This window comes from Hippoglossus stenolepis, chromosome 6 (assembly GCF_022539355.2).
Source record: "Hippoglossus stenolepis isolate QCI-W04-F060 chromosome 6, HSTE1.2, whole genome shotgun sequence".
In the NCBI taxonomy this organism is placed as follows: domain Eukaryota; kingdom Metazoa; phylum Chordata; class Actinopteri; order Pleuronectiformes; family Pleuronectidae; genus Hippoglossus; species Hippoglossus stenolepis.
In genome coordinates this window covers 6,050,161-6,186,011 of record NC_061488.1, presented here as the reverse complement: position 1 = coordinate 6,186,011, position 135,851 = coordinate 6,050,161, and the positions used below count along the sequence as shown (strand labels likewise).

At 42.1% G+C, this 135,851-nt stretch overlaps 10 protein-coding genes across 17 annotated transcripts; 8 read left to right on the top strand and 2 right to left on the bottom strand.

Annotated features, from left to right (window-relative positions):
- Positions 1-8,890: 8,890 nt before the first annotated feature.
- On the bottom strand, positions 8,891-31,155 carry LOC118111506 (chemokine-like protein TAFA-1). 3 transcript variants are annotated; one of them, XM_047340440.1, is made up of 6 exons: positions 30,690-31,148; positions 29,291-29,432; positions 11,415-11,555; positions 10,197-10,321; positions 9,929-10,017; positions 9,018-9,770 (listed from the first exon to the last, which is right to left on the bottom strand). In XM_047340440.1, exons 2-5 carry the CDS (start codon positions 29,430-29,432, stop codon positions 9,985-9,987), a joined length of 441 nt encoding a protein of 146 aa, XP_047196396.1. In that variant the 5' UTR covers positions 30,690-31,148; the 3' UTR covers positions 9,018-9,770; positions 9,929-9,984. The 3 variants fall into 3 exon arrangements, with proteins under 3 accessions (XP_047196395.1, XP_047196394.1, XP_047196396.1); XM_047340439.1 differs by lacking the exon at positions 9,929-10,017 and having other exon boundaries at positions 8,891-9,770; positions 29,291-29,435; positions 30,690-31,155; XM_047340438.1 differs by lacking the exon at positions 9,929-10,017 and having other exon boundaries at positions 8,891-9,770; positions 30,690-31,152.
- A 19,508-nt stretch (positions 31,156-50,663) lies between these two features.
- Positions 50,664-60,746, bottom strand: LOC118110824 (monocarboxylate transporter 2). 3 transcript variants are annotated; one of them, XM_035158921.2, is made up of 5 exons: positions 59,915-60,746; positions 55,198-55,428; positions 54,848-54,991; positions 52,901-53,752; positions 50,664-52,804 (listed from the first exon to the last, which is right to left on the bottom strand). In XM_035158921.2, exons 2-5 carry the CDS (start codon positions 55,412-55,414, stop codon positions 52,593-52,595), a joined length of 1,425 nt encoding a protein of 474 aa, XP_035014812.1. In that variant the 5' UTR covers positions 55,415-55,428; positions 59,915-60,746; the 3' UTR covers positions 50,664-52,592. The 3 variants fall into 3 exon arrangements, with proteins under 3 accessions (XP_035014812.1, XP_035014811.1, XP_047196248.1); XM_035158920.2 differs by having other exon boundaries at positions 60,490-60,745; XM_047340292.1 differs by lacking the exon at positions 59,915-60,746 and adding an exon at positions 55,546-55,755.
- Positions 57,625-62,961, top strand: LOC118110825 (uncharacterized protein At5g50100, chloroplastic). Its single transcript, XM_035158923.2, has 3 exons — positions 57,625-58,043; positions 61,840-62,028; positions 62,140-62,961. Exons 1-3 carry the CDS (start codon positions 57,897-57,899, stop codon positions 62,332-62,334), a joined length of 531 nt encoding a protein of 176 aa, XP_035014814.1. The 5' UTR covers positions 57,625-57,896; the 3' UTR covers positions 62,335-62,961.
- Positions 62,962-63,706: 745 nt separating this feature from the next.
- Positions 63,707-71,211, top strand: LOC118110755 (calcium-independent phospholipase A2-gamma). Its single transcript, XM_035158795.2, has 9 exons — positions 63,707-63,848; positions 65,039-66,500; positions 66,763-66,915; positions 67,013-67,170; positions 68,035-68,129; positions 68,248-68,419; positions 68,878-68,935; positions 69,052-69,246; positions 69,876-71,211. Exons 2-9 carry the CDS (start codon positions 65,148-65,150, stop codon positions 70,332-70,334), a joined length of 2,643 nt encoding a protein of 880 aa, XP_035014686.2. The 5' UTR covers positions 63,707-63,848; positions 65,039-65,147; the 3' UTR covers positions 70,335-71,211.
- A 202-nt stretch (positions 71,212-71,413) lies between these two features.
- nfascb (neurofascin homolog (chicken) b) lies at positions 71,414-86,322 on the top strand. 4 transcript variants are annotated; one of them, XM_035158792.2, is made up of 29 exons: positions 71,414-71,462; positions 71,825-71,916; positions 74,938-75,093; positions 76,005-76,123; positions 76,209-76,314; positions 76,416-76,606; positions 77,399-77,521; positions 77,656-77,874; positions 77,990-78,101; positions 78,210-78,397; positions 78,481-78,612; positions 78,728-78,871; positions 79,159-79,270; positions 79,357-79,520; positions 79,603-79,750; positions 80,054-80,178; positions 80,262-80,363; positions 80,443-80,640; positions 80,918-80,988; positions 81,233-81,455; positions 81,704-81,819; positions 82,147-82,357; positions 82,734-82,856; positions 83,228-83,401; positions 83,496-83,627; positions 84,181-84,250; positions 84,826-84,837; positions 85,024-85,059; positions 85,237-86,322. In XM_035158792.2, exons 4-29 carry the CDS (start codon positions 76,048-76,050, stop codon positions 85,466-85,468), a joined length of 3,540 nt encoding a protein of 1,179 aa, XP_035014683.2. In that variant the 5' UTR covers positions 71,414-71,462; positions 71,825-71,916; positions 74,938-75,093; positions 76,005-76,047; the 3' UTR covers positions 85,469-86,322. The 4 variants fall into 4 exon arrangements, with proteins under 4 accessions (XP_035014683.2, XP_035014685.2, XP_047196265.1 ...); XM_047340309.1 differs by lacking the exon at positions 71,414-71,462 and having other exon boundaries at positions 71,490-71,916; XM_035158793.2 differs by lacking the exon at positions 71,414-71,462 and having other exon boundaries at positions 71,490-71,916; positions 76,000-76,123.
- Positions 86,323-86,598: 276 nt separating this feature from the next.
- Positions 86,599-90,024, top strand: LOC118110756 (acidic mammalian chitinase-like). The gene is made up of 11 exons (XM_035158797.2): positions 86,599-86,714; positions 86,813-86,839; positions 86,943-87,147; positions 87,223-87,279; positions 87,370-87,535; positions 87,623-87,747; positions 87,824-87,947; positions 88,516-88,698; positions 88,776-88,892; positions 88,981-89,113; positions 89,213-90,024. Exons 1-11 carry the CDS (start codon positions 86,690-86,692, stop codon positions 89,482-89,484), a joined length of 1,434 nt encoding a protein of 477 aa, XP_035014688.1. The 5' UTR covers positions 86,599-86,689; the 3' UTR covers positions 89,485-90,024.
- A 4,961-nt stretch (positions 90,025-94,985) lies between these two features.
- LOC118110619 (chitinase-3-like protein 2) lies at positions 94,986-98,785 on the top strand. Its single transcript, XM_047340148.1, has 12 exons — positions 94,986-95,027; positions 95,871-95,902; positions 96,134-96,160; positions 96,303-96,507; positions 96,597-96,653; positions 97,016-97,181; positions 97,285-97,409; positions 97,505-97,628; positions 97,719-97,901; positions 98,342-98,458; positions 98,570-98,702; positions 98,778-98,785. The coding sequence occupies exons 1-12, from the start codon at positions 95,005-95,007 to the stop codon at positions 98,783-98,785; spliced, it is 1,200 nt and encodes a 399-aa protein (XP_047196104.1). The 5' UTR covers positions 94,986-95,004.
- Positions 98,786-100,912: 2,127 nt separating this feature from the next.
- Positions 100,913-103,968, top strand: LOC124851946 (mucin-2-like; the record flags this gene model as incomplete). The annotated part of the gene is made up of 2 exons (XM_047340147.1): positions 100,913-101,467; positions 103,513-103,968. Coding segments are annotated over 2 exons (1,011 nt in total), but the record flags the coding sequence as incomplete, so codon positions are not given.
- A 2,435-nt stretch (positions 103,969-106,403) lies between these two features.
- LOC124851928 (integumentary mucin C.1-like) lies at positions 106,404-106,865 on the top strand (the record flags this gene model as incomplete). Its single annotated transcript, XM_047340116.1, has 1 exon — positions 106,404-106,865. A coding segment is annotated over one exon (462 nt), but the record flags the coding sequence as incomplete, so codon positions are not given.
- Positions 106,866-113,267: 6,402 nt separating this feature from the next.
- Positions 113,268-130,947, top strand: LOC124851945 (mucin-2-like; the record flags this gene model as incomplete). The annotated part of the gene is given in 8 exon segments (XM_047340146.1): positions 113,268-114,561; positions 120,136-120,162; positions 120,292-120,496; positions 121,519-121,642; positions 121,733-121,915; positions 127,614-128,210; positions 129,201-130,862; positions 130,864-130,947. Coding segments are annotated over 8 exon segments (4,176 nt in total), but the record flags the coding sequence as incomplete, so codon positions are not given.
- Positions 130,948-135,851: the final 4,904 nt, after the last annotated feature.

Sequence of the window (135,851 nt, the reverse complement as noted above, 5' to 3'; positions counted from 1 at the left end):
AAATTCGGAATGAAAGCAGCCAAAATAAGGTAATTAAGGCAGGAGTTATAGGTTCCTTACTCTCAGCTGTTACATGAAAAACTGCCACACACCTGAGACGTAAATACAGTGAATCAAAGCAGATGAACAGAAGTAGGAATAAATGCTCCGTTCTCTTCTCATCATCCACAAAATTACATCCAAATTACCTCAGTTTGGAGACATTATTAAAAGGCAACGACTCAGTTCTCATAATTCAAACCCGACGCGCACATCACATACGTCTGGCAGCCTGTTTGATTTGAGTTCGCAGGTGATATGTGGCAAAGAACCTCCACATCCTTGAGTCTCTCCATTGGTGGCAGTAGTTCATGTTCACTAATAGAAAATAAACTGTCTTGGGGCACATGAAAAACATAATGGAAACACTGTTCTATTCCCCTTGAACAACTTTTTCCTCATCTAGACTTGACACATGTAATAAAAAATGTAAACACAATCCCCCACTGTGTGTGTGTGTGTGTGTGTGTGTGTGTGTGTGTGTGTGTGTGTGTGTGTGTGTGTGTGTGTGTGTGTGTGTGTGTATGACAAAACTAAATTATCCTTCCTTTACTGCAGGCAACTATAGTGTATAGGCGACTGAATGTAGTTCCGTCATGGCTTGGAGGTTCCATCTATTTGCTTTGTCATTACGCGCACACAGTATCTGGAATAGAGATTGCATTCTGCCTAATTAAAACGGAGAGGCGAACAAAAACACTTTAATGAACTTTAATTGCGCAATATTAATGTTATCAGCTGTATGTGATGTATTCACACGCTGCCGTGCCTCATGGCTGCGTGTTACAGTGATGAAACATACACACGGCTATGCTCCCACGACAGGGAGGATCCTGATGAGCAGCTCGGTTTGTAACGGATGTGAACATTTTAGACATTTATTATTTAAAGTGTCGTTTGTGTTCCGAGATGAGGTGAAAAAAAGGGCAAAGCGTTTGACTTTGTCGTTCTCACACAAATTATGATACGGTTTCATCTCACTGGGTAAATTACTTACAGTTTTGTTTTTCTTCAAACAGGCGATATCACTAGGAAATGTTGTTTCTTAATTGTGTAACACCAGCGCATGATGGCTGTTGAAGGGCGAGGTTTTTCTTTTTCTTAATCTGGACTAGAGCAGCCAAACCAAATCATTCTTTGGCAACTAGTTATGACTAGTTAGTACCTCCTCCAAAGAGGTTACTGATGATATTGTTGTTTTTTTTGTTGTTTTGTTTGTTTGTCAGCAGGATTATCCGAATGCTTTTCCATGAAACTTGATGGAACTCTGGATGCAGACATGTAGAAAACATTGTAAAATGGGTTATTTGTGCATGTGGGCAACTTACTTGTGTTTCTTGAAGACGTTTCATCCAAGAGGCTTCTCGACTTCTAACTGACTAATGGAACACGAGCAGGTCCAGTTGGCCACGGACACTCGTACAACTTCTGAAGATACCATCACCAGAATCTTCAGACATTCCCAAAGGAGTAATTCATGGATCTTGATGAAAGAAATCCGGCATCTTCACCGGACTGATCTCCACGAGTGTGTGTAATTTGGTGCAGCGTGATTGAATTCAAGGGGAATGCTGGAGTTTGGCGCTGGTACGCGCTCAGCTGAGTGCCATTCCAGTTTATGAAACATTCATATAAGAACGTAGGAATATTTTTAGATTTTTTGAATCATTCTTTGATGTTTTTACCCTTAAAAAGAGGAGATATGTGAATTTAAAGTAATGAGCTTTAGGGATGCTGGAAGGAGGATTTCTTAATTTTTGTGGTCAGAGTCAGTCAAGCTGTTTTTCTTTGTTCCCAGTGGTGACGTGAAACTAAGCTAACGGCCTGATGACCTTTACTTCCTACTTTACACTCAAGTATTAACGCGTTCTTTGAAAGTTGCTGGAGCCAATCCCAGCTGACATTGGGCGACAGGCGGCGTTCACCCTGAGCAGGTCGCCAGCGAATCAAAGGTCCAAAAATACAGAGACAAACAACCATTCCCTCCGCTGCACCACCGTACCACTGATCCTCCAAATAACTTCAATTCAATCTTTAGAATATTCTGACTACATTGATTCCACTTCATTTTGTAGAGTGTTTCCAATATCTGAGGGACAAAGGTGTGACTATAGAACATGTCCTTTGAATTTCATGTGTTCAGCCTCATTTCCTGAACTGTTTTGAAAGTGTCTCGTATGGTAATTGTGATTTACTGTCAGTCCGGATTAAAGTCAAGCGCAAGGGAAAAAGCCAGAGTGAAAGAAAATAACCCACAGCAAGTCAACCACAGTCGGGGGAAAGATGGATTGGACACAAGTCGGCCGCTGCTCATTTCACGTCCTCAACAGACACTCAGATTTTGTCGTTGTCCGCCTTGACACAAACAAACAAACAAGGCTCTAAGTTTCCATAGTGTCACGTTTTAAAACAACACTTCAGTAACCTTTAAACCTTTTTTATTTCTGAGGTCGAGACGCTATAAACCCAAAAAGTTGACACCAGCCTGGTTAAAGTTGTTGCTGCAGCACAACTTGAACTAATTTGCAGATCTTTCAGAGTCAAGATTTTCCACCTGCAGCTCAAGTGTAAATAATAAGAAAACACCTCTTTCTCGTCGTGGAAGCATTTCATGTCACAGGAAGTCGGTTCAGCTTCTCCCAAAAAAAGCAGAACCACTATACCAAACCTATTTTTACATACCTGTCGTTATTGTGTACCATACGCTGTGTTGTTCACAATAGCTTGACAAAAGGCCGGGGGAGCTCATCTTTAATTCAAGGCAGGCTTTTCTCACACAGAGATAAATCCTCTCCCCATTTATAAAGGGGGAGAGAAGACCTGCAAAGTATTTATCTCTGTATTCAGCAATTACTTAGCCTACCTGTAGCCGCCGCAATTTCGGAGAAGGGTTTAATTTGTCCTTCAGGCATTTAGCTGATGCTTTTACTCCGAGCAACTGATCCTCGTCCATAATCCTGACGTTCCAGCCCACAACATATGGCCGACACACTTGTCACATTCATTTCCCAACAATCGCGTCAGGTTCGCAGCAGGTTCGAAATTACCACACCTGGAAACCGAACATTTCGTTGTATTTTGTCTTCTTGACGCGGCGTGATTTGATTAGAGAACTATTTTAAGCCCGGTGATTTAATTTACTCTCTCGCATTTGCCAGCATGGATATCTGCGGAAACATCGCCGCACATAACAAATAAAAAATAAAAAAACAGGACGTCAGCCGAGCGCCTCAACATCAGTTTGACATAACTTGATATGAGCCGGCGCAACAGACACAGTGCCGGTGTCATTGTAAATCTGTCTGTGGTTGCCTTGTGTGATCAAGATGTTATTCCTTTGTGAGGACCTAACGGCATGAAAGGCCTGGTGTTCTCTGCATGAATCATTTAGATGAAAGCCCGAGGAGGAGGGGGGGGAAGGAGCACGAGGCACCTGATGTCAACTTTAATTACAATCCAGTTTGGTTCGCGTTACCTTGACTTTGAAATCCCAGAATCCTGCAGGGGCAGTGGAGACAGTTCTCGGTCGCAGGATGTGATTAGACTGGGTAATCTTGCCGATTGCCCGATGCCACAGAACAACTTTTACCTTGGTAAACGCTCTGAGTGCATGTGTGTGTGTGTGTGCACAACTGACAGGGCCGCTCTTGTAAATATCCAGGCTCTTACGTAGCGCTCATAAAATGGCATCTGAAGCATTGATCTTCTCCCAAGCACATCATTCTCATTGTGTGTGTGTGTGTGTGTGTGTGTGTGTGTGTGCGTGTTGCGTGTGTGTGTGTGTGTGTGTGTGTGTGTGTGTGGGGGTGGTAGGTAATGTCTTGATGGGACTTATTTCACACTCAACACCTTATCATCGTATCCTCTTGCTTCAAGTTGCACCTTGATATTCATGGGAACAGAGCAGCGACTTCCAAGTGCGGAGAAGGGAGCATGACTAGACTGTCTGAGTGGTTTGAATGAAATGTGTCTTCAGAACAAACCCACGGGAGCCTCAATTCCCAGGACGTCCCTGGTGCGTCATGAAAAGAAGTCAGGGCGCATCACCATCACTTGTGTCTTATTTTTCACTGTTCTGCAGCTTGATGTGAGACATCAGAGCCTCCAGCCGCCGCCTGGAGAGCCACTACAGAGACTGACAGAAAATGGGACGATGCTCGCTTCCATCCTGCACACATTATGCTCATTTAGCAATCCCACGTTGGACAGGAAACATGTTAGCTAGTTCAAATAGCGGTAGCCTGAAGCAAATAGACTTAGACCTAAACAACATTTCCATGTATTCACTCAGCACTCGCTGCCGCCTCAGACGAACGATGTAATTTCAGCGGATGATGGACGCCTTGCTGTTACTTAGCATCTGTGTTTGTGCCGCACAACCCACAACCCAGATGGAGCCCAGCAGACAACACGGACAAGGGCAGGAACACAACAGAAACACTGAATATTGAATGATTCATTCGCAATCCAGCGCTAATTTGACCACACCTGGATTTACAGTGCAAAGTCATTCGTCTCATTAAAGATAAACACGGTTGTCTCTCCTCATTAAAGCCCTTAACAGAGTCTGATTCACACTCTGGATGGAAATGAATGGGGTCGACCATGAGCCAGGTATCAAGTCCGTCCACACTTCTTTGTTTTCCATTCACTTCACTAATACATTTTTATTAATCTCAAATTTATACTGGTTTGCATTTTTGATTTGGTCCCACACACTCGAAGCGTTCCTGTACGCAAAGCTTAGGGGAAGGTCAGATCATTATTTTTTTTCTACTTGTTATTCAGCAGCAGTTTGTATCTTTAATGATATTTTCTTAACCCCGAAAATATCTCTTGTCTGTGTGGATGCAAAACCAACATTTAAATCCAATATTATATATATATATAATACCTTAAGAAAACCTTTGATCCTGTGTTATATTTGTGCGATATCTTTACCTCCCTCTGGATTACAGTCAAATGTAGGACTGATGGAGGACTCAGGGCGGGAGCTCCTCTTATTTTATCTTAGCAACATTGACGTTGTGTTAAGATTTCAATGGCAAAATGATAAATATCACCCATTTTTGCTGGTGGACCGATCCTGGACCAACTGACGTGCATGGATCGGAAGCCGCTGGCCTAACAACTCAGCATCTATATAGTGTGTTTTCATCACACTTATATCTTTTATTGTACAGATCTCTTTTAATTTGCTTGGAAACTGTATCAAACTTTGCTTTCTGATTTTAAATGATTCCTCTTGTTTTAATGTCACTGTGCAGCTCCTTGAACCTCAGTGTGTGGAATGTGCTTTATAAATAAAAGTCACTTTACTCGCCTTTTATATGCAACTGTTTTATATGCATTTATGGGCCTTTCCCTACATCAGTAAATGTTTTTGCACAAACTGTAGCTGCAACGTATGTATTTAAACTTTCATTTTATATTCTCCACAACATGCTATTCAAAATAGGTGAAGTTATTTCTTCAATATTATTTTCCTTTTATACTCTTCACCCTTATTATGGTGTTACTTGCATTGCATGTCAGAATATATGCAAATAAAGGCAGGACATGCAGAATCTGGAACGTGTTACAGTTTTCAACGCGGAGAGAAAATGGACAAGAGGACGACAGCGAAGTGTTGAGCAACAGAAGTCAATCAACCAGCTTCTGTCTACATCATGGGGGGGGGGACTCTGGCCCCAGGGATGTATACGCCGTGTGATGCTGTTTGATCCACCATGGGAAGCAATTCATACATACATACAAACAAAGCTAATCAGAAATACAAAGAAATCTCCTGACTGTCATTATTTTTTTCCCGGCGCTATAAGAAAATAAGATAAAACAGTGGACTAACGTGTGCTTCAGGGTGGAGCTGCCTGTCAGAGCCGGATGAGAGAAACACACGTGTGTCGTAGAATGTTGAGAAATGAACAAACAAGACAAAGTAGTTTGTTGGGACACGATGAGACTGATGAAACGTGCAAATCTTGAATGGATGAAATGAATACTCACCATATAAATGCAAATAAACACACTGCATCATTGTCGTAAATCATAGAATAGAATATTATGGAAATGATAACATTGAATTGACTGTCCTGCTGTGGATGCTAGAAAATTCAATTTTGTTTACTCGGGATGAAGATATAAAGCACAGCAGGTTCCCTCTTTCTCTGACTGGTTTCAGACATGAATATCTGGAAAATTCCAGGTGCGAGGTGCAACTGGAAACTCTCCGGAACATTCAGGTGAGGGGTGACATCTGGTTAGAAAATGCAGGAGGCCGGACATGAAGTATTTTTCTCTACATCAGCGTCGGCCCTTATCACCAAAAACCTTTAAATCTCGTTGTGTCTCCCAGCTGACATCTTCTACATGGATGACTCCTCTTTCTCATCCTGAGGTATTTGTATTCTTCCAGTTATGTGTCCGTTACGTGGTAGAATCGTCGTCGCTGTGAATTTTCCTTCCACGTGGGCTCACTCTGCAGGAAAAAGGATCTGGGAAATGTTGGAAGCAGCTGACTCTGTCTTTTGCATTCTCACACACAGCCCCTCTGGATTATTTCAGGAACGTGTCTGAAAGCAGCTTCTGAGTATCGTCACCTAGAAAGAAGGATGTCCTTCCATCTGTTTGTCTGATTTTATGTTGTACTGGTGATTTTCAGCACTTAGTGGACGATAAAGTTATCATCACTACATTATGGCATGAGGTCTTGGGATGCGTGTCATAATGTGGTAATGACCACACCTATCTTTGAACCTGGCCTTTAAGTCTCATGACTAAATCTTTCACGGTTGTGTAGTGATCATGAAAATCTCCACAGACACGTAAGGTGTCATACGACCACATTGACATATTGGTTTGTGCATTTCTTTCCGGGTGAAATTAGGAAATTGAGACAACCCTGCTCAGATCGCTCTGTGTATGTTGGGCTGCAGCCATGAGTCAAACTCCACGGCTGCAGACTCCATTAGCGCACCCTGAAGTTTGGCCTGTATTGTTGAATACGAGGCCAAAACACTTTATGAGGCTAAGGTGCACAACTGAAGTTATGTCCCTAACATCTGATGTTGCTGCTAACACTGGTAACTTAAATTGTGCAGAAGTCCTTCAAAGGTAAAAGGCATATTCACCATCTTGCCCTATATTATAGCCCTGGTATCTCTTCTGTGCACAAATAAACTGTGTTAGAAGCTGCTGAAACACAAGCTTTCTATTACTGTTCTCGTCTGTGTTGAGGTCGGCAGATCGTGGTTCAGATGCTCAGAAAAAATGATCTTATACCTTAAAAGCAGACAACTATATATATTAAAAACACCTCAGAGGAAATTTAATGGTAAAAAAATCTGTAATTTACATTTTTTTCTCATAAATGAGAGAACCTTTGTATTCTAAGGAACAAACAAGCTGAATATAAGTGGGGAAGTGGGCGGAAAAAATGAAACAAGTGGAAGGTGCAGGAAAAACTTCCATTTATCCAGAAGATGGATGACACCCTGCGCAGCACCAGCAGTCACCCAGAGTTCCTGGTGGAATAAATCCTGAGGGGTAGAGGCGGTGAAAGCAATGGGCGGTCCCCGCTGTGATACTGCATCAAAGTGTTGTAAATACAGGAGTGAGTCCTGGCGCCCATTCATCTATGTGTGAAATGGTTCTTGGTTCTGTGTGTGCAGAGAGCAAGAGTTAACTTGAGGGTTGAGCTGTGGGCTGTTCAAAATGAAGCTATAGGAGACGGTTCGCACAGAAACCTCAGAGAAGGGTGAACAATTAGAGTTTAAAATGAAGGAACCTGCTAATATCTCTAAAGCTCAATAACTAACATGTTATAGCTCATTTGTTTAAGCTGCACCAATCTTATGGGATGGCAAACCCGCAACTTTAGTAAGAAAAAGTATAATAACTTTAAAGATGGACGACATGACACCTCCCCAAAAGTGAAGCCATTGCATTTTGATCTCCCCCTGGTGGCTGGCTGCAGTATAGGTCATAAACTCTGCCCTCTGCATGTTAGTGGATGGGACATAGAGCAAACTAAAAAGGAACCAACATGAATTTTTCATCACAAAGAATATTTATGTAGTTATTACGTTTGGTTTCATTTAGTTATTTGATGATGTAAAAACGGTGTCAAACACCTTGATTGACAGCTGAGACTGACTCGCGATTGGTCAAAGCTGTGCGTCGGCAGAACCTTGATACCAAAGCTCAACACAAACGATCACCGCAGCACAAACTCTGGCTCCAAACCCAGGTAGCATACGGATGTGGGTCACTTCAGGCAGCACCCCTGGTCTTCTTGTGGCCTGGACAAAATTAATCTGAACCTCGTCTGGCCCATGTGGTAAAAGGCGAATATGGCTCAAATAGAACAAAACTAATTCGGGCCACCTCTGGTTGACATGTGGTATTGCTAGCGTTGACAGCGATCGGCCTGCCCCAAAACTATTTTGCTATGTGGGAATAATTTCAAACACAAGATGGCGACACCCATGTTCAGGATATTTTGGCTTCATTTATTTAATAGTGGGAGGACGTGAAGACGCAGTGTCCATCTTCATATACAGTCGATGGGTATAACATGTTAATTAGTGAGCTTTTAAAGGTGCTGGTAACCAGGTTTTGTTATCTTTCCTCCGAGCCAGGCTTCCTCCGGCTTCCAATTTTAATGCTAAGCTAAGATAACTATCATCTAGCTCCATAAATTTCCAGATCTAACAAGAAAGCACATGAGCGTATTTTCCTAACTGTCCTAATCTTAGTTTGAAGAAGTGCTTCGGTTACTTTAGCGTCCCGGTACAGATTCGTGATGCTGAAACATGACACCTGTGAGGGCAACGGTACAGCTGCAGTCACGTCAGTTACAGGATCAATGACTTTAATGACATTTCGGCACATATCACTCAATGGCTTCATATGTACAATATCGTCACGTGAATGATCTGACACGAATAAGGCATTTCAAGTATCGAAAAACAACCAAGTGGTTTCACATTTTTGGTGATTTAATCCGTCTCAGGGTAGCTGACATGTTAATGACCGGCAAGAGTCATTAAAGAGAAGAAAACTAGTACCATACAAACAAGTGGCAAAATGTACAGTATCAAGACACATAAGCTTTAATTTGTAAAATACCTCCCCCACAATGCATCTGTTTTGTCTTCACGTCGCGCCCGAGAACTCGTCAGAAGTTTCGGCTGCGTTGTGTTCTCGTGGGTCAGAAGAGGGACGATCAACAGTGCATTCGGGGACTTGAATGATCGATAATTCACCACCACCACGAATCGAGTTGTTGTGTACGACAGGAAATGACAAACAATGTATGTACAATATTTTTTCCTCTTAGAATATTCAAAAAAAGAAAAAGAAAATCCTGAGGGCTGTCAACTACTGTTCCTGCTTGTCCCCATTTCCTCTGACGAATTCCTCTCCCGTTGGTCGCCTCCCATCTGTTTCACGTAATGTGTGGAGGGGGGGGGGGACGTCAGCCGCCGTCCAGACATTAATCCAAATGCAGACATTCATGTTCCATCTCACAGTTAGAAAGAAATGATGAAACTATACTCATTACAAGGTTATGATGAAGTTCCCCGCAGGCGGCTCGGAGCGTCGGTATTTTCAGAAGCCTGGAGCAGGATGTGCTCGACGTACTCTACATCTTTTTTACACTTGAATCTGAGAAGTGTTCACATTTCTCAAAGCAACAATAAGTTCATTGTCTTTTGTGGTAATTGGTCCTGAAACGAGAAGGAGAAAAAAACGCGTTAAGACGGTTGTAAATATCACAGAAATTAGTGTAAATCATGTGTTTTGCCCTTTACAAAACGTAGTCATTAAGCCAGTTGAGCGAAATTAACAAGCGGACCAGCGTTCTAGTATAAATGAAGAAGCTGACCTGCAAATTAACCCTTGCACCAGAGGCATTTCCCTGCATCCTCTCTCCCCAACGTGTTAATATGTTGATGTTGTGTATGGCTGAGTGTTCTGACAAAGAAAAAGGAAGCAGGAAATCAAGGGGTTAGAGGGCGTCGTTAACGAGTCAATTTATGGCGTAATTCAATCTCTATAAATATGCTGCTTTGTTGATGCCGCGGCTCGTGTCACAGCGCTGTACGTTTCTACCCCCACTGTTCGGCAGCGGCGGTCAAGAGAGGTTATCTTACCCTCGTGGTTTTGATCTTGTTGCCGGCGTAGCACATCCAGCCCGAGTTGTCAGGCAGCGTCTTGCATTCCTCCCCCTCCAGGCAAGGCTCCATCTCACACCACCACTTCCCAATTACTATGGATGCTACAGGCAACAAAGACAAGAGAAATGGTGATGCCGGTACCCTTCGCCCTAGCGGAGTGCGGAGCCACATCGCACGGCCCAGCAGTCCACAGACCGATGGCCATTAGGTGCAGGTGTCTACGCCAAATAAAACGTGTTATGTCAGAGGTGGCGGTAAATAACTCGGCTCTGTGTGTCACATGTATGCGTTTCAGATAAAACTGTTTCTTATTACAATGCGGCTTCTTTATTAAAGGCAGTATATAAGTGGAAAGCAGAGGTTGGAGCAGAGGCTTTCAATTTACTGAGTGGATCAGTAAGTGTGACTGTGACTTGACTTTAATGTATGCCACATTTCTGCCAACCAGAGAGAAAATTGCCTTAACTACAGGGTAAGTAGACAGCGAATTGTTTGTAATGTGTGATAGCGGGAAAGAATCTGTCAGAGCTGACATTGAGAGACCTCAAATTCCCTCGGCCGCTCTGAGATTGCAGTAATATTTGCAAAAGGATTTGAGATAAAAGCTGCAGGTGAGAGGTTTTACAAAAGCCACATATTGACGTGTGAGACCCGAGCACCAAATCCTTTTCTTACAAGGGACTGAACCTGTGTTTCAGACTTTTGTCAAAGCGTAAAAAAACCCATCATGGAGCAGCAACAAGGCTCCTAAGTCATCAGCAGCCATTTTCTCCTGCACCTATTTGCCTTTTGCTATTCTTTATTTTTTTCCACTGTTCCCCGAGGTGCGTTTCATTCAGCAGTTGTGTTTGGCTGCCTGCTGCTGCTGGAGTAAAGCTTCCCCCCGCAGATACCTCCCGCTGTCTGTCAGCAGCAGAATTTGGATGTGACATTATCCCAGGTACTGTTAATCGTATCTGGGACGAGGCATTGCATGGGTGACTGTTATTTTAACAAATCTCTGTATCTTTACAAAAGGCTCGTCTGGCAGGATTTTTATTTTTCCCGAACAATACAGTACACGTTCAGCTGAATTAAATACAAAAAATGGAAATTGTTTTTTTGGCAAGCACATTCCAAATAAACGTTTTTTTTCCTCGTGCAAACTCGCGACAGCATCGCAGGGAAAACATCCTTTATCAGTTTTTGACTCACCGTCCACACATGAAGGTCTGTTCCTGGTGGTTCCAGCCACCTTCCCCGGCAGACAGGAACACTTGACCGTCTGTGACCGCTCCTCGATACGATTCTTGTTGCAGCATCTGTGAGCAGCAATTACTTCACATGTGCCCCCCTCTGATAAGAAGAGAAACAAACACACACACACACACACACAACAAACTACATTAAGTCAGCATCTCAGGGGTCACACACAGTCACACTTTGCTTTCTGAGCAAATCATTTTGTGGACATTTGTGGATTAACGCAGACTGTTATCATCGGTGGAACCAAAATAATCACATTTACCGAGATGCTGCACTCAACCTCTTACCCTTTTTTCAAGCCCCAGGTTAAAATGTCCTGCCTAAAATATAGAATGGAATAATAGAGCATATCTCTGCAAGTACAATGTAGTTGTCCTCAGACTCCAGTTTAAAATGAGATGCCAAAGATATAGAATTGAATAAAATAGAATTGAATAAAAGAGTATATCTCTGCAACTGTTTTATGCATAATATTGGTGTCTATATAAAGGTATATAACTTGTGCAATTTTTGCAGAGGTGTAGTAGAAACTACAAAACTGATTTCCATGATATTGTTTGGCAGGAGTGTGGCATGACCTGAAGAAGTTTGAACTCTGAATCTTTGGAGTGGATCCAGATACATGTTTGGATCCAGGAACTTTTCTTCTACTTTCTTTAGCCTGGCGAGATAGAGGGAAGTTTGATACTAAAAACTAAAACTAGCTCCTTTGGAAATTGTATGAAACTCAGTGTCATCAATCAAAAAGTGTCAGTTTAATAATATATACAGTATCATGATATATCATGTCATACTCTTGCTTGCCTCAAGTATGTTTAATATATACTTTCCAATTAAAGGTATTTTTTCCATCGTTGTACTGATACCTAAAGTAGAACATCTCAACACTTCCACCACTCACCGTCATGTAATATTTCTGCCCATGATTGTTTGAAAACTATCTCACAGGTCGGCTGTAAACAAGAATAATCATCTCTGTGCTTTTTACTCTGCAGACGAGCCCCCTGCAGCTTGTTGAATGCTAAATGACGATGAAGAGACGTGTGAGAGCAGAGCAGAAAGAGAGACGTCTATTAGCAGGAGGAGAGGCCTGCTTCAGGGTTATCATGAATACGAACACTGGCTCCACCACGCAATTATCACCAAACTACCGGCTGAGCCCGGGAGGACGAGGGGACCGGACTGAGCGGACTCGACCCACCTCGACCGCTGGCCTCGCCCACCCACTGCGATCAGACTCTCCACATGTGAGGGCTGCGCGGCGAAGGACCATCTGACAATTACACCCGTCAGCATGACACAAGATCAAGGAGGTTGAAGAGAGAAAGAGCTGAGAGAGAGAGAGAGAGAGAAAGAGAGAGGGAGAAAAGTATCTGGTGTATTGCAAGTAAAGTGATCCGAAGTAATGTTTGACAATGAGCTGTGGGTTTGTGAAATGTGTCATGGCTAGATTTACATATATCGCTTTAACCGCATTTGAATATTTGGGTTTTTTGAGGCCCTCCTCATGCACAACAATTTCTTAGATGCACAAAGCGGAGCTGTGCACGTTGTCTTGAGAGAAAAACCTGGTGTGGTTGCAGAGCAGTAAACAACATCCAATCACCACAGTTCAGGAAATCACATTTTAAAAGATCCACCTTTATTTTAACATCACCTCATTACAACAGTAAATAACAAACTGTATCACAGTCCTCATTAACAGCTCATTAAGCTGGTACACAAACAGAAGATTGATGATTCAAAACAGAGCATTACTCAGTTATTGTCATCGATAATGACGTGTTGAGCTTAAGCAGTCAATTAGTTAATTGATTGGTTGGTCAACAGAAAATAATTGTCAAATGATTTTTGGTAAATAATTCATCATTTCACTTATTCACTGAATTATTTGCTGGTTGCAGTTTCTTAAATGTGGGTGTTTGCTGCTTTTCTGCATTTTATATCAGTTAGAATTAACTGATACAAAATGTTTGGGATTTTCCTGCTAGAAATATATGTATTAATTCTAGAAAAACTACTACACTAATTAACTTGTTATCAAAACAGTTGCTAATTAATTTCCTGTTGATTGACTAATCACCTAATCTACGAATTGTTGCAGCTCTAAAAATCTATTTTAAAAATAATTTAATTAACACTGTACAGCTACAATACAGTTAATTAGGCTGTAAGTGTAAGTGAATGCCGAAAGTGTTGGGCTGAAATAAAGTTTGATCACCCTTTGAATTGCAAATGTGAACAGGTCTTTAGGGATTACAACAGTAAGGATGCAGCAAGTTTGCAGAGAAGCCGGTTTAGCATTGCACACGCAGCTGCATTATATAAAACACAGTTTTTGTTCAAACCAAAGCCAAACGATAAGCCACAAAGTAGCTTAAACTCAGACAGAAAGACAGAAAGTAACGTGTCAGTTCCTGGATATAATTGAACCATCATGTGAGCTCCTGTGGGGATTAACCAACTCACAGCCCCACTTGACCCGCTGGATGGAAGTGAATCACCGCGCCTGTCTCACACTTGAATCTTTTGCTTCGACTGCACCGGGTTAAAAACGATCATCAGCTTCTCTTATGTGCATAAAAACCCTCAAGAGGAGAGTTAGACTTCACTAGACTTGACAGTGCTTCATCCCAGGATCCTGTGTTTCTTCGAAGTGGAAATACAGCGTGTTCGGCGTCTGCTTGTAATGAGGAGCGTATTAATATGGATGAATGATGTCGTCTTCAATGTAATCTTCAGCCACTAGGGGTCCCTTAAATCAAAGACAATGACAAAATCGTAGTTTGATGACGTCGCGAAGCAGCGTGGGATCATGGGAGTTGTTGTCTCACCACCATTTCTTCCCCCATAATCTTCTCGGGCCACTTGGTTCCCCCCGTGCATTTGCGGTTTACTCGGAAAAGCTTCAGCGACACAAAACAACAATCCTGATCCGTTAAGAGCGGCTGATACAAACAGTGAAAGGAAAGAACAGCTCATTTGCCCCAGAAGTCACAGCAGAGACGGTCAAAGCGGATTAAAAACGTCCCGTTACCTTGAATAAAACTGGGAATTTCTGGGTTTGAACAATGTTGGAAACATTTTGGGTAACATAAGTGCACAAGTCAACAAAATACACTTCATTTTTAGACAGTTTAATGAAGAATTGTAATTTTATCGTTAAAAGACGGCGTTTTAATAGTCAAATACTAATCCAGAGGAAAAGTTAGAATTCAGAGAGCCGTTCTCTTCCCTGCTTCCTGCCGTGTCTGTTCTCGGGGTTATCGTGTATAAATGAAAAACATCCTGATCCTGTAGCTGGTCTGGGAGAAAGTCGGCTGCTGTCTGATGCACTCAACAAAAGGGCATGTCTGCACAACGCTAATCGCGATGTACCAGTGGAAGCAGTGGGGCATCATTTGAAAACAACAGCCCAGAGGGGTTTGTTCTTCTTAATGCATCCCCGTAATTGCATAAGACAGCCCCAGATTTCCTCTTTGATCTATTAAAAACACACTACTCAACAGAATTAACTTGTAACCGCTTGTTGCTCTCGAACAGAGCAAAGAATCAGGATGCTCTATATTTGGAAATCATCACCTCCAAAGAATACATTACAAACGGATGGAAATGCAAATCAGGGAGGTATTTCCAGCCGGCGGGGTGTGTTGGGCGCCTTTAAGCTGTGCGGCGCTGACGAGCGTTTCTTCGAGTTCACCCGTGGTTTCAGCCCGTGACTACAACACGCCGCACGCCCCGAAATCCATTTTTGGCATTATTAATATTTCAGAAGTCGACGAAGGATAACATGGCGGGAGATGAACGCTCTCATCAGGTGAGGGCTGGAGCCAAGCAAGGGTATAATTGTTTTCTGTATTTCCATTTCCCCCCCCATTATCAGCGAGAATGAACAAAGTCAGTCTCACAAATAACAAACGTCTTCGAGGTGTGTGTGTGTGTGTGTGTGTGTGTGTGTGTGTGTGTGTGTGTGTGTGTGTGTGTGTGTGTGTGTGTGTGTGTGTGTGTGTGTGTGTGTCTGTGTGTGTGTGGTTGTGTTGTCTCCCCCTGTCAACATTTTCACTGACAGGGAACAAGGGTCACACGAGAAATTGTCATTCATCGGTTCAGAGGTCACACAGAAGCAGAGGGTCTCGACTGGAACTGCCCTGTTTCCGTGGCCATGCTCCGCGCGCCTGCCTCTTCATTACTCTGAGGCCGGGAACAGAAGGTGTCAGGAAACCAGGTGACCGCCCACAACCTGCGCCCGGGCCGCAGCTTCACTTTTAGGCGTGGAAAAAGAGCTGAATAAGCCACAACTCCGTGCTAAATGAGACGGTGGCTAGACGTCGTGTTTTCTGGGACGGTCGCTTGGGTTGTGTGGTGATTTATTTCACCGTACCAAGATATTTCTTTTGTTGCTCTGTTCTGGCAGAAAAAGAAATATCCCTGAGAACAACACATCCGCTGTATTTAGTGCTGCGGTCCAAGGTCCAAATTTGTTCAGTGTCAGTCTCGCCTGCACTTGTCTTCGGCCTTGACTAACTCCAGAGTAACGGCTGCCATTTCCCATTTTTCTGAACTATTATTTGATTTGATATCTGTGCCACCTTTCAACTTTCATTATAAGAGAACAGAGATTGGCTGGAAATTGCATGTTGATTCAAGAAATAGTTACATAAAACTATATTTTTGCACGAACATATTTACATTAATTCCAGAAGTCTTCATATCTTCATAACTTCATATCTCAGCTTAACACTTAACATGTGTATTGTTAAGGGCCCAAGGAAGTGCAGTGTTGACTTCAGTGCGATTTGGACACATGATATGCTCAAAATAAATAAAGTTTGAATAAACAGACGGCCGGTTGATCATGTAAATAGCTACGACAACGGATTCTCCAGTTCAGGGTTGTGCCATCTGGGTCGAGCTGCACTGAACTTTGAATAAAACATGTGAACAGCTCTTTGTGCAGCAGCGGTGGCTTCAGGATTCTGTGGAAAGACGCAACCAGCATCACCACAGGGCAATAAAACAGCCCATTCACAAACAGACAGGTTTAGAACAGGCACCGCACTAATTTACACAATGATGGAGAGTAATAAAGTACATTTACTCTACTTTAATTGGGCTCTTAGTGTTGTGCTTGTGGTCACAATCTGCGCTATAGAGACTGAGATATTGGGTGTTCTATAGTCCGTAGGTTCAACAACCACATAAACCCTACATCCTACATTTCCCATAATGCAAGTTGGCAGCTTCTTTCTTTACTCGTGATAGAAAAGCTCGTACCTCCAGCTCCAGTTTGTAACACAGACTTTATGCAGCTGTTTCCACAGACTGAGCAGAATTGCTCAAGACAGGTAAACTGGATTTCATTTGTAAAATCAATGAGGTACTTTACTTGAGTCTTTCTCTGCAATATTCTCCTTTGACATGTACTAAATGTAACACTTTTTACTCCACTACATGTATTTAACAGCCGTAGTTTCAGTTACTTTACAAATTAAGAATTTTGCACAAAACAAGTCACTTTTTCAATCATAATGCAAAATGGAAAATCTACTTCTCGAGTCTTTTTCTTTTACTAAACCCTCTCATCTTTATTTAACAATTGATTCAAACAAGCATTTTCTAATACTGACTTTCATTTTTCATGAATGTGGGGCAGCAACACAGATTCAGTTAGTTCTTTACTTGTCTGAATTGTGCGTAATATTGAAATCTTAATGCACTAATTAACTTGTTTTATGGAAACAAAATAATACTAATATTAATAATACTGTATATTTGCACAGTTTTCTTTATGTCTCGTACATTGTTGTGTTGTATTTGCAGTGCTGTTTTAGGTCCTGCTCTCTGCTGAGGAGGATCTTGTCACGTGGCTGAAGGGTGAAACATCTGAATTGTAAATGCAGAGTTGGACGAGGTACTCAAACTAAAGTACAAAAGCAGTGCAACAAATAAATCATGTGGTGAGACTGACAAAAAGGAACGTAATGAAACATACATAGAACAGGTTGGTCATCTGTAGCAGCTTCTGCTTCACTGAACCTATTCTGGAGCTTTTCCTGCGTCGCAAAAGAAAAATCACATCAAATGATTGACGTCCTTCATTCTAGCACAACATGTTTACACGTATGATCACATTTGAGGTCAAACTAAAGTATCACACACACAAAAAGCTCATTATAATGAGATCTGGACACAGTCTCGACCCCTTATTCTTGTCAATCGTGGTCATTTATTTATTCTATTCTCTCCCTCTGTCATGAAGTGACTCTCATCCTCTATGTCTGCATAAACAGATGTAACAGCGTTGACAGATACTGTAAAAAAATAAATTGAGCAGTTAGAAGGAAAAACAAGGTTTGTGAAAGCTAAGAAAGCCTGTGGCACTTTACACAACTCCTCACAGATGGTTCTTACTTTGTTCAGGTTTACCACATTGATTCCTTTTCCCCCAGAACACTTAGCTGTAGTGCTCTTATCCACACAAATGACGACACCTGGCATCAGCAGAGCCTCGGCTGCCGGACGGAGTGCGACGGACTCCGGCACAATGAGTCACGCTGGAAGCCAGCATCACTGCATCGGAACCCGATGAGTTATGGACAGCACGCCTGGATGACGGCAAATGCTGTCAAATCATGCATGACATGAACGTGTAGCGCCCATTCTGACTTTCTGTGGATCTGCGGTTCTGCCTGCCCTGGCGAATATGAGCGGGGGGGGAGTTCACGAGGGACCGGTAAATGGTTCTTCAAACGTGACGAAACAGACATTGCACAGAGGAGAATGGTCAGTCCGTCTCAATAGAAATGTCACCCTGCAATAAGTAATGCAATGACTCGACGTCGACTTTAATGAGCCCAGACTGGGCTGCTGCCTCTGGAGATAGCGAGTGTACCATCTGAACGGCAACGCTCCTTCCCCATCTGTTTTAGACGTTCGACACAGTGTGGACACCAAAAACACGGTTTCTAATTGACATCTGTCATTTGGGTAAAACCTAATAATCTAAAAGAAATATGTGGAATTATTGAATTCAGCAAGCATGGAAGTGAAGGCAGCCTCTGGTTCACTTCATACACAAACCAAACGGAAAAGCCCGAGGGAATCAAATCATCAGCAAACCGTGTTCCTCTCAGACCTTTGGATTCCAGTGACTGGCAGCCAGTGGCCTTACGTCCACGCCCTGAACTGAATGTACGCGCTCACGCAGCCATGTTGCCGTCTGCACTATCTTGAGACATCTGAACGACTCCCTGCGAACCTCAGAGTCCACATCGCACGCAAGTCCCTGCAAACGCAGAGCGCCCCATCACCTGTTGTTAATTACTTTGTTGTTTAAAAGTCATTTACAAGAGACAGCAGGCCCTGATCTCCGAACCACGGCAGTCCATGTTTTAGAGCAGCAGGCCTGTCACCTTTTAATGGGAAATGCATCCAAGGTGACCCATAATGGGCTCCACTCCCTCTATGTGCAGGCTCTCTGCAGACTTCCAAGCCAGCAGGCTACAGCAGTTCGGAAATAGGCGCAGCAGATTAGAGAATGTCAAATTAATGCAGATGGAAGACAGTGAGAGGCACAAGAATGTGACTGCGTGGTGTCAAATTGAGTGACAATTTGTATTCCCCTGCCTTCTGTGAAAACAGCTAACGTCCCTGTCGTAATGTTGTTATTCTAGAAGTAAACGCCGAGGTGAAAATTAGTAATATATTGCTTGATAAACTGTGAGACAAATTTGTTTCTGGGGTGGAGAGAATGCTGCAGACGGTGTGTTGGTGAAAATAGCTTGAGGAAACTTGAGAGTTTGAGAAAACTACATCTATTAAAAGAGTCAACGTGCAAGGATGTTTTTTCTTTTTTTCTCTTTTGACACATGTGTGTGTGTCTCACAAGTTTACACTTTGGGTTTGTTAAGAGGGAGAGAGTGCATATGCTTGCCAGAGAGAGAAATATCAAAGCAATTTACGAGCAAAGAAAACTACCAATTGCCACTGTGGAAAAAAATAAAATAAAAGCACCGTCCATGACAAATAAAAGCATAGAAATTCATGAAATATGGCTGGCAGCTTTGACAGCATGTCACACAAAGAGGCCCGTCCTGTGCAGCGGGCCAAATATGGGTGATACTTTATTGAAATGCAAAAAGCAGCGTTCACAGAGTGGAGCTGGTGTTGTTTCAAGATGCATGAGAACCGCATGGAACAGAGGAAGCAGCGAGCAGCAGCGGATGGCTCTTTCATTTGCATGTGAGCCTCAAAGCCTGTCGCGTGTGCTGTCACCTCATCACAGGCTCGGGACACTGCCACACTGGTCCCCACGAAGGGCATTAACTGCTATTCTGACTCTCAACGCGCTCGAATGAAAGCCTGTGGTTATTTAGTGTTTTGTTTTTTACATTTATAATGCAGCTGTGTGACTCGTTCAGCACGACAGCGACGTTACTGTACAGCAGCAATCACACGGCGGCTTTCACGTCCATTAAGCTCACATAAACAAAGGCACATTATCCTCTGCTCGCACACATTCGCTTCTGAGAAAAACATTTTTGGGGGGGGGAAATGGCCCCCACAGAACAGAATAACAATGTGAAAAAATATATCTTGTGTCTCTTCAACGTCTTTCATTTTTAAATGTCAAGCTGTTCCCGTCCTTCTATCGAGCCCCCCACCCCCTGAGTGGCAAATGTCCAGAACTGGTATTTCACGTTTTCTTTTTTTTGCTTCTTTCTAGATGGCCTGCTCTGATGAAAGTGTTTCATTCAGCGAGGAGAAAAGGGGGAGGCAGAGATAGAGGCGAGCCGAAGAGCCTTTAGAGAACAGCTGCTCGCCTCTGATGTGACTGCTCGTCCTCGCACTGGCGGCCAGACAATGTGCCTGCAACATGTAAACTGTGTAATAATGCATAATACAAGGGCTAAATGACCTTTCATGCTGCATGACATGTGCTCTGAAGGGTCGGCAGCGGCGATTATTCACGACCTGCAAGCTGATAGTGTGTGTGTGGGGGGGGTTCAGAGAATGGTTCTTTACTTATTCAGTGTGACACTTAAAAGCAGATTGTGTCAGATGTTGATTTTAATCACATTGAGAGAGGGAGAGAACATGTGCTGCTGTGCAGTTCACACAACACAACATGATCTAAATTAGTGATGTGTTTATTTTACCGATTGACTCGTTAATTTAGTCAAGAGGAGAAGATACAGTGTGAAGATCCTGATATAAACCTTTAAAGGAACCAGTTTTTTTCATCATTCAATTTCTTCTTGTCAGTCATGATCCTCATATTTGTCAAAAATCTACTTCCCTACTTTTGTCCCCCCCTCTCACACATGGCATACTCCCCCAGTCTCTCCAGGAAAGATAATTGGATCTGTAGTGTAAATATGCCAGAAGACTTATAGCACACCGAGGAGATATTAGGGACGGGAAGAAAGAAAAAAAAATGCAATGGAAGCTGATAAACCCGATATTAATTACTTTGCTTATTTCTCATACTACCCTCCCCCTTGGAACCAATTAGTAAGTTGAGATGCTTCTTTTCAGTTTAATGAGGTCTAAGTAATGATAATGAATTTCATATTCTTGCCAAGCATTTAAAATAGGCTCCCACAAAGGCAATGCCATATGAAATGATCTCTCAAGCATAATTCCCACTCTGCGAGACGTATTTCTTTCATTGAGAAAATCAAAATCGAGGAAATGAGGTCCCATTTTCAGCAGGAGAAAGAATTAATGGAAGTAGTTTTTCCCTCCACAGTGGCGCCGTTTGGGGACGACGGGGTGTTAGTCACATAAAATAGCTCCTGAATCTGCAGCCCCAGTTCTAAGTAGATTCTAAGAAACAGAAAAACTAAAAATCCCCCAAAATTCACATCCAAATTCCGCCCGCAAATAGCCAGAAGTGAAGTGACAAAAACCCTGTTCGTCGTCTAAAGAGCAGAGAGAGCCCGAGGGCGGCCACGCCTTGAAAACCCTCCACAGAGAAAGGAAAAGCCAGAGCGGAGGAAAACAGCCTGTGACAAACTTGCTTCATCTCTACACCTCCATATAATGCAGGTTAACAGGGACACTTGGCAGCGGGGGTTTGCCTTTTACCTTGGCAGGGAGCACATTTGCTGGAACAATTCTCTGCACACGCGAGACAAAAAGCTCTGAACTCCCTGACATAGTATTTACAAGCTGTGGGGACACTAGCTATCATTAATTCACCGGTAGGGCTGTTTTTTTGTTTGTTTGTTTGTGAAATAGTTCTCACACGTGAATCAACACACAACCACTGTGCAACCAGCGAGTGCAGAGATGGTTTGATCCTTTCCATCGCACCAAATGTACAACAGGTTGATTTTTTTTATTTCAGCTTATTAATCAAGAGACACATGAAGTGGAGTCATTGTGTCGTAGCAGTCTGAGATCAAAAGTAGCATATGTAGCAATTCTTCGTTACAATATCTAAACACAACTCAAGCTATTTAATATATTTTTGCATGAATTAATTTACATGATCCAATATGTTTTCAATGATGTTTCCACCCGGAGAAACACACAATTTTATCCAAGGTAACGGGACATTTTGCTCATCTCTGCTATAACTTTCAGGGCAAACGATGAGAACAAGAATGGATGATCCCAAAAGTCATCAAACAAGGTTGGTCTTGTGTTTTACTCCTAATGGGGCAAACCAAAGAATCCAGTTATGACCACGTGCCTCAGAATAAATTTCCTTACAATAACAACCGTGTTTACAAGGACAATAACCGGTCATACAGGTCAGGAACCACCTGCAACATTAGTCATCCACCTAGTTACTCACTCGTTCTTCTCTTCCTCAGCTCAGGTTTACATGTACATACTTCTGACTATATACAGTCTAAGTGGACTGTATATACTCCACACTATACAAATGCACTTCTGTCATATTTACTTCCCTCATGTAAATGGACATTAATAATCCATATTGGTTTGAGCCCCATTGCACTATCGCCCTCTTCTATTTGCACATATAGTTATGTTTTGTTGTTTTATTTTGTAGTCTGCTTTTTACTGTACGTCTAAGTACACTGAGTGCAAATAACACCAGAGTCACGTTCCTAGTATCTGTACACATACATGGCAAATAAAGCAGATTCTGAATAATGTGCCGACTTTAATCCTTTTTGTGAATATGAAATTTTCTCGATGATTTTATTTACATGAGTTGCTAAAAGATGAATCCACTCTTGTCCCTGTTGACATGTAACACATGCCAGTGTTGCAGAATTCTGTGAAACATAGGCTGTAACACTGCTGATAGGATGTATACAATGTCTTATTCAGTGGCTTCATCACGTTAACATCAGAACATTGCTGTCAATGTAAAGTCATTGACAGGTGATCAATGCAGGAAGAGCAGGAGGTGTGTGTGACACGTCGATATCATGGATGTGTTACTGACCAGCTAAAGGCTCAGGGCCGTTAGACCAGAGGCTCTGTTAACACTTCTGGTTGGAAAGTCACTCAGACAACTAAAAACAGATGTGAAACAACCACAAAGAGGCAAAAAAAACGACTTGAAAGAGACAGAAAAAGATGACAGAGTGACACAAAGTGTGATTAAAAAACAGACGCCGAACACGAATGACTTAAAAAGAAAAGCAAAACGAGCACAGAGACACATGAAACCATCACAGAAGACAAATCAACCACCACGACGTGAAGTGACCACAAAGAGAATCAATATTCACAAAGACTACAGAGACACGAAGATAACAAACAGAGACCACAAAGACACACAAAATGAGATCCGAACCAAGACGCACAATGAGACGTAAAAAGACTCAAAACAGGAGACAGGACGACCACAAAGACGAACAAAACGAGAAGCAAAACGGGATATAAATTAATCAAAGAGACACAAATCACACCACAAAGACCACAAGGACCAAAAAAATGGGAATTGATTAAAAGAAAGAGGAGAAAAACAATATTAACCACACAAAATAACTGTTAATAATGATAATCCTGTCTCTGGCTACTTGAAAGTACAGATATCAGCTATTTGCTTTTACTAGAATATTTACAGTTGTTAAATTGGCTTTTGTTTATTTCACAGAACAACCAGTGTAACTGTTGGTAAAGCAAAGTTTACCATTTTCTGGAATCAGGTCTTTAAATGTGAAAACTAATATTTTTGCTCGTTTTACAAATCTACCACCAAGTGTGGACCTCCACCTCAAAAGTCAAACCCACCCCTGGTCTGATGTAGCTGCACAATTCCCAGTAATGAAAGTTTAATACTAATTACGCCGAACATCATCATTACACATTAATTAGTGTGAAAAATTCATGTTATCCGTAAACTCTGTTAAGAGGCCACAGATAAACGATCTAACTTTACGGAACCCTTTAATATGAGGAGAAAAAACAATCTGTTTGCATCCAACAAAATGAGAAGTAACCGCAGAGCTGAGCTTTGTTTGAGACTATTTCTGGATTAAAGCAAAGTGAAGCCTTTTATCAGGGTTTCAGAGTCAACTATCCCTCAGCGGTGACAGCTGTCACAACAGCAAATTAAGAGAGCTGCTGCTAACTAATGGCTGACACAAAGGTCTGAGAATCTCACTTATGACCCTGGGAGGACGTGCAGCTGCGTGGAGCCAACAGAGTGTTTTTCAAATGATCGACTGATAACATCGTTCTGGGGCTAAATGTCCTCCGCTGCTCTCAGCATTCTCCCGCTGCCTTTCATGGGAGCGATGCTGTAAATGTGCTTTTCAGGCAGTAACAGTGTAGAACTGTAAGTGTTCGGTGTAGTGCACATAGAAAACTACACTGGCACTGGAGCACAAATCTCAGCCAAGGCCCAACAGTCCCTTCAAATTCTGCACCAAATCCATCATATTTGAGTTTAAACTATTGCAGATACATATAAACTGTTGATTCTCATCATCTCAGCTACATATTGGTGGTAGTCACAGGTCTGTAGCCCAGTTTGTTATCGTATAGAGGCTAAAAGAACCACCTCCTTATGATTTTAAGAAAACTTGATCCAGATTTTTCATTCCACACTCATCAATATCAGTCCCTTAAATATGCCCGTTTTATTTCATCAAGATCCATGAATTATTCTCTGAGAAATCAATGAAAATGTGGAAATCGCAATGTTAAAGAAACTATAGAAAACTCCTGGATCCGCCCCCTGATTCGGATCCACACCAAAATGTAATGGGTTCTTCCTTGAGTCATGTCCCACCCCCTCCACACAATTACATGGAAATCAGCTGAGTTGTTTTTCTGTAATTCTGCAAACAAACTAACAAACAAAAAGTGATTATCTAATCACTGCACATCATCTCTGCCACATATTGATGATAGTTACTGGTTTCCCTTCAACCCTTATAAAACCCCATTTAAATCCACTGGATCCAAGTTTTTAATTTGGATCTGGATGTTTCCTCAATATCCACGAATTATCCCCTGGGACAATGTTGAGAATGTATAAAAAGCGACCTATTTCACAAAGTTAAAGAAAGTAAATCCTGTATCCGTGTATCTGATTTGTGCCAAAATGTCTCAAACTTCAATTTTCATGTAAATCCATTTGTTAGTTTTTGTGTAATCCTGCTGACAAACAAACAAACAACCCAACAAACTGACGGGTGACAACATGACCTCCTTGGCTGAGGTAATGGCTGATTTTCCGTTCTGCAGCAGCTGAACATTTTTCCATAAGACAGTAGCTTTTGTTTTGTTTCCTTGTTTGTTCTGATGAATTAACACGGAAGCACGTAAGGTTTTCTTTACGTGAGCCCACTGTCAAAGAAACACGACAGCGACGGCGGAGACAAGAATCCGGCACTTCTTTGAAAATGGAGGGGGGCTTGATGACAGCAAATATAAACACGAAGACGCGCCCGAAGCAACGGATGATGAGGAACGTATTTTTTTCTTCTTTTGTGTGTGAAATGATCAGCCAGATATTTCAGACGCAGAATTGGAGCGCGGGTTTGACAAAGCAACGCTCAGAGGTCACGAGCTTGCCAGCGGAGTGGCAGACTGCTGCCGGCGATGAGCACGGCCGACTGATTTGTGAGCACTGCAGTGACTAATTTGTGTTTTGTAGAATATGTACATGGACGTTGGAAATAATAGCCGCCGTTGACATTTATCAGTTAGTTCTAAAAAAGTAACATGGTGGTATCTACAAATTATCATAATTATAATCATCAACAGTATTACAAGTAGTAGTAGTACAAGGGATGTTCTGTGTCAGACAAGTAACAAATCTCTGAAGATCCAGTGCACAGGGTTAAAATAAATGACAAAAGATTTCACTTTTTACGATCCCACCACTGAGATATGAATCGAACCATGAACTTTGCAGGCCTTTAAAAGCCTGTTATTAATGCTCGGGGATTGGGGCTAAGACAAGAAACAGCTGGTGTAGTCATGAGAGGGAGAAAGCCGGCTAATTAATTAAGCTGTGGGCCACAGAAATTCATTTTGCATATAAGCGTTGTGATCACAAACCATAGCCCCTGTACAGAATTGGCTGAAAGACTTCAATTAAACATGCTGTTTAAACAAATATCCACAAGCTTAGAGGAGCCCTCGCTTATGAATAATTCACGACCTGAAAGAGGAAATAAATGGGAAATACGGAGATATGTAAAACCTATTTGTAGCTGAGAGCATACAGTAATAATTAAGGCACTGATTGTCGTGAGATTCATTTTACTTAAGAATATATTTTCCTTTCAGGGCCAATAAAGGAGATGACAGGAATAAGTGTTTTCTTGGTGTAATATATGATACGACGACAACAACAGGGACGTTGAAGCAAAGTAAACCCAATGGTCGGTGGTCGACATGTGCACCGACATAAGGACGACGTGGGTTCGCCGAGCACCAGATGTGGAGATGCCTCTGGCTGAGGCTGCACGCCACTTCCCATTGGCACTGTGGCGGAGCGGCGATGACACTAGTGAGAGCGCGGCTTGAGAGTCTAGGGGACGGGTGGAGGAAGATGTATGTCAAAATAATGTGCCTCCCGGATGCATTATATAAGGCTATTAAATTGTCACTGTCTAAAACAGTGCATAGAGAATACAACCTTTGTTTGTGACAGCCTAAAATCCATTTTTCATGTTTGCTTCATTGCGAGCTTCACCAGAGAGTGGCTTCTTTTGTTGGCACGCAAGAGGAGGGGTGGGGGGAGTCCTGATCCCCCACCCCTCACTAAAGCTACCGAAGGGAAATGATTGGGGAGTTGAATTGGAAACTATGGGCTACTTCATATGTTTCAGAGAAAAACTGCATTAAAGCTGCTCGGCATTGAAATTACATCCATGTTGAAGCAGAGGCTGAGAGGGGGACTACAGCTGCTACAGAGGAGTATCGTAGTAGTTACAGTGTGAGGGGAGAAGGAAGACTGTGAAATGGATATCAGGGTAAAGTATTTATGACTTAAGACTGAATAAATTATAATATACAGTGGATACTTACAAGAGCGTTACTTGTGCCTGCACCCCCCACAGAAAGGCACATTTCTCCAGCAACTACGAGGTATAAGACGTAATCTGCAGCGTTAAGAGGCGACGACCTCTCAGTTATGAACAGTTTGACCCTGCAGAGCCGACTGTTGGTGGGAGGGAGTTCATGAGGGAGCAAGGCCACCTCAGGCTGCCACTATATACTCTTTATCATACACTGCGCTAACACCCCCACATCATGCACTGCATCACCAATGGCACTGTTTCTTCAGCTGGAAAGAGAAATGCTGCTGTGCTGTGCTGCACATTAAAAGCAAAAACTTTTTTCTCTGCTCTAAAGCATAAATTTAACTCTTTACCAAATATAATACAAGAACAGAAGTGTAACTCTTTTTAAAAGTGTCGTTTGCAGCTACGAGTATCTATTTCTCCGTGTTTTAGACAAAGAAAAGCGTCCTTCTGTGTAGTTCCCTGTATGAGTTCAGGGGCGGGGTGCAAATGCACTAACCAAAAAGCTACATCTCTGCCCGGCACTTTACAGATGCACTACAAACACAATCTGCTCTCTTTTGTGCATCGTTCACGCTCTTTGCACCAAATAAATACAGCACCTTATGAATCATAGCACAGGGAGCAACGCCGCCTGCACCGGGAGAGCAGAGAAACGCTCCGAGCTTGTCTGAGAGAGTGGCAGGCAGCAATCTGTAAGTAGAGCTGTAGGGTGCGAAGCAGGCCGCTTTGTCCGAACCACTGAACATACACGTCTCGTCAAATGAAATCCAGCTAATGGACTATTGGACACAGTCGTTGCAATAAGGCTGCCAATGTGTCAGAGTGAAGCAGTTGCTTATACGTTGTCAAAGGTAATTATTCCTGTGACACAATGCTGCTGCTAAACCTGAAATCCTTCTTTCTTGTGTTCCTCTATACAACACAGGTGCTTTTTACAACATGGAAATGTAATTTATCCAGAGCTTGCACGTGGGGGAAAGGCAGGTCACAATCTATCTGTTTTCCCAAAGCCAGCGCACGTGATTGACTTGTGCTTCTTCCAAACAACATCTTCCCCCCCTTGGATCTAAATTTCTATTGGCAAGGACACAACTGATCTCTCGCCCCCTGTAATCTCGATTTCCTCTGGTAATACCAGTCACTGTGAACTTGTGGTATTTTGCTGCCTTTAATGATTGGCCGAGTGGTCTGCAACCAATGGCCTCCTTGCCACCAATTCATGACCCGTCAACCCCAATCCTCCCACCAATCCAACAGGCACACAACACACCGCACAGAACAAATGTCCCAGTGTCAGAATCAATCCAGACAGGCTTCCCATCCTCCTCTCATAAAACTGGCATCTCATTTATCCAGGACTGAGGACTCGCCATACGATGGCAAATGGAATGACAGGGCATTTACACTTTCAGTAACAAGGGGTCCTGAAGGATTCGAATCTCTCACTTTGAACTTGCTTCTCCGTAGAGGTGCACATTTGAAATATTAATTCCATTTCCCCTTTTGTTGACATGAGAAGACTCTCTCGAAGACATCCTATTTGCGAACGTCCTCGTCCCTTTCTTTCTCTCTGTGTGTGTGTGTTTTTTTCCCCTCCTCCGATACACATGTGCAGACGTGAGTAATGAAATGAAGGTGTTGGAACAGGAAGTCTTCTGACTCACAATATTGGGAGAATTGAAAAGACCTCTTGCTGATATGCTTGAGGTGCACTGGCGCATGGAGGAAATAACAGACACCAAGGACCCGCACGCTCACGCAGATACTTCTCCCTTTGAAGTTCTGACAGCATTCGGCTTCCTCTCCTCTGCCGAATCCTGAGATCATAATTATTTACCATAACCGTGGCTCACATCCACCTGATGGAAAAACAAAAGTTAAACCGTAATGTTTCGGTCATATTCTATTCAGTGCAATTTCACACAGGGAGCCCAATCGCACGGATCAGATTGAGGGGGAGCAGTGTTGCATGAATGTCAACGGTAATAGCTCAAGATGGAAAGTGCAAAAACATTTATTGTCTTTCGGTGTCATCTTCGGCACAGAATATTCACTCGCTATCAAGGCCAAACATTAATGGAAAAAACAGCCACTGTACAGTGTGCCTGCTAAATAATTGCTTGTTAGTCTAAGTTGGACTGCGAATATATTATTGAATGTAACGACTTAATCAAATCAAGGTGGAAATGAGCACCCAGAGCGAAGCAGTGACGCTATTTGCTCCCCGTTCGTCAAATTAAACACCCAAGCAACCAATGCCAGCTCGCTACAGTCACTACGCAAGCAGCAATTGAAAGGAAGAGCTTTTTCTGAAGAATCCAGAGCAGGAGAGACGTCACCGAAGCGACTCACCGATCATGTGGATGGTGGTTCGTCCAGGCCGCGTCCCATGATGCTGTTGGATGGTGTCGTAGAACGTGGCCTGACACAGCTGGATGGCAGTCACACTGACCCAGAGGCCCAGGCAGAGCAGCCAGGACATGACAGGACACATCTGCTGAGGAGCGGCAAAGGTGAAGTCAACGCAGAGACCATTACATCATCTTCTCGACCTATGAACCACAGGTCGTACCCCCAACCCCCAACCCCCCCCACACACACCCAGAGACTCAGGAGAACAACAAACACAAATACATACATTTAGCATTTCGCAGACACGCTCCAGTCTATAATCGGTCTAAATGCCCTCAGTGGAATCTGTTAGTCATCGGAATTTATCATTAACATGATTATATAAGTATGACTTCCTCCCTGTTTCGTCTTGCGAGTTTGCCCTGGCTTGTCCCTGAGCCACATCGCTGCAAATGTGGAGTGATCCCTGGGGAGTTTTTCCCATGCAGCAGAGATTTCCCCTGACAGGCTGACTCCCTTCAACTCCTGAGCTGTGCTCCTGCCTCAAAACCAAAAATCAAACTTAAAGAAAGATACGATTTTGCGAGCAGCTGGCTGCCGAGGCTTTTCTGTATCTGTCAGAATAATGTGACAGTGACACAGCAGTAAGAGAATTCAAAAAGCCCTGTAATGTTTCACCATGCTGTTTAGATTTTTTTTTTAAACGAAAGAAAGAAAAACAGAAGAGGAACAAGAAAGAAAGTAGAACAACAACGAGGAATACTCCTGGTCATAGAGGAGGAGAGGTGGCTGTGAAGGAGAAAATACAAAACGTTTCAACCCTGAAATTATTTCACAACTGTCACATCTGCAGTAAACAAGCATCACACTATTAATCACCTTATTTATTCTGTATTAATTCATATCTAAGCCGATTGATAACATTCATACGTCGATATATTTAGATTTGATTTCTACTAGATAAGATCTGGATGAATTTCTGGTGCATAAAAACTTTAATCCAACCTTAAGAAGTCAAATAAAATCGTGTTGCACATAGATTGACGCCATTGGGGTTCCTGCATGGATATATATGAAATACATATTCTCCTCATGCACATTACTTTCAAATCCTTTAACATGTTTGTTGTGTTTGTGGCAATAGAATAATACGAAAAATGTAATTTAATTCATTTAATCAATATCAAATCACACCATGAAATCAGATTATAAAAACGCCCTTTGCTTATCTAAACAGAAATTCTTTAATTATGCAGTTTTCACATTTTGCATTAAAAAACCCAAGATATTTTTTTTCAGAGGCAATTTACATTTCCCCAGTTTTGCGCAAAAAGCCAAATCTCATAACAATAAATATTTTTTTTGCCACAGAGTAGAAAGAATGAGGATAAAATCTTACCTGAGCAAGCCAACAAAGAGTATATAAATATCTCAGCAGAATGACACAAATCCATCCATAATGCTGCTCATGCTGATCCCATCCAATAACTCTGATTTTGGCTCGAGGAGGGAACTCCACTGACTCCGTCTCCCCCTGCTCCGGCACTTTGATAGCAACAGTCCAGTGATTCAGAAATGACCGTCAAGCCGGAGTCAGGAAATAGATTTACAGCTCTTTCAGTTCCACCTTTGAAATATCACTCCTCCCATTGACACCGAATTCATTTGCCCCCTCGCATCTGTAGGCACGTGCGGAGTGCTCCTTAATTAACTGTAGTGAAATCTCCTCTTTCACCGTCTGCATCCTTCCTGTGAGAGGCAGCCTCTGAGCAGCGGCTCTCACTGAGTCCCCCCTCAGCGAGCACCAAGAAACAAATGTTCCCGTACAGCCGAGCTGAGTGTAAGGACTGTATCACATGTCTTAAAGCCAGACTGCCTCTGGATTAGATGGCATGGAGGCACTCCACCTGATCATATGCTTCTGACAAATGCAAATCAGGGGAAACTGGCACCACTCACGTCGCTGTGACCACACGATTAACAATTATTTACATTTAGAATGGATTTCTTTTTCTCCTGAGGGAACATTTTCCTTTAATTCCTTTCCTTTTTTTCTGTTGTCAGTTGCCACTCTGTCCTACATTTAGGGAGCTAAGAACACGCATAATGTGTTTAAGTGAATAAAAATGATTCCAAAAAAAAAACAAGAGAGTCCACATGTTGTTTTCCCAGAGACAAGCACCTGAGGAGGGACAGAAATAAACCCTCAGTCCTTGGTTTACCTTGGCGTTGTTGCAGGAAAGTGCGTCAAAGCAGATTAGGAAAGAAACATGTTTTCGCATGCTGAGAAGAAAGGGAAATTGAAAGTGGATTTTGTTGAGGAATAATGGTGTCCATTCAGCTGAAGGTAATCTTCACCTGCAGTGGGGGAGTTCTCCAGTCTGGGATGGAGATGTAATGGTGATCATTGTAAAGAAGGGGGGGGTGAGTGCTATGATTTGGAGTAAACCAGCACTGATCTCTATCATTGGGAAATAGCTTGATCCTCCCTAAACCCGCCACCTTCATAGTGTAGTTCCACTTTTGCATTGTGTCTGGATATTTTTTTGTTTTTTTTTCAAATATCACTGGCGTGCAGAACCTGCCCAAGGCCTGCAGCTCACACTGCCATCGCTACGGCATAAAGACTTCACATTTTATTTTGATGCTCGTGCAGGAAGACAGGGTGCATTCCCAGTTCAGTAAGGAGCGAAGAATACCCAGAGTGAGAAGAACAGCAAGAAACTGCTTGAGATGCAGGCACACTACAACACAGCGATAATGTCTGAGGCTTTGGCAGAGTCAACTCTGTGCAGGGGAGATTTGGGACATAAGAATATGAGGAAACCAAATAGCATGAATTGCTCAATGTTGGAGAAAAACAATAGTTTCCAGAGATGGTGCAGTCATTAATTGTTCATAAAGATTTCCCAGTGTTGACACTTTGTTTTGACACATAGGAGCTGAACTTTACACGAGCCATCTGCTTCAGCGGGTGACATATGTCGACTTGTTGGAACAGCGGCTCGTGAATCTCAAACACACAACCCCTGAAATCAGTTATATTATTGATTGTATTCCTGTGACACACAATGTTCAACAACACTCAGCAAGAAAAAATCCTCATACAGTGAAACTTAAAGTGTCACTTAGGGTGAAAAGCAGAGTTCTGCTGCCCTCTCTGGCAAAATGTCTCGTCTCTGTCTGAAATGTAACCACACCCAACACTGAGGCCAAAGGCTGCTGGAGCACGTCATGTTTATTTTGGGACACGATGAGTATTGTGGGTCTGTTGTGATCACATTTTCCTAGAACTCAAAACAAAAAAATTATTATTATCTCTCTGTTGAAAATTCTGGAGTCTGGTGTTATCCTATGTTTCTTATTGTTGACAAAGATTTAAAGGGATAGTTCACCCAAAAAATGTAAATTCACTCATTATCTACTCAGCACTGTGACGATGGAGGTGGTGGGTGAAGCGTTTGAGTCCAGAAAACACTTTTGGAGTTTCAGAGGTAAACAGCGTTGCAGCCAAATCCAAGTAAATTGTGACCGATTCTTCAAACTTATAAAAACAACAGAAATTTTTGGGGTGAACAATCCCTTTAAGGTGGTTTTCCCAGTAGCCTTGTTTAGTTGGAACCAATATAATACATCAATCTATTTGCAGTGTGAAAAAGCTTTTTGGGGTTAGTTCAGACTTTTCCGACCAATTGCAGGACGTGGAGACAACATTATACAATAGAAGAAGAAGAAGAAGAAGAAGAAGAAGAAGAAGAAGAAGAAGAAGAAGAAGAAGAAGAAGAAGAAGAAGAAGAAGAAGAAGGAGTGCATTGGTCGGCCTGTAACGATGCAGACGAGATGGCTAGCAATGATGCTTGGGGAATAAACATGAGTATACAGGGGAAAAGGTCAGCTTTAATGTTGGGGGAAATGATAAGATGAAGTGAACGTGAGGACAGAAAACAGCAACCATAAGAAATGCCCATGAAACCACTACCAGCTGTATCCATGGCTGAAATGGAACCAAGGTGTAAAATGTCTTTGAGCTTTGAGCATTTCACATTGGATTATTTACTGGGATTAGAAACGGGGCGAAGACACACCGGAGGAGGATCCAGCCCAAATATTTTTCATTATGATTTTAAAAAGTACAAAATTGGGGAATTGATGTGGGCGATAGTAATGGGACAAGCTTCCTTTGCTCTCGAAGATTTAAAGAATAAACTACAGTCGGTAAACTGACGTGGCGGATCAGAAAATGAGATATCCCTGGCACGACTGAGCAGATTTAATGGGAAAGTCTATTCCCCAATTTTTACAAACCCATAGGAGGCTAATAAACACACACTGAAGATAAGTGTTTAGCAAAAATGGAAAAATAGACCTTCGCATACTACAGTTATCATATTACATTATGGAAACTCCTTTTTAGCAGCTATTTCATGGCTGGATTTGCAAAATGGGTAAAAAGGAGGGGGGGGGGCACACATTTTTACATTTAAAGTCCCATATAGATATTGTAGATTAAGATTCCCATGTCTTATCTGAGTATGAAGCAGGTCCACAGTGATATATATAAATATTGTTGAAGGTATCAAAATGCTCAGTCCATGGAGAAATGTGCACAGCCTGTATTCAGAAACTCTGCCTTTTAAAACAAGCCACCAGGACTTCTGTAACTTTGTAATGTCACAACAAAACAGTCACAGCCCTCAGCTATGCCCCCGGCTCAGCGCACCCAGACCCGGTGGGTCACGTTGCAAGACTTGGTTCCTCCACGTCCACTGAGGAGGTTATGTTTTCACCCCTGTCTGTTGTTTGGTTGGTTTGTATGTTTGATTGTAAGCAAGATTAAACAAAAACCACAGGACGGATTCCCATGAAACTTAGTGGACAGATGAGATATGGGTCAGGGAAGAACCCATTCAATTCTGGTGCGGATCCAGAACAGGGGGTGAATCCTGGATCTTTTTTTCACTTTCTTTAACATGATAACTTGGGACATTTTTCAACATTTTCTCTGTTTTCCCAGGAAATAATTTGTGGATCTTGATGTAAATTCAGGGAACAGATATCCATGAGTGTGTGAAATTTGGCGCAGTTTGATTAGATTTAAGGGGAGTGTTGGGTTTTGTTGGAGGTATGTGCTCTCTACTGTTTGCAATTCTAACTCTAACTCCTTTTAGAAATTCATTTGTCCTTTCTTATAATCTTTTCTGTTTATTAAACATCCTTACTCACAGCTAACGGACGACATGCTCTGCCTCGTAAACATTCTTTCAGTACTTGCCTTAATGTTTGAACTGAACTCTCATCTGTGCTCTCAATCAATCCTTTTCAAAACGCCACATGGTCGGGCAGCGACAGAAATATAGACGTTTCTTCACATTGGCACTGCACCAGTCTGACTGGAGGGTGTGGAAGCTGAGCACAGTGAGCTTTAGGCAGGCACAGTTCGTCTGAGTCCACTACCCCTGCATTGGACCTGGACACCAAGGACAGTTATCCTGGTGCCAGATGATCCAGAGGTTTGCAGGCCCACGGCTCTTGTGTCCAGCTGGAGTATTTTTTTAATCATTTCAGCAACGAGTGACTATCACTATTTGCAGAAATGTCCCTGCAAGGGCCTGAAGATTCTGGATGAACCCTCTTGCATGCAGCACAAATGTTGTACAGAGATTTTCATTAAAAATTATTACATATGATGTAATACAACTACAACTTTTGGCCATGGCTGTTGGTCAGATGGAACAAGATGCAGGGATGCTGAAGCTGGTGTCTCAGGCTCTGTTGCTGACCTCAGGGGCACGTCTGCAGGCTGCGGTAGAAAGCTGGAAATGAAACACAGAGCGGTGGACTGCAGACACGTTAATTAATTGCTTGAACTCATCTCACCCACCATTTTATTGTGACTGGTGAGACATCAGGGGCCGGCGTGGCCGAAGCCGCAGGACGAGCAGGAGCACCAGAAGCAGCTGGAGCGGCAGGAATGGCAGGAACAGCTGGAGCGGCAAGAAGTGCAGGAGCGGCAGGAAGACTGCAATTTGGCCCACCGGCTCACAAAGCCGAGACAGCTGGGGCCCCTGGGCTGGAGAAATGCCTAGCGCCCTAAACTGAGAAGCTAATATCTCATACACTCTCTCTGAGCCAGAGCCGATTTGGTGGATGCGATACGGAAGCTTTAGCTGTGAGCAACAGCAGGATTTAGATAATTCCCCTGGGAGTTTCGCCATTCGTGTTGAAATGATTGTGAAATGATTCTCGTCCTGCTGCACGCTACCTGGGAACTGTGGTTTTTAGCAAACGTTACCCAAGCGGCAGTAAGTGGTGTATTTGTAGGGGACTTCTCTCAGTGGTGGATCAAAACACACTTGTGAGTCTTTACAGCAGGACGGTTCATGTAGGATAGAACACGGAGCTCATGTTCTCAATGCATTCAGTGCAACAGTTGGGCCGTTGTGTTTTCATACTTATCGGACACAAACAGAGGTCAATGGCGTAGAGGAATAAGCTGTCAGGTTACATTATATGTTGGGAGGTTCATAGGGTCAATTGATTGTTGATTGTGGTCTTTATGGGATTTGTGATCCCAACTTACTGGGAGGAAATGAGGGACAGTAATGGAGTAAACGTTAACCACAGAAAAAGGGGCATAGTTGAATTGTTGTTTATTTGTTCACATTATTTCAAACCTCTTTGCTTCAGTCAGCGCACTAATTTAAATATCACTAATGTGAATTATCCCGGGATGTAAGAGTGTTCTCTTTCATGTGCCGCTTGTTTTAATCGTATTTAGAGAGCTAGCTATTCCACTGTGCCTCTACCTGTGCATGAACTGATGTGGCTCGCACGTGTGCTGTATCCATATTGACAGTGTTACTGCTGCTGCACCATTACTGCCATGCAGTGCTATCATTCTACATTAAGTCTGTCATTTATAATGGCTGAGAATAATGGCAGATTTTCATTCAGAGCAAGCTAGTGAGAAACAGAGAGAAATGCCTTCTTGTATATACTGAATTATTGTATATATCGTATTTTTACATATCCTAATCCGACTTCTACATTTTATTATGATGCACACATTTATTTTTTTAACAACCTTTTTATTTTATACTCTTAACTGTATGTTGTATTACTATTGATTGTTATTGTCTTGGTCTGTATATATTTATATTCTTGGCTGGAGTGACTGTAACGAAATCGGATTTCCCCTGGAGATTAAATATTTCATCATGATCTGCTAACTTATTAACATTACATAATTACAGCCAACATTAGGTCACAATAGTTTCAATGTATATAAAACATCTGTTGCATATGTAACAGACATGAAAAATATATAAAGCCTATATTATTTTTGAACATTTTGGCAAATGCATGTTATAAAATCAAAATACACCTCACTCTTGTTGTGTTATTAATTTACATTCTTTGTTCGAAAACACAACTTTCAGTCACTTGGCTCATAGCAAAAAAGCAAACTTTACTCTGAAATCATTTGGTTTGCAAATAAAAAATAACCCCTGCAGCTGTGTCGATTACATCTGCAGTGCAACAAACCAATCACAAAGATTTCATCCTGACCTGAAGACCACCAGCTTCTGTCCGAAGAAGGTTCATGCACTGCTGATTTAATGGGCTCCTCCCTGAGTGGTTCTGACGGCTGCTCTCGGGAAAAGTAACCCTGAAAATAAAAGGAACAGTTGTCTCCTTAATCTAAAACAGTGGGTACAGATGTGGTCAGGAAGCGGATGTATGGCCTGAATGCTACACAGACAGTGACGGGGTTTACACATGCGTGGCTTCATCCCTCCTCTTACATCCGCGGAAAAACAAAATGCAATCATGTATTTTACAAATATTGGCAGCAATATGGGTTTACTCTTAACGCCTGTCCGATTCCCTGTCAAATTTACTTTCAAAGAAACGGCATGCCTACAAGGTAATGTGTTGGTTGCTTCTCGTGCCGAGGGTGGCTAAGCAGAGGGAAAATGTCAATAAATCGTTGTGTTTTGTTCGGGTTGGGAGCGCTGGAGATGTCTCGGGAAGAACTATGGACCGGTTTTCTATTTAGCTTCCCCCTCAGCTGTGCCTGGTCTTGTCATAACAGGAATCACTAAAGGTTTAGCTGTGACATTTTAAGACGATATTACCACTGATTACAATGACACCGTGCCCAGGAGGCTGATTCCTATCAGACACAGAGAACATGTCATACTGTGGATCATGTCATGCAAAGCCTTTTGAACAAGGAAGGATTTTTTTCTTTTTTCCTCACGTAGATAAAAGTCACATATTTCTACAGGCTTTTCTGCTGCAACGCCACAACAATCTTCACATGCACCTTACATTCGCACAGACTGCTCGGGTTCGCAGAGACACCGGAGAGACAAGTGGTGTGAAAGCGGTCGCAGAGATTCAATAAGAGCAGGAGATATTATCTTGCTGTTGGTGAACAACTCAGATATCCTTTTCTCCGAGATCAATAAATCACTGCCAGCAAATTACTTACAGTGAAACCGTGAGGGATGCCTTTCAAGTCGCTCATTAGCATTTTCATTGAGTGTTTTTGTTTTCTGAAGCGTTCGCTGCTCCTCTCCAGAAAGGTCAATGGGAAGCGGTCGGTGTCTACTTTATCTGCATGAGCCGACTCTCAAGTTCAGCCAAGTAAGAAATAAGATTATCTTTATAGAAGCCAGTGTGAGAATCTGGCCTTTGAATCTTATTCAGCGGAGTATTAATGTCTTAGTGGGTGGAATCGGCCCAAACTGCTATTAAAATAACCCAAGTCTTGAGCGGGATGTTTTTTTCAATTCGCCGAGCCCCCCTCATGTTTAATGGAAATTGAAAGTCTCACCTTTTACATCAGTTGATCTTAACGTTTAATAGATTCTTTTAAGGATATTAATCTTTTCCATTATATCTTTGTCGGGGATAAGGGTTGAGGCCTATTTCTTCTCAGGCAAAACAACTCATTAACTTGCCAGACACACCTGAGATGTGATATGAGAAAACTCAGGTGAAAAGCAGAATAAAAAGCTTCGCCAAACGTAAATCATGCCCTGCACAGTTCTTTGTCTAAAGCTTGTGTTTAAAATTGGAAATGCAAATGCCTTTACCCCCCCCCCCCTCTTCGTTATTTCCTGAGTCCGATTGACATTTACTGAGAGCTACACTATTTGATCCCACCATTAAGACAAATGTCATTTCGAAAATTCTCAAATCAACAAAGAGAGCCATGGTATTGCATCGAACGTAGATGTTTCAACATAAATAGCCATTCTTTTAGCCCAAAATTGCTGATGGCAGTCTCCAGGGAGAGCAGATGCTGTTGCCTTCTGGCTCCAGGCTTCACCGTTCCATTCCAGTAACTGCCTCCGTGCCTCCTGAGATTTGCTACTGTAAAAACGTCTCTCTCTCTCTCTCTCTCTCTCTCTCTCTCTCTCTCGCTCTCAGGGCATCCAGGTGAAGAAAAACACTAATACAATAGGTGTTTTTTTGTTGTTTTTTATTCCCACCTTTAAAAATGTCACGAGCAGTCAGCGGTTATCTGGGTTAAGCGCACGAGGTTGTGCCAAGCGACGTGCATTTCTTTGCCATTTTGATAAAAAATAATAACAGTTTATTCGAAAAAAGGACTTTGAAGACGGGAGGAAATCTGTCACGATCACGTTTTTCTCCCCCAAAGTCAAGCGATCAATCACTTTCACTGCCTTTATTGTGTCCTCCTCTCTTTAAACACGCTTGATGTGGACCATTGAAGTCATGTTGGCTCCATCACATCACATGACAATGCAAAAGAAGAAAGATATTGCAGCTGCTCGCGTAATTGAAGTTGCCAGCCCCCCCCCCTCTGATGCCTGGATACATCTCCTGAGATGAAACTGCATTTGCCCTTCAAATGTTTACATTAGCAGCTGAATGGCACGGACATATTCGTTCGGTCATGTTCCTGTTGCAGCCATATGTTACGTGTCAGGGGAGCAAGCACCAGATCCCACTTGTAAAGGAGCTGTCTCTGGGATTTCTGCTTTGGTTGACGCCGTGATGTACACGTGCATCTCCCTCTCCCTTTTCGCCAAACACCACAAACTAGTCGGATACAGAGAAATCCAATCCCTCTCAAAGTGACACAGATAAATGGGCAGCCGGTCATTATGTGGTATTTTTGTGATATCTGGAGGCTGCCGAAGATACATAATCCAGGACAGAAACCCATGAGAAATATGTCCCGTCTCCTCTGGTCCTCTTCTCCGTCTGAGAGGGATTCAACAGAAATCACAGTGTAACCCCCGCGACTAGGTCAGAGCGTCTCATGCAACCTTTTGTGGAAAGCACTCAGCACAACAAATGGACCCTAAACTGTTTGATGCCTGCTGTTTGCACTCCAAAGAGACTGGAGTTGATTCTGTAGACCCACCCCGACACGCTCCGTCCCAGAGTATTTGTTCTGGGCCACTGCTGACTTGATAGGACTTGAACACCTGGCAGTAGCTGCACAGGTCCGTTAAAAACCTCTCTGCCAAACAAGCGATGATGCAATTTCCAGTCATCTGAAGGTTGGAAGGGTAGAAAATTAGGAGATGAAATTAAAATACTCTGTTAGAGATGAGGACAGTTTTGTGACAATTGGAAGAGTATGATGCTGCCTTAGAATTTTATTTTGCTGTATTTGAAAAGAAATTACTGCAAAGGAAGAAATTTTATTTAAAGATATGTGTAACAACTCATTAAACATCAAAAAATTACTGAATGTGTAAAGTACTACATTCATGTACTTACATTATCTAAAATGTTTCCAACAATGTTCAAATTCAGAGAAATCCTCAATTGTATTCATATAATACGACATTTCATTTTCACTCTCTTAAAGTTGTGTTTTTCTACAATTTCCCAGTTTTCCCACGGAATAATTCACTGATCATGATAAGAAAAAACAGGCACATTTAGGGAACCAATATATTTGAGTGTAAGGAATGTGGTGCAGTTTGTGTGAATTTAAGGGAACTGGTGGATGAACACATAACCTCCCGTAAAACCACAACTTGTTGTCATTTAACTTGAGTTTTCATGGAGATTAAACAGCCGAGGTAAAATGTTGAAGATTGCCCGAGTAAAAAAGAATTACTGGAAAATCTTTCGAATATTTTTCCAGGGCCGTTCAAGTGAACTTCATTCCACCATTACCATGTTCACTCCCCCCCCCCCCCTTCACCGACATAATAGGAAAATATCTTATATAAAAAACTGAAATTGTATTCTTTCCTCTGTAAAGAGAGATGATTGCATATCAAGTTGGCTGGTTGAAGTACCTACTGTGTATGACTCCTGTGTGGTGGGAGAGGAAGCATTTTTCTTCCAACCAATGGAAGAGTGAGTCAGGTTTATGACTATGGGGAGCAGAGGGTGGCCTTTATTTCCCTGAGAAGAGTCATTATTATTGCCCTGCAAATTTATGGCTTGCTTCTGGAGAGAACCTACCAGCAGAGTGCCTGTCATTTCTCTTACTGTCTTATGCATTATTGATAAGTCCATGGTCCTATCATCCATTGTGTGCTATTGCCATAACTCAAGAGCGGAAAACAACATATACACTATACTGCAGATGTGTAGAGTGAGTCTCCCTTTTGTTCTCTCTACTGTATTTTAAACCGCTATTTTACGAGGTCCCCGTTAAAGGGAAGTTATGACGATACCAAGCACAACATCTACAACTTTGACCTCTCTTTAGGAAAATAATATATGTTGTCTCTTTGCTTTTAATAGAAAATATTGTCCTAGAATTTGAGGAACAGAGGAAAACATTTATTTCACACACTTCCCGGCAGAAGTGTATTTATATAATATATATAGTTGGATCATCAAATTAAACTCAGTGTCATGACACAGTTGGCATGGGTTTGTCACTTTGGGTTTACGTGAATGATCAGCTGAGCTGGACATTCTCCAGAGTATGTGTGAATGCAAATATCCGAGTGAGAGCCTTCGCACTTTCTACGCACTTTCTAGGCCACTGGTAAAAATTCCGCATAATGTCCGAAGGAGCCTATGTGAGAAAACAGCAGGAGATCCTCCGCAGGATGAAAAAAATTTAAATGAAAAACCTAAACAAAAAGAAAGAAACCCAATATCTCGTAGACACCGACAAAGATGTCAAGAGAGCTTTTTGAAACTTTAGATCAGGAACAAGGGACGAGAGCAGTTTCTCTTTTAATGCAGTTGGAAGAAAAGAAAATAGGTTAAATTACTTCCGTCGCTTATTCAAATAATACAGATAGAAACAAGATGTTTAAGTACGATAAGCACTGCTTCATGTAGGAGAGTCATGCGTCACATGATAAAAGCCGGGACAACTGATTAATAGTGGGAGTGTGCCTGAGTTAATATGTGCAGATAAATGACTGCGATTATCTCTGTACTTAGCAGTTACATGGTGAGATAATTATATCATCATACCATCATTTTACAGGATAATAAGCCTTTCTCAACAAAGGCTGCCCTCCTTTGACTCTGTCCTTCACCTGGCCGTGAACGCTGCCGCTGTTCAAAGGGAAGGCAAGAAGAAAAAAAGAGGAGAAGAAGAAAAAACGAGCATCCGAGCACAGACATCTATCACTCTCACTCGGCTTTGTCAGAAGTGCTGGTAAATCTGCCATCTTTGGACGTGTGGGTGCACACAAAATGTAGCTGTGTGCATAGGTTACAAGTGGAACTGCACACGCACACACACACGCACACACACACACACACACACACACACACACACACACACACACACACACACACACACACACACACACACACACACACACACACACACACACACACACACAGCAGGACGACTGCAGGAGTACTAAACAAGTTAATCAATGATGCTTTATTTGGCGCCTCCCACATGTGCTGCCTCTTTCTCTGCGTCTCTTTCCTCCAGAGCTCCTCTCGCTGAAGGACCCTTCAGACCAGCAGCAATCATCCTATTTAGACAGCTGAGAGGGCTGCTTTTCGAAACATGGTATTGTGAAATCCTGCCTGCGCTCGCAATCATGCTCTTCACTCTGTGATGATGAGGTTAATTCCGGGCCTTTTGTATATATTTTGCTTTTTTGGTTGTTTATATAAGCTGCTGCAAAAAAAAAAACAGCTCAGTTTTAATTTTGAACTGCCAGCTTTCACATTTATGAGAATTATGGATTGATTGCTTTGCCATTGTTTTTAATCCGGGCTTTATGCCATTTTTATTGTTTGAGCATGCCGTACGAATCCTTATAAAACAATACATTGAAGGTGACAGGCTGCAGGAGTCAGTGTGTGAGTTATGTGGTGTTTCATTCTGTTGCATTAGCTGCCTCGGTGTAGACGCATGCCCTTCTTCATCTTAAAGAAAGTGTGCAACCGTGTGCGAATAATTCTCACATGGGCAATTTTCTTCATGACAGAAATGAGGGAGATGTTTTCTAATTCTTACTATAGGCATCAGCGGAGCATAGGCATGCTCTATAATGTTTATCATTGATTTGTCTTGTCTGACAGGAACATGGACACTTACAGAGGACAACAATCAAATGTGCTGCAGCTGTTTCTGTATCTGCTCTAAAGACAGAAATATAATATACTATACTATTCTATACTATACTGCCCTTTACTGTATATACTATACTATACTCCTCTTTACTATGATATAATATACTACACAAATCTTTAATATACTATGCTACACTATACTATACTAGTATACCGTACCTTAACCATATTATACTACACTATACTATACAATAGCATACTATACTACACTATCATAAAGAATACCATACTGTATAACACTATCCTATACATTACTATTCTATCATACACTACACCATCCTATACAATACTGAATTACACTATCATATACTATACTAGTCTATACTATTCTGTACTATACTCTATTGTGCTGTGCTGAACTATATTGTAATATACTATAATTGACTGTACAATATTCTTCTACATTACACTACATTATACTGTACTGTACTATACTATACAATACATTTTAAAACTAGTCTATACTACACCTACTATACTATACTGTACTACACTATACTATACCGTACTATATTGCACTGTACTGTGATGATACTGTACTAAACTGTACTATAGTCTGCTTTTCATTACTTCTTCATTACACAACGCTATACTACACTATACTGTACTGTACCATATTATACAATACATTTTGGAACTATACTATACTATACTATACTATACTATACTATACTATACTTATTGCAGTCTTACAGGGCACACATTTATTATTTTAAGACAGATATTAAAGCAGGAATAATCCCTGATAATAATAAATTGCTGTTGATAGAAATTAACTGTGCTAGTGAGAGTAAACAGAGTGAAGGTCCTACACTCACAGGACTGCAGGAAGCAGCTGCTGAAGAAGACCCAGTACCAAGAAAACACTCAGTGATATTTACAGTAACCCTAAAGCCAAACAAAATCTAATACTTTGACATTTTTGACATCAGTTGCCAACACAAGATAACAAGAACTGAAATAATGAGAAACGCCTTCAGTTAAATAAGTTTTCATAAAAATAGCAAGTTAAGAAAAACATAAAATGGATCAACACACATCAGCTTGCAAAGTGAGAACGTTTTTTTCACTGGGTTTTCTCAGGCATGCATGTCAAATCTGGCATCTGTGTAAGAAGCATGGATGACAACACCAGCAATGGCCTGATCAACAGGAATGCTAAGAAGTACTGCAGAGAGGATCATGGTTTTAATGACAACAACATCCATTTAAAAGCTTGTATATGCACGGTACTGCGGAGAGAATCAACATCTTCAGGTTCCTCTGGGTTCACAATAAAGACCTGAGGTGGTCAACTGATAATAAGTCAGAGGTGAGATCTGCAGACCAGCATAGTTTCTTCCTCAGGGGACTGAAGAGGTTTGACATGGACAAGAGGATATTCTGTAAGCGCACATTTACGCACCATTGAGAGCATCCTCTCTGGCTGCATCGCAGCCTGAAATGGGAGCAGCTGTAAGCAAGACAGTAAAGCCCTGCAGAGACTGATCAAAGCTGCTCAACGCATCACCGGATCTGAACTGCTATCCGCGCAGGAGCTCTGCATCCAGAGGAGCATGAGGAAAGCTGGAAGAATCATCAAGGACACAAGGACAATAAATGTCACTAGTAATTTAATTGGACCAGGGCTTGAGGAACCCTCTCGTGCCGAGCTGTGCTGCCCATACGGCTGAACCACAAGTCTTCCTGCAGCTGTAAAATTACTGAAACAAAAACGACACGTGATCTCACTTTTCAGGAGGATTCAAGACATTTTTTTAATGACAAATTCTGCTTTGCCATCCAATGAAAAATTGGCACCAGAAACGCTGAATGTATTTCATTCTGCAGGTTTTAAGACTCTTCCCTTATGTTCTCTATCCACTAATTCCAGAAATCTCTGACTGTGTGTATGTGGATCATGTATCTCAAGAACCGTTCATCTTATCATCTTCACACTTGGCATGAGTATTGTGAAGGGCTCATGGAAGTGCCGTGTCGAATTTGGTGCGATTTGGAATCACAAAACATTTGATATTACTAAACTTTGAAAAAACTGTCAACCATCGCTCTGAAGCACCTGCGGCTGGGACTCATTGATCAGGGAAACAGTGCGACCACAACGGACATGTTTTCTGCATCAGGTGCATTCACGACAACAGCAACAACAACTGATTCTCCAGTTTTACGCGTACTGAGTCGAGCTTCACCGAACTTTACATGAACAGGTGAACAGCTCTTCGTGCAGCAGCGGTGGTGCAGCTTCAGGTTTCTGTGGACTGAGTCCAGCAGCAGGTCTTTACTTGCCGTGGCTAAATGACTGCAGGTCACTTTAACAGTTCCATAAAGAAAAGCTGGAAGCAGTATAACGATGAGCCAAAGAAATAACCCATTCCAAACAGGGACACTGCACTAATTTATTTTTTCTTTTAATCCAAATTGTTTTTCTGTTTTATTTTTAATTAATTCCTCCCGTGTTTGTCGCGCTGTTCCAGTCAAACTTTATTTGGAAGTCTGCTCTTTTTAAGTCTTAAATGTATTTTTTTAACTTTTCTTACTGTCAACAAATGAGTCCTTTCAGCAAATGTCCAGAAACAACATATCCTCGAGTCACAAAGTCCTGGAGACACTGCAGAGGGCAAATATAGATCATGTATTATGTTGTTTAATTTCCAGGACTTGTTGCAAGATTTTTTTTCTTTTTTTTTTGAAAGGATGAAAACCAACAATGGATTAATCCATTTCTCAAGACTCTGCAACTTCCCTATCCTCTTGTGGCACTAAGACTCAAGCCCATTGGTTTCTTCTCAGATGTAAATCCTTAAAATCAGGTCACAATTATCCCTCTGTACGTAGCTTCATTTCTTTAAAAAAGGCTTAGTCAATTCCCCAAACAGCTGGGTGCTGCCACATTCAGCAGAAGTTACTCGCACAGGACTAAATGGTTGGTTTTTTTGGTTCTATTTTGAGCCGTGGATTAATTCACATTTGATGAGCATTAGCAGATAACAGATATCTATTGACTCAAAATAAAAACTACAACCATGTCACCCAGTGGTTTTAAAACAGGAGGAATAAGCCATATAAGACACATGCATAAGCATAAATGCATAACACTTGTTAGTAAAAGCATTTATAGTATTCAGTCGTTTTAGTATCGTTGGCAGTTTTATTTTAATGATTTCATTTTGTTCAACCTTTTTTTCAAACTTATGTAATAGCACCACTGAAAAGCAGAAAATGGGGTTTTAACTATTTTCACTCTACCCATTGACAACTTCTCTACAAGCGTTTCTAAACTACATGAAATCTAAATTTAGAAATAGAAACACTGTTCCTACAAACCGTGCGTGGCACAGAGAAGTTTCCATTCTCATCTGAGAAAACCTATGGGAACTACTTTAAAGACAATTCATTGACTCGCCCATATGGTTTATAGGTTTCTAAATGGCTCCACTTCTCTGTGGGAAAAGAATGGGAATTTAATCACACACCTTTGGCAGGCTTAGCGTGGCAGCTGCGACCGTCAACAATCTCATCATGTCAGCCCGGGACTCAGGAGAGACTGCCCTTGAAACACAAAGAACCTCTGAGGACATTGATTCACTTCAGCCACTGTGGCGTTCATTTTGCGATTACACAAGGCCAGTGTACTCTAAACCCCTCGCGACACAGTGCGCGCTGGGTATCAAAATAAGTTGCACATTAATGCCGCGCACATTCCCAGAGAGAGCCGCCATCATCACCGCTCCCCTGCCCGTCGATAGTTTCAGTACGGGGTAATGATACACTTAATTATCTTGGGTCCTGGCCAGAAATGCGAAGATGACACAATTTGGTAACAGAATCCCAGTATTACAAGGTTCCTGATGTGTAATTACACAGATGTTATGAGCGAATCAGGTATCGTATATGGGCCTGCAGTTGATTTGTGCCATCATGTCACATCCTGCTTTTCATTCTGAGCCAAGGACAAGCCGATACGCCTCAGTTGCTCTTATAATTATTTCTGCTTCTCTCCCTTTTCCATGCCCAGTCTCTCCGTCATGCTCTCAGTCTCAGCCCAGGCCTGGGCGTCGATCCCCGGGGACACGACGCTGGAATGCCTATCTCAGACGTCTGCACATGGGGATCGGGAGCTATCTCAGATTCAATACAATTTTCCCAAATCAAGACAGAGGATTTCAATGAAATCTTACAATATTATCTCTGGGCTCGAAATGGTCACTCAAGTGTGCTGCCCTGATGGAGTGATAACACAGCCCGCTTATTTTCTATCATCCAAATGCCACTGATCACATCTAGCTGCACGTGTGCACAATCTATAGATGCTACAGAGCTTGTGGGCAGTTGTCATCCGTCCATTCTTCAGCTCCTCAATCAAATTTGCTCGTATAAAGCGCTGTAATGCAGCGTGCTATTCAAAGGATAGATTATAATCCACAGGACAATCCTTGTATTCTTCTTGTAATATGCACACCACAGTAGCACCGTCCCCAGACATGCAAGCTTCAGTGGTTGTCTGTGTTCACCAGATAAAGAGGAACAATGCTTCTAATAGGCAGCAGAGAGTCTCCACGACCAGTGTTTCAGCGCCGCACATTTGTTCTCACAAAGGCTAAATGTATTTTGAGTGGCAGATTAAGGATACTGGTCAGGGGCTGTGCATTGTCAACTCTGAAAAGTGGGGTAAATGTGTGTTGCGATGATAATTCACACATTCTTAAGGCTCGACGGCCGACAAAAAAAAAAAGAAGCCGTGCTGTTCCCCGGGTTTTGGGCAAATTTGTTTCCCAGATTGTTAATTATGGTTAACATAATCTCATTAAGTCCTCTTTGCTTTGCAACTCAATTTCTTTTACAAGCATTAGTCATGATTGAGTAGTTTGGGGGTTTAAGTTCCTCTTTTGTTTGAGTTCAGAAAAATGTCCGTCTTCTTCAGGGCTTTGTTTTATCCCATTTGTATTCCACTAGGAAGCCTGATGTCCAGCAGCAGCAGCAGCAGCAGCAGCAGCAGCTCAGTTTGTCTGGTCAAGTGTCTGTAATACCAGACTGGCTTTGCACCACGCTGGGCTTCACAGGGGGATTTCTGCTCGCTGTTCCCTAACATCCTGACGTAACGTCAATACAATACACCAGAGGTGGAATAAATATTCAGATCCTTTTAATTAAAGCAGCTAAGATCAATGTTTTTTATGATAAGCCAATGTTTAAGCCAAAAGTGAAGCCCAGGCATCTCGATAGCCCCCTCCAGTGGCTGTCTGCAGTATGGGTCATACATCCGACCTCCTCTATGTTAATGGATGGGACACGGACCAAACTAAAAAGGCAAAGTACACGTCAAATCATTTTTTCTCAAAGATGTTTTTTGTCATTTAAGGTCGATCTTATCCCACTGATGAGACCGACAGCTCAGACTGACACGATTCGCACTGTTGCTCCATCCCCTGATCGACTCTGGGCCCAAATGACGTCAGTGATGCACGATGGCAGCGTTCCAGATATTTGAGCTTTATTTACGTATAGTGGGAGGAAGTAAAGATGCATCATACGTCTATATAGAGCATCTGTGTGAGGAACCTACAGTCAGAGTCTGACTCAGCTTTTGAGAAATTTTGAGCTTCAGCTGTGTGACCTCTAAGATGTGCTAGAAGTTTAAGACGTTTAATTTGCAGCTTATTCACGAGTTGAATAACACATCGTAAAAGGTTTTCATTCAAAAATTTCACCCTCAATATCTTTTGAGGGTTATTTTGGACTATTGTCGGGAAAGAATTATATATTTGAAGATAACACCCAAGAAGGACATATTTCACTGTGTAAGAAGCATAGTGTAACAAAGTGTAATCATTCAGGAGTTTCAGCCATTTGGCTTCATCTTAAACAACGGGCAAAATAACTGAATATGCAGAAATACAGCTGTACTGAAGTAAAAAGTCAAATTTCGACCTCCCCCCCAAGAAGTTTTCATCCCTATCTACCGAACAGATTTCCACGAAACTCGCTGAAATGATGAAGACAGAACCCAGTATATTTTGTGGCGGCTCCAGGATTTTTGTTATTATCACTTTCTTTAACATTCCAAGGTGTTTTTTTGTTTTTTTTACCAATTTTCCAGGGAATAATTAATGGATCTTAATGTAAAAAAAACAAGCAAAAAAACATGTTTTCTATAATTTAGTGGGGAGAAGGAGCAAAAAGAGAAACTGACGCAAAGCACAAATGCTTTAAAAGTTAACCTACTCACAGAACAGTATCTAAGTAAACATCCTCAGTGCGGCTGCTTTGAAATGCAGCTTTCTGTGCATATATCTGTTGACAACTGTCCCCTTCGAGATGAACATGAATAATCAGCTATATGAGTGTTTTGTTGAGCAGATATCTTTCATCTTACTCACACTGCCCTCTGGGGATTTTGGAGGGTGAAACAAAGCCTGGATATATTCTGCTATTCCCTCGACACGTTCAGATGTTGACTGCTGATGCCGGAGAAGGGCTCGTTTCAAAAATATCTCCGAAATACAGACGATTTTACTATACATAAATATCAAGGTGACCATGATCGATGCCGTGCTGGCCGTTCGCAAGGAATATTGATTTCAAGAACAGGGCAGTGTTCGCCTTGTGTTCACCCTGTGATCTCTGTAAATCTCGTGTTTCATGAGGGACAACAGTCAGTTAAGACACTGCAGGGCTACGGCGTCTCGTCTCTGGAAGGTGTGATTGAGTCCCTGATAGACTGACACGGCAATTGCTCCACTGTCTGTTAGAACATGTCGACATGCCCTCTGTGTCCATGTTAGCCGCGCCGCCTGTCGATGTTTATTTTAGTCCAGCGATGTGTCATTAATAGCTCCATCCACAGGGCTGATGAATAAACTCTTAAGTCTCTGGTATTCACATGACGTTGCCCTCCCTCCGAGTGTAAACATTGTGAAGACAGATTAGTTCTGCTGCCGTGGGTAAAGAAGATTAGCAGAGATTATTAACAAACATGCTGGATTAAATAGACAGTATCGCTTACTCTTTTTTTTTTTTGTTACTTCTTCTTTTCTTTTTTTTAACCATGTGGTTAAAACAGAATTTGTGGATGCAACTGCTCCGACCAGCAACATGGTCAAAACATCATGTCTCAGCACGGTTGCAGTGTCTTTACACCGGGAATGTTCACAGAGATGCCTGGATTCAATCTTCCTGCTCCCAATTAAAGTCAGATTTACTGACATCAGTCACAGTTCATCACAGCGATTATGCTCAAGCTGTTCACTGTGGAGATGATACAGAGCTTATGGGAGCTGCCACTAATTGCAAGTCCTCACTCCTTCACTTTGTGTCCACTCATTAACCTATCCATGCCACCGCAATTTATCTGCATAATCATAACGGCACCTACACCTTTGTTTTTTAAATGACAGCTTTAAACAATGTTTTGCAGACGTCATAAAAACCACTGGTCGTACTGGGTACATCTGAGTTATTAAAATGAAAAGCAGCAAAGGGACGATGCACTTAAATGTAACAAGTTATTTCTAATTTCTTAACAGTTTTGAACATCACATGCACAGTAGAGAAAATGGTATTTGTTCAAGTACTGTACTTGAAGGTGTCTGTACTTTAACACTGTGTTATGACACATATACTCATAAAGTTTATAGCTTGATAAACAACTAAACCTTTATAATGGAGTCTACAAAATAAAACTTAAAAATGTGAATCATTTCATGGTTTCAGAGTTTTGAAGACGTTACTTGGACCTCTGAGAGTTTGTCGTTATTATCATTAGCTTCACAAACCACACAATAAATGAAATGACCAAACAACAATCAGATTCATCCATAACAAAAATATTTATTAGTTGCATCCTTTTATAAAATAGTTGAAAATTAGTTCCACCTCAACCAAGAGTAAAATTCTACTTACACATTAATGTTCAAGTAATAATAATTCAACAGGATACAGTATAATATATGTATATTGCTACATATATTATAATTTATTGCTAAATACAATAAAACTGACCATTTCTCTGTAATTAACTCTTTTGATGAGCAGAACTTTTACTTGTAAGTATTTGTACAATGTTCCTTTTTATGTAAAGTATCAACACTTCCTCCACTATTTCATAAACATATTGTTTTGTCCAATTAAAAAACACATTTGTGACACTTTGAAGGTAGAACTCTGGCGTATCAGGTCTAAAAAACTATATTTTTTAGTTTGGGTAAATAACACAAGATTAAAACAAACAAATAACACAAACTCTTGGTCAGAGCGACCTACAGTTTTGCATTGGTGCTACATTGACTCAAAATGTTCCATTGGTTGAATTTAAACCAGGATTCAGAGAGGAGACCTCCCACAAATGAGCCACGGACCTGCAGTGTTTTGGCCTGATTTTCAGGCGATGTAATCTGAGGTTATAAATAAATGTATTGATTCGGTCGCATAAGCGATTTTCAGGCTTCTGAAGCAGACAGTCAATATGCACCTTGCAGCGACATGATAAAGAATTTAAACATACATCTGTAATAATGGCCTTGTTCATTTACTGAATGGCTCGCCCATGCATCTTGTACAGCAGGTGCTCAAGGCCTGCATGGCACTGAGGAGCTGTAATGACGCAGTGTGCTGGAAAATGAAGTTTGACCTGTGGTGGGATAATGTGGCCTGGCATGAAATCGCAGTTTTGTTCTCTGACATGTGCAAGATGAGTCAGAATCTTTGTCCTTGTATTATTAGGTTTTTCCACAATGTAGAAATATGTCTTAGCAGAAAAAGATTAAGTTAAGAATACAAAGCTGAAATGTTTGGTGGCCTGTAGCTATAGTAGAAATGTCTTCTTCAGCCACAGATGCAAATGCAATCTTATATCTTAATGCACATTGGGTTCTTGGCTCTTATTTAAATGCTAAAACATTTCCATAACTTCTTTCCGAATTCTAAATCGGGTGCAGCAGTGAAACAACTCTTACAGATTCCTGTAACACTGAAAATGTTTTTTCTTTTACTGACATGAAGAATGAATAATGAATTTTTCTCTACAAGTGATATTTAAATTTCTGGGCAGCATGAGGGGGGAATCCTGGGAATGAGTTTTAAGGGAGAAAGTCTGTTGTCTTTACACCAGACATTTAATATTCTCTTTTTTCTTTCTTTTACTGCTGCCTCCTCGGTGACTCATTCAACAGTTTCTGGAGGGTGATGACCCACACTTTGGAAAAACAATGTTGTAAAAACTCTAAACCCTCAATGATGACGGCCTTTGTTTAATTGTGGTTTAATGGGAGAGAAACGACCGGTTCTCTGATAGTGTCCAGTGCCATCTAGTGGTCCAAAGATGATAATAACCAGCAGTGGTTTGGCTCCATGTTCTGGATTTTGACTCATTATTTTATATCAGTCCCTCAGGAAAATTACTTTTTATTCAGCCACTGAATAATCAGAGAGGCACCATATTACTTTATAGAGCCATTACGATTATTGCACTGGAGGGAACTGGGGCAGTTTTGGATGATTGAGGAGCAAAGGCCATGAGAGTTACTGTTGTGACACAACGTCATAATTATAATACTTTACATAAAACAACCGTTAAAACAGCAAATGTTAATACAGATATGTAGCAAAGGTCCAGACAGATAAACTCAACCAAAGTTAAAAATACATTTTAGTAGTAATAGGCCGTATGCTGTTTGTCCTACATGTTCCGGCTTTTGTTTCTGTCACCAACTGAAATAAAAATCGCAGTCAGCGACCTGTTTCATACGCTATTTTTTTCACCTTGGTTCATTTTAAGTTCTACTGCCTCTTCAGAATTCCTCATCTCCGCAGCCACGCTCTGCCTCCGCTCCTCGTCCAGTTTCTTGTAGTTGTAGTAATTCATGATGAAGAAAAATATGCCAGGCACCAGCATTATCACGCCACAGGCATAGTACATGTATTTGTAATCCCCAAACTTATCAACCAGGGCTCCTGAAAGAGAAGATACATGTCATTGGTTACCATTTTACAAATCTCTTGTTTTTTAGTACTGAAAATGTCTTTTGTGTGTTTGTGGGATTTACGAACCTGACATTGGAGGTCCAAGCAGCACCGGTCCGCACTCGATGATGGTGACGAGTCCCACAGCGGTGGAGAAGCGCTTCGGTCCCACGAGGTCCATCAGGACCTCAAAGAGCAGCGCACAAAGCATCCCGAAGGCCACGCCGAAGAAGACAGTGTAGACCACCAGACCCGCATATCCTTCTGCCAGTGGGCACAAGAGGTGACACACACCGTTGTATGCGACAGCAAAGCTGAAGAAATACTGGATCCTTGGCCGAACCCACTTGGTGTTGCCGATGAAGCCGGTTGCTGGTCTGACAAACATGTCGACCAGAGCAAAGATAGAAAGCAAGAAAGCTGCCGAATATTCATCGACCCCCAGATGTCGGGCATACGGTGCCAGAAAAACCACAGGTGCGAAAAAGCCAAAAAACATGACCACGTTACCGATCAGATAAATGAGGAAGCCTCTGTGTTTGAAAAGGGAGACATCTATGAATTTGTCCAAACAGCGCTCGCTCTTGCCTTCACTTTGGTTTTCTTCAGTCAGCAGGTTCGCAGACTGTGCGTTGGCGTTTGCAGTAGGGTCCTCCTGGTCGCACGGCGGCGGTTCGAGCTTCGGTTTGGGTTGGACGACCTTGTTGACTGGCCTCATCAGAGCACCAGCGACGCAGCAGTTCAGAACGATTGCTCCCAGGATGAGGAAGCTCCCTCTCCAGCCAAAAGAATCGAACAGAAACTGGTTGAGAGGAGCCAGAGTGAACAGAACGACTGGACTTCCTGTCATGGCGAGCCCGTTCGCCAGCGGCCTTTTCACCTGGAAGTAGGTGCCGATGATCGTCAAGGCTGGCTGCAGGTTGAAGGCAAGGCCTAAACCTGGTGCAACAATAAAACGGTTAATTGCACGACATGAATAATTGGTTTTACTTGGATAAATAAACAGTAAAGTGAGAACTGTAATTCAGTTTTACTATTCAATGTATATGTTATGTTATGTTTGTTGCAAAATGTTGATATAGATAAACTGCAGAGAGTAAATATGAATATCAATCACATTATGAATTTGTGCAAGGCTGGTGCACAACTACATATTTCAGACAAATTGTTCTGTTGACACTTTGTGATTTAAAAAGAATGATTGGCAAAAGTTTTGATGATGGATCAATAGTTTGAATCATTTCTGAAGAAACATCTTCATTTATCAGCTTCTTAGTTATGAGAATTCACTTCTTTGCTTTTTCACTTGTGATAATAAAATGATTTTCTTTGGCTCTGGACTGTTGGTTGGACTGAAGTAGCCATTAGAAGATGTCACTTTGACAAATTGGGACCTTTTTCACTATGATCTGAGTTTTTAAAAACCACTGATTAGTTAATAAATAATAATTTTATTTCCGTGGTCGTTCAATACTTTTTATTTTAAGGGAAAATCCTGTGACCAATTTCATGTAAATTCCTTTTCTGTGTTACTACTAGATTACAGATTAAGTTTAAAGTCTGAAGTTGTTTACGCCCTGGTAGTCAAGCCATCATGTGATCCGGCACATATATGCATGCATGTGCGGATTTTCTAAAATGCATCTGCACTTTTGAAAAACTCAGGTCTGAACTAAGTCTTTGAATTGCTTTGATAGCACCGTTTAGACAAGGCAATGGATATTTCACTGCAAATTACAAATTCATTACAAACATTTACACACTGCACAGAATAAACAACATTAACCCACATGGGGACACAAATGATCCTACAGGGGACTGATTCTAATAGAAAAACAACTACTCATGCTGCATGAATATGAGTTGTGCCACGAGCATTGCATCCCCCTGTATCAGAAAACATCATCAGCAGTGTCATTAGTAGTGCAATGACTCAAGATTATTAAAGTGGGTTCATTTCAGGGTTATTTTACTGAATTATGTGACAAACAACAGCAAATATGATCATTATTATGAAATGAAAAAAGGAATTACCTCCAATTACTCCAACACAAAGATACAGATGTATGATAGTGGTGCCAAAAGAAGCGAGCACCATGCCAGCACAAACCATCACCCCGCCGACCATAACCACTGGTCTGCTGCCATAGCGGTTGACAAGGACACTGCTCACTGGTCCTGCACAGAGGAAGAAGGTCATGACTCATTCTTTGGGTATTTTACAGCACTGAAGGTAGATCTGATTCATTTTAATAAAGGACAAAATATTCATAATAAAATCACTCTGCCTAATTTAACTGCTGATTACATGAATTGTGTGGGAATGTGCATTTTTTGTTTTTTATTCTTTTGTCAAACACTTGAAAACATTTGATGCCACTGACCTCCTGCATACATAGAAGCGAGCATGACTGAAGACACCCAGGCAATCTCACTGTAGGAAACTGTAAAATACGCCTGGATTTCCTTAAAGTAGATGGTGAGGGACTTGGGAAAGGCATAGGAGAATCCTATGGAGATGAAAGAGCCTAAGACAACAGCCCAGCCCCAGCCTCCATCTGGTGGGGTGTAGCCCAGATTGGTTGCTGCAGGGGGGGGCATGATTGAATCAGCGTCTGCAAAGTGGGGAAGAGTTAACACGAAGTGAGCAGAGTATAAACAACGGCACATTTTTAAAAGCAGTAGTTATGATCACACCACGGAGGCCCGGTCTGCATAACACAGGAGCTCACCTCTGCAGCTGCTGTTGTACCAGACCGTGACTGTCGCACTCAGAAAGAACCTGTTGTTAAGACTTTAGATCTCATCACGTGCACTTGTTTTAGAAAGTGACCCTACACTCAAAAACAGTCGGCGAGAGAGAGAGGGAGAGAGTGAGCTCAGAAAATTGAAAGAACTTAATTCAGCAGCAAACAAAGTGGTAGGCTCCTGTTGAGGTCTTTTATACACTCTCTCTCTCTCTCTCTCTCTCTCTCTCTCTCTCTCTCTCACACATTACAAGAAGAAGAAGAAGAAGAAGAAGAAGAAGAAGAAGAAGAAGAAGAAGAAGAAGAAGAAGAAGAAGAAGAAGAAGAAGAAGAAGAAGAAGAGTTTTCGTGGCATTGCACTTTTCTAAACAAAGCTACAAAGTGCTTCACAAGAGGATTAAGAAAATGTAATAAAAGAGAAGAGATTTAAAATTTCTGATCTCTGCTGGTAAGGTCATTCCAGAGCTTGGGGGCCTGTACTACAAAAGCACAATGGCCTTTAGTGGCCAATCAGGCCCTGGGAACTGCCAGACAACAACTATCAGCGGATCTAAGAGGAAGTGCAGTGAAGCTTTGATCATCACCAAAAGACTCTTAAATACAATATGTGAACAAACTCCAATCCAATAAAGTGAGGATTGAATCAGTGCTATGTGATCACGTTTTCTTAAACCAGTGAAAATCCTGGCAGGAGCATTTTATACCTATTGAATAGAGGGTGTTACATTTACTCAGTGCTTTATGCAATGACATATTTGGCACCATGCAGTAAATAAACCTGGATTCAGCTGAGAAATGATGAGAATGTCTGTTTTCCATTCATCTGATGAAGTAAATATCTCACAAATCAAGGTACTTCAATACTTTGTTGGAACAATATACTACTACACCAGTAAAACCACAGAGCAGGCCTGCTGATTTATGTCCAACGGTCAATGGTTAACTAGAGCTATTAAAGGAACAGCTTCCAGGGTAAATTCAATACCAGATTGGTATGATCGTCAATACTGATCTAATAAAGCAGATAGTTTATCTGCCTTGCAGTGACCAATACAGGATTTTACATTTGCAGGATTTCTTCATCAAGGCCACTATTCAATTTATGGCCTCCTCTGCTTGTAACATTGACTCAGTCAACCTTCAATCTCCCAGGAGCCCTCGGGCAAAAATGTGTGGCTAGGCCCCAGTTGAACCCCTCCCCTCCTGTACATGGCAGTTTGATTATTTCCCAAGGCAAAGAAAGAAAGTACTAACCCGCCTATGTGATTTAACTACAGGAGGTTTTCTGTGTGGTTATTACTTGAAAAACTGAGGCAATCCAATAAAACCACACACAACCATGGTGTTACAATTGAGGTCTTAAAACTACATCCTCCTACTTTTTCCTTAAGTTTACATTTATATCATCAACTATAATATTAACTACAATACAAATGTACAAACATATGTGAAGTTATTGAAGTCTGCGACTCGTCAGTGGTGATGGAACTTCACAAAGCATTGAACTACAGTCAGGGTCATCACTTTTTGGGTGTTTCTGTAATTGCATGTGTTGTGATTTTTGCAGCGTGTTTCTGTAATTGCATGTGTTGTGATTTTTGCAGCGTGTTTCTGTAATTGCATAGGTGTCGTCAAACTGATGAAGCTGTTTTCTCAATTTGCATGTGTTTTTTTCTATTTGCATGTGTTTTCTTATTGTGCAGTGCGTTGATCTCTCGCTGCCACCGTACTCCAGGGACACATGAAGTTGTTTTGAATTGCAAAATGGAATTTCATTGTATGACTTGCAGGTGAAAATAAAAAAAATTAACTTGTTTAGCTGAGTCTTCTTAATGCTATGGTACAAATCTGGTGCCTTTGTGCATCTGAGTTATAAAACACAATCATCTTCTTAAAATAGAATGAACACAGGATCTCTTTGTCTTTAAATGGAGTGAAACAAACATGTGACTCTTGAAAAACCAGTGGAGTGAGTCGTCTCGCAGCAGCAGCCTCCTCTCTGTTCAGCACACACACACACACACACACACACACACACACACACACACGGTCACCACGCCCCCTCTGTCAATCACGCTGTCCGGCTAATGCTAAGCTAAAGAGTCACAGCTCCAATCAAATATAAATAATAATAATAACTTCCTCTCACTTTATTGATTAAAAACATAATATCACATGTAAGACTACAAGTTCCGGTCTGCCTTGTGATAAACGTCATCACCGTGCGACCTCTGTTTATGTTATTCAACACGAATGTAGAGGTTAGCTAACCCCGGTGTTTGCTCCACTGAAGTCAGAGGTTAGCAGCTAAAGCTAGCTCGTCTCTGTGTCTCCAGATGTTTTCCACAGTTAGAACGTGTTTGGCGTCGCGTTTATCCGCTTTATCCGCTTTAAATCCAGCGGCGGTGAGACCGACATGTGTCCCCTGCAGACTTCACCTCCACCGGACCTTCAGCTCCGAGTCCTCCGCTGCTGCTGTCAGGGTAAGAGCCAGTGTTTCTGCTGAACTACATCCATGTACTGTTTACATAGATGTCATACTACATCATGTGCTGTTTACATAGATGTCAAACTACATCCATGTACTGTTTACATAGATGTCATACTACATCCATGTACTGTTTACACATATGTCAAACTACATCCATGTACTGTTAACACGTGTGCCAAACTACATCCATGTATTGTTAACACGTGTCAAACTACATCCATGTGCTGTTTACACATGTGTAAAACTACATCCATGTACTGTTAACACGTGTAAAACTACATCCATGTGCTGTTTACACACAAAGAATCTGGTTGGACAAATTCTCTATAAGCTGCAGCATCATTGGTTTTAGGTTATTGGCTGTAGATCTAATGTTTAATAAGTTGTTCCACTTTTGTAAAGGGTTTATACGCTGTAATTTATTTGTGGTTAATACACGATTTTCTAATACGTCACAAGATCTAAGCTATAAATAAGAACAACATTTGGGTTTCCAAATTTTGTAAAATCATCAGGGAGACTCCTTCACTGACCAATTTAGACTTGTTATGGTAAGATATACTGTTTTTAAGTTTTTAAGTACAGAAGTTGTTTTAATAAACGCTCTTGGACCAGTGTGCCCCTTTTTAAACAAAATCATTAGTTTCAATTAAATTTTAATTTAATCTGTGAAGAACCAAATCACATGAAAAAAATAATTCTGAAAAAGGTCTCTGACCAAAAGCAATTAACACAACTTAGTGAGCCGTTTGATTTCTTTGAGCTCCGGCACCTCAGCCAAGCCTGATACGTGACTAGCTGTGTGTGTTTTTTTACAACATACATTATTTCAAGGCACTTTAAGGGTCCAGACCTTACATTGTTATAGAGAGAAACCCAACTGTTCCCACAACTTGCAAACGCTTGACGACAGCGTAGAGAAACAACTCCCTTTAACAGGAAGAATCTTCAAACAGAGGCCGGCGCGAGGTGGACGGCCACCTGCCTCCTTGGATTAAGAAGAGAGAAATGGGGAAAACAGGAAAGGTCGGGGGTGAAGGGGTGAATGGGGAGCGAGATCGGCAGCCGTTGTGTAACTGATGCATTTTTGTGTTTCTGCTCAGGAGTAATTCCTTAAGAAATGTAGGAAAACCCCAGTTAAGCACTTGACCTTTCACACTTAGTCATAAAGTGTAGTTGTAAATGTTACGCCTGCACGTCCTGCAGTTTGCCCTTGAACGTGTTGTTAAGAATGGGATAAAAGAATTTTGGTCCAATTGTCCTGCCTTGTTTTTCCAGAGGGTTGATCAAACAGTCCATTGGTGGAGCCTCATGAAACAAAGAGCTAAACAAAACAAGCAAAGACTCCTGCTGGTGGAGGATTTTCCACGTATCTGGCAACCCAAAAGTTTGTTTTGACTTAAGGATGATGATTTGTGATGTGTTAACTATCGGTAGAGAATTGACTTGAGTTTATAAGTGAAACAGAAAACACTTTAGGTGTCTTATCAGATAATCAAACTAACGGGAAACAAAACAGACTCTCCCATGGGGCATGATTTTCCACAAATCTGGCAACCCAAAAGTTTGTCTTGACTTAAAAATAATGTATTTACTATCAGTATAGAGCCGATTGGAGTTTATAACTTATCAGAAAACACTTGAACCTCAAGGTTTCATATCATAAGGTCAAACTAATTAAAAATAAAACGTCTTCTGCTGCTGCTGGTGGTGGATGTTCCACAAATTTGGCAACCCATAAGTTTGTCTTGATTAAAAATTGATATAAGTGGGATTTCTGTGTTAGGCTACATGTTAACTATCAGTAGAGAACTAATTGGAGTTTATAACTCCTGTTAGTTATCAGAAAACACTTAAACTCACCTTAAACACTTAAACGCCTGATCAGAAGGTCAAATTAACAAAACAAAAACAAAAAAAGCTAATTTTAAAGGGTCTCGGTGGTGAATCCTCCACAAACCTGGCAACCTGAACGTCAGTCTTATAACGGATTTCTGTGTCACACTGAGTTAACGGTCGGTAGAGAAGTGAATGGAGTAAAAACACGTTAACCGTCAAGGTGTTTTATCACAAGGTCAAACTAACGGAAAACAACAACACGTTGCACGTCCTCTAACAAATCGCTGTGTTTTCAGTTCGCTCTAAAGAAAACCTGCTGGAGAACATCCTCCGCTCTGTCGCAGCCCAGCGTGTCTCAATGAATGAGGAGGAAGATTCATCTCCATATATATTTATTTATTTATATCCCGGTGAAATCTTTCCCCCCCCGGAGCAGCACGCGCTGACTTGAGAACCGGCTCCGTGCTCACGTGCATCTCGAGCCGCCGTGACGACGCTCGGTCACGCGCCGCTCCCTCGCGCTTCCAACGTGCAAAGTGAAAGTTCGCCACAGAAAGTTCGGACCGTGCGATGAGGGTGAAGGTGTGAAATGCGCTCACCTTCTCTGCGCCCGGTGCGGGAGCGTGTGAGACCCGGGTCCGGTGCAGCCGAGCAGCAGCAGCAGCAGCAGCGGCAGCTTCTCTTTGGACTGTGACACACCGAGATGTAATGTGGAAGCTCCGGAGCCAAAATGGAGCCTGAGCCCTGTTATTAGTCTCGTGTGGGGAGGTGATCATATGTCCTGTGGCCAAAAGTCAAAAGAGACATACCAGCCCCTGACCAGCGCTCATTCTCTCTGATCCCTGTTGGAACCCAGGGGGACATCACACACCCACTTTATATTGTTCCGTTTTTCTTATCATGCTAATCTTTTCTTTTGTTGTCCTCTTTTACTGTGGTTTCACTAATTCACTCATCATGTTATTTTCAAGTTAATGTTCCACTTAACCACTTTTGTTTGTTATTAGTTCAACTTATTTTAGTTTCCTTTCTGTCGTTTCTTCTGTTAGATGCTGGTTCTGGATTCCTCCTTATACACTTATATGCTTTAGACTTAATACTCAATTGTCGTATTCACTGTATCCTGTGATGTATCCTGATCCCGGGGTAAACTGGCAAAATAATTTCCTTCATTATATATATTAAAAGTATTAGTAATTCAACAATAATTTAACTTACTAAAGAATACACTGCATGAAAAGACAATTTTTTTTTTTGTCAGTTAATGCCCCTGTAAATTTCTGTGGAAGTTCAGGTTCACGACTGTTCACAGAAACATGCCGGGAATAGACCCCCCTGCTCCTATAGGGCTAGGGGAGGCGTTCACATGTAAATGATAAAACTTTGATCTTTACAAATGCAAATCAGGATAGTTTCACTCAGTGGTGCCGAGGTTACACCAGGTACTAACTTCCTTTTAAGAAAATCTCTCCTATAAACACATCAGGCTTGGTATAATTATAGAATCATAAATTGTAGCTTGAATAGATTTACCTTATATAAGTAAGGAGGCTTTAATGACTGTAATCAGTGATACAATTTCCAGGGTGCACCTGATGATAGATTGTTAACTTTGCATGTCTGTCAAGCTCATTCAAGAAAATCTTTTGGAATGGAGGGAGTGGCACCACTGCTCATTGTGGGAACTGTTGAGTTTCTCTATACATGTTAAGCTCTCAAACTTATTATGTTATGATTTGGCCCTTAAAACTGAATTGAATACCTTTTATTTTAGTTTATTCATTTTGTTACCATGGATTTTTGTGAAGCACTTTCTAACCTTGTTTAGATAAGTGCTATATAAATAAAGTTATTATTATTATTATTGTTGTTATTGTTAATATCCCAGACAGAAACAGGAATTTGAAGACCCCAGTGCTGTGATGATCTATTGCCCTGCTCTGTTTCAGGTGCTGTATGATGGACTCTGTCCCGTATGTGTGACAGAGATTCGGTTCCTCCAGTTTCTGCAGAGAAAACAGCCTCAGAAAGTGGATTTTGTTAATATCGCACTGCCGGGCTATGATGGAGGGAAATATAAGGACGTCAGCTACGAGATGGCCATGGAGGAAATGCATGTGATTGATGAGAAAGATGAGGTAGACTCACATTCCTCCGAATACATTACGACCGTAAAATGTATGTCTGTTTAGATTAGTATTAGATTAATATTAATGTAAAACTTTGGCTAAAAATCTATATCTTGGCAGGTTCACCGTGGGATCCCGGCATTTGCGGTCATGTACGGTGGCGTGGGCCTCGGTTGGTTGGGTCGCTTCATGATGTGGCCGGGTGTTCGGCCATTTATGGACAAATCCTACGCCATCTTTGCCAGGAATCGCCTGAAGTGGACCGGACGTGGCGAGGAGTGCACCTCAGGACGCTGTGAAAAGAAAACACACTAACCCCTCGACCACAGAGAACAGAGAGAGGTGCTCTGCAATAATAAACTTTACATGAAATTGTGATTGCAAAAATACAGAAGTGAGACTGAAATCAACCTCAGAAGAATACAGCCTGTTTCCTGTTGTTCTTTCAAAAGCAGATATGGGAATCAGCCACTAGATGTCACTGTAGGTCTAAAATATTATCTCCTATAAAAGTGTTCAGTGAATTCTTTCTTACAGATCTGAGTGAAATTCATATTCAGATGTTCTGACGATAAAGAAACTGAACAAACTCAAAGTGACTGGATTAGCATGAAGTGTTTAATCTGAAAATCATTTCTTTGAGCTGGACGGACAGATTGACACACGTGGGGTGTGAGCATGTTTCACCAACTATTCACTGCAGTGCAGAACAGTATGTGCTCGTGAAAGGTTATGAGCTGTGGCTATGGGACACCACTGTTTACAAAAAACAGTGTGACAATGACACTTTTCAGGTTTAATACATTCTTTTATATTAGTTTCTTCTACGGCAACAATCTTTAGAGAATAAAAAGTATTTTAAGCCTGTAAATGTACTTTGTATACATAAGTGTATACATAAGTGTATGTATACTTATCAATAAAGTACTTTTTGGAAATGTGTTTGCAAGTACGATGGAAGAAGAAGGGGAAGATTTGTGTTTTACAATATTGGTTTGTTCTATTTAAGATAAGTTCTTTGTATCATCATTTATGTTACAATTATTAAATAAACATTAAAATTATATCTATAAAATAGTTATTTGTTATATAATAGTATAATGAATTAATAAGTTTATATGTTTTTAAGGATTTGATACTCCGCTGTATAACAAATGGCTCCTTCATTCACCTGCAGTCAATTACGTAATAGTTACCGGAAAGTATATGTATAATTATATAATTATATGTGGTGCCCTGTCAGCACCTTGTAATCACTCAATATGTACTGGGTACATGTAAAGGTACTGATTATGTAGTTTAATTTTAGCTCCTCCTAAAAGCAGTATCCTAAAAAAGTACCTACTTGGAATTTCATATGACCAAAATATTGACATTGTCAGTGCACATGGTTTCGAAGAAAGTGCGTCACAGCTGTGTCTGTTTTGGACGTGTGTGTGCGTGCGTGCGTGCGTGCGTGCGTGCGTGTGTGTGTGTGTGAGATCATGTGATGTCACGGAAGAAGCCGCGTACATCACTTCACTGAGACCCTCAAGCTGTCAACCCCCCCACACCCCTCCCTAATTTTAGACCTGTGCTTCCAGTGCAGCAGAGACAACACATGACCTTAAGCCTGTGTGGTCTGACCGAGCATTGGCCACGCTGCACCACCCCCAGCTCAGCTCAGCCAATAAGATTGAAGCCCAGCACCACAGCAGAGTAAGGTGTCAAAACATAGTAGAATTGGAGTTCCTGAAAGTTTGTCAGAAGAGTTGTACTTGACTTTCCAAGGACAGAAAGTTGGTTGAAGAGGAATTGTAAAGGAAGGAGAAGTAGGTGTTGTGCTGCAGGTAAATCTTCGTCGAACATGTTTTTTATCAGATGTTTTGTGTCAAGGTTAGAGGAGCTGCAGTAAGTAAGCTACTTAGTTTCATGACCTTCCCCTACTTACATGGGAAAACAACCAGAGTAGATGTTTGCACACCTAAGCTGCGTTCCTTTCTTTCTGTGAAGGTATCAGAGAAACACTTTGAGTGGGTATAGATTTGGTTATTTGAAAAAATTCACTTTTTAACAAGGAGAATGGTGCATTTATCTCGCAGGGACATGAAAGCAACAAAAAGCAAAGCTGTCTGTTCTCTCAAATATTTCATGTTGCCGACATAAATCTTCTGACAGAAGGTAGAGTTGTTTACAGTGTGTAGACTGATATATTTACCCTAAGGCTTCAGGTTACATTCCAGAAGGGACAGTACTCGGAAACCGTGGATTTGTTGAGCTATTGTGGAAAGATCTTTGAACTCGGTGTGATCAGCTCAAGCACTCCTTTAAGTGGGATTTGTTTACAGAGGAGACAATGTCCTCACTGTTCTTCAAGGAAATTGTGTTTTGAACCATTGTTTCAGTAAATTTAGGTTAATATAACTTTCATGCTGTTTTCTGGGTAAACAATAGACATTTGTAATTTACATGTTTAGCCCTATTTGGCTTTAGGGTTGGTGATTTCAGTCTATTGTTTCAGTTCTTACTTTGATCCAGACTGAAATATTAAAGGGTAGTGATTGCCATGAATTTCTGTACAGATATTCATAGTCCCCAGAGGGTAAATGCTGATCCCTCCATCTTAGTGACTGAATAGATTGCCATGAAATTTAAAGGCCCTAGACCACAGCATCCATTTTTATCATTTTCTCCAGGGCCATCAGTCGACTGACCGCGTTGTGACTAAAGTCTGTCAGACGTGGGACAATGGGGATCAAGGAGGTGAAGTCTAACGGTCATATGTGTACGTGGAACAAGTAGATTTTCACTTTTGATGTGTATATCCATCACAAGTTAGGTCACTTCAAGAAGGTCTGAAAAGAATCTGAATTGAACATGTTTGTAGCTAAGAAGATAAACATCGTACCGACCGAACATCCACATGCTGGTGTTGTCATTGTGAGCACGTTCTCATGTTGATGTTTGTCTTTAGCAGAAAGTAAAACCTCCAGGAAGTGTTATCTTAATCTTGTTTTAATGTGTTTGCTTTTTTTGTTAGTTTTCTTCTAGTTTCTTGTGAGTTTGCTTCAAGAGCCTAAATCAATGGCGGAACAAGAGTGACATTTGGACTTTGATTGACTGATCAGGGTCGTTACCTCTGCACCGACATGTGTCCAAGCTCTGCCAACAGGACGTTGAGATTGTACTGCACCATCAGGCACCTCATGAGCCTTCTCAGGAAGCACCCTCGTCTCGCCAAGGCCTCGCTCTACAGATATTCACTGCCGTCACCCACTTATCCTTCCAGATTCACAAGAAAAGCCACGTTTCGAAAATTAAACCGCGGTGACACAGGATTTAACGCTCACAGCTTCAAACATCCACAGGTTGTGCGTTTTTACTCCTCTTCCAATAGGGATGTATTCAAAGCCGAAGCTCCCATTGGGATCTTTGAGGAGGCACAGAGCAGTGTTCATTGGAATTCACTGGGAGGACGTCTCGGCCAATCGTTTCATCGACTGTCCAGACACATTAACAACTACTTCAAGATTAAGGACATCGTACCTCTAGCTGCAAATGCCTGTCTTGTTGCCGCAACGCCGGCATTCCCTGGCAGGTCCCAGAGGCGCAGTCTGAGTCAACGAGGAGCCAGAGAGAAAAGTGTCTCAGAGGACAAAGACACCCCACAGGTCCGTGAATGCAAAAACCAACAGGAGAGCTCAGTAAAAATTCCTTCAACCCAGGAAAGGCCTGCACTGCAATTATTTCACATCAGCTCTTTGGCAACCAGATTCGGAGAGAGCTACACCTACGTGGCTAATCACATTAACTCTGTCTTTTCCCAGGGTTTTGCAAAAGTGGAATTAGAGGAGAATGTTAAAATGTCTTCCACCATAGGGACACACAGGAGGCAGAGGAGAAAGAAAATGTCAAACACTTGTATTGTAAACGCTGAAGAAGTGACATCCAGTGTTGAACAGGCAACAGTTGAACAGAAAGATTTCTCCAGCAGCTGGGAGGAGGGCTACCTTCACTTTGCCAGACACATCAATAAATACTTTGGTGCAAAGGTGTCAGATGAGGTTCAGAGCAGGAGAGAGGAACTTCCTGTGGAAAAGACTTCTCCACGTTCAACACAGTCTACCTCACAGAGTCAAGGTGCCACGTCCCGACTAAAGCAAGAGGATCCCACCAGCCCTGAAACTGGAGGCCTTTTCCACAGCAGCCACGTCGCAACAAACTTTGGGGAGAACTATTTCCAGACGGCCAGTCACATCAACCAGTATTTCAATGGTCAAAGTGAACTGGATGAGGAGACTGATGGAAAACGTACATCAGTGGATTCAGGATCTGAAACCTCTGAGAGACTCGGAAAGACTGTGACTTTATTGGATTTCCTTCGCCACCCTACAAGTGCCATCCCTGACTTCCTGGGAACTTACCTCAAACTGGGCCCTTTGTCACAGACTCGTGTTCCCAAACCTGCCATGACTGCACGGGGGGCGATATTAAATAAAAAGGTCAGTTAAGGTCACATGTTAGGAGATTTTCACATTTATCAATTTATCTAGAATGTTTTGTTTATTCTCATAATATGATAATTACTTTTTTTCTTCTTAAATAACAACTAAATTCTCATAATATTATAACTTTCCTTTCAATTATTAGTTTATTCTCATAATTTTAAGAATGTTTTTTTTCTTCATTGTGGCCCTAATACTCGATAGCTAATAAAACTAAATAAAGCTAAAACAGCCCATAACACATGGTTGTCTCTGTCAGATCATCTTGAGTCGGAGGCAGGTGGAGGAACTCACATGTGGGTTGATTGGCAGTCTGGGACTGGCCTCATCTCCAGGAGCTCTGGTCGCCTGCGTGGAGGCGCTCAACGAACACCTCATCCTTCACCCGTCATGCAGAGCTTTAATGTGGCAGGTCTGTCGGATGTGAAACAATCACATTTCTGAGAGTTTTACTGACAGTTTTTATCGCAGCGAATGAGTTTTTTTAAAGATGATTTTAATGTTTCCAGGACAAAACTGCAGTCACACTGCTGAGGAAGAGACGAAGCTACAGGGACGACCATGATCTTCAAAGCGCCTTGAGAGAAACCTTGGCTCTGATTGGCTATGTGGAGCCAGTCAAAGGCAGCGGCATTAGGGTGCTCTCGATCGATGGTGGTGGCACAAGGTATTATCATTATTATTATTATTATCAATTAATTATTTTCCTTTCCTTTCCATGATAAATACAAAATTATATCTGCAATGTACATTATCAATTAATTTTTCACTTATTTTCTTAGTTTATAGATTCTTTGTTTTGTCTGTGAAACATCAGAAAATAGTGAGAGATGTAAGGCCTCTTATAACATCTTCAAATTGCTCATTTCACTTGACTAACGGTCCAGAACACAAGATAACATAAAAATCCTAAAAGAGTAGTTCTCGTGGTATCGTATCAAATAACCAATCAAATCCAAACTTACTGGAAAATGAACACTTGAACACATCATATATCAGTGTGATATATAAACTACTAAACAAGACAGAAACCATCTTTGCACTCTGACTTTTTTAGTTTGGTCCTTGTCACACCCACTGAGGAGATGGGATTAATCACCTACACTTCAGTCAGCCACCAGGTGGCGATCAAGAAGCTTTGGCTTTTGCAGAGCAGTTATGTTGTTCACTATCTTTATGTACAGTCCATGTTTGATGCTGGTAAACATGGAGATAATTCATTGAGCTGGAGCTTGTTCATTTCCTCCAGAAATCAATAAAGTCTTATCTTGAGACTTTGTTGATTATTTTTTGTATTATTGATCAAAACCAGCAGAGAAATGAGTAAATATAGTGAAAAAATATTGATGATCATAATATTAGCCAATTCATTTTCTCTCAACCCAGAGCCTTGATAAAAACGATCTCTTTGCTCTGAGCTGTTTACAACTAAATATATTTTAAATCCTGACCAAAATACCAATGTAACACAGTTCACACGTCATAATGTGTGTGTTCTTGTGTTCCTGTGTTTTGTCCTTGCATTATGCAGAGGAGTGGTGCCTCTGCAGGTGTTAAAGCTACTGGAAGAAGAAACGGGCAGAAAGATCCACCAGCTGTTTGACTACATCTGTGGAGTGAGCACAGGTGACGAAAAGAAAAAACACAACGGAATGAAGTTGTTGTCGTCAGCTGCATCTCCATGCTGAGTCAGTCTGGAATGTATAATGTCTCACTCCTCTGTCTCTGCATGGGTTCGTTAAAGGTGCCGTTCTGGCCTTCATGCTGGGCCTGGCTCGTTTTTCCCTGGAGGAGTGTTTCGACATGTATCGGCGATTTGGCTCCGAGGTGTTTCGTCAGAACCCGCTGGTCGGCACCGTGAAGATGGGCTGGAATCACTCCTACTACAGCACTGAGACGTGGGAAAACATATTACGGTAGAGAATCAAACAACAATACACATGTGCTTCAGTGAAGATATTACGGTGGACGAGAGAGCTCAACTGCAAATTAAGAAAACACATGCCAATAGAGAAAACACGTGCAAACTTAAAAAACACCTGACACCTGTGCTGCAAAAAGTCACATCATATGCAAATACAGATCAAAATAGCGAGTGAAACAAGTGATGAACCTGGCTGTACTTCAATGCTTTGTGAAGTTAATGAAGTCTGCGACTCGTCAGTGGTGATTGAACTTCACAAAGCATTGAACTACAGCGGGTTCATCACTTTTTTGCGTCCCCTGGAAACATTTCCGGTGTCGCTTTCGCTATTTGCAGCACATTTCTGTATTTGCATGTGTTGTGACTTGTGTGTTTTCTTAATTGCCTGCACGTCAATACGACCATGATCCAGTCTGCTCCGGCTGAATGTTCTGATTTATCCTGTTTCAGAGAAAAGCTGGGAAATAAAGTTCTTATTAAAACAGCCAGAGATGAGTTGAGTCCAAAGGTAAGAACACAGTCACCACTGCAGTTAATTATATGATCACAACGGCACTGATACAGCTGGATTAATGGCTACAAGCACCACAGTTTAACATAGGGTGTTGTTGTTACCTGCTTAAGGTTTCTGCAGTGAGTGCAGTGGTAAACTGGGGCACCAGTCCAAAGGCCTTTGTCTTCCGCAACTACAACCACACACCCGGCTCTCTCAGCCGCTACGCAGGAGGCTCAGGATACCAGATGTGGGAGGCGGTCAGAGCATCATCAGCTGCCCCGGGATACTTCCAGGAGTTCACCCTGCAAAGTGACATTCACCAGGTAGGAAACTACAGTCGTCTCTGATACATTCACATGTTCATTTTGTTGTCGTGCGTCTGGTTTATTCTTGTGAACACGATATTTCTCGAACACCCTGAGGGAGTTCCATCAAATTTGGCACAAATGTTCACTTGGACTGCACCGGTTGGCAGAGGTGTACAACCACATGGCAGTAATTCTAGTTTGAGAGTGAAATGGAATAAACATCTGATAAAAGTAAGGGACTGCAGAAAAATGTACTTGGGTGATGGAGGAGACTGATCAAGTTTCAGTAAATCAAAACACGAGATCCTCATCAGTGCTTATACATTTTTCTTTGGATTATCCAAGAGAAAGGGAGGAAATGAAAACTTGATAAAGTAAAGCACATTCTGTACTGCATCTTTACACCAAGTTTCAGTGCAGATCGTTGATTGCAGTGCTGATCGCAACCTGTAACTTGAAAAATTACAATAACTAACCCTAACCCTATAGAAAAAAGGATAACAAAACAAAGTCGGGATGAGTAAGGACAACAAGACAAGTTGTGTTGTTTACATTCAAACTTTAATGTGTGAAATCAAGCAAAATCAAAAAGAGAGATTATTATGAACTAAATACTGTAGATCTATTTCTATGTGTTTTTATAGGATGGAGGAATCCTCCTGAACAACCCCTGTGCCTTGGCCGTCCACGAGAGCCGTCTGCTGTGGCCCAACCAGCCCTTCCAGTGTGTGCTGTCCCTCGGCACCGGTCGCTATGACAATACTACGAGGGGCCCCGCCACCTCCACCAGCCTGAGGGCCAAAATCAGCAACCTGATCTGCAGCGCCACAGACACCGAGGGGGTCCACACCCTTTTGGACGACCTGCTCGCCCCGGACGTCTACTTCCGCTTCAACCCCATGCTGAGCGCCTTGGTGTCGCTGGACGAGAGCCGGCCGCGCGCCATGAACCAGCTGCAGAGAGACACCCAGATCTACCTGGAGAGAAACCGGCTCAAGTTGGCGAGGCTCTGTTTGGTGCTCGGGCCAGAGCGGTCGGCTGTGAGCAGAACCAAAGACTGGATGAGCGAGCGGGCCTGGGAGATGAAACAGAGATGGGTGTGAGGAGGTACAAGACAAATCTAGAAGAAGATGCATATTCCTCTGTGCAGGTGCTCACATACACAGACTGTGGTCACATGAGTGCACCAACACCGATCAGCTGCAACACTAAAACCTCCTACCTGTTTTAGTTTGGTGAAATGTACAAGGAGGTTATGTTTTCACCTCTGTGTGTTTATTTGTAAGCAAGATTACAGAAAAACAACAGAATAGATTTCAATGAAACCTGGTGGAAGGATACGGTAAAGAGTCAGGGAAGAGACAGTTACATTTTGGTAAAGATCCAGGACTTTTGTGCAGATATTCACTTCATCCAGAAGATGGAGGCAGCAGATATATTTATTTTCATACCACTGTGATACCACATCCAGTATATGGCTGCAGACTTGTACCATTTCTCTATAATTTTATCCTTGATTTATTGCTGATCAGCATGCATCAGCTTAGAATGTGGAACAATTACCATCATTTATTACAGATTTTCGATGAATTAAAATTTAATTAAATACAAGACAAGCTTCAGAGGGATAAAGAAGCCAGACAGTTGCTGACAAATTGGTTAAGACTGTTATTAGATTGTATTTTAATGATAATTATTTTTTCCTGTATAAAATATAAATGCAACGTTGTCAACAGGTCTCACATCTGTAAAACATTTTGTTTGACTTCTTGACGTAGACGCACAAAACGAATATGCACATTAATAACACAAGCACTCTCATGCACTTTGTTTGAAAAGCTTTGTGCAAGTTTCATATGTGAAACTGTTTATTAGACACAACTATAACTCTTTTAAAATGTATTTCTCAGAGTTGTTGACTATTATATAAGATATAAACTATGTCACAATATGTTTTTGTTGTATCATATTGTACAATTGTATGAATATTTATTTACAATAAATTAATATTTATTAAGACTTTTTCACTCACTAAATCCTAAATCACCTCGATCTTGACAAATGATTTATCAATGAAGCCCTCCAGTCTCCCGGAGGTGACGGGTTAAATCCCCCCCCCATGTGTGTGGAAGCTGTGCCCTCCCTGTCCACAATAGACTGACTTTGTTCCAGACAGAAACCGCTTTGTGAGGGAGAGTGTGCGTTCGTGCCAGCCAGAGTGAAGACACAAGGTCAGTAACCCGCCCCCTTCCAGCACGCTCACACTCCAACAACATTCAAAAAGACAGAAAGTTTATTTTGTTTCTTTTATGCAAGATGAAGTTCATTGTTTTGCCAGAAAGTTGCCTGATGACATTTTTAATCTAATTCACCAACCTCTGCTTGACACATCAGCTCAGTTTCACTTCACCCTCCCGTCTCAGTGGAGATGACGTTATATTTATGTGTGGATTTCACAATGGATTTATTATAACAGGCTCTCGGCCCTGTTTGCCAAGCGTGTGACCCGAGCTCTCAGGCCCACATGAGCCTCTGTTATCTTATCTCTCATCTGCTCTAAAAATGACGGGGGCACAAATATCACCAAACGCAGACGCTGCAGGAAAAGTGATGCTCTGCTCGGAGACGCAGTGAATCTACGCTGACGCTGGATGAGTGGGAACGAGAGGAACGGGACGTTCAAAGGTAGGAACACAAACGTTCACCATCTCACCCACACTGTGTTACGGCTTGTTAATACACTGCAGGCCTTCCAGCTGATGTTCAAGACGAGCGTGAATGGAAGTCAAGGTCTTCATGATGTCACAGTCTGAGCTGAGAAGTGGGACGGGTCCACAACCGCATCAGCAGATTTATGAGTCAACACACACCTGCCATTGAGATGACTGGCTGGGATTTATATACTTTTTAATGAGGCTGTGTTGTGGGGACAAATGCAGTGTATTTAACTATTATTATGTTTATATTTTTAAGTTTTACATAATTCTGCACATTAATCCTGGGTCTTTGTATTTATAACCACACCAGACACTCAACTGAACTGGTGTCAGTCGATCCAACACTTTGCTTGACTCTGAAATATCTCAACAAGTGTTTTATGACTTATGACATTCATTATCCCCAGAGCCCAAATACTTTGGTTATATATTGTTTCCTTACAGTGGGACTGTGAAGTTGGCATTTGTGTTAAGTTTAATTAATTATTTTGACAACTATCAGATTGAGGCAATGAAACCTGGTTCGGACGCTCATGTTTCCCTCAGGATCAGTAGAAATAACTTTGATGATCCCTTCATATTTTATATAGCCTCACTACTGCTAATCCCAATTAGTGCAACTATCAAATACCTTAAAACCTGATGGCTTTCCCATCAGCCTCAGCTCTACGTTGAGCTTAGTATTATGTAGCGATTGTTAGTACATTTACTCAAGTATTCAAGTATTTTGTATTACTGGTAATTTACTTGCATATTTCCATCTCAAATCTAAAAGGAAAAGGAAAATGTTTTCTTTTTATTGAACTACATTTATTTGATGAATAACTTTGTTGATTCAGATTAACTAGACAAAATATAACAACAAACAAATAAATTAAGAGGTGATATCATCGGATAAGATTTTACTGATCCCATTACCTGTTGCAAGATCATACTGATACACCTGTAACAGATTATTAAATAATTTGTACTTTGATGTATTACTACTTTAAGTAAATGAACTGAGTACTTCTTCCATCACCGGCTAAACTGATGTTAGCATTTTTTGCTCAGACCTTTGCTATAATTGACAGTTTCACAGAGCAGAGTAGAAACCATTCAGTTTTAGTGCAGATCCAGATTGGGGGACAGATCCAGCAATTTTCTTTCACATTGCAAGAAAGAACATTTTCAACCTTTTTGTTGAATTTCCAGATGATTGTGAATCTCTATGAAAAATGTCAGATATATTTTGGGGTCGGTATCGATTTCATTGATTTAAATGCACTGTAGGCTTTTTGTATGCGTCTAAAAACCTGCAACAACCACCAATGTGTAGCTGAGAGACGTAATGTTGTTGCAGCTGGAAGGCTTGTCTTCATTTAAGGGGACTGTTGGGCTGCAGGTATGTGCTCTACTGAATGCTCCTCTAGGTACCAGATGTTTTTGAGTAAATGTTGCTGTAGGTTACTGTCATCTCACCATACAGTCCTGGTGCTTCAATGTGTTAGATATAAAGTTTCAATCGCCTGGTGTCCTGCTCACCAGGAGTTTCTCTCCAGCCTCTTCTCCTGGTCTCCCTGATGCAGTGACGTCACAGTGCAGATGATAGGTGCTCTGGGCCTGAATGGGCAGCTTGTGCGTCCGGACCCTCCCTCCCACGAACCATCTGCTCTTTCCCCAGCCCTGGGCACACACGTGCCAAAGGAGACCCGCGAGCATAGAGACCTTCTTGTCGTCACTGAGCTGGCTCTGTCCGCCTCTCTGCCTCTTCACTGTGCAATCTGGTGCATGGCACTGATCGCTGCTCACTCACCCGGGCCTCGGTCCCATGTCAGGGGAGAAAAGCCCGTTCTGAGAGCCAAGTAGTTCGACATACCCCCTTCTGCTTTTGTTTTCTGTGTGAGACGCGTCAACTTGTATTTCAGACGCTCAGAGCGGATCAGGGCCAGAGGATACAGAGCGTCAGAGCTGTGAGAGTCTTGTTTGTTTACGTCACGACAGCTCTGGTACGGCTCAAGACAAGAAATCCATCCCATATTGATCAGGAATGCACTCACACAAACTTCTCATTTTTAAAACAGCTCTTTCATTCGACTTGTTAATATAAATTTTAAGCTATGCCACCTTATTTTACCCGTGCCTCCCCCCCAACCAGCCTTTTGTTCAGCCCATGTGCTGGCCTGCATATCCGTCCCTGTGTGGATGCCAGGGAGCCCACACAGGTCAGACTGCCGTGAGATGGCTTTTGTCTCACACAAATACAGCTTCTCCTGCGTCTCTGGTTTTGTCTCCAGAATAGAAAACTGCTTCTTCCCCCCCAGTAGGATTCTCTGAGCTGAATGGGAATGACCTTTCCCTCCTCTGAGGATATCCACGTGAATGGCCGAGTGCACAAAAAACCAAACAGTCGGTCACAGAAAAACAGTTTTGTTATTTAAAAGAAATATGCGGAGACAGTTGTCTTTAATGCCGGATATTTCCGTCTTTCAGAGCGACAGAGTCTTGTAACTTGATATTTTTCACATGTAAAATTCATATGAAGGAAACAAACACGTCTTTCATACTATTTCCCAGATCTCTCCCGTCAACAACAATGACAGCCCACAATTTGATGTCATCAAAACCAACAGGAATGCAAATTGCACATAATACGAGTTGTTGTGTGGTTTCATGTGGCCCAACACAGTGTGATGTCTCAGCTCACACTGGACCCTGTCCAAGCAAAGATTATGAGAGAGACAAACCAGGCTGGGGAAAAAATATCATCTGTATTTCTCAGTCAAAACTCGTATGTCGTGTTGTGTGATTGTTGCGGACAAACTTTGTGACTGTGCTCGATGCAAATGGATTGTTGAGAGTTATGAGAGCCCGGTCAGAACAGTGAAGTGTGGTGGGTGAGGTGTAGGTGGTGTGTGATGCCCATTCATTATTCATGAGATGGGTGGGCAGAGCGTAAGTGGCAGCGACTGAAAGAAACTCTATTACTGAAGTGCATCAACTCCTCTAGGGCTCTTGACCTGATATCTAGAGGAGCGGGACATTGATCGATAAACTGCACCAACCAGAATCATTTCCTGGAGGAAAATCGGTGGAATTATCGATGAGCCGCGGACGCCACAGAGATGAGGAGGAGGGAGTCCTGATTTAACTTTGTATGACAGAGGTGAGGATTTTCTTTGTTTCCATCATACGAACATGATTCATGGTTTGTTGCATACAGATTTAAATCATTTTGAAGAGAGAGATCTGATTAAATATCTTTTTGTGTAGACACTTTGGTACAGTTTACTTCTGTTTACTCATGACAGCTGGAGACAGTTTAGTCACCTGATCTTATGTTTGAGCTGAGTGAATATAAACTTATTTGAATTACAAAGTACAAGGTAAAACTTTCCTTTAAAAAACTCCTCTCTGTATGGTGCAATTTAATTGGCTGTTTAAACTTATCAGGAAACGATAATGCCACCTGGACCCCACCAAAATAAAACATATCAAATTACAGCTACACATAAAAAATGTCAGACAGTTAAATTGGAACCAAATACATTTTTAAATATTAGATTCTTGCAGTTGAGCCCTCGGCCGTTTTAAATGATTTGGATTCTTCTTCATAAGTTGAGAATAAATATGACTTGACTACTTTTCACATCCATTCAAATACTATAGTTTTTAGTTACTTTTACTTGAGTACTTTCACTTTTTATTTATACTCTAATACATTGCAGAGGGAAACTACATTTGCTTGGCAGTTATCATTACATTATAAAATGCAATGCATTTTTATATTTTAAATGATTTATACATTAAATTATTAGCAAAGACTCACAAAGCCTGATTTCCCCTCAGACCATTATCTCACCTTTTATTAAGCTTTACTTTAATTTACTTTTACTAGAAAGATCTGCAGACTTTTTTCACCACTGTGAAATGTAAAATGTTTTCAGGTGGACGTCTTGAGAACCATCAGTAAAATCCTTTCAGTAGAATCATTCAGTGTTTTGTCCTGGACTTTAACTCAATGGAACAAACATCTTGTCAGTGTTTTCTTTTTCTCCTCATTTATTCTAAGAACAGGAGAACTGGTGACTGGGAACACTGGAATAAATGAACTGTAAAGATGGGGACACTGGTGGAACCAACGCTGCTGCTGCTGTTCTGGCAGAGTGTTTGGGCTTTGGACGTCCCTCTGGAAAGTAAGTCACTTCACTTTCTAACGAGAGATGTGTAGATTAACCTTCTTTTCTCGGAAATAAAGCCGACATGTTTCTCTGCCTGCAGTCAGACAACCCCCCACCATTATAAAGCAGTCAATGAAGGAGCATATTGTTGACCCTAAAGACACCATGGTCATAGAGTGTGAAGCCAAAGGAAACCCTCATCCAATGTAAGAGCTGACGCGGTTCTTTCTTAAAGCTGACGTCCTTATCTGCAAACCGCTTCTCAGATTTTTCTGTCCCGCTTCCCACTTTCTGCTCACTCATGAAGTTTCTCGTGGAGGCGTAATGGGAAGTACTTCAACGTGGCCCGTGACTCTCAGGCATCAATGCGCAGGCGCTCAGGGACGCTGGACATCTACGCCTGGAACAATCCAGAACAGTATGAGGCAGAGTATCAGTGCATCGCCTCCAATGAGTACGGGTCTGCATACTCCAACAAGATCAGACTGCTACTCTACAGTAAGTTCAGAACTGGGACTGACAGACTTACAGTGACCTTGGTGTGGGCAGTGACTCAGTCCATATGCCACAATGAATATCCTATTAAACAAGATTATTATATGTAGTCAAAATATCTTCTATACTTTAATACATACAAACAAATCAGTGTGATCTTATTGCTTCATGTTTACAGAACCTTCACATCAGAATCCTTGCTATAAAATAAACAAGAAAGAAGTGGACAATGCATAATTATTGAAATGTAAAATCTAAGGCAGGTGATATTCTATACTTTTAGTGCAACTCTTATGTAAACACCAAATCAACAAGACTTGTCCTTTAACCCGTTGGCCTTCTTGACGTCCCCTTTTGAAGCCCTTTAAGCACCTTACTCCAAATAGACTCAAAAGGACTATTGATTGGAGTAATAATGCTGGTTTCCTTTGTAAGGCAACGCTTTGAATGTTAGAACAAGTCTCAATGAGAAATAGATACAGAAGTACAAGGGGTATGAGGCCGGTTATAGAATGAGCCACAAGTTTGCAGCAGTTCTGTGTCAGCAGCTTTATATGGTGATGTGTGGATCCTAAAATGCTTTGCACAAACAGAACCAGGAGATTTTCAGACCAAAACACATCCCATGCATTCCTCGAGTGGACCAGTGTATTTTAAAGAGTTAAAATGATGCACTTAGTTGATTCAATTCAACTTGTGGGTTTCAACCACCGGTTTAAGCTCTCAACATATTTCACACACACTGTCACAAAACAACAAACCTCAGCTTTGCTCAGTGGAGACGTGTTTGTGCAGGAGCTCCTGTGTGGCCGAGGGAGATTCTGGAGCCTCTGGTGGTCAGCGCTGGTTTGCCTCTGGTGTTGTCCTGTGACCCTCCCACTGGCCCCCCCAAACCCGTAACCCACTGGATGTCCAGCTGTAAGTTTCTCTAAAGCTTGTGATCCATGAAGGTTAACTGGGTCATTAAAGTATCTGATCCAAACAGACCAGGCAGAATTCCAACTGCCAGTCCTACAAACTATCTTGAATCTCAACACCATGTCTCATCACAGGCTCATACGCGAGACCTTTCACCTGGCCGATCCAGACGGCGTTCCCCACCATGCAGGCTGTGCGGCAGGACCGCAGGGTTTCCATGGGAGTCAACGGAGACCTATACTTCTCTAACGTCCTGTACAATGACTCAACCACTGATTACTGCTGTAACGCCCGTTTCCCCTACAAGAACGTCATCCAGCAGAAGATGCCCGTGGTTGTTAAAGTGCTGACGAGTGAGTATGATAGTGTGGTCAGTGTGTTCCTCTATTTTCCTGCGTTGTAGGACAGGTTTTGTGACTGTGTGTGTGTGTGTGACTGGTGCGTTGTGGTTGGTTCTCTGCCTCACAGCTCGAACAATGTCCGAGGCTGCCCCCACCTGGCTGTCTCCCACCGGCTCGTCCAGCTCCATACTGGTCCTGCAAGGGGAGGAACTTCTCCTGGAGTGTATCGCTGCAGGAGTGTGAGTGTAGACAAGCCTAATGTTCTCAGTGACAGATTCTGCCCTGTGTTTTTACATGTTGATTAGATGTAAGTCATCCTGTGTAAAGCCTGGTTTGTCATCATCAAGGCCGACTCCTCACATCACCTGGCTCAAGGATGGTGCCGACCTGACGGTCACGCCTCGCATGAAATTAAAGAACTTCAACAAGATGATTCAAATCCAAAAAGCGTCGTTTGAGGACATCGGTGAATACACGTGCACGGCCACCAATAAGATCAGCTACATCGTGCACACAATAACCGTCAGGGTCAAAGGTGAGACACACCCTCAGAGAGATGCAGTTCTTTGTTTTCTTACCGCACGATAACGTTCAAACTACTATACTTGCATTTGAAAGCGGCTCCATTCTGGTTGGAGAAGCCCAGTGATTTGGTGTTGGCTCCTGAGGAAAATGGACGATTGGTATGTCGCACTGATGGGGCCCCTCGTCCCTCAGTCACCTGGTTAGTCAACGGGGAACCAATTGAAAGTGAGTTTTTAGAGGTCATCAAAAAAATCTGAATGGTATTAATGCTGATGATTTTTTACTTCATGTGCGCATGTGTGTGTGTGTGTGTGTGTGTGTGTGTTTTTATTTTTTCCAGATGAGGTACCTCAGCCGAACAGACAAGTGTCAGGAGACATATTGAGCTTCCGCAGTGTGACGGCTGCAAACACTGCTGTCTACCAGTGCAATGCTTCAAACCAGTATGGATACTTACTGGCCAATGCTTTTGTCAACGTGCTACGTAAGTTACTGCTCTGTCCGTTGTGACATTTACATTTTACAACATACAGTCATGAGTTGTGGAAGATTTGAATGGTTCCTCAAGGGGATGGCTAAAGAAATCACTGTATAAATTAGGTTTATTTTAGGGACTCTAGACTCAATCCTCAAAGTCATAATAAGATTTATTAATAATGAATTGAAGATGTTGCTGTTGTTATTCAGTTTTGTTTTGTAAAACACCAAAACACAACACACATGATCTCAAATCTTTACGTTATAAGATCGAGACCTCATCATTTCCTCCAGATGCAACACCACGAATCCTCGCGCCGAAGAATGAACTCATCAAGGTGATAGAGGGAAGTCGCGCTTTCTTAGATTGCCGCTACTTCGGTTCTCCAGTACCTGAATTACGATGGTGAGAACAAGATGACGTTTACAACTAAAGAGTGAGTTCACAGTGTGTCTATATACTGTAAGTTTATGGGTCTGTTCACACAACAGGTCTAAATATGGACAGGGGAATCTGGAGGGAAATCGCTTTAAGACCCACGGTAACGGGACCTTGGAGATCAAACATATCCGGATAGAGGACCAGGGAACGTACCTGTGTGTCGTCAGCAACATCGCAGGACGAGATGAAAGTCAAGTCCGGATAGAGGTCAAAGGTTAGCATCACATTGTTTCCCTCGTTACTCTTTTGAATTATGAATACAACTTTACACGGATACACCTTTCGGTTCTTCTCAGAGCCCACATTGATTGTTACGAGACCACAGAGTATGAAAGTGATCCGTGGAAGCGACGTGCGGTTCGAGTGTGGGGTGAAAGCAGATAGCAGCACTCCTGTCACAACCAGCTGGATGAAAGACAAAAAGCTGCTCAGTCTCGGCTGGAGGTGAGTGAGTCCTTTCTCAAATGTCAGTCCCCTAAATATGCCCCATTGTTGTGTTATAAAGATCCATTCATTATTCCCTCGGAAATCAGTGAAAAGAATCTTGGATTGGCCGCTTTGTCCAGATCCGTGCTCCAATTCAATTGGTTTCCTGACACAAGTCCCATCTTTCCACCGAGTTTCATGGAAATCTGTTTAGCTGCTTTTGTCCTTGGTAAAATAAATAAATCACATAGAGTCAAATACATATATATGCTTTCACTACATCTCACCTTGTTTTACTCACTGAAACTCGGTGCCCCTCAGAATCTCCCTGGACGAATCAAATCTGGTCATCACGAATGTGAACCGAGGTGATGAGGGTGATTACACCTGTGTCATCAAGAGTGAGCTGGACCAGAAAACTGCCTCAGCACGCCTGATGGTGATGGGTAGGACACGTGTAAATCAGGTGATATTTGACCATATACAGTGTGTTGGGCTTTTTAATTGTTCATGCTTTTTTTGTGTGTAGACCGTCCTGATCCTCCCACTAGTCTGGAGTTGTCTGATCCATTTGAGCGCAGCGTCAGACTCAGCTGGGTTCCTGGGGACAGTAACCACAACCCAGTCACAGGTAGGGGCCGCAAAACTTAATATACCCACAGAAATAAAAACAGTGTTTTTAAGAGAACGTGTTTATTGGTCTTTTACAGAGTACTTAGTGCAGTACGACGATGATGACTGGTTACCAGGGAAGTGGAAAAACCTGTCGACATACCCCGGAAACCTCAACTCCGTCATTCTGCATCTGGCACCTTTCACCTACTACGAGTTCAGGGCCATCGCTATAAATGAAATCGGAGGGAGTCGCCCCAGTCGTCCGTCGAAACGCTTCCAGAGCAGCGGTGCACGTGGGTTTGAGGCTCCTGATACACTTTTGTTGTCAGAGATAATTCACTGTAAGCTAGGAAACAGAGATATGTCTATATGTTTATATATTTGGGGAAATATGCAGATTTGGACAGAGCAAGGTTCGATGTTTCTGTTGTAAGCCAAGGCTCCTGGACATAGTCTTTTATTTATCGTACAGACGTGAGAGTGGTATTGATCTTCTCATCCCCTCATCCTCTCGGCATGATTAAGCCTTTTTCACCATATACTAACTATTTGTGTTTTTATTCTGCACAGCCCCAGATGTCATCCCGAAGAATTTGAAGGGTGTGGGTACATGGAGGAACAACATGGCGATCAGCTGGGAGGTAAGAGGAACTGAACCCATGAAACCCATCTGTGTGGTGTTCTGGCCTCCTCCCACAGTCTGAAGCACACTGGGGTTACGTTAAATGGAGACTCTGAATTGACCATGGGTGTGAATGTGAGGGTGATTGGCTCCAGCTTCCCCTTCCGTGACCTTTAAAAACATAAGCAGATGGATGGATGGATATTTAGATTTCTTCTGTAATAAAAACAAATACCGCTGCTTCCTGTGAACCCCTCTTTCAGCCTCTGGCCTACAGAGAGTGGAACGGGCCTCACCTCAAGTACCTGGTGTGGTGGAGGAGGAGGGATTCCCGAGAGGAGTGGAAGAACGCCACCACCAAATGGCTGAAATACTACATCTATGATGCAGATACCTTCACTCCCTATGACCTCAAGGTCCAGGCCGTCAATGACTTTGGGCTGGGCCCCGAGTCTCCTGTCGTCACTGGTTACTCTGGGGAAGACCGTAAGTGTCAGTGCATGCTCTGAATCATATGGTAATAGAGAAACATTTACCTTGAGACCACTTGTTTTTAAAACACTCACATCTTCAGGGTAGGTGTTTTCAATCGCTGTTAGTGATCTTTCCTATCTTATCCTATAGGGGTGGATAAATTAAAAGTTCTGAAAACACAAACAAAAAAACACCATCTGTTGACAATATGTGGCTGTAAAAAAAAAAAAAACTGGATGTTTTTGCCTGTTTTCCTGTAGGTCCCATAACTGCGCCCCTGAACCTGAGAGTGTCCGACATCGAGAGCACTCAGGTGACTGTGCACTGGGACCAGGTCACAAGGAACGTTATTATGGGAGAGCTGAAGGAATACAAGGTATGTGAATTCAATCTGGGATCATGGACTCGGCTTAGGAGGTGTGATTTATTACCTATACTCCAGCCGACCACCAGGGGGCAATCCAGACATTTTGGCTTCTCTTTTGGGAGCTTTCCTGTCGTTTTTGCACAGTGAGAGAGGAGTCATCCATCTCTAAACATCTATATACAGCCTCTGATTACAACATAAAGTTTTTCCAAGTAGCATTGTTACAGATCGTGGTATTCAAACTTTTCTAGAACAAATGTGGAATATAAGTAATAATATAATAATATAAATAATATAAGAGTTTAAATACTGAGCGTGATGCTTGTCCCCTCTCAGGTTTACTACTGGAGGGACAGCAGCCAGCTGAGGTGGCTGCGAGTGAACAGGGCGATGAAGTCGAAAGCGTTTCCAGACAATGATCCGGAGCCGTCGGGGGTCGTCCCCGGACTCCTCCCCTACAGCAACTACAAGATGTTCATAGTGGTGGCAAACAATCGCTATGAAGGGCCGCCCAGTAATAACATACTCTTCTCAACACCTGAAGGAGGTAAGAAAAGTTTGTGATATAGTCAAGTTTATTTATAAAGCACATTTAAGTGCTGTACCATGGAAACATAAATAAAATAAAGTAAAATTAAATTGCAGGCTTTTCATTTAACCATAAATATATGTACAGAAGAAGAGCACTTTAAGTACAAAAAGAGATAGATCCATTTCAAACCTTGTTAAGTGTCACTTCTCACAACCAATACATCCACTAGAGGGCAATGCAGAGTCAAGAGTTGTATACTACCACTTAGGAAAAAGGCCAAAAAGTGGCAATATTGTAAACATTATTCACCATTTGCTCCACGAGCAAATGGTGAATAATGTTTGTTTCCAAATCTCACGTTAATCGTCTCCTGCTGTGTTTTCGTCTGTAGTACCATCTGCTCCCAGTTCCTTCAGGATCCAACAGCGACATCTGGACAGTATTTACGTGGACTGGGACCTGCCAGCGGAACCCAACGGTGTCATCACTGGGTATTCCCTCAAGTACCAGACAGGTACACCAACCCAATACCTGGAACACACTCAAATACCTCGAGGGATTTCCCTGTCTTCATAGACCTTAATGAAGAGTTCTGCAGTCTTCCTCACACAGCACAGGTTAAATAACAGAAAATGTAATGGTTTAATTCACCAAAGCTGGCAAAGTTTTTTCTCATGAAACCTAAGTCAGCATAACACATAATAGCACAGTTGAATATGCACTCAGAGACCAATGTACCATTGAAGTGTGTTCTCCAGAGGGTAATGAACGCTTGTGTATGCACTGCACTGAGCAGGTGAGGTACTTAATGGCTCAGTTGTGTGCACTCGAGCAGCATCAAGTGTTCTCCCAGCTCACAGTAGCAAACTTCTTCTCCGGCCCCAGTGAATGCCACCAGGGGAGAGGAGCTGCATGTCGAGGAGTTCACTCCAAACGTAACAAGCTTCTCCGTCCGCCGATTCGACCGCTACACTCGATACAGGTTCTCTGTGGCGGCGCGAACTCACCTCGGAATAGGGGAATGGCACACGGAGGAGTCACCGCACTACACCACGGAAAGTAATATACTCAACGCATCGTTTTCTACCAAATGAACAGAATGATGTTGATTTTTGCTGATGTGTATATTAATCTGTTTACGTGTGTGTCTCAGCGTATGCTCAGGACCAGGTGGACATCACCACTCAGGGCTGGTTCATCGGGACAATGTGCGCTGTGGCTCTCATCGTGCTCATACTTCTCATAGTCTGCTTCATCAAGAGGAGCCGAGGGGGGAAATATCCAGGTACACTGGTGGTTCATGGCCTGAAGAGCAAAGGACTAGTTGATAAATCAATTTATCGATTGACGGAACATAAATATGATAGCATTTTGATAATAAGTAAATATATCAAAGTCTATTTTTATGCCTCCGCCCAGAGTCAGACAGTGGCCAGGAGCATTATGTCTTTGGGTTGTCTGTCCGTCCGTCCAAACAGATGTCAAGATTGGCTTGATGGAAACGTTCAGTTGGACTCAAGCATGAACTGATTTGAGTTTGTTGTTGTCTCCTTGACTATGATATCTCATCAGGGAATTTCTATTTTTGATTTTGGCCAATTGTCACCTGGACTCAACGATTAAATGTCTCAGGGTGGTAATTTTAGTTTTAGCTATTATTCCAGTTTCCTAACAAATGAAAATATTACTTTCCTTGTTTTCAGATGATTGTAAAACTCTAAACAAGACAAAAACATTATGCTTAAAAGTGTCACATTGGACCAAACCATTAAAAATTAAAATAATCACAAATATCACCGGTGTTTCTCTCATAACAAGGTGGCTTGTTTTAATTTCAGTACGAGAAAAGAAGGACATTTCACTGGAGCTGGTGGATGACAAAGACCAAGAGGGATCATTCGATTATCGGTAAGAAATACAGGAAAGAGCTGGTGGAAAAGAAACGAAAGAAAGAAACAACAATACACATTCTGTATGAAATCGTGCTTTTTGTTTTCAAGTTGTCAGTTCATAATATCAGTTTTCAAAATGTTACAAATGATGCTCTCGTGAAGATATAATTGTACAGTAACAAATACACTGGCCATTGATTTCCTTTGAAGATGTGCATTAGCATTCTCCTTGGTGAATTAAAGCTGCTCTGTGGAGTTATCATATAAAATAAATATACATTTCTAAGTTTATAAGTCGTGTTATGAATCAAAACACTTCCTGTTTTATCGAAATTGCTCCATAAAGCTACTACTGGTCAAAACCTCCACAGGATACCTTTAATGGTGATGAAGTTTCAGCTCGATGCTGCATGGGTACAAACCCAATAACAGTATTTATGCCCGTATTTATAATAACTCTTTGATCATACTTACATTAATGTCTGTTTTTTTCTGTGTGTGTTTGTATTTATCCTTTACCTTTTCTACCTAAACCCCCCACTCCCCCAAAACACCTCAACCCTGTTCTTTTTCGCACTGAACCACTGAAAGGTCTCTTGAAAGGTATGAAAAGACTAAATGTTGACACGACTGACAGTTCAACTTCACAATCCTGAACAGATGCTAAATAGATGATGCAGCCTTTGTAAATAGCAGATTAAATATTAAATATGACATTTTATCATATTGTGAATGTATGATGAATGAAGTGTGATCCCTCCTCTCTTACAACGATCTTTTGTATCGTAGGATTGCTCGTGTCTCCACTCTGCCCTACCCTCGGAGGTACGTACATTTATATTGTGAAGCACTGCCAAGTAAAACTGATTGATAGGAAGGAAATAAATGTATACTTCACTTCATACTTCACATGTTGAGTTTTAAGCATCTTTTCTGTTTTCTTGCATGGTCAAAACGCACCTCTGACATCGAGCTTTTATTTTGTTTGCCATTATTTTGCAGGGAGGAAGAGAGAGGGCTTCAGAGAGGCCAGCTGTCCATAGAGACAATGATGAAGCCATCAGAGAGTGACGACAGTCTGGTGGACTATGGAGATGGAGGAGAGATACCGTTCAACGAGGACGGCTCCTTCATCGGCCAGTACACAGGAACCAGGAGAGACGTCAGGGAGCTGGAATTCGGTGGAGGCCTTGAGCTTCACTCTCCGATGAACACCATCTACTCCCTGGCATGAAACTCATCATCTCATGCATTCGGTTTGTGTCCGTTCAGCCTCCACCGTGAACTAAGAACCCGGAGGAACGGCTGGTGCTCGTGGTTTGTCTGCAGATGTGAACGGCTGGAGACCGGAGCTGTTACACCGTCATGCATCAGAAGAAGAAAACAGTGGAAAGTTGAGACAATGATTCTAGAGAGATGCTTAATCATCTGGTGAAAAGGAAGCTTTGCCTTTTCTTTTGTAAATACAAAATATCCTGTTTATGCACAGACCGACGCCCACGATGAATTATGGAGCGACACTGGCTGCACATCAGAAGAGACAGAAGTGGATCAGTTTATCATGTTGATAAAAGCAGTTGCAAGGACCCACTTAACTACTGTTACTGCAGCTTTCCTGAGTCTGCTACTTATTCGAATAATTAGTAATAGTGAGATTTGTGTTACTTTTATTTTGAAGCTGATTGTCTCCCTTCCCAGATAGCACACAGATGTGGGCCACTTCAGGCACTTCTGGACTTCCTGTTTGTAAAATAGTAAATGGGGCCCAAGTATCCCAAAACAAATGTGGGCCTTTTCTGGCAAACATGCAATGCTCTAGGCAAGGTGTAATCTGGAGGTGAACCTAAAGCGGCACATGTGATAAATGGTGAATGTGGCCTAAATGGCACAAAACTAATTCAGGGTCGCCTGTAGTATTGCTATGACTGTACTTGTGGCCCAGATCAGCAAACAGGAGCAGGTGCCTGAAGTTGCTCATATTTCACTCATAAATAAAGAATATAAATCCTTCTGTAACAGCTTTTGTTGATTTGACTCCTAACACAGTTATGCCCTAATGTAAATAAAGAAATATTTATTTCTACCTTATTCTTCATGACTCTGAATGTTGATTTATTTTGTTTCTGTGTCTTTACTTGAAGGGGGTAACCAGAAACATGAAGATTGTAAAAACTGCCCACTCTATGGACTCTGTACCCGTTGAGTAAGAACTAATCGGTCAATAATCTGAACCACAAACATTCTCTCATGCACAGGTTTTCTTTGGGAGGTTAAAGGTCAAATAATCTGTTATTTGACTGACCTTTAGGACTCAACAGTTGTGTGTACTAAACCTCTGTTGTGACACAATGTGTTTGTGGTTAACGATTATCGTGGTGTGTGTAGATTTCACCAGCAAAACAAATTCAGTCAGTGTTCATTTTCGACTGCAAGAGCTCGGCCGAGCACGTTCACCATGAACAAGCTGATTCTACTTGCAGGTAAGCTGCCAATAAAAACCTACAAGATTGTTTTCTTGAATTGTTTTCTTGTCTTTTTTTTACGCAATATTAATGGACTAACTCTTTCTCTTTAAAAGGTCTCTGTCTTTCCCTTGGCAGTTTGGGTGAGTTCATGAATTAATCAGTGGTAAATGCCAGCAATAGTTTTTAATAATGAAATATTCGGAATGAAATAATAAAGAATGAATTTCTTTCTCATATGATAAGTGTCATCTGCCAGACTGGTGTGTTATTTCACGAACTGGTCCCAGTACAGACCCGGCAATGGGAAGTTTATGCCGTCCGATGTTGATCCAAACCTGTGCACCCACCTGATCTATGCCTTTTCTGGTATTAATGGGGCAAATGAGTTAGTCACCCTAGAATGGAATGATGAGGCACTCTATAAATCATTTAATGGACTCAAACAGAGGTCAGTCCGAAGTTCTCTGACATATTTTGTTGTCAAATCAATATTCCTTCACACTAAATTTTAACTTTCCCACAGGAATCCAACTCTTAAAACACTGTTGGCAGTTGGCGGCTGGAACTTTGGAACGCAAAAGTGAGATGATTTGCTTAAAACAAATCAATGAAGATCAATATATGTTTTATAATGTATTCTTCACCTTTCCATTTCCAAAATGCTGCCCAGATTCACAACCATGGTGTCAACTCAAGCAAACAGAAATACATTCATCCAGTCCTCTATCAAACTACTGAGAAAGTATGGTTTTGATGGATTGGACCTGGACTGGGAATACCCCGCTTCGAGAGGAAGTCCTCTCGAGGACCGGCAGAGATTCACTTTGTTATGCAAGGTCAGATCCAGAATTACTGTGCAGAAGTTCAGCTGATGTTTCCCATGAAGCACGACGTGACTATGACGACTGGTGACTTGCTTTCAGGAACTCCTGGAGGCCTACGAGGCCGAGAGGACAGCGGCCGGCAAACCCAGATTACTTATCTCTGCTGCTGTGCCTGCTGGGAAAGGAACCATCGATGCTGGCTACGAAATTGCAGAGTTGGCAAAGTACACCAAAATGTTCCTCTGCACATTATGATCAGCTGCCATCATGTTTGAGTGAATCTCACTTGCATTTCATCAGGTACCTGGATTTTATCAATGTGATGACCTACGATTTTCACGGCACCTCGGAAAGTGTGACGGGACATAACAGCCCGTTGTTCAAAGGGTCCCATGACACAGGGGACCATGTTTACTTAAATACTGTGAGTACACAGATTCATGTTCAGCTACTTCATGAATGCAAACATTTATTTATTATTATTATTATTATTATTATTATTATCTGAGTAGGTTTTTACATCTGCCTGTTTTTATGTGTATTGCCAATTTGTGTAGTTAAAAAAAAACTGAGGAAATTTTAAATATTGTAACAACAAAAAAAAGGTTGTCTGGTCGGTGGAAAAGTTGGTGCATTGATTAACTCAGATTGGAAACAGTTTTAGCAAAATAATCCAGATGTGCATGAAGCATGTGATTTAAGGTTTCTGCTCACCTGGAGAGATTAAGAATAGCAATAACATCAGATCTCAAAACCCACTGGATATCGTGTGTCAACACATTAGCTTCTGGGGGCAACAGCCAATATTTTGTGACAGTAAATATAGCGGCCAATTGTACCTTCTCCTTTGCATTGGTCTGTCTCAATAAGCCCGGCTCTTTAAATTCACATAACAGGAAACACTTGCAGATTCTCTGGAAATATGGTTAAAATTTGCACAAAATTTGGATGAAAACTTGATTTCTGTCCGTCTCTTTTCATTTACATTTCAGGACTTTGCCATGAGGTACTGGCGGGACAAGGGAACACCTGTGGAAAAGCTCAATATGGGATTTGCCACATATGGGCGAACATTCCGACTGTCGTCTCAGTCCAGTGCGGTCGGAGCACCGACCAGTGGTCCCGCAGCTGCTGGTACTTTCACGAGGGAGGCTGGCTTCTGGTCCTATTATGAGGTGCAACTGGCAGCTTTATTTAGTCATTGAACTTAACTCTCAGAGAGTAGGTATTTAGAATTTAACTCTCTTTTCAGATTTGCACTTTTCTTCAAGGGGCGTCTGTCCAGTTGATTGAGGACCAGAAAGTTCCCTATGCCATTAAAAACAATGAGTGGGTCGGATATGACAACAAAGAAAGTTTTGAGACTAAGGTAGTTTTCTTCTTCGAGGTCACGTTACAGACAGACAATGTTTGAATAGATTTGTTTTGCTTGAATGTTTCTGTTGTTACTCATCTAGGTTCGTTACCTAAAAGACAACAGGTTTGGAGGAGCCTTTGTCTGGGCTCTGGATCTGGACGACTTTCATGGACAGTTCTGTCGACAAGGAAACTACACCCTCATCAATTATCTTCGTTCTCTTTTGGCCTCAGGTAAACATAACATTACAAGCTAAACTGTTTCCTTTCATATGCATCAACAATAAAGTCCTAGACCAGCAGACAATGAATGACATATCGTTATTTCTGCAGATCTTCCTCCCCTTCCCGCCACAGAAACGCCTCAGACTCAAGTGACTCCAACCAAAGACCCTCCATACGTTACCCCTCATCCCAGACCCACAATCCCCACATCACCCACAACTCGAGACAACAACTTCTGTGCTACAAAGCCCGCAGGGAATTATGCCAAACCTGATGCCCCAGGTTCTTTTTACAATTGTGCCAACAGCATCACTTGGATCCAAAACTGCCCCGCTAATTTAGTCTTCCGCGAGAGCTGCAAATGTTGTGATTGGCCCTAAAAGCTTCAACATTCATTTCACATGCCGTCATTATTAATAGTGAGGTTTTAAAAAAAATCACGACATACAATTTCGTGTTTTGTGTGGTGTAAAATTGTAGTATACAGAAATTTACAGTATACTCAGTAAACAATGGGTGCACTATATAGGGCATAAGAAATGTCACTAACCTTCGGACAGCACTACAAATTGTGAGAGATTTTTATGTCAGTCAATAGCAATAATTATATTTTAATAAGAATTTATAATTATTTGGTTTTGTCATTATCTCCTCTTACTCTGGTTGTTTTTCAAATGAGCTTTATAGATAAACTTGATTTGATTTACTGATCCTGGCACGACGCCGGACGAGCACCTGACATCTAAAGAGGCTGTAATGTTCTAGCTCAGTCAGCAGGTAGAGCACTGGGATCTGTTCTGAACACAGTTACAACACAATGTTGAAATCTACATTTACAATTCATGTGTGTGTCCTGTACCTGAATTCACTTCTGGTGTTTGTAGTTTCTGTCGACATAAAAGTTCACTGTTCAGCATGGAGATACTCTTTGATACTCTTTTTGTCTCTTTTGGGATTCCATACCTTTATTTCAGTCCCGTTCTCAAATTATGTGGAGGGGCGGGGCATGACCCAAAGAAGAACTGATTTGATTTCGACCTACATTTGGATCCAAGATTGCTTTTGTTTTTCAACATTCAATTCATAGATCTTGATGGAAAAAAATCAGGCATGTTAAGGGGACTGTTGAGTGTGAGCAATCTGGTGCAGATCTAGTGGATTTTAATTTGGTTCCATAAAGTGATTGTTGTGCTTGGCAGTAGTTTGCTCTTCCCTGAGTGCTGTTCTAGTTCATTGTGCAGCTCAGTCTCGGGTGTTTGCTCACAGGTGAGTGTGGAAGCAGCCCACAGTGGGATGACAACACTAGGATATATACGCCCATTTTTATTGTATGATTATGATTATGATTATTATAATAATTGATTCTTATTAATAATAAAATACTAAGCTCTGAACAAACAGTTATTACATTACATGTCATTTAGCTGACGCTTTTATCCAAAGCGACTTACAATTAGTGCATTCAACATCTATGAGGGGCCATTTCTGGGGTTCAGCATCTTGCCCAAGGGCACTTCGGCTTGAGCTGTGATTCGAGCTGTCGACCTCCTGGTTGGAGGACAGCTGCGCCAACATTTTGTGAGTTAATTCTTCCACCAAATTTCATGGTCGTCCGTCCAGGAGTTTTTGCGTAATCCCGCTAACTAACAGACGAATAAACGTAGATGGAAACATAACTTACTCAGCAGAGGTGCATATTTCTACCTGCTCTAGATGCCTCTTCACCTGGTGGCCCTATAGCTGAGGGCCGTGCCCTGGCCTAATTACTGGGTCTGATGCACTTAGAAAATACCAAAGATGTTACTTAACTTCAGAAGCTGTTCTACCGGTTCTGCCGGTAGCCTGAAATATGAAAGTAGACTCTATTATTAACTTAGTCATCACTACTGTTCTCACTCTGATGTCCTCGCTCTCTTTGCGATTTAATGACAAGGCGGTATCGTTCCAGCTTAATTAACTAGCATTTTAATTAGAAGAAGGAATGCCATAAACACCTCAGCACATGTCCTGAATCGCACCCAGTGAGCAATGACCTCAAGAGAGAATGGCATGTTTATTTTTCCTCTGTATCACACATGCTACACCCATGATACACTTTCCCCTGTTAACCACACATGTGTTGAATATTCACGCAATATTCAACACATGTGCTCAGGAGAGTCAAACATAATTTCACTTGGTTCTGAGCAATCCAGCAGGACTCTGCTTGGGTCGTCTGATCTGTGATCTTTTCTCCTTTCTTCGCTGGCGAGGGACGTGAGGGGTATAAAGGGAAGGAGAAGGGGGGGAGGAGGGTGTCAGGGTCAAGGGGTCGGGTGAAAAATTTTATTGATGAATATATTTAAACTAGTTTTCAGGGGTTTTCATGGGGTTGCACTCCAAGATTATTAATGTTTAATTATTTAATTAATAATAATACATTTTTTAATGATACCCAATGCTTGAACATTTAATTGAAGAGACCTTTATTGTCAGGTACAAGGAAATTTTGTGCAGAACAAGCCTAATTAGGTAATACTCATAAATTGAGAGTTTTAAGAGTGAAATAAAATCACTCATGGATACGATAAAAATGTAAATCTAAATGTAGAAATATGTTTATAATAGAATGTGAGATGGTGACAGTACAGATAATATTAAAATTGTAGTAATTGCCTTGGATTTGTCTATGTCTACACATTCAATTCAGTACATCACACAAGTCCACTAGGTTCTCATTGATCCAGTTAAAATAGGATAAAAAATGTAAAAATAAATGAAAATATATTTAAACAAGGAATTGAGATAGAGACAGTATAGACGATATCAAAATTAGTTATGATTTAAGGTTATTTAATATGACGACCATGGCATGATCATGGAAGCACTGGAATTGTTAAAAAATAGAGTGCCTTGGATTTCTTCTTCACGGGTCCCATCCAAAAAGCACCTCAAACTAATTCAAGTGAGTCCACTAAGTTCTCCTGAACAAACATGTTGGAAGATTGTTTAACCTGAAAGTGCAAAGATTAAAGATGATTTCTCTTTCTTTTCACTGCACATGTGTGTGACTGTGCTCTGAAGCAGGAGGAAGAGGGAGGAGCTCTGACGGAGGGAGCGTAGTCTCATAATTTTCTCATAAAAGTCTTTTTGACGCATCTGTTTTGTTTTTAGTTTTTTTAACTTGGGACGCTGTATAATTAAATAGCCTCCAGTATGAGTCATTGTTAATTTGTGTTATAAGATATGTATGTGTATCTATCCATCTCCCAGCTGCTCATCTACAGCAGTGTATCTCATGAATAAGATGATAGCATCACAGAGGCCTTAAAAACTTTAATATTTCTCTATAGCATTGAATATTCATGAAAATCGGTGAAAGAAACTGAGAAGTTTGAATTGTTTCTTATTAAGAGTTTATCTGCTCCCAACAACCCATGAACTGGCCTTGTATTGTGTTTTAAATGTTCTTATTGTTGTTACAATATATGTACATAGACTTATGTAGTGTCTCATTTTTTGGATGGTCGGATCGTCGGATGGTTGGTTGGTTGGTTGGTTGGTCGGATGGTTGGTTGGTTAGATGGTTGATTAGTTTGTTGATTTGTTGGTTGAATGGTTGGATATTGCATAAACTATACCCTTCGGATCATCCTGAAACTTGGTGGAAGTAGTGGTATGGGTCAGGGAAGATCCCATAAAATATTGGTGCGAATCCAGATTAGGATAAACAGACCAGGACTTTTTTTCTTTCTTCAACAATGTGAGATAGAAGCGTTTCACAGATTTCCGAGGGAACAATTCATGTATCTGAGGGAATGAGTGAGTGTGTGAAATTTGGTGCAGCTTGATTGAATTTAAGGGAACTGTTGGACCTTTGCAGAGGTATGCTCTCTGCTTAGTGCCATTCAAGTTGAAGCCGTGTTTATAGATCATTTAATTAACCATGCTACAGAGCATAGCAGCCATCTTATTACGTGATGAATTTACAGAGAACTGTACAGGGAAAACATCAAACGCAGCATTCATTTTGTCAGTAGAGTAACACGTCACGCACTGGCCTGGTTTAAAAGACTACACGCCTTCACATGACTGAGGTTTTTAATTCAGTGTCTGAGGAGGTCCTGACAGCGTTTGATCAACAAGGCGTCTTTCCCACAGCATTTAAGACGTCACCTGTAAAGGCTATTTTAAAAGAAAGTTGCCTTTATGTGGTATATTTCTATACCACACTTCTATACCAGTACTTTACTTTACCAGTATATATGAATCACATAATACATTATATTTGTACTTGTTTTGTGTCTCTGCCATGTGTCTCTGCCATGTGTCTGTTGTTGTAATTTTGACCTTTGATATTTTTAATATAGTTTTAATAGTGTGTTTTTAATTATTAGTTTCAACGATGACATTAAATAGTTGCTTATGTGTTTCCTTCCTCCTGACTGACTCAATATACATTATTACCTCCGGCTACAAGGTTGTGTTGTCTTTTTTAGCAAAACTACAGATTACCACGGAAGTTATTTTCACTTTATTAACACTAGAGCACTGAAGGGCACTTTTAAACATTTATGTTGATTTCTCAAGAATTAATTAATGGATCTTAATGAAAAAGTAAGACATGTTCAGGAGACTGATATTTATGAGTGTGCGCAATTTGATGCAGAACCAAGTAAAACTGTGGATCCAATGAATTTCAATGTGGTTTCATAAGGGGACTGTTGGTGAAGGTATGAGCCAGAACCACTCTCTGCATTAGAAGATGAACTACTCTGCAATATAAAAGGCATTAAGGTTGGAAAGAGCCTGCACTCAATACTGTTTTTTGTCGAATCCCTTGTTTAGCCTACCTTGGGCACATTGGAAGAATTTTAAAGAGAGTATCTGAGACTAAAATGCTCAATTAAGCTTTTTTGTTCAAAATAGGCACAAAGTGAAATAACACCCTGATCAACATGACAACTAAAAAATATGCTTCTAAATGTTTTCAGCATTCAGTGTCAACATCAGTTTCAATACATATTTGGTCCATGCTGTTTTCACTGTTGCAAATTAGCTGCAAACTAATGTAATTCCCATGAGACAGGGCTAGTGTGCTGGGAATTGATCTGAACCCCTCAACAAATAGCACAAACGATGAGAGGTTTAAGTAGAATGTATTGAATATAAAATATGGAGACAATCTTACCACGAGTCAGTCTCGGGTCTCGTTGAACAAAGGTTCCAGATTCCATATGAAGCATTTTTTTAAGTCTAATACTTTAAACCGATTGGTCCCTGATCACACTGATTCATCTGCTGCTACCTGGTCCTATACATATATTCATCTTTCACCTGAGCTGTACATAATACCTCAATGCACTCCGATAACTTTAATCAGTCAGTATTTATCCACGTTCCTAGTTTTTACAGTCGTTATCCTTTTGACCGTCCTTTCAGTCATATTCACGACTCTTATCCATAGATCATTGTGATATAACTTGTGTCTCAAACAACTCTTCACTTCACCACTGGTCTTTTTAACTATTCTCTGGCATCTTTCACATCAATTTGTTACAGCGTGTTGTCTTATGCAAAGCAACTCACCGGAGTTGGAAATGTCCAATATAAATAAACTTGCTTGTAGGTGTTTCTTAACCAGTTGGGTGTGTGTGCCATTGTGTTGTCAAAATGAACTTGAAAAAAACTGTTCAAAAATTATCAACATGCTGATGAATTATTTTGTACACCTTTTTAAATGTACTAAATGTTCCCCCGTCACCTGACGTCACATCTCCATCAGGGTTTAATTACTTTGGACATTGCAAGACTGCATTAACTATCCACACCCATTGTAACTACCACGCCCTGGGAGCTGTCTACCCAATTTAACAGCCAGAAACTCATCAGTCCTCCATCAGTCACAGTGGAGACAGTAGATGCTTCTTTCACCATTACCTTTGTAAGTATCCCTTTTGCTTTGATTTCATTGTACCACATTACTACAGATTTAACCGCTGCTGTACTATACCGGCTCTCTAACCAACTCACACGCTGAGATTGTGTGATTATGATTATAATGATTGTTATTGAGCTTTATTATTTTGTATTGATCTTTTTTGATTGATTTTCATTCTGTTTAGCTCAGATCAGACCTGGTAGTGTACGATAAGATTCTTTGGGATTAAACATGAAATAAAATGAAAAAGATCTGATATTTAGGTAAGAGCTTTCCTCACCATGCAGAGCTGTCATCAAGGGAGATGCTATTTTACAAAGCAGCAGTCGGTTCACAATGTACCACTTCCACTTGGCTATGGAACACTCATAGACCATATAGGCAACACCTGTGCATATATTCTAAGACTACTGGCAACATCTTGTTGAGCTCTTGAAGATGTGGGGAGTTGTGGCCAATGGAGCACTTGGTCTGAGATTGTGGTGCAAGAGTGACACCTACTGGCAGTGGATACTGAACTCATAACCTTTAAGACGGGTGACCTATTTCTGAGATGAATTCAAAGCTTTTTTCGGGGGCCCACCATCACAACTCTTCCTGTGTGTATATCTAAAAATGACACAATACTAAGCAAATCAGCATAAATAGCATTATTAGACTAAAAAGCTAAAACATTTTAAAACAGTTACAATATGACAATATTTATAAAAATATATAATTAATATGGAACTAGAATAAAGGGAAAATGCTGAAATGAAATGAATGTTGAGTGCTCAGAGTGAAGATTTGTATGAATAATGTTTATAAAAAGATATTTTCTTAATTCTTTCTTTTCTTTCCATATAGTGACAACATGTGCAACATAATTCTGACAGCAGGTAAGGCTCACTAACCAAGTAAAACACTTTCTTAAATATTCCACTCAACCAGATCTTAAAAACACATTTTTATACTTTAAGTGACAAAAAGAAAAAAAGAATTTTCAAAAGAATTTTCAAAAGAAATTTCAAAATGTGGTCACAAGGTTCAAATTTCAATGTGGATTTAGATGAACTGACCAGTTAACTTTTCTAGTTAACCTCATAATGATCCACTCTTTATCTTTGAAGGTCTCTGCCTGGTCATCGCCAGCTTGGGTAAGAGGCACTTATTAATCATAACAGTTCTTCCAGCCAATAAATAAAGTTCCTAAGTAAACAATTGATGAGAGTTTGATAAAACTGCTGTCTTTGAAAACCAATTCATACTAATTCAAACTTTTTGTTATTCATGTCTCAGGCTCTTCCGAAAGGCTGGTGTGTTACTTTAACAGCTTGGCCGAAGATAGACCAGACGCCGGGAAGTTCACGATTGAGGATATCGATCCGAACAAATGTACCCATCTGATCTACGCCTTCTCTGACATCAATGAATTCAATGAGCTGGTCCCCACTAGAAGAGCAGAAATATTTCGCTATCAGTTGTTTAATGGGCTCAAAACCAGGTTAGAACTTTAGCTTGTTCACATTTAAAAAATCATGTCCAACTTTCTTTTTTCTTTTCAATAATTACAGACATTTTATGCTCCCACAGAAATCCTTCACTCAAAACCCTGTTGGCTGTTGGTGGCCCAACCTTTAACAAAGAAAAGTAAGTTATACTTCTATAGATACATACGTACAAACATACGTACAAGAATTTCACATTTGGGCCTTTTTATGAGTCCAAAAACAAGTGTAAGCAGCTGTAAAGTATGTTGGTATTTGTAATGCTTTGTCCATTCATGTTTTTTTAATTTTTTGTGATTTGCACATCCTGCATAATACATGGTTTAAATTAAGCAGCACATATGGTTTGTGCGAAACCACTGCGGCGAGTGCAAACTGGGAGCAATGATCATTTAATAAGCTTTTATATTTTTATATGACTCCTACTTGTGTGTCCTGCTTTTTGTTAATAACTTCATATTATAATTAAGTGGATATTAAGAGCACTGTGTTAAATGTTTTCAGATTCACTACGATGGCGTCAACCAAACAAAACAGAACAACATTCATCCAGTCTGCTGTCGCACTACTGAGAATATTTCAGTTTGATGGGTTAAACCTGGACTGGATGTACCCTGTGGGAGCAGGAGGCGACCCAGACAACAAGCAGAAATTTACACTGTTGTGCAAGGTCAGACCCTTTCCTCTGAAACTCAAAGAAATATGCCATAGGATCTGTTTTTATAGGATGTTAGACTTGACTGAACAATGTTTTTTTTGTTGTTGTTGAGTAGGAGCTCAATGCTGCCTTTGAGACTGAAGGGAAAAAACATAACCGTGACCGATTAATCCTCACAGCAAGTGTCTCTGCTGAGAGAGATGTCATTGATGCCAGTTATGAAGTCGAAAAGATTACCAAGTAAACTAATCTTTTATTTCATAAATATTTACATTACACCCATGATCACATGTCAAAGCACTTTGGTCAACATGACTTCCTCTCTATTCTAACAGGGACCTGGATTTCCTCAATGTGCTGACGTATGACTTTCACGGCCCCTGGGAAAATGTCACAGGACATCACAGTCCCTTATACGTGGGATCCCACGATACTGGAGACAAAATCTACTATAATACTGTAAAAACCATGATTCATACACAGACAGTCTGAACCCCTATCTATGAACAGATGCAATCTCATCTTTATTGTTTCCCCCCCACACTTTAGGACTCTGCCATGCAGTATTGGGTGGACAACGGAGCACCTGCACATTTGCTAAATTTGGGACTAGCTGCATATGGGCGAGCTTTTTCCCTCTCCTCTGCATCCAGTGATGTTGGAGCTCCAGCCAGCGGCACTGGTGAAGAAGGCTGCTACACTGGTGAAGAAGGATTCTGGGCCTATTATGAGGTATTATTATATTACTATGAGCTGGGAATGTAAGTAATTTATATTATTAGTGTTTATTGTACAATAAAGGTGGGATCAGGCCAAGCGTGAACCAACCTTTACACACAGTGGGATTACAGCTACACAAGTTGAAAGTGTTTCAAGCATTGAGATACTACGTACCGTAGGATACAACTTGTGTACTGTAAAACACAAAGAACGATATTCCGGAAAAATTCATCTCATTTAATTCCAGCTATGGGTTGCACTTTACTATGAACCAAGATTAGAGTACTAGCATTAGCTGCCTTACTCAGTTAGTTCTGTCCGTTGCCCAGCGATTCCAAAAGCAAGCCAATAACATGAGGTTCAATTTCGCGTCATGTTGCGTCTGAACGCACCATAAAGGTCTGAACTCTATTTCTTTGCATCTATATGTGAAATGTGATGCTTCTTTTCAGACTTGCCTTTATACTGAAGGGGAGATGGTCCAAAGGATTCCTGATCAGAAAGTTCCATATGCCATCACAGAAAACCAGTGGGTTGGATTTGATGACACACGCAGCATTAGTACGAAGGTAACCATCTGTTAAATTTAATTATAACGATGCAAACGACTTACAAACTCTGTTTAGACGTATACTGTGTTTTGTTAACAATCAGAAGTATTTTCCTCTTCGTCCTCTCAGGTCAGTTACTTAAAAGCAAAAAACTTTGGAGGAGCCTTTGTTTGGTCACTGGACCTGGATGACTTCAGCGGAAATTTCTGTAACCAGAGCAAAAGTCCTTTCATCAGCCACCTGAATTCTCTCCTTGTTCAAAGTAAGACATTTTTAACAAGTTTCATCAGCTTTTATTAACTTGATTTTTTCTCGTAGTAAACTTGTTTCTGTTTAGATATCTAAGTAGTGACGCTGAGGAATAAAAATGTATGATGTGATAATCAAGAAGCAATTAAAGCAATTAACCCAATGTTCCTGTTTTTGTAGGTTCTTCAACTTCCACTACCACAACAACTACTCCGACTACCACAACCACAACTCCAACGACCATAACAACAACCCCAACTACTACAACAACTACTCCAACTACCACAACAACCACTCCAACTACAACAACTACTCCAACTACCACAACCACAACTCCAACTACCACAACAACGACTCCAACTACCACAACCACAACTCCAACTACTACAACAACTACTCCAACTACCACAACAACTACTCCAGGCCACAATCGCAACTAACACTACCACAACTCCAACTACCACTACTACTACCACAACAACTACTCCAACTACCACAACCACAACTCCAACGACCACAACAACAACCCCAACTACTACAACCACTACTCCAACTACCACAACAACCACTCCAACTACAACAACTACTCCAACAACCACAACTCCAACTACCACAACAACTACTCCAACTACCACAACAACTACCCCAACAACAACAACTATTCCAACTACCACGACCACAACTCCAACTACTACAACAACTACTCCAACTACCACAACAACTACCCCAACAACAACAACTACTCCAACTACCACAAGCACAACTCCAACTACCACAACCCCAACTATCACTACCACAACTGCAACAACCACAACAACTACTCCAACTACGACAACCCCAACTCCAACAACCACAACAACTACTCCAACTACCACTACCACAACTCCAACTACCACAACAACTACTCCAACTACCACAACAACTACCCCAACAACAACAACTATTCCAACTACCACAAGCACAACTCCAACTACCACAACCCCAACTATCACTACCACAACTGCAACAACCACAACAACTACTCCAACTACGACAACCCCAACTCCAACGACCACAACAACTACTCCAACTACAACAACTACTCCAACTACCACTACCACAACTCCAACTACCACAACAACTACTCCAACTACCACAACAACTACCCCAACAACAACAACTATTCCAACTACCACGACCACAACTCCAATGACCACAACTCCAACTACCACTACCAAAACTCCAACTACCAGAACCACAACTCCAACTACCACAGCAAACACTCCAACTACAACAACTACTACTCCAACAACAACAACTATTCCAACTACCACGACCACAACTCCAACGACCACAATCGCAACTACAACAACCACAACTCCAACTACCACAACAACGACTCCAACTACCACAACAACTACTCCAACAACAACAACTATTCCAACTACCACTACCACAAATGCAACGACCACAACAACTACTCCAACTACTACAATCACAACTCCAACGACCACAACAACGACTCCAACTATCACCACCACAACTCCAACTACCACAACCCCAACTACCAGTGCCACAACTCCAACTACCACAACTACTCCAACTACCACGACCACAACTCCAACTACCACTACCACAACCCCAACTACAACTCCAACAACCACAACAACTACTCCAACTACCACGACCACAACTCCAACTACCACGACCACAACTCCAACTACCACAACCCCAACTACCACTACCACAACTCAAACGACCACAACTCCAACTACTACAACTATTCCAACTACCACAACCACAACTCCAACTACCACAACCCCAACTACCACAACTCCAACTACCACTACCACAACTCCAACGACCACAACAACTACTCCAACGACCACAACCACAACTCTCAAGACCACAACTACTCCAATGACCACAACCACAACTCCAACTACCACAACAACTACTCAAACTACAACTAATCCAACGACTACAACAACTATTCCAACTACCACAACCACAACTCCAACTACCACTACCACAACTACAACTACCACAACAACTACTCCAATGACCACAACAACTACTCCAACTACAACAACCACTCCAACTACCACGACCACAACTCCAACTACCCCAACCCCAACTACCACTACCACAACTCCAATGACCACAACTCCAACGACCACAACTAATCCAACGACCACAACCACAACTCCAACAACCACAACAACTACTCCAACGACCACAACCACAACTCCAACTACTACAGCAACTACTCCAACTGCCACTACCACAACCCCAACTACCACTACCACAACTCCAACTACCACAACAACTACTCCAACTACCACAACAACTATTCCAACTACCACAACCACAACCACAACTCCAACTACCACAACAACTACTCCAACTACCACAACAACTATTCCAACTACCACAACCACAACTCCAACTACCACTACATCAACTCCAACTACCACAACAACTATTCCAACTACCACTACCCCAACCCCAACTACCACAACACCTACTCCAACTACAACTACTCCAACTACCACAACAACTACTCCAACTACCACAACAACTACTCCAACTACCACTACCACAACCCCAACTACAACTACCACAACTCCAACTACCACAACAACTACTCCAACTACCACTACAACTACTCCAACTACCACAACACCTACTCCAACTACCACTACCACAACCCCAACTACCACAACTCCAACTACCACAACAACTACTACCACCACCACAACAACTACTCCAACAACCACAACAACCACTCCAACTACAGCAACTACTCCGACTACCACTACCACAACCCCAACTACCACAACAACTACTCCAACTACAACAACAACTACTCCAACTACCACAACAACTACTCCAACTACCACAACAACTACTCCAACTACCACTACCACAACCCCAACTACAACTAACACAACTCCAACTACCACAACAACTACTCCAACTACCACTACAACTACTCCAACTACCACAACACCTACTCCAACTACCACAACCCCAACTACCACAACTACAACTACCACAACAACTACTCCAACTACAACAACAACTACTCCAACTATCAGTACCACTACCACAACCCCAACTACCACTACCACAACTCCAACTACCACGAACACAACTCCAACTACAACAACTCCAACGACCACAACAACTACTCCAACTACCACTACCACAACTCCAACGACCACAACAACTACTCCAACTACCACGACCACAACTCCAACTACCACTACCACTATAACAACTCCAACATCAACTACTCCAACTACAACAACTATTCCAACTACCACAACCACAACTCCAACTACCACAACCCAAACTACCACTACCACAACTCCAACTACCACAACAACTACTCCAACTACCACAACAACTACTCCAACTACCACTACCACAACCCCAACTACCACTACCACAACAACTACTCCAACTACCACAACAACCACTCCAACTACAGCAACTACTCCGACTACCACTACCACTACCACAACCCCAACTACCACTACCACAACTCCAACTACCACAACAACTACTCCAACTACCACAACAACTACTCCAACTACCACTACCACAAGACTACCACAACTCCAACTACCACAACAACTACTCCAACTACCACAACAACTACTCCAACTACCACAACAACCACTCCAACTACAGCAACTACTCCGACTACCACTACCACAACAACTACTCCAACTACCACAACAACTACTCCAACTACCACAACAACTACTCCAACTACCACTACCACAACCCCAACTACTACTACCACAACTTCAACTACCACAACAACTACTCCAACTGCTACTCCAACTACCACAACACCTACTCCAACTACCACTACCACAACCCCAACTACCACAACTCCAACTACCACAACAACTACTCCAACTACAACAACAACTACTCCAACTATCAGTACCACTACCACAACCCCAACTACCACTACCACAACTCCAACTACCACGACCACAACTCCAACTACAACAACTCCAACGACCACAACAACTACTCCAACTACCACTACCACAACTCCAACGACCACAACAACTACTCCAACTACCACGACCACAACTCCAACTACCACTACCACTATAACAACTCCAACATCAACTACTCCAACTACCACTACCACAACTCCAACGACCACAACAACTACTCCAACTACCACAACCACAACTCCAACTACCACAACCCAAACTACCACTACCACAACTCCAACTACCACAACAACTACTCCAACTACCACAACAACTACTCCAACCCCAACTACCACTACCACAACAACTACTCCAACAACCACAACAACCACTCCAACTACAGCAACTACTCCGACTACCACTACCACTACCACTACCACAACCCCAACTACCACTACCACAACTCCAACTACCACAACAACTACTCCAACTACCACAACAACTACTCCAACTAACACAACAACTACTCCAACTACCACTACCACAACCCAAACTACCACAACTCCAACTACCACAACAACTACTCCAACTACCACAACAACTACTCCAACTACCACTACCACAACCCCAACTACCACTACCACTACCACAACCCCAACTACCACTACCACAACTCCAACTACCACAACAACTACTCCAAATACCACTACCACAACCCCAACTACCACAACTCCAACTACCACAACTACTCCAACTACCACTACCACAACCCCAACTACCACAACAACCACTCCAACTACAGCAACTACTCCGACTACCACTACCACAACCCCAACTACCACTACCACAACTCCAACTACCACAACAACTACTCCAACTACCACAACAACTACTACAACTACCACAACAACTACTCCAACTACCACTACCACAACTCCAACGACCACAACTCCAACTACTTCAACTATTCCAACTACCACAACCACAACTGCAACTACCACAACCCCAACTACCACAACTCCAACTACCACTACCACAACTCCAACGACCACAACAACTACTCCAACGACCACAACCACAACTCCCACGACCACAACAACTACTCCAATGACTACAACCACAACTCCAACTACCACAACAACTACTCCAACTACAACTACTCCAACTACTACAACAACTACTCCAACTACCACAACCACAACTCCAACTACCACTACCACAACTACAACTACCACAACAACTACTCCAATGACCACAACAACTACTCCAACTACAACAACCACTCCAACTACCACGACCACAACTCCAACGACCACAACCACAACTCCAACAACCACAACAACCACTCCAACGACCACAACCACAACTCCAACTACTACAGCAACTACTCCAACTGCCATCACCACAACCCCAACTACCACTACCACAACTCCAACTACCACAACAACTACTCCAACTACCACAACAACTATTCCAACTACCACAACCACAACCCCAACTACCACTACCACAACTCCAACTACCACAACAACTACTCCAACTACCACAACAACTACTCCAACTACCACAACCACACTCCAACTACCACTACCACAAGCTCCAGCTACCACAACAACTGCTCCAACTACCACTACCACAACCCCAACTACCACAACTTCTACTCAGCTCCAACTACTCCAACTACCACAACAACTACTCCAACTACCACAACCCAAACTACCACTACCACAACTCCAACTACCACAACAACTACTCAACTACCACAACAACTACTCAACTACCACTACCACACCCCAACTACCACTACCACAACAACTACTCCAACTACCACAACAACCACTCAACTACAGCAACTACTCCGACTACCACTACCACAACCCCAACTACCACAACAACTACTCCAACTACCACAACAACTACTCCAACTACCACAACAACTACTCCAACTAACACTACCACAACCCCAACTACTACTACCACAACTCCAACTACAACAACTACTCCAACTACCACTACAACTACTCCAACTACCACAACACCTACTCCAACTACCACTACCACAACCCCAACTACCACAACTCCAACTACCACAACAACTACTCAACGCTACAACAACTACTCCAACTATCAGTACCACTACCACAACCCCAACTACCACTACCACAACTCCAACTACCACGACCACAACTCCAACTACCACAACTCCCAAGACCACAACAACTACTCCAATGACCACAACCACAACTCCAACTACCACAACAACTACTCCAACTACAACTAATCCAACTACTACAACAACTATTCCAACTACCACAACCACAACTCCAACTACCACTACCACAACTACAACTACCACAACAACTACTCCAATGACCACAACAACTACTCCAACTACAACAACCACTCCAACTACCACGACCACAACTCCAACAACCACAACTAATCCAACGACCACAACCACAACTCCAACAACCACAACTAATCCAACGACCACAACCACAACTCCAACTACTACAGCAACTACTCCAACTGCCATTACCACAACCCCAACTACCACTACCACAACTCCAACTACAACAACTACTCCAACTACCACAACAACTATTCCAACTACCACAACTACAACCCCAACTACCACTACCACAACTCCAACTACCACAACAACTACTCCAACTACCACAACAACTATTCCAACTACCACAACCACAACTCCAACTACCACTACCAAAACCCAAACTACCACTACCACAACTCCAACTACCACAACAACTACTCCAACTACCACAACAACTACTCCAACTACCACTACCACACCACCAACTACCACTACCACAACAACTACTCCAACTACCACAACAACCACTCCAACTACAGCAACTACTCCGACTACCACTACCACAACCCCAACTACCACAACAACTACTCCAACTACCACAACAACTACTCCGACTACCACAACAACTACTCCAACTACCACTACCACAACCCCAACTACTACTACCACAACTCCAACTACCACAACAACTACTCCAACTACCACTACAACTACTCCAACTACCACAACACCTACTCCAACTACCACTACCACAACCCCAACTACCAAGACTCCAACTACCACAACAACTACTCCAACTATCACTACCACTACCACAACCCCAACTACCACTACCACAACTCCAACTACCATGACCACAACTCCAACTACAACAACTCCAACGACCACAACAACTACTCCAACTACCACTACCACAACTCCAACGACCACAACAACTACTCCAACTACCACGACCACAACTCCAACTACCACTACCACTATAACAACTCCAACATCAACTACTCCAACTACAACAACTACAACAACTATTCCAACTACCACAACTCCAACTACACCTACCACAACTGCAACGACAACAACAACAACTACTCCAACTACGACAACTGCAACTCCAACTACCACAACAACTACTCCAACGACCACAACAACTACAACAACTACTCCAACTACCACAACCACAACTCCAACGACCACAACTACTCCAGCGACAACAACCACAACTCCAACTACTGCAGCAACTACTCCAACTACCACTACCACAACCCCAACTACCACTACCACAACTCCAACTACCACAACAACTACTCCAACTCCAACTACTCCAACTACCACAACAACTACTCCAACTACCACTACCACAACTCCAACTACCACAACAACCACTCCAACTACAGCAACTACTCCGACTACCACTACCACAACCCCAACTACCACTACCACTACTCCAACTACCACAACAACTACTCCAACTACCACAACAACTACTCCAACTACCACAACAACTACTCCAACTACCACTACCACAACCCAAACTACCACAACAACTACTCCAACTACCACTACCACAACTCCAACTACCACAACAACCACTCCAACTACAGTAACTACTCCGACTACCACTACCCCAACTACCACTACCACAACTCCAACTACCACAACAACTACTCCAACTACCACAACAACTACCACCCCAACTACCACTACCACAACTACAGCTACAACAACTACTCCAACTACCACTACTCCAACTACCACAACAACTACTCCAACTACCACTACCACAACCACAACTACCACAACTCCAACTACCACAACAACTACTCCAACTACAACAACTACTCCAACTATCAGTACCACTACCACAACCCCAACTACCACTACAACTACTCCAACTACCACTACCACAACTCCAACTACCACAACAACAACTCCAACTACCACTATAACAACTCCAACATCAACTACACCAACTCCAACTACTCCAACTACCACGACCACAACTCCAACTACTACAACAACTATTCCAACTAACACAACTCCAACTACCACAACCCCAACTACCACTACCGCAACTCCAACTACCACAACAACTACTCCAACGACCACAACAACTACAACAACTACTCCAACTACCACAACAACAACTCCAACTACCACTATAACAACTCCAACATCAACTACTCCAACTACCACGACCACAACTCCAACTACTACAACAACTATTCCAACTACAACTCCAGCTACCACAACCCCAACTACCACTGCAACTCCAACTACCACAGCAACTACTCCAACGACCACAACAACTACAACAACTACTCCAACTACCACAACCACAACTCCAACGACCACAACTACTCCAACGACCACAACCACACCCAAACTACCACTACCACAACTCCAACTACCACAACAACTACTCCAACTCCAACTAATCCAACTACCACAACAACTACTCCAACTACCACTACCACAACCCCAACTACCACTACCACAACTCCAACTACAACAATAACTACTCAACTCCAGCTACCACAACAACTACTCCAGCTACCACTACCACCAGCCCAAACTACCACTACCACAACTCCAACTACCACAACAACAGCTGCTCCAACTACCACAACAACTACTCCAACTACCACTACCACAACCCCAACTACCACAACTCCAACTACCACAACTACTCCAACTACAACAACTACAACTATCAGTACCACTACCACAACCCCAACTACCACTACCACAACTCCAACTACCGACCACAACTCCCACACAACTCCAACGACCACAACAACTACTCCAACTACCACTATAACAACTCCAACATCAACTACTCCAACTCTAACTACTACGACCACAACTCCAACTACTACAACAACTATTCCAACTGCCACAACTCCAACTACCACAACCCCAACTACCACTACCACAACTGCAACGACAACAACAACTACTCCAACTACGACAACCGCAACTCCAACTACCACAACAACTACTCCAACGACCACAACAACTACTCCAACTACCACAACCACAACTCCAACTACCACAACTACTCCAACGACAACAACCACAACTCCAACGACCACAACTACTTCAACGGCCACAACCACAACCCCAACTACCACTACCACAACTCCAACTACCACAACAACTACTCCAACTCCAACTAATCAGCTACTACAACAACTACTCCAACTACCACAACCCAAACTACCACTACCACCACCCCAACTACCACTACCGCAACTCCAACTACCACAACAACTACAACAACTACTCCAACTACCACAACAACAACTCCAACTACCACTATAACAACTCCAACATCAACTACTCCAACTCCAACTACTCCAACTACCACAACCACAACTCCAACTACTACAACAACTATTCCAACTACCACAACTCCAACTACCACAACCCCAACTACCACTACCGCAACTCCAACTACCACAGCAACTACTCCAACGACCACAACAACTACAACAACTACTCCAACTACCACAACCACAACTCCAACGACCACAACTACTCCAACGACCACAACAACAACCCAAACTACCACACTACCACAACTCAACTACCACAACACCTACTCTCCAACTAATCCAACTACCACAACAACTACTCCAACTACCACTACCACAACCCCAACTACCACTACCACAACTCCAACTACAACAATAACTACTCCAACTCCAACTACCACAACAACTACTCCAGCTACCACTACCACAACCCAAACTACCACTACCACAACTCCAACTACCACAACAACTACTCCAACTACCACAACAACTACTCCAACTACCACTACCACAACCCCAACTACCACAACTCCAACTACCACAACAACTACTCCAACTACAACTATCAGTACCACTACCACAACCCCAACTACCACTACCACAACTCCAACTACCACGACCACAACTACCACAACCCCAACTACCACGACCACAACTCCCACTACAACTCCAACGACCACAACAACTACTCCAACTACCACTATAACAACTCCAACATCAACTACTCCAACTCCAACTACCACGACCACAACTCCAACTACTACAACAACTATTCCAACTGCCACAACTCCAACTACCACAACCCCAACTACCACTACCACAACTGCAACGACAACAACAACTACTCCAACTACGACAACCGCAACTCCAACTACCACAACAACTACTCCAACGACCACAACAACTACTCCAACTACCACAACCACAACTCCAACTACCACAACTACTCCAACGACAACAACCACAACTCCAGGCCACATACTCCAACCGCCACACAACCCAACTACCACTACCACTACCACAACTCCAACTACCACAACAACTACTCCAACTCCAACTAATCCAACTACCACAACAACTACTCCAACTACCACAACCCAAACTACCACTACCACAACCCCAACTACCACTACCGCAACTCCAACTACCACAACAACTACTCCAACGACCACAACAACTACAACAACTACTCCAACTACCACAACAACAACTCCAACTACCACTACAACAACTCCAACATCAACTACTCCAACTCCAACTACTCCAACTACCACGACCACAACTCCAACTACTACAACAACTACTCCAACTACCACAACTCCAACTACCACAACCCCAACTACCACTACCGCAACTCCAACTACCACAGCAACTACAACAACTACTCCAACTACCACAACTCCAACGACCACAACTACTCCAACGACCACAACCACAACCCAAACTACCACTACCACAACTCCAACTACCACAACAACTACTCCAACTCCAACTAATCCAACTACCACAACAACTACTCCAACTACCACTACCACAACCCCAACTACCACTACCACAACTCCAACTACAACAATAACTACTCCAACTCCAACTACCACAACAACTACTCCAGCTACCACTACCACAACCCAAACTACCACTACCACAACTCCAACTACCACAACAACTACTCCAACTACCACAACAACTACTCCAACTACCACTACCACAACCCCAACTACCACAACTCCAACTACCACAACAACTACTCCAACTACAACAACTACAACTACCACTACCACTACCACAACCCCAACTACCACTACCACAACTCCAACTACCACGACCACAACTCCCACTACAACTCCAACGACCACAACAACTACTCCAACTACCACTATAACAACTCCAACATCAACTACTCCAACTCCAACTACCACGACCACAACTCCAACTACTACAACAACTACTCCAACTGCCACAACTCCAACTACCACAACCCCAACTACCACTACCACAACTGCAACGACAACAACTACTCCAACTACGACAACCGCAACTCCAACTACCACAACAACTACTCCAACGACCACAACAACTACTCCAACTACCACAACCACAACTCCAACTACCACAACTACTCCAACGACAACAACCACAACTCCAACGACCACAACTACTCCAACGGCCACAACCACAACCCCAACTACCACTACCACTACCACAACTCCAACTACCACAACAACTACTCCAACTCCAACTACTCCAACTACCACAACAACTACTCCAACTACCACAACCCCAACTACCACTACCACAACTCCAACTACCACAACAACTACTCCAACTACCACAACAACTACTCCAACTACCACTACCACAACCCCAACTACCACTACCACAACAACTACTCCAACTGCAGCAACTACTCCGACTACCACTACCACTACCACTACCACAACCCCAACTACCACAACCCCAACGACCACTACCACAACTCCAACGACCACAACTACTCCAACGACCACAACCACAACTCCAACGACCACAACAACTCCAACGACCACTACCACAACTCCAACTACCACTACCACAACTCCAACTACCACAACAACTACTCCAACTACCACAACAACTACTCCAACTACCACAACCCCAACTACCACTACCACAACTCCAACTACCACAACAACTACTCCAACTACCACAACAACTACTCCAACTACCACTACCACAACCCCAACTACCACTACCACAACTCCAACTACCACAACAACTACTCCAACTACCACTACCACAACCCCAACTACCACTACCACAACTCCAACTACCACAACAACTACTCCCACTACCACTACCACAACCCCAACTACCACTACCACAACTCCAACTACCACAACTACTCCAACTACCACAACAACTACTCCAACTACCACTACCACAACCCCAACTACCACTACCACAACTCCAACGACCACAACTACTCCAACGACCACAACCACAACTCCAACGACTACAACTACTCCAACGGCCACAACCACAACCCCAACTACCACTACCACAACTCCAACTAGCACAACAACTACTCCAACTAATCCAACTACCACAACAACTACTCCAACTACCACAACCCAAACTACCACTACCACAACTCCAACTACCACAACAACTACTCCAACTACCACAACAACTACTCCAACTACCACTACCACAACCCCAACTACCACTACCACAACAACTACTCCAACTGCAGCAACTACTCCGACTACCACTACCACTACCACAACCCCAACTACCACTACCACAACCCCAACTACCACAACTACTCCAACGACCACAACCACAACTCCAACGACCACAACTACTCCAACTACCACTACCACAACCCCAACTACCACTACCACAACAATTACTCCAACTGCAGCAACTACTCCGACTACCACTACCACTACCACAACCCCAACGACCACTACCACAACTCCAACGACCACAACTACTCCAACGACCACAACCACAACTCCAACGACCACAACTACTCCAACTACCACGACCACAACTCCAACTACCACAACCCCAACGACCACTACCACAACTCCAACGACCACAACTACTCCAACGACCACAACCACAACTCCAACGACCACTACCACAACTCCAACTACCACTACCACAACTCCAACTACCACAACAACTACTCCAACTACCACAACAACTACTCCAACTACCACTACCACAACCCCAACTACCACTACCACAACTCCAACTACCACAACAACTACTCCAACTACCACAACAACTACTCCAACTACCACAACCCCAACTACCACTACCACAACTCCAACTACCACAACAACTACTCCAACTACCACTACCACAACCCCAACTACCACTACCACTACCACAACTCCAACTACCACAACAATTACTCCAACTACCACTACCACAACCCCAACGACCACTACCACAACTCCAACGACCACAACTACTCCAACGACCACAACCACAACTCCAACGACCACAACTACTCCAACTACCACGACCACAACTCCAACTACCACAACCCCAACGACCACTACCACAACTCCAATGACCACAACTACTCCAACGACCACAACCACAACTCCAACTACCACCAACACAACTCCAACCACCACAACAACTACTCCAACTACCACAACAACTACTCCAACTACCACTACCACAACCCCAACTACCACTACCACAACTCCAACTACCACAACAACTACTCCAACTACCACAACAACTACTCCAACTACCACTACCACTACCACAACTCCAACTACCACAACAACTACTCCAACTACCACAACAACTACTCCAACTACCACTACCACAACCCCAACTACCATTACCACAATCCAACTACCACAACAACTACTCCAACTACCACAACAACTACTCCAACTACTACAACAACTACTCCAACAACCACTCCAACTACAGCAACTACTCCAACTACTACAACAACTACTCCAACTACCACAACAACTACTACAACTACAACTACTCCAACTACCACAACAACTACTCCAACTACCACTACCACAACCCCAACTACCACTACCACAACTCCAACTACCACAACAACTACTCCAACTACCACAACAACTACTCCAACTACTACAACAACTACTCCAACTACCACAACAACCACTCCAGCTACAACAACTACTCCAACTACCACAACCCCAACTACCACTACCACAACAACTACTCCAACTACCACTACCACAACCCCAACTACCACAACAACTACTCCAACTACAACTACTCCAACAACTACTCCAACTACTACAACAACTACTCCAACTACCACAACAACACCTAACTACTACAACAACTACCACAACAACCACTCCAGCTACAGCAACTACTCCAACTACCACAACCCCAACTACTACTACCACAACAACTACTTCAACTACCACTACCACAACCCCAGCTACCACAACAACTACTCCAACTACAACTACTCCAACAACTACTCCAACTACCACAACAACTACTACAATTATCTAACTACTACAACAACTACTCCAACTACCACTAACACCACCCCAACTACTACTACCACAACTCCAACTACCACAACAACTACTCCAACTACCACAACAACTACTCCAACTACTACAACAACTACTCCAACTACCACAACAACTACTCCAACTACCACTACCACAACCCCAACTACCACAACAACTACTCCAACTACAACTACTCCAACAACTACTCCAACTACTACAACAACTACTCCAACTACCACAACAACTACTCCAACTACTACAACAACTACTCCAACTACCACAACAACCACTCCAGCTACAGCAACTACTCCAACTACCACAACCCCAACTACCACTACCACAACAACTACTCCAACTACCACTACCACAACCCCAACTACCACAACAACTACTCCAACTACAACTACTCCAACAACTACTCCAACTACCACAACAACTACTACAACTACTCCAACTACCACAACAACTACTCCAACTACCACTACCACCACCCCAACTACTACTACCACAACTCCAACTACCACAACAACTACTCCAACTACCACAACAACTACTCCAACTACTACAACAACTACTCCAACTACCACAACAACTACTCCAACTACCACTACCACAACCCCAACTACCACAACAACTACTCCAACTACAACTACTCCAACAACTACTCCAACTACTACAACAACTACTCCAACTACCACAACAACTACTCCAACTATTACAACAACTACTCCAACTACCACAACAACCACTCCAGCTACAGCAACTACTCCAACTACCACAACCCCAACTACCACTACCACAACAACTACTCCAACTACCACTACCACAACCCCAACTACCACAACAACTACTCCAACTACAACTACTCCAACAACTACTCCAACTACCACAACAACTACTACAACTACTCCAACTACCACAACAACTACTCCAACTACCACTACCACCACCCCAACTACTACTACCACAACTCCAACTACCACAACAACTACTCCAACTACCACAACAACTACTCCAACTACTACAACAAATACTCCAACTACCACAACAACTACTCCAACTACCACGACCACAGCTCCCACTACTACCAGCACAACTCCCACTACAACAACTCCTACTACTACAGTTGATCCCTGTAAGGGAATGACGAGCGGGCTGGTCTCCAATCCCATAGACATTGGTTCTTATTACAGCTGTAGCCCTGATGGAGCGTTCCTCCAAACATGTTCAAAGGGATTGGAATTCAAGAAAGAAACCAGCAGCTGCCAATAACCTTAAAGAGTTGCAAGTTATATTTTAATATTTATCCTTATCAACTGAAGTAGTCACTATTACCAATAAAATAACTACAATTTCTTATGATCATTCAGTTGTTTGTTTTCAGCCTCACTAATCTACACATAATTTGAAAACACAATTTATACTTTATCATTAACATTATAGACGAAACTACGAACATTTACAGATTTATTTCCACAATCTCCAGTCACCAATCAAATATCCTCTAATCCATGTATGTTTAATGTACAACATTATTTATTTTTATTTATTAACATGTCATACGAACAACTGTACTGTGTCGTTACAACTGTTGTCTTGATTCTATCCTTAAATCGTACCTGTATGTATGTTTTTGGTCTCCTTTCCTTAATCATTTATCTAACTTCATTTGCTTCATTATATGGTTGATGCATACACACTGTATGTTGTGTAGGTGTATCTAACCCTATTGCATGGATATGTTCTTGTTGGTCTTTATTTAGCACTCCACTGACCAGATTTGTCTTACATGGTGACACAATGGTTGTGTATAAAATAATTCAACAAATGAAAGTTTCCCATATTTAGTTTAGATTTGTTTGAAGTTTGATTATTGGTTGGTTGTCATTTGTCTGTCAGATGCTTATGAGATAAATGGCCCAATACCGTGGAAATAAGATAAGACCCTTCACTTTATTCCATTCCATGCTGCATACCCTTTATATTGCAGATGACAAAAGATTAGAATTTAAATCGTTTTTAACATCTCTTTTTATTGGGATTTTTGACATTGAGCATATAATTCATAAGGGAAAAGGGAGAATAAGAGGAACAGGATTAAATAAATAACAAAATAAGTAATGAATTTATCAATTAATAGAAAATAGACAAAAAATTTAGATCAGATAAATTCCTATTCACATGTACAAAACATAGCAGCAGAGCCTGAAGGTGCAGAACTCAGCACTAGTTACACATTTCAGACAATACTATGGTGTACTGTGAATTCACATCAGATATGATGTGAGAGAGCTGAGGAACGTATCCAGACACAATTAATCAGAAAAAGAGAGTAAAATTTGTGGATGAAAAAATACATTTTAGGAAATGTTGTGGGAAGAGAGGATATCGTGTAATATAGGTAGAGAGTTGGTTGGAGCTTCCAGTTTAATAATATCCCTTTACGTGCTAGAAGGGTTGCAGACTTTCTCATGATATATTCAGAGCCTGTTGGAACGGGATCTGATCCTTTTATTCCAAAAACAAGTATCCATAGGTCTCCCTATAATGACAGATAGTGCAACTGACATTGAATGCATGCACACTTTGTATTTAGTTACATTTTGCAAAGCCAACCAGTGCACCACTTTGAACTGTAAACACTTTGTTCAGGAAGATTCTTCCATGATAACTTTACCCAAATCATTAACAACTTGTACAGATATTCTTAGGCTACTAGCGCAAGTGCTAGTAGCCTCATTAGCAGTGCCAGTGAAGTCTCCACAGCACCTGCTAGCAGCAAACGGCGAAAAACAGTCAGGAGATATGACGCAGGTTACCTCCTATTTGGATTCAGTTGGAGCGGGACGGAGGAAGAGCCCAGGCCGCAGTGTGTGGTATGTGGCGATGTTCTCAGCAATGAATCCATCGCATTAGGGCAGCACGATATAAGAACAACATGCAATATGCGATAACTTAGTTTAATATCGCGATGACGATATGACTTGCGATAAATAAACATAAACAGTCCCTGGCTACGGAGACAGAGATCAGGGACAGCTCCACGAGGGGAGAAGGCGCACAGCCCGTCCGCAGCGCCACTAAGTCGGGGCAGACACCAGGGAGCCCTGCACAGCTCCGCTTAGTCCACACACGGTGTTAATGTGGGGTCTTTTCATCCATGTTTGGACTGAAAAAAACGTCAGTTTTCAGCGACTCTGTCATTAATTTACATCCTGTCTGGTGTCTCTGTCATTCTGTGAGCTGCGCCAACCGCGTCGAACCAAACGAAGCGCGCCGCCAACTCCTCCAGCTCCACATCAGTTTCCTGAGTTTACAAAGTCTGTGGTTTTTACTCAAACTGAGTTTATACACGTGTCCGATCACACTATGTGAGAGCGAGAGAGAGAGAGAGAGAGAGAGAGAGAGAGAGAGAGAGAGAGAGAGAGAGAGAGGCCTGACGGCTGATGAATGCGCGCGCTGCTCTGAATAAAGATTTAACTCATTAATTAAAGTATCGATCATTATGTGTTGATATTGTGTCTTATCTTATCATTGACACTCTTCCTACCACTGATTTACACAAAACATGAGCATGTTTTCTACACTCGGCTGAATGTATATGGGTAGGATGTATGTACTTGTGTATGTGGCCAGAGACGATCACATTATTCATGTTGTATACTGTGTACTGTTCCAGGTCTGCCACTCTGCTCTCTAGTAGGCTACTCGCTTGTCTTTGTCTGCGTTCTGGATCTGTGGAGCCTTCACCTCCTCGACCAGGTCAAGGATGCCCTCATGCTGCTTCCTCGGCGGACTGGTTCTTCTTGAGACCCATGTAGTCCAATGCTGCTAGGTGCTCTGCTAGTTGAGTTGCTGAGTATTTTCATGCATTACATGTCACTGTTATAAGGGTTCAGATTTGTGGATGCAGACCTGGAAGTCCCTCTGTAGGCAAGCATTAGTGACTTGAATATAATTTTATCATAACTACTGTATAACTTGCACATACATATCAATTAGAGAGAATTAGGAAAACTGAATCAATAAATCAATGCAATTGAGCTCTTTAATTGATTCTATGAATATGATAGGATATTAAACTTTGTCATCTTTAACTTGTGAATTCTACAATTCATTATCATAATAAAATATTCTTTATGTAATGCAGAGACAAACAACCAAATATCAAGCATCACCTTGTGTCACGTGGGCGCCTCACTACAGAACTTGTATAAGTTTAAAACAACATGTACCTATCACCCAGGGAGGAGGAAGAATTCAATCATGAAGCAGAACCTGTTTGGCAAATGTTCCCACAAATGTCAGCCAACAACGATTGTGTTGTGTCCTGACTTCTCTATAACAGCTTTGTGTTGGGAGCTCAAGCAAAAACACAATATTTGTTAATTCCCATTTGGCTCTGCAGGTGACGAGTGAGGCCACAGTGAGGGCACTTGATGTAAGGAGACGCTCAACCAGTTAAACCTGAGGGAGCATCTCCTGAATCCATCGTACTGTGAACTGATCACAAACTACGAAGGTTTGGAAGATATAAATGAAATATTTTATATGATATTAATGATCAAATATGCATCCCATACTTTGGATTTCCCTTCTGTTGTCCTGGAGTTTCAATTTCCCCGATTTTTCACCTCACATTATTAAATTTCCACATCTGCCCCTCCACTACAAGCACACAAGCAGACAGACAGAGAGAGAAAGAGAGGGGGGGGGGGGCTATGAAGACCATCATCATTTACCCCTGAACCCCGACATTGAACGGGTTACATACAACAACAAGGGGAGAAAGCAGAATCGCAGGCTGACCGGCGCGGAGAAATGCGCGTCCGGTGTGAACAGCCAGGCGGCAGAGTGCTTGAGAATGGCGCTTACGCGTCCGGTGTGAACAGCCAGGCGGCAGAGTGCTTGAGAATGGCGCTTACGCGTCCGGTGTGAACCCGGCGTAACCCAGTTGGGTGTGTGTGCCATTGTGTGATGATACTTCTTATATGTAAATTATTATTTCTTTTGTTATCCAAGTTAACCTTTAGTGTTGGTGTGTTCTTGCTGGTTTAGTTTTACACTGTGTAATTAGACATGCATTTTTTGATGATGATGGTGCTGTGGCTCCTCTGCACTTATCCTTGCCTTGTTCTGTTCATTTATTGTGCGTCTGTGTTTAACAGTTGTTGTACTTTTACGTACATTGCATCGTATTGTGGTGACGTGTCAAACTTCTGTGTTGATTTCAGGAGGTTAACAACTGGGGGTGAAAACTCAGTATGATCTTTTCATTATGATATTTCAGCCGCCTGAGGGACATAAGATGGATTTGTTGATTCTGAAACCATTTAAACAGACTGACCCTGTCTCTGGTGTCAGTTTGTCATTTATGTCACACATCCCTCCTCTCATAATTATCAAATATCAAGTGTCAAAATGAACTAAAAGAAAAAAACTGTTAAAAAATGATCAACATGCTGTTGAATTATTTTTTACACGTTTTTAAATGTACTAAATGTTCCCCCGTCACCTGACGTCAGGTAATTGAACCGTCTTTTGTCCACATTTCCATCAGGGTATAATTACTTTGGACATTGCAACACTGCATTAACTATCCACACCCAATGTAACTACCACACCCTGGGAGCTATATACCCAATTTAACAGCCAGAAACTCATCAGTCCTCCATCAGTCACAGTGGAGACAGTAGATGCTTCTTTCACCATTACCTTTGTAAGTATCCCTTTTGCTTTGATTTAATTGTACAACATTACATCAGATTTAACCGCTGCTGTACTATACCGGCTCTCTAACCAACTCACGCGCTGAGATTGTGTGATTATGATTATGATGATTGTTATTGAGCTTTATTATTTTTGTATTGATCTTTTTTGATAATTTTTTCATTCTGTTTAGCTCAGATCAAACGTGGTAGTGTATGATAAGATTCATTGGGATTAAACATGAAATAAAATGAAAAAGATCTGATATTTAGGTAAGAGCTTTCCCGACCATGCAGAGCTGTCATCAAGGGAGATGCTATTTTACAAAGCAGCAGTCGGTTCACAATGTACCACTTCCACTGGGCTATGGAACACTCATAGACCATATAGGCAACACCTGTGCATATATTCTAAGACTACTGGCAACATCTTGTTGAGCTCTTGAAGATGTGGGGAGTTGTGGCCAATGGAGCACTTGGTCTGAGATTGTGGTGCAAGAGTGACACCTACTGGCAGTGGATACTGAACTCATAACCTTTAAGACGGGTGACCTATTTCTGAGATGAATTCAAAGCTTTTTTCGGGGGCCCACCATCACAACTCATCCTGTGTGTATATCTAAAAATGACACAATACTAAGCAAATCAGCATAAATAGCATTATTAGACTAAAAAGCTAAAACATTTCAAAACAGTTACAATATGACAATATTTATAAAAATATATAATTAATATGGAACTAGAATAAAGGGAAAATGCTGAAATGAAATGAATGTTGAGTGCTCAGAGTGAAGATTTGTATGAATAATGTTTATAAAAATATATTTTCTTAATTCTTTCTTTTCTTTCCATATAGTGACAACATGTGCAACATAATTCTGACAGCAGGTAAGGCTCACTAACCAAGTAAAACACTTTCTTAAATATTCCACTCAACCAGATCTTAAAAACACATTTTTATACTTAAAGTGACAAAAAGAAAAGGTGAAACCTTTGGAATCACCTGATTTTTCGAGGAAATTTCAAAATGTGGTCACAAGGTTCAAATTACATGTGGATTTAGATGAACTGACCAGTTCACTTTTATAGTTAACCTCATAATGATCCACTCTTTATCTTTGAAGGTCTCTGCCTGATCATCGCCAGCTTCGGTAAGAGGCACTTATTAATCATAACAGTTCTTCGAGCAAATAAATAAAGTTCCTAAGTCAGTTTGATAAAACTGCTGTCTTTGAAAACCAATTCATTCTAATTCAAACTTTTTGTTATTCATGTCTCAGGCTCTTCCGAAAGGCTGGTGTGTTACTTTAACAGCTTGGCCGAAGATAGACCAGACGCCGGGAAGTTCACGATTGAGGATATCGATCCGAACAAATGTACCCATCTGATCTACGCCTTCTCTGACATCAATGAATTCAATGAGCTGGTCCCCACTAGAAGAGCAGAAATATTTCGCTATCAGTTGTTTAATGGGCTCAAAACCAGGTTAGAACATCAGCTTGTTCACATTTTAAAAATCATTTCAAACTTTTTATTTTTCCAATAATTACTTAAATGTTATGCTCCCACAGAAATCCTTCACTCAAAACCCTGTTGGCTGTTGGTGGCCCAACCTTTAACAAAGAAAAGTAAGTTATACTTCTATGCATACATACGTACAAACATACGTACAAGAATTTCACATTTGGGCATTTTTATGAGTCCAAAAACAAGTGTAAGCAGTACTAAAGTATGTTGGTATTTGTAATGCTTTGTCCATTCATGTTGGGTTTTTGTTTGTGATTTGCACATCCAGCATAATACATGGTTTAAATGAAGCAGCACATATGGTTTGTGCCAAGCCACTGCGGCGAGTGCAAACTGGGAGCAATGATCATTTAATAAGCTTTTATATTTTTATATGACTCCTACTTGTGTGTCCTGCTTTTTTATTATTTTATCGTAGCCTATTAAAGATGTTAATAACTCCATATTATAATTAAGTGGATATTAAGAGCACTGTGTTAAATGTTTATCAGATTCACTACGATGGCGTCAACCAAACAAAAGAGAACAACATTCATCCAGTCTGCTGTCGCATTGCTGAGAATATTTCAGTTTGATGGGTTAAACCTGGACTGGATGTACCCTGTGGGAGCAGGAGGCGACCCAGACAACAAGCAGAAATTTACACTGTTGTGCAAGGTCAGACCCTTTCCTCTGAAACTCAAAGAAATATGCCATAGGATCTGTTTTTGTAGGATGTTAGACTTGACTGAACTATGTTTTTGTTGTTGTTGTTGAGTAGGAGCTCAATGCTGCCTTTGAGACTGAAGGGAAAAAACATAACCGTGACCGATTAATCCTGACAGCAAGTGTCTCTGCTGAGAGAGAGGTCATTGATGCCAGTTATGAAGTCGAAAAGATTACCAAGTAAACTAATCTTTTATTTCATAAATAATTACAATACACCCATGATCACATGTCAAAGCACTTTGGTCAACATGACTTCCTCTCTATTCTAACAGGGACCTGGATTTCCTCAATGTGCTGACGTATGACTTTCACGGCCCCTGGGAAAATGTCACAGGACATCACAGTCCCTTATACGTGGGATCCCAAGATACTGGAGACAAAATCTACTATAATACTGTAAATACCATGATTCATACATAGATTGTCTGAACCCCTATCTATGAACAGATGCACTCTGATCTTTATTGTCTCCCCCCCACACTGTAGGACTCTGCCATGCAGTATTGGTTGGACACGGGAGCACCTGCACAATTGCTAAATTTGGGACTAGCTGCATATGGGCGAGCTTTTTCCCTCTCCTCTGCATCCAGTGATGTTGGAGCTCCAGCCAGCGGCCCTGGTGAAGAAGGCTGCTACACTGGTGAAGAAGGATTCTGGGCCTATTATGAGGTATTATTATATTACTATGAGCTGGGAATGTAAGTAATTTATATTATTAGTGTTTTTTGTACAATAAAGGTGGGACCAGGCCAAGCGTGAACCAACCTTTAGACACAGTGGGATTACAGCTACACAAGTTGAAAGTGTTTCAAATAATCCTTGTGATGAACCAAGAATCAGATATTGAGGAGTTCTGGAAATATTCATCTCATTTAATTCCAGCTATGGGTTGCACTTTACTATGAACCAACATTAGAGCACTAGCATTAGCTGCCTTACTCAGTTAGTTCTGTCCGTTGCCCAGTGATTCCAAAAGCAGGCCAATAACGTGAGGTTCAATTTCGCATCTTGTTTGGTCTGAACGCACCATAAAGGTCTGAACTCTATTTCTTTACATCTATATGAGTAATGTGATGCTTCTTTTCAGACTTGCCTTTATACTGAAGGGGAGATGGTCCAAAGGATTCCCGATCAGAAAGTTCCATATGCCATCACAGAAAACCAGTGGGTTGGATTTGATGACACACGCAGCATTAGTAAGAAGGTAACCATCTGTTAAATTGAGTTATAACGATGCAAACGACTCAGAACTCTGTTTAGACGTATACTGTGTTTTGTTAACATGCAGAAGTATTTTCCTCTTCGTCCTCTCAGGTCAGTTACTTAAAAGCAAAAAACTTTGGAGGAGCCTTTGTTTGGTCCCTGGACCTGGATGACTTCAGCGGAAATTTCTGTAACCAGAGCAAAAGTCCCTTCATCAGCCACCTGAATTCACTCCTGGTTCAAAGTAAGACATTTGAAAAAGTGTGTGTAGTGAGGTAGTGATTTATATTTTTATATTTACTGAACAAGTTTTATCAGCTTTTATTAACTTGATGTTTTCTCGTTGTAAACGTCCTTTCTGTTTCTCTTTAGGAATCTAAGTAGTGACGCTCAGGAATAAAAATGTATGATGTGATGATCAAGAAGCTTTTAAAGCAATTAACCCAATGTTCCTGTTATTTTAGGTTCGTCAACCTCCACTACCACAGCCTCAACTCCAACTACCACTACCACAACCCCAACTACCACTACCACAACTCCAACTACCACAACAACTACTCCAACTACTACAACAACTACTCCAACTACCACAACCACAACTCCAACCACCACAACCCCAACTACCACAACTGCAACGACAACAACTCCTACTACTACAGATCGCGTTAAAGGGGCCTGTAATGGAAAGAAGGATGGGCTGTTCCCCAATCCCTCAGACAAAGGTTCTTATTACGACTGTTCAGTTCCAGTGCTCCGAAACTGTCCAGTTGGAGAGGAATTCAAGAAAAAAGACAGCAAATGCGAAACAACTACAACTACTACAACCACAGCTCTCACCACCACAACTCCCACAACCATTACCACAGCAACTACTGCAACTACCACTACCACAACCCCAACCACCACTACCACAACAACTACTCCAACTACAACTACTCCAACTACCACAACAACTACTCCAACTACCACTACCACTACCACAACCCCAACTACCACTACCACAACCCCAACCACCACTACCACAACAACTACTCCAACTACAACTACTCCAACTACCACAACAACTACTCCAACTACCACTACCACAACCCCAACTACCACTACCACAACTCCAACTACCACAACAACTACTCCAACTACCACAACAACTACTCCAACTACCACAACAACTACTCCAACTACTACAACAACTACTCCAACTACCACAACAACTACTCCAACTACCACGAGCACAGCTCCCACTACTACCAGCACAACTCCCACTACCACAACTCCTACTACTACAAGTAGTGTTAAAGGTGCCTGTAATGGAAAGAAGGATGGACTTTTCCCCAATCCCTCAGACAAAGGTTCTTATTACGACTGTTCAGTTCCAGTGCTCCGAAACTGTCCAGTTGGAGAAGAATTCAAGAAAAAAGACAGCAAATGCGAAACAACTACAACTACTACAACCACAGCTCTCACCACCACAACTCCCACAACCACTACCACAGCAACTACTGCAACTACCACTACCACAACCCCAACCACCACTACCACAACAACTACTCCAACTACAACTACTCCAACTACCACGACCACAACTCCAACTACCATGACCACAACTCCAACTACCACTACCACAACCCCAACTACCACAACTCCAACCACCACAACAACTACTCCAACTACCACGACCACAACTCCAACTACCATGACCACAACTCCAACTACCACTACCACAACCCCAACTACCACAACCGCAACTCCCATGACCACAACTCCAACTACCACTACTACCACTACCACAACTCCAACTACCACTACAACAACTCCAATGACCACAACTACTCCAACTAGCATGACCACAACTCAAACTACCACAACCCCAACTACTACTACAACTACTCCACCTACCACTACCACAATGCCAGCTATCACTACCACACCTCCAACCACCACAACTACTCCAACTACCACTGCCACAACCCCAACTACCACAACCACAACTCCAACTACCACAACAACTACTCCAACTACCACGACCACAACCCCAACTACCACTACCACAACCCCAACTACTACTACAACTACTCCACCTACCATTACCACAACGCCAGCTACCACTACCACACCTCCAACAACCACAACTACTCCAACTACCACAACCACAACTCCAACTACCACAACAACTACTCCAACTACCATGACCACAGCTCCAATGACCACAATCACAACTCCAACTACCACAACAACTACTCCAACTACCACGACCACAACCCCAACTACCACTACCACAACTCCAACGACCACAACTCCAACTACTACAACAACTATTCCAACTACCACAACTCCAACTACCACAACCCCAACTACCACTACCACAACTGCAACGACCACAACAATTACTCCAACTACGACAACCACAACTCCAACGACCAAAACAACTACTCCAACGACCACAACCACAACTCCAACTACTACAGCAACTACTCCAACTACCACTACCACTACCACAACCCCAACTACCACAACTCCAACTACCACAACAACTACTCCAACTACCACAACAACTACTCCAACTACCACAACCACAACCCCAACTACCACTACCACAACTCCAACTACCACAACAACTACTCCAACTACCACAACAACTACTCCAACTACCACTACCACAACCCCAACTACCACTACCACAACTCCAACTACCACAACAACTACTCCAACTACCACAACAACTACTCCAACTACCACAACAACTACTCCAACTACCACAACAACTACTCCAACGACCACAACCACAACTCCAACGACCACAACAACTACTCCAATGACCACAACTCCAATGACCACAACAACTACTCCAATGACCACAACTCCAACTACTACAGCAACTACTCCAACTACCACTACCACTACCACAACTCCAACTACCACAACAACTACTCCAACTCCAACTACTCCAACTACCACAACTACTCCAACTACCACTACCACAACCCCAACTACCACTACCACAACTCCAACTACCACAACAACTACTCCAACTACAACTACTCCAACTACCACAACAACTACTCCAACTACCACAACAACTACTCCAACTACTACAACAACTACTCCAACTACCACAACAACTACTCCAACTACCACGAGCACAGCTCCCACTACTACCAGCACAACTCCCACTACCACAACTCCTACTACTACAAGTAGTGTTAAAGGTGCCTGTAATGGAAAGAAGGATGGGCTGTTCCCCAATCCCTCAGACAAAGGTTCTTATTACGACTGTTCAGTTCCAGTGCTCCGAAACTGTCCAGTTGGAGAGGAATTCAAGAAAAAAGACAGCAAATGCGAAACAACTACAACTACTACAACCACAGCTCTCACCACCACAACTCCCACAACCACTACCACAGCAACTACTGCAACTACCACTACCACAACCCCAACCACCACTACCACAACAACTACTCCAACTACAACTACTCCAACTACCACGACCACAACTCCAACTACCATGACCACAACTCCAACTACCACTGCCACAACCCCAACTACCACAACTCCAACCACCACAACAACTACTCCAACTACCACGACCACAACTCAAACTACCATGACCACAAGTCCAACTACCACTACCACAACCCCAACTACCACAACCGCAACTCCCATGACCACAACTCCAACTACCACTACTACCACTACCACAACTCCAACTACCACTACAACAACTCCAATGACCACAACTACTCCAACTACCATGACCACAACTCAAACTACCACAACCCCAACTACTACTACAACTACTCCACCTACCATTACCACAATGCCAGCTACCACTACCACACCTCCAACAACCACAACTACTCCAACTACCACAACCACAACTCCAACTACCACAACAACTACTCCAACTACCATGACCACAGCTCCAATGACCACAATCACAACTCCAACTACCACAACAACTACTCCAACTACCACGACCACAACCCCAACTACCACTACCACAACTCCAACTACTACAACAACTACTCCAACTACCACAACTCCAACTACCACAACCCCAACTACCACTACCACAACTGCAACGACCACAACAACTACTCCAACTCCAACGACCACAACAACTACTCCAACGACCACAACCACAACTCCAACTACTACAGCAACTACTCCAACTACCACTACCACTACCACGACCACTACCACAACCCCAACTACCACTACCACAACTCCAACTACCACAACAACTACTCCAACTACCACAACAACTACTCCAACTACCACTACCACAACCCCAACTACCACTACCACAACTCCAACTACCACAACAACTACTCCAACTACCACAACAACTACTCCAACTACCACTACCACAACCCCAACTACCACTACCACAACTCCAACTACCACAACAACTACTCCAACTACCACAACAACTACTCCAACGACCACAACCACAACTCCAACGACCACAACAACTACTCCAATGACCACAACTCCAACTACTACAACAACTACTCCAACTACCACAACAACTACTCCAACTACCACAACAACTACTCCAACGACCACAACCACAACTCCAACGACCACAACAACTATTCCAACTACCACAACTCCAACTACCACAACCCCAACTACCACTACCACAACTGCAACGACCACAACAACTACTCCAACTACGACAACCACAACTCCAACGACCACAACAACTATTCCAACGACCACAACCACAACTCCAACTACTACAGCAACTACTCCAACTACCACTACCACGACCACTACCACAACCCCAACTACCACTACCACAACTCCAACTACCACAACAACTACTCCAACTACCACAACAACTACTCCAACTACCACTACCACAACCCCAACTACCACTACCATAACTCCAACTACCACAACAACTACCACAACAACTACTCCAACTACCACTACCACAACCCCAACTACCACTACCACAACTCCAACTACCACAACAACTACTCCAACTACCACAACAACTACTCCAACTACCACAACAACTACTCCAACGACCACAACCACAACTCCAACGACCACAACAACTACTCCAACGACCACAACTCCAACTACTACAACAACTACTCCAACTACCACAACAACTACTCCAACGACCACAACCACAACTCCAACGACCACAACAACTACTCCAATGACCACAACTCCAATGACCACAACAACTACTCCAATGACCACAACTCCAACTACTACAACAACTACTCCAACTACCACTACCACTACCACAACTCCAACTACCACAACAACTACTCCAACTCCAACTACTCCAACTACCACAACTACTCCAACTACCACTACCACAACCCCAACTACCACTACCGCAACTCCAACTACCACGACCACAACCCCAACTACCACTACCACAACCCCAACTACTACTACAACTACTCCACCTACCACTACCACAATGCCAGCTACCACTACCACACCTCCAACAACCACAACTACTCCAACTACCACAACCACAACTCCAACTACCACAACAACTACTCCAACTACCATGACCACAGCTCCAATGACCACAACCACAACTCCAACTACCACAACAACTACTCCAACTACCACGACCACAACCCCAACTACCACTACCACAACTCCAACGACCACAACTCCAACTACTACGACAACTACTCCAACTACCACAACTCCAACTACCACAACCCCAACTACCACTACCACAACTGCAACGACCACAACAATTACTCCAACTACGACAACCACAACTCCAACGACCACAACAACTACTCCAACGACCACAACCACAACTCCAACTACTACAGCAACTACTCCAACTACCACGACCACTACCACAACCCCAACTACCACTACCACAACTCCAACTACCACAACAACTACTCCAACTACCACAACAACTACTCCAACTACCACTACCACAACCCCAACTACCACTACCATAACTCCAACTACCACAACAACTACTCCAACTACCACAACAACTACTCCAACTACCACTACCACAACCCCAACTACCACTACTCCAACTACCACAACAACTACTCCAATGACCACAACTCCAACTACTACAACAACTACTCCAACTACCACAACAACTACTCCAACGACCACAACTACAACTCCAACGACCACAACAACTACTCCAATGACCACAACTCCAATGACCACAACAACTACTCCAATGACCACAACTCCAACTACTACAGCAACTACTCCAACTACCACTACCACTACCACAACTCCAACTACCACAACAACTACTCCAACTCCAACTACTCCAACTACCACAACTACTCCAACTACCACTACCACAACCCCAACTACCACTACCGCAACTCCAACTACCACAACAACTACTCCAACTACTACAACAACTACTCCAACTACCACAACAACTACTCCAACTACCACGAGCACAGCTCCCACTACTACCAGCACAACTCCCACTACCACAACTCCTTCTACTACAAGTGGTGTTCAAGGTGCCTGTAATGGTAAGAAGGATGGGCTGTTCCCCAATCCCTCAGACAAAGGTTCTTATTACGACTGTTCAGTTCCAGTGCTCCGAAACTGTCCAGTTGGAGAGGAATTCAAGAAAAAAGACAGCAAATGCGAAACAACTACAACTACTACAACCACAGCTCTCACCACCACAACTCCCACAACCACTACCACAGCAACTACTGCAACTACCACTACCACAACCACAACAACTACTCCAACTACCACAACCACAACTCCAACTACCATGACCACAAGTCCAACTACCACTACCACAACCCCAACTACCACAACCGCAACTCCCATGACCACAACTCCAACTACCACTACTACCACTACCACAACTCCAACTACCACTACAACAACTCCAATGACCACAACTACTCCAACTAGCATGACCACAACTCAAACTACCACAACCCCAACTACTACTACAACTACTCCACCTACCATTACCACAATGCCAGCTACCACTACCACACCTCCAACCACCACAACTACTCCAACTACCACAACCACAACTCCAACTACCACAACAACTACTCCAACTACCATGACCACAGCTCCAACGACCACAACCACAACTCCAACTACCACAACAACTACTCCAACTACCACGACCACAACCCCAACTACCACTACCACAACCCCAACTACTACTACAACTACTCCACCTACCACTACCACAACACCAGCTACCACTACCACACCTCCAACAACCACAACTACTCCAACTACCACAACCACAACTCCAACTACCACAACAACTACTCCAACTCCAACTACTCCAACTACCACAACAACTACTCCAACTACCACTACCACAACCCCAACTACCACTACCACAACTCCAACTACCACAACAACTACTCCAACGACCACAACCACAACTCCAACGACCACGACTCCAACTACTACAGCAACTACTCCAACTACCATGACCACAGCTCCAATGACCACTACCACAACTCCAACTACTACAACAACTATTCCAACTACCACAACCACAACTCCAACTACCACAACCCCAACTACCACTACCACAACTGCAATGACCACAACAACTACTCCGACTACGACAACCACAACTCCAACGACCACAACTACTACTCCAACGACCACAACCACAACTCCAACTACTACAGCAACTACTCCAACTACCACTACCACAACCCCAACTACCACTACCACAACTCCAACTACCACAACAACTACTCCAACTACTCCAACTACCACTACCACAACCCCAACTACCACTACCACAACTCCAACTACCACAACAACTACTCCAACTACCACAACAACTACTCCAACGACCACAACAACTACTCCAATGACCACAACTCCAACTACTACAGCAACTACTCCAACTACCACTACCACAACCCCAACTACCACTACCACTACCACAACTCTAACTACCACAACAACTACTCCAACTCCAACTACTCCAACTACCACAACAACTACTCCAACTACCACTACCACAACTCCAACTACCACAAAAACTACTACAACTACAACTACTCCAACTACAACTACTCCAACTACCACAACAACTACTCCAACTACCACTACCACAACCCCAACTACCATTACCACAACTCCAACTACCACAACAACTACTCCAACTACCACAACAACTACTCCAACGACCACAACTCCAACTACTACAGCAAGTACTCCAACTACCACTACCACAACCCCAACTACCACAACTCCAACTACCACAACAACTACTCCAACTCCAACTACTCCAACTACACCAACTACCACAACAACTACTCCAACTACCACTACCACAACCCCAACTACCACTACCACAACTCCAACTACCACAACAACTACTCCAACTACAACTACTCCAACTACCACAACAACTACTCCAACTACCACTACCACACCAAACCCCAACTACCACTACCACAACTCCAACTACCACAACAACTACTCCAACTACAACTACTCCAATTACCACAACAACTACTCCAACTACCACTACCACAACCTCAACTACCACTACCACAACTCCAACTACCACAACAACTACTCCAACGACCACAACTCCAACTACTACAGCAACTACTCCAACTACCACTACCACAACCCCAACTACCACTACCACTACCACAACTCCAACTACCACAACAACTACTCCAACTACCACAACAGCTACTCCAACTACCACTACCACAACTCCAACTACCATAACAACTACTCCAACTACCACAACAACTACTCCAACTACCACAACAACTACTCCAACTACTACAACAACTACTCCAACTACCACAACAACTACTCCAACTACCACGAGCACAGCTCCCACTACTACCAGCACAACTCCCACTACCACAACTCCTACTACTATAAGTAGTGTTAAAGGGCCCTGTAATGGAAAGAAGGATGGGCTGTTCCCCAATCCCTCAGACAAAGGTTCTTATTACGACTGTTCAGTTCCAGTGCTCATAAAGTGTGAAGATGGAAAGGAATTCAAGAAAAAAGACAGCAGCTGCCAAGAACCTTAAAGAGTTTCAAGTTATATTTTAATATTTATCCTTATCAACTGAAGTAGTCACTATTACAAATTAGTATAACTACAATTTCTTATGATCATTCAGTTGTTTGTTTTCAGCCTCACTAATCTACACATAATTTGAAAACACAATTATAGATTATAGATGAAACTACAAACATTTACATATTTATTTCCATAATCTCCCCATCACCAATCAAATGTCCTCTAATCCATATATGTTTAATAAAAAACATTAATTATTTTTAATTATTAACATGTCATACGAACAACTGTACTGTGTCCTGATTCTGTCCTTAAATCGTACCTGTATGTATGTTTTTGGTCTCCTTTCCTTTATCATTTATTTAACTTCATTTGCTTCATTATATGGTTGATGCATACACACTGTATGTTGTGTAGGTGTATCTAACCCTATTGCATGGATATGTTCTTGTTGGTCTTTATTTAGCCCTTAACTGACCAGATTTGTCTTACATGGGGACACAATGGTTGTGTATAAAATAATTCTATATTGTGAGCTTAACTTTGATAAATTTGAATCAATATTACTAAATAAATAATTAAATTATGAGTAACAAATGAAAGTTTCCCATATTTAGTTTGGTTTTGTTTGAAGTTTGATTATTGGTTGGTTGTCATTTGTCTGTCAGATGCTTATGAGATAAACGGTCCAGTACCGTGGAAATAAGATAAGACCCTTCACTCAATTCCATTCCGTGCTGCATACCCTTTATATTGCAGATGACAAAAGATTAGAATTGAAACCGTTTTTAACATCTCTTTTTATTGGGATTTTTGACATTGAGCATATCATTCATAAGGGAAAAGGGAGAATAAGAGGAACGGGATTAAATAAATAACAAAATAAGCAATGAATTTATCAATTAATAGAAAATAGACAAAAAATTGAGATCAGATAAATTCCGATTCACATGTATAAAACATAACAGCAGAGCCTGAAGGTGCAGAACTCAGCACTAGTTACACATTTCAGACAATACTATGGTGTACTGTGAATTCACGTCAGATATGATGTGAGAGCTGAGGAACGTATCCAGACACGATTAATCAGAAAAAGAGAGAAAACTTTGTGGATGAAAAAATACATTTTAGGAAATGTTGTGGGAAGAGAGGATATCGTATAATATAGGTAGAGAGTTGGTTGGAGTTTCCAGTTTAATAATATCCCTTTACGTGCTAGAAGGGTTGCAGACTTTCTCATGATATATTCAGAGCCTGTTGGAACGGGATCTGATCCTTTTATTCCAAAGACAAGTATCCATAGGTCTCCCTATAATGACAGATAGTGCAACTGACATTGAATGCATGCACACTTTGTATTTAGTTACATTTTGCAAAGCCAACCAGTGCACCACTTTAAACTGTAAACGCTTTGTTCAGGAAGATTCTTCCATGATAACTTTACCCAAATCATTTCCCCAGGCTGTTTTCATTAGGAAATGCAATCTAATGGTGAGAAAGTGTTACGGACAATAGATGTGCCTCTTTTAATCTGAGGATTAGACAGAAAAAAAACATAGATCCTAAAATTATGACAACTAGATGTCCATTTAAAAACTTGTACAGATATTCTTAGTAACACTATATATATATATATATATATATATATATATATCCTGGTGTGAATGAAATCAAGGATTCTGGTCTGAGTAATATGCTTTATATGGTAATAATTGTCTTTTAAAATGATTTAGGGCACTGATTCTTAAACTATGGTATGCATACCAACAGTAGTACGCAAGCTCCCTCTAGTGGAACGCAGAAGAATCTCAGAAATATTATAGTAGTATTAACATATAATGGACGGTTCAAAAACACTACAGTCGTGGCTCCAAACGGCAACTATTCGGAAGAAAAGGCCGTATCAGGAGGAGAATATTTCAAGCAGCCAAAGTGAAGTGGCCGTTCGACAGTAAACCAAGCGCAAGTGCTAGTAGCCACGTTAGCAGTGCCAGTGAAGTCTCCACAGGACCTGCTAGCGGCAAACGGCGCAAAACAGTCAGGAGATATGACGCAGGTTACCTCCTAATTGGATTCAGTTGGAGCGGGACGGAGGAAGAGCCCAGGCCGCAGTGTGTGGTATGTGGCGATGTTCTCAGCATGAATCCATCGCATTAGGGCAGCACGGTATAAGAACAACATGCGATATGCGATAGGGCTGGGTATTGCCTACAACCTCACGATACGATACGTATCACGATACACGTTGCTTTTGAATAATGACCATGTCCTGCACAGAATTTACTACAACAGCTGTTCTTTATTATTCCATATAACAACAAAGGCAAAGCCTTAAGGATCGCACTACTCAAAACTCTTAAAATTCTGGCCAACAAAGATCTTAAAAGTAAAATAAAATAATTATCTTTCTCATCCCAGAGTTATTGATAAGTGCAAATAAAATATTCCTTAACTTTTAAACTTAAATAGCCATAATATTCTGGTTTCACTTGACTTAAGTGCACTTCTATTTGCTGTAAGAATGTCCACAGAACATTTTATAAAGACAAAATTATAATAAAAAAAAAAAGCGATGCACAGAAAGGATCTGGCTCACGTATCTCTTCCCAAGATCCCCTGATACGGTGTTTTTAATGTCCCTCGTAAGTGCAGTCTGTTGCTTGGACATGAGCGCAGTTGCACAGCTGGGCATGTAGCAGTGCTTTAACAGACAGCGTAGGGGTCTTTTCTTCTGACATTACGAGTGTTGCAACTTTTATCGGCTTCAGGGCTTTAGCCACATCTTCAGCACATCTCGTAGCTACATCTGTCATGAGCTTGTGCTCGGGGAGATTAAGTAGCTTCTGCTTTTCATTCAGGGCATGGCTTGCAATTGTGCTTTTCCTAAAAAAAGCCACAATGCTGCGAGTTCTTCCCAGTTGACGGGAAACAGTGGCCGTGAGTGCACGTTGAGCGGCCAAATTCAGACTGCGGGCAAAGCACTTCACGTGCAATAACTCCGCCAGTTTTTCACTGTTTCCTTCAATGTTTGTTTTGAATTGAGACGTGTGCTGTTTTTCCCTATGCTGCCACCTATTGGCATTATTGTGCACTGCACCATAGGTGATGTTTCGTTTTCAAGACTGCCGTCACAGCATTTGATGCCGTATCGATACAGTAACATCTGCATCGATGCATGCATCAGCAAGGAGGACGTCACGATATATTGCCATATCGATTTTTTGAGCACAGCCCTAATATGCGATAATGTTGTTTAATATCGCGATGACGATATGACTTGCGATAAATAAACATAAACAGTCCCTGGCTACGGAGACAGAGATCACGGACAGCTCCACGAGGGGAGAAGGCGCACAGCCCGTCACCGAGTCACCGCGCCACCAAGTCGGGGCAGACACCAGGGAGCCCTGCACAGCTCCAATAAGACCACAATATATGGTCTTATCATTGACACTCTTCCTACCACTGGTTTACACCCAACATGAGCATGTTTTCTACACAAGGCTGAATGTAGGATGTACTGTAAAGGGTGATATGGGTAGGATGCATGTACTTGTGTGTGTGGCCAGAGACGATCACATTATTCATGTTGTATACTGTGTACTGTTCCAGGTCTGCCACTCTGCTCTCTAGTAGGCTACTCGCTTGTCTTTGTCTGCAGAACCTGTTGGGCAAATGCTCCCACAAATGTCAGCCAACAACAATTGTGTTGTGTCCTGACTTCTCTATAACAGCTTTGTGTTGGGAGCTCACGCAAAAACACAATATTTGTTAATTCCCATTAATGCTCTGCAGGTGACGAGTGAGGCCACAGTGAGGGCACTTGATGTAAGGAGACGCTCAACCAGTTAAACCTGAGGGAGCATCTCCTGAATCCATCGTAATGTGAACTGATCACAAACTACAGAGGTTTGGAGGCGTATGCATACCAGGGGAGGAGCTGCTGATGTCACTTGTTCTACTGATGATGACGTTAAATGAGGTTGTAACAATTCCATACACAGGTATGAACAATGCAATTATCCTCAAATAGATTGGTATGTCCTTTTATAAGACACGAACACTAATTAAGTGATTCACTTTTCCTACTCATGCAAGTTTTGAAGAAAGAGCGTATTGATGTAAACACTGACGTGTACGAGGAATCACGTCTTTAGTTCATTACACAGTGTTTTAGTTCAGTCTACACACAAAACCAGTGCTGTATATATTTCCAGTAGCTGTATTTCATTCCAAACAGTGTTTGTTAATCCTCAGTTCTGCACAATTTGTTAACATGGAGGAATAACAACAAGATGATAGGTAGGTGTTTCTAACCCAGTTGGGTGTGTGTGCCATTGTGTGTTTATAAAATAGTTTCTGTAC

Coding starts and splice junctions, on each gene's coding strand:
- LOC118111506 (XM_047340439.1), bottom strand. CDS start 29,432: ATGTGTCCTGTCATGTCCTGGCTGCTCTGCCTGGGCCTCTGGGTCAGT. Junction 11,556..29,290: donor AACCACCATCCACATGATCG/GTGAGTCGCTTC, acceptor TCTTCTTATCAG/AGGGGGGCACATGTGAAGTA. Junction 10,322..11,414: donor CAGACCTTCATGTGTGGACG/GTGAGTCAAAAA, acceptor TGTTGCCTGTAG/CATCCATAGTAATTGGGAAG.
- LOC118110824 (XM_035158921.2), bottom strand. CDS start 55,414: ATGCCCCCCCCTGCAGCAACCAATCTGGGCTACACCCCACCAGATGGA. Junction 54,992..55,197: donor CGCTTCTATGTATGCAGGAG/GTCAGTGGCATC, acceptor TCCTCTGTGCAG/GACCAGTGAGCAGTGTCCTT. Junction 53,753..54,847: donor TTGTGTTGGAGTAATTGGAG/GTAATTCCTTTT, acceptor TTGTTGCACCAG/GTTTAGGCCTTGCCTTCAAC.
- LOC118110825 (XM_035158923.2), top strand. CDS start 57,897: ATGTTTTCCACAGTTAGAACGTGTTTGGCGTCGCGTTTATCCGCTTTA. Junction 58,044..61,839: donor CCTCCGCTGCTGCTGTCAGG/GTAAGAGCCAGT, acceptor GCTCTGTTTCAG/GTGCTGTATGATGGACTCTG. Junction 62,029..62,139: donor TGATTGATGAGAAAGATGAG/GTAGACTCACAT, acceptor ATATCTTGGCAG/GTTCACCGTGGGATCCCGGC.
- LOC118110755 (XM_035158795.2), top strand. CDS start 65,148: ATGTGTCCAAGCTCTGCCAACAGGACGTTGAGATTGTACTGCACCATC. Junction 66,501..66,762: donor GGGCGATATTAAATAAAAAG/GTCAGTTAAGGT, acceptor TGTCTCTGTCAG/ATCATCTTGAGTCGGAGGCA. Junction 68,420..68,877: donor ACGTGGGAAAACATATTACG/GTAGAGAATCAA, acceptor ATCCTGTTTCAG/AGAAAAGCTGGGAAATAAAG.
- nfascb (XM_035158792.2), top strand. CDS start 76,048: ATGGGGACACTGGTGGAACCAACGCTGCTGCTGCTGTTCTGGCAGAGT. Junction 78,613..78,727: donor CAACGGGGAACCAATTGAAA/GTGAGTTTTTAG, acceptor TATTTTTTCCAG/ATGAGGTACCTCAGCCGAAC. Junction 85,060..85,236: donor ACTCTGCCCTACCCTCGGAG/GTACGTACATTT, acceptor ATTATTTTGCAG/GGAGGAAGAGAGAGGGCTTC.
- LOC118110756 (XM_035158797.2), top strand. CDS start 86,690: ATGAACAAGCTGATTCTACTTGCAG. Junction 86,840..86,942: donor TCTTTCCCTTGGCAGTTTGG/GTGAGTTCATGA, acceptor TCATATGATAAG/TGTCATCTGCCAGACTGGTG. Junction 87,280..87,369: donor TGGAACTTTGGAACGCAAAA/GTGAGATGATTT, acceptor AATGCTGCCCAG/ATTCACAACCATGGTGTCAA.
- LOC118110619 (XM_047340148.1), top strand. CDS start 95,005: ATGCTTCTTTCACCATTACCTTT. Junction 96,508..96,596: donor TTTAATGGGCTCAAAACCAG/GTTAGAACTTTA, acceptor ATGCTCCCACAG/AAATCCTTCACTCAAAACCC. Junction 97,629..97,718: donor ACAAAATCTACTATAATACT/GTAAAAACCATG, acceptor CCCACACTTTAG/GACTCTGCCATGCAGTATTG.